The sequence below is a fragment of the Spinacia oleracea genome, chromosome 4 (genome assembly GCF_020520425.1).
Source record: "Spinacia oleracea cultivar Varoflay chromosome 4, BTI_SOV_V1, whole genome shotgun sequence".
NCBI classification, from domain to species: domain Eukaryota; kingdom Viridiplantae; phylum Streptophyta; class Magnoliopsida; order Caryophyllales; family Amaranthaceae; genus Spinacia; species Spinacia oleracea.
Window position 1 is genome coordinate 3,277,526 of NC_079490.1, and position 144,179 is coordinate 3,421,704.

A 144,179-nucleotide genomic window follows, 5' to 3' on the forward strand; every position below is an offset into this window, starting at 1 on the left:
CACTGAGTACTGGAGGAAGTATTTTCTGATATCAGATATGTGCTTGCAAATACATATCATAGTAAAAGACAAAATAGGAAAAAGGACAAAAAAAGAAATTAAATGGTACTTTTTAAAAACAAAAATGGTACTTTTTTTTTTACAGAATGGTACTATTTTTTTTACAGAATGGTACTTCTTTTTTACAGAATGATACTTCCTATTTTGTTTTTAGCTATTTGTCTTTTAACTGATATCACATATCTGATATGCGAAAAAACAACCTCCTGAGTACTGCGTACTACGTAAGGAATTAAGTAAGTCGTTAAAGTCGTTGGTCTGTTTTAAGGCATCTCCCTTTGAGGGCATCACAAGGCACCCTAGGTAGATTACCGATTAGTAAAGCTTCTCTTTTTATTCCATGTTTGCTATAGCTTTCTTTTTTGGGCTATTATTTGGGAACAATTTAAGGTTGAGGTGATGTTTTGGGTTTATATCTTAAAACATCATTGGTTATTTGGTTGATAGAATTCTCAAGCCCATTAAGAGTTAAGACCTTGTATATATAAACGGATCATTATTTTTTTGGCAAAAGCTTAAAGACCTAAATTGTTTAATACGGACTAATCACTTTACACACATTCTTATTTACAATGGGTGTACAATAAATATTGTACACCGAAGTAAAAGTTAACTCAAAATGCTTAAAAGTTAAGCTTATATATGTAAAAGTTGTCTATTTTTAAGTGATTAATTTTTTCATTTTAGTAAAACTTATTTCTTCAAAATCACTTATAATGTATAAAATTAATCATTTAATCATTTCTATCAACTTTTTTTTACTAATATAAAAGTTAATCAAAACTAGGTTAAAGTTACGAGAAAAGGGGTAAAAGTTATCTTGGTGTACAATAAATTTATTGTGCACCTTGTGCGCGCAAGACCTTTTGCTCACTTTATGATTTGAGCAAATAGTATTTTTAATTTTATTAGTAATGTAGTCGAATCATGTCTTAATGTTGAATAGTATCATGCATAATAAATAATTTAGTTATAAACTCTAGATTTTCCAATTGGATATCCGGGTACCCGATATCTGAGCTAAAAGTTTGGATACACTAAATTCGGGTATCTAAATCGGTCTATAGGTACCAATGTTTAGAGCTATTGATTTACAGTGTTTTTTAATTACACATAGTTTTTTTTGTTTGTTTGTTTCTTTTGACAAAACGAGATGAACACGTAGTTGATTAGACAATAAACAACTTTTAGATATAAACATACATGAATTAACTATTTTACAATCTACTTGCATAGTTGCATGCATTTTGAAAAATAAAAGTAGTTCACCAAGCATTGAGAAAAATGTGTACTGAATAGGTGAAGTACAAACTCCGTTCTTTGAAGAGATACATAGTTACATATCCATTCAGGGTCTTCTATAGGGAGGTCTGATAGGACCTCCAGTATAAGGGTTCTAAAAACTTTTGGGGCCCAAAAAAAAATTAGTGGTAATTTATATAGCCTAAATATTGGTTATATAGTAAATCGTGCAAATAGAAAATACTTAATTGATTTGTGAATCAATGGTACAGTCTTCTCTTAATATTTCATAGGTTGTGAGATTGACTCTCAATATGTATAGTTTTTTGTTTTTAGTGTTAATAATCATTTTATTAAGTAAAGGACTTCCACATTTAAAAAAAAAAAGAAAAAAAATAGGGCCTCCAAATTCCCAGAGACGGCCTGTAACCATTTGTAATTTACGTGTCTAAAATGCATATCTTTTGATGAGTACATTTTCAAGAAACTAATAGAGAGTACAAGTTTTTGGTAGAAATGAGGTGGTGATCATTTTGATGATAACTATCCTATTTGTCAATCCATCAATTTTGACCAGAATTTTCATACTTTTGGGCCTTTTGGCCTCCCTATCAAAGACATGAAAAAGTCCTCTTATTCCCATCTCTATAAATACAACAAATAGTGACACCAAAGGCATTCAATCTTGATCCAGTGTAATTCTGATTCATATCCTTCTTTTATTTCCATTATTGTATTTGAGGTACACATTCTATCCTAGTCTTTGTTTATTGGTGTTTATTTAGTGATAAGGTGGGATCGATAAACAAGGTCAAATATTTTTGTATTGGTTCTTCCCCTCAAAGCACTATTGCTTTAGCGGAGATTGATTTGAATTAACAAATTTGATTAACTACTATCAGTACATTAACATTTAAAACAAAATACTTTCCGGAAATATTCTGAAAGTATTTATTCATTAGTTACTATTTGGGGTTGTACTTTGACAGTTTGATGATCGATTAGCTGGTTGAATTAACTATTTGTGTAAATTATTTGGTAAATTAGCTATTGGTTACTAGCTGTTTTATGACTAAGATGACCATTATGAACTTTGAAATAAAGTGATATAGTTCAGTAATGATCGCAATTTTAGACATCACGATTGCATGTCGTTCTTTTCATTTGAATTAACAAATTAGATTAACTACTGTTTTTTTCCCTACTATTTTAAAACAAAATACTTTCTGGAAATATTTTTAAAAGTATTTTATTCATTAGTTATTATTTGGGGTTAGAAGTTTCTAAAATTTGACTCTTGAAAAAATATATTTTTTGACCGAGGGAGTACAAATTACAACTCTGTTTGGCAGTTAGTTGATTTGAGTATTTGACTAGCTGGTTAAATTAACTTTTTGTTTAAATTATTTGGTAAATTAGCGAGTAAGATGACCACTATGAACTTTGACATAAAGTGATATAGGTTGGTAATGATCGTAATTTTAGACATCACGATTGCATGTCGTTCTTTTGCTTTAATTTATTTACTTTAATATAGTTTGGGTTTTGTAACGCTGACAGAGATACCGAGCTAGCCAGGTGAAAATGACTTCGGTGCAACAAGTGGACCCGGATTTGACCCAACTCACCGCCGAGGAGAAAGCAACAATCAACGAGGCGATGAAGGAGGCGCAAACGTTGCTGGAAAACAACGGCAACGATGATGCTAGTGTGCAGCCTGCTACGGTTGCAGGTGGAATTAAAAATTCCCAGGAAGAGCCTATATATTATGCTTAATAAAACGTTTAATGGGTCCGGACTCACCGGAGTTTTCGTGGTGGCGCCACCTGCCAATGTTGGCGGGAATGGCGGCGGTGCGTTTGTTCATAGGGCTCCTATTTCCCGTCCTTTTCCTATTCTCGGCGGCGGCGGCCATGGTCCGGTGATCATAGGGTGTAAGGATGCAGTGATATATGGTACCTTTGACAAGGATTTGCCTCAAATTGGGTATCTCTTGGCTTGGTTTAAGGCTTAGAGTTCTGATGAACACAAGGTATGTTGTCACTTTCGCGTACGCCAATGCACAATTAAGATATCTTAAATTCTCTCCAAGCAAAAATTATAAAAATTTGATATTTTGAAAATACGTATTGACACGAATCTAACAAGACCCCACATGACTATGTTTTATTTCACGTATGCCAATGCACAATTTAGATCGTTAATATCTTAAATTCTCTCCAAACAAAAATTATAAAAAGTTGATATTTTGAAAATACGTATTGATACGAATCTAACAAGATCCACAAGAGTACATGACTATGTTTTATTTGACATATAAATCACCAACAATAGTGAAAGTGGAGTATGTGAATAGTGTAAAAACTAGGTTAGGTCCCGTGTAACGCACGGATAAGGCTATTTTTTTAATTTATTTTTTCTGTTCTGAGTAATTTATCTAAACGAAGTTTTAAATAAATAAAATCAATTTTTTAAACGGTTGGGAGAATCAGAAAAAATTATTATTTATTTGGAGTGTAATTAAAGTGATTAGTGCGATCTTATGAATTTAGCGTTTCGACAAAAATACTTAAGTTTATAAGAAAAAAACTTATCAGACAATAATTAGATACTCCCTCCGTCCCGAAATACTCGACCCGATTTGACCGGCACAGAGTTTAAGGAACTTGAATTGACTTATTTAATTTAATAGGTAGTAGTTGATAGTGGGGTATTATTTTAATGTAGTTAGTGGGATGTGGGTTAAGAGGTGGGGTTGGGGGAGAGTAGGGGTTGAATTTTTAATTATTTTTTGTATGGAGTAGGGGGTAGGTGGGTTAATAGGGGTGGAGTGAGAAATAATATAATATTGTTAGAATATTTCCATTTTTAGAAACAGGTCAAGTATTAAGGGACGACCCGATAAGGAAAACAGGTCAAGTATTCCGGGACGGAGGGAGTATCATTTTCTTTGGAATTGAATAATATCCGTAATCATAACCATACCCGTACCCTCGATCTGTCCAAATTTTTGGATATGGTATTGATTTGACAACCATGTCAGTTATAATACCCTATTTTCTAGATTTGGTATATAACAGGCTTTCAAGGTTTATAAGTAATTTTACTGAACCCACTTTTTAACACTTGTTTTACATAAAATAAAAAATAAATCATTGTTTTTTGTTTGAGTATGGTCGTATAATAACACATATGTATTATTTATTAACTAACATTAATGTTCTTCAAATGAGTAATAATATATTTTTTTTAATCCTTGTCGTAATACAAGAAATTATAATTTATTTTTTCATATATACTTCTATTATATTAAATAGAAGGAAAAAGTAAGAAAAAAAAAAATCAAAAATCTGATATTTTAAAAGATTCTTAAATTAAAAAAAATTAAAAAAAATACTAAGGACTCACTAGGACGTGACACGTGTAATTCCTGACGTGTCTTTTAGTATATAGTAATAGATATCAAACGTTGCGAGTATATATAAACATAAAAAGTATTATTTTTAACACGAAACGGAGACAATATTATTATATTTAGGACCTAACTCCATAATCGAGTTTGTTAAAAAAGGGCCAATATATATGCCCAACTAATTACAAAAAGGGCTTATCTTGTGTTTCGGGGTTGAAACGATAGTAGGAGCGTCCTTGGTATCTTGAGTTCCGGTCTCGTGCGGTGCCTGCAAGATGAACTCCGGGCCAAGGGGGGGGTCCCCGAGGCGGAGCCTCCGACGCTCAAGTCAGTACAATTGATGTATAAAATGAGGTGTTTAGGGGAGAGAGAGTAGGGTGGCTTCTCTAGGGTTAGAGAATGACCCCTTTACCTTGCCCTTTGAGAGGTATATATAGTGCCTTTGTTGGGCCTTTGAGGCCTTGTAAGGGATATTGGGCTTGAGTGGATTTTATTGGCTTTTAGGTTAAAATGGTGGGCCCATTTTAACACCCCAACAAATGCCCCCCAGACCCAATTCTATTTGAAAAATGGGTTGGGTTTTGATTTTGATCACTTCCAAGTGAAAGTCGATTTCAGCTCAGAATTTTAACCTCGGCTCGGATTGTAACATCGGTTCGAGTTGTAATCTCGGCTCGGATTTTACCTTCGGATTTTTGTCCTTCGGTTTTTTACCTTCGGCTCGGTTTTGTCCTTCGGATTTTTACCTTCGGCTCGGTTTTATCCTTCGGATTTTTACCTTCGGCTCGGTTTTGTCCTTCGGATTTTTACCTTCGGCTCGGTTTTATCCTTCGGATTTTTACCTTCGGCTCGGTTTTATCCTTCGGATTTTTACCTTCGGCTCGGTTTTGTTCTTCGGATTTTTACCTTCGGCTCGGTTTTGTCCTTCGGATTTTTACCTTCGGCTCGGTTTTATCCTTCGGATTTTTACCTTCGGATTTTTACCTTCGTCTCGGATTTATCCTTCGGATTTTTACCTTCGGCTCGGTTTTATCCTTCGGATTTTTACCTTCGGCTCGGTTTTATTCTTCGGATTTTTACCTTCGGATCGGTTTTATCCTTCGGATTTTTACCTTCAGCTCGGTTTTATCCTTCGGATTTTTACCTTCGGCTCGGTTTTATCCTTCGGATTTTTACCTTCGGATCGGATTGTAACATCGATTCGAGTTGTAATCTTTGAGCGATTTTTAACCTCGTTCTTCAAATCCGGAGATCTGTTTAAGAACGTGCTTCTAAAATCGGCTCGGATTGTAACATCGGTTCGAGTTGTAATCTCGGAGCGGCTTTTTACCTTCGGCTCGGATTGTAACATCGATTCGAGTTGTAATCTTTGAGCGATTTTTAACCTCGTTCTTCAAATCCGGAGATTTGTTTAAGAACGTGCTTCTAAAATCGGCTCGGATTGTAACATCGGTTCGAGTTGTAATCTCGGAGCGGCTTTTTACCTTCGGCTCGGATTGTAACATCGATTCGAGTTGTAATCTTTGAGCGATTTTTAACCTCGTTCTTCAAATCCGGAGATCTGTTTAAGAACGTGCTTCTAAAATCGGCTCGGATTGTAACATCGGTTCGAGTTGTAATCTCGGAGCGGCTTTTTACCTTCGGCTCGGATTGTAACATCGATTCGAGTTGTAATCTTTGAGCGATTTTTAACCTCGTTCTTCAAATCCGGAGATCTGTTTAAGAACGTGCTTCTAAAATCGGCTCGGATTGTAACATCGGTTCGAGTTGTAATCTCGGAGCGGCTTTTTACCTTCGGCTCGGATTGTAACATCGATTCGAGTTGTAATCTTTGAGCGATTTTTAACCTCGTTCTTCAAATCCGGAGATCTGTTTAAGAACGTGCTTCTAAAATCGGCTCGGATTGTAACATCGGTTCGAGTTGTAATCTCGGAGCGGCTTTTTACCTTCGGCTCGGATTGTAACATCGATTCGAGTTGTAATCTTTGAGTGATTTTTACCTCGCTCTTCAAATCCGGAGATCTGTTTAAGAACGTGCTTCTAAAATCGGCTCGGATTGTAACATCGGTTCGAGTTGTAATCTCGGAGCGACTTTTTACCTTTGGCTCGGATTGTAACATCGATTCGAGTTGTAATCTTTGAGTGATTTTTAACCTCGCTCTTCAAATCCGGAGATCTGTTTAAGAACGTGCTTCTAAAATCGGCTCGGATTGTAACATCGGTTCGAGTTGTAATCTCGGAGCGGCTTTTTACCTTCGGCTCGGATTGTAACATCGATTCGAGTTGTAATCTTTGAGCGATTTTTAACCTCGTTCTTCAAATCCGGAGATCTGTTTAAGAACGTGCTTCTAAAATCGGCTCGGATTGTAACATCGGTTCGAGTTGTAATCTCGGAGCGGCTTTTTACCTTCGGCTCGAATTGTAACATCGATTCGAGTTGTAATCTTTGAGAGATTTTTAACCTCGTTCTTCAAATCCGGAGATCTGTTTAAGAACGTGCTTCTAAAATCGGCTCGGATTGTAACATCGGTTCGAGTTGTAATCTCGGAGCGGCTTTTTACCTTCGGCTCGGATTGTAACATCGATTCGAGTTGTAATCTTTGAGCGATTTTTAACCTCGTTCTTCAAATCCGGAGATCTGTTTAAGAACGTGCTTCTAAAATCGGCTCGGATTGTAACATCGGTTCGAGTTGTAATCTCGGCTCGGATTTTACCTTCGGCTCGGTTTTATCCTTCGGATTTTTACCTTCGGATTTTTACCTTCGGCTCGGTTTTATCCTTCGGATTTTTACCTTCGGCTCGGTTTTATCCTTCGGATTTTTACCTTCGGCTCGGTTTTATCCTTCGGATTTTTACCTTCGGCTCGGTTTTATCCTTCGGATTTTTACCTTCGGATTTTTACCTTCGGCTCGGTTTTATCCTTCAGATTTTTACCTTCGGCTCGGTTTTATCCTTCGGATTTTTACCTTCGGCTCGGTTTTATCCTTCGGATTTTTACCTTCGGATTTTTACCTTCGGCTCGGTTTTATCCTTCAGATTTTTACCTTCGGCTCGGTTTTATCCTTCGGCTTGAGGTTCACTGGACTTCAATGGAGATCCACATGCCCTTTCATTCGTTTTTAATCTGCTGATGCCATTACCTCTTTGGTTCTTGTGGGCTTTAACATGTAATTTGATTTCCAATAATATTGGAGAAAACAACATGCTACTAAATTGCCACATTATTTTGTGACTGAATTGTCGTCAATGAGCTTGCCAACTCAATTATTACCCACTTCGTAAAGTTGGATATTTGTTGGCAAAATGGTAGTTTTTGACCGGCTGTTTTGAACTTCCCGGTCACTTCTTTGTGCTTGAAGACGATAGCCATGAACGAGTGGATATTCATGGGTTATTGTACTCGATCCCCACAGACGGCGCCAAATTGTTTCGGGGTTGAAACGATAGTAGGAGCGTCCTTGGTATCTTGAGTTCCGGTCTCGTGCGGTGCCTGCAAGATGAACTCCGGGCCAAGGGGGGGGTCCCCGAGGCGGAGCCTCCGACGCTCAAGTCAGTACAATTGATGTACAAAATGAGGTGTTTAGGGGAGAGAGAGTAGGGTGGCTTCTCTAGGGTTAGAGAATGACCCCTTTACCTTGCCCTTTGAGGGGTATATATAGTGCCTTTGTTGGGCCTTTGAGGCCTTGTAAGGGATATTGGGCTTGAGTGGATTTTATTGGCTTTTAGGTTAAAATGGTGGGCCCATTTTAACACCCCAACATCTTGTATTACAATCTATCCTTAATGTACTATTCACTTTCTATTTTGGTGTGTTTCATAATATTTTACTCGTATTTTAAAATATAACTAGCTTCTGAGCCAGTTCAAAGAACGGAAAATTACATAGTGGTTATGATGGTCATATTTTAAAGTGTTAATTTTGTTGAAAGTTTGTGATTTTAGAGGTGAAATTTGAGAAAAAAATTAGATGATTAATTAATATTGAGTGTTAAAAAAGGCGATGGAGTGGAAGAGGTTGAATGAACATATGCATGGTGAATTGATATTGAATGAGGAAGATGAAGTGGGAGAGGCGTTGAAGTCGTATATTGCATATTTCGTATAACAAACCATGGGTAAAAGATGAGGATCGATGACACGTGTCATCTAGTCATCCAAGGTTCTCCTTTTTAAATATTAGTTATAGATAGATTCTTGGAAATATCTTACTCCCCTCCCAGTAGACTTGATCATTTTGAATCCGGCCCAGAAAGTGAAGGGTTTGGACAGATTTTTAGGCCCGTTTTGAACACGGTCCGACTTGGCATTTTATTTTTTTGGAGCAACTTAAAATCCGGTATTTTAGGCCCAACCTGAAAATGGCTTGAAAACCCACTATAGTTGGCCCGAAATAGCAGATGTGGACACAAAAAACCGGCCCAGCTAAACTCTTTGGTCGTGGCCTAAACCCGACCCTCCTTTTGTTTAGGTCTATTCCCCAATCCCCACAATATTTGAAATGAAACTTGTGCTTTTTTTGTAAAATGATTTAAAAATCTTTTAATGTCTGAAGGTGTATGTTGAAGCTGGGAATCTAAGCAGGCTAATGAAAATGGAGTGGACTGAAGTTCAACAAAAACTGGATGCATCGAACATGAAAGTCGGTTCGTGGATTCCGAGACAGGTGCTATAGCAGCTGCTCAAATCAAGGATTTTGGTGACAAATCTGATGATAATGTGGCTTTACTTGGCGCAACCTTTAATCGAGTTTTCTTTGATACTGGAAATTCTTCCCAATCTTGAAGTTCGAATTTAAACTGTCTCTGTTCGGATTTAATAGTCACGTTGATAGTTTGATTTGAACTAGCTAGTAATGTGACAATGAAGTTCGAGGGCGCTTATGTTTTACTACATATGATCCCTTGTTTTATTCTGTATTCCGAAAGTTATTTACATGTTTGATAGGAAAAAGCAATAAGTTCAATAAATTATGCCGCCTTTGTTTTCTATTACGCTGTTTGTATTTGGTTTTTGTTGATTGCGGTGTAGCTATATTTGATATGGGTTGGGGTGGCCCGAGGCACGACATTACCCTAACATGAAAAAAGCATTGCTCAACATGGACACGGAAAAAAGGACCGCCTGCCATGAGTATGAAGTTGTGGGAAACGGACTGGACTCTGACCGTGTTTAATTGGGAAAAGCATGACAAGACATGTTAAATTTAGTAAATTTAAGCATAGACGCGAAGGTTCGGCCCGGTCCGAGGGCATGTGAGATTGGGCTGTGTTTGGACTGTCTTTTTGAAATTTTCCGCATGGCCTTGCCCGATAAGAAACAAGTGGGTTTGTCATAGATCCGAGCCGCTCAAGCCAAAGGTATGTATGCCCGACCCGAAGCTTGGCCCGGCCATTTTTATAATGTGTTGTTACATACCTTCTCCATGCTCATCTACTTCGACTCGAATGTGAGTTAAAATTTGGCATTTGCATTTTGGACCCTTTTATTAAAGGACCTGTAAATTGAGCCAAAAGCCACTTAATAGACAAATCCTAAGCCCAGCCCAATTCCATATATGTACTCTCTAGTCTCTACTACCGTATTTGATTCATGGATCGACTTTCGTTTTAAAAATAATTGCATCTTTTTGACTTTTTACAGTGCTTATCTATTAACTTTGACCAAGTGTTTTACACTTGTACTATACAAACATGACGACCGCCCACCCTTGACACTCCCGTCTCCGCCACTGCTCTTGTCCGGTTGGTGCTTGCGGCTTCCCGCAGAGTCGGCTTGCACCGCGAAGTTGTTGCACTGATGTCATTGTTTGATTGTCAGCCTGCTTCGCCAGGTGCTACCCAAAACGCTACAAAAAATGCAACTTTCAGCTATGTTAAAGAGTCAGTTGTGAAGCTACATTTAGTTAAGGGTTTCTAAGTTTCAGTTAAGATTTCATGAGTTTTGGTTATGTGTTTCTAAGTTTCAATTAATATTTTATGAGTTTTAGTTATAAAATATCTATCTATTACATTATACTAAAACAGACACCAAGAGTGACACATGTCACTTTAAAATTTTCCGGCCAAAAAAACAATTCCCTAAAAATCTTTTTTTTTATTAATTGTTTATGTATTGAGAAATATTTGTTTATAGATTATAGAAATAATATATGCCACATAATACTTTCTAAAAACTATTTTTTGGTAATATTTTAGTCAAACCTTCATCTTAATAATATAAAATATTTAAATATTTTGGTCAAGTTGGCATATTAGTATATCGAATATTTTGAGCAAAGTAGTGTATCAAACATTTAAAATATGTAATACATAGTAGGATGGAAATTGCATACTCCGTATTAGATTATTAAATGAGTATGTTTAAATTTTTTTAATTATTTAGGGTGAGAAATGTTTCGGGTCAAATAATTTAAGAATATCCGTGCATACACGGGACTTAATCTAGTTAGATATGTTAGACAGCTAGTGGCGAAGCACATTGCGTAAATTAATATGCATTTTGGACGAATATGAAATTAAATTGTTTAAAGAATCAAATCATAAAGAAAGAACAAGAATAACTTTGAAAAGGGTATAAAGAAATACTCCGCTTTAATAATGTTACAAGAATAATTCTAAAAAGGATATTACAAGTAGACCTGGTTATTGGACAGGGTAGTCCAATGGATATAGGGTTAGGGTCAAGTTAATAGGGCTTTTATTGGGCAGGGCTCTTATTGGACAGGGCCTTTATTGGACATGGTCATTATAGGGTCAAACTTATACTACAATTATTTTGAAAATAAAAATAGTAATTATACAAAAAATTACATGCATAGCTTCGTATTTACTTGTACTTGCACATGGCTCTTTTGTTTTTCATTTTTCATTGCTCGTTTATTGACCCGCCCAATAATGACCCGCTATTGACCCGCGACCCGCTTTTGACCCGCCCATTATCGACCCTCTAAAAATGACCCTTTCAATACCCGACCCTCTTTTGACCCGCACCGACCCTGACCCGCCCCGCCCGATAACCAGGCCTAATTACAAGAAGTCCAGGGGCGGAATTAGGGGGGCTGGCGGGGGCCATGTTATGTTTAAATATTAAATATGTACAATAATAGCACATGTTTCCTATAGCTCAAGTGGTTATTTTACCTTATAAGTAGAGGTTGTTGGAGGTTCAAGGTTCAAATCTTGGCTCCCTCACTTTATAAATTTGTTTTTTATTTTTTTATTTTTGTTTTTCGTAGTTATAAAAATTATAAGTTAAATTTTGACACCCTTATATATAACTAGATTTTAGCCCGTGCGATGCACGGTTTTTATTAAATTGTTACGTTAAAATAAAACTCCTACATATATCAACTGCTATATTTTATATATTGGAAAATTTGGTAATATTAATCCAACCTTTGGCCGATTTTCTTTTATTAATCCCACCTACGACATATTTTTTAATAATCCCACCTTTACTACCCGACGACTTTTATTGGGCTTAAGTGGCCGGTAATCGGTGAAAAAGTCAACGAGATGGTGATGAATTGATGATGATGACTGAATATATCGAGAGAGAGTACTGCCATGTAGAGAAATAATGCCGCTTACAACAGTTTTATGACCTGTTGGGCCCAATAAAAGTTGTTGGGTAATAAAGGTGGGATTATTAAAAAATATGTCGTAGGTGGGCTTAATAAAAGAAAATCGGTCAAAGGTTGGATTAATATTACCAAATTTTCCTTATATATTAGATTAAATTGTTTTTTTATTTTGGATTAAATTTCATTTTAGATTTATTTTTTAATTATTATAGTGTTTGATTTTGGATGAAATTGTATATAAGAATTATTAATAATTATTAGCACCTAATTATTTATCTACGTGGCATTCGACTTTTTAATTCAACAATAATTTTGAAGTCTTATTTTTCATTGGCCGAAACCATTAGATTTCCTACGTGGCGCTCTAATATTGGATTAATGTTTGATTTTGGATTGAATTTAATTTAGATTAGTATTTGATTTAGGATGAATTTTATTTTAGATTTATTTTTTAATTAATAGAGCGTTTGATTTTGGATGGAATTGTATATATTAGTAATTAATTAATTAATTTAAATATCCACGTGGCACCTAATTAATTATATACGTGACACTCGATTTTTTTAATTCAAAAATAAATTAAATCTTATTTTTCATTGGCCAAAACTATTAGTAATCCTAGGTGGCGCTCTAATAGTTTAGCAAATATGCCTCCTTTATATATGTATATTAGATTAGATTTCTGGTTCCGCCCCTGAAGAAGTCAAGAATTAACCACGAGTTTGTATCAAAATATAAGATTCGATGTTCTCCTTGAATGTGTTATAGTCATGAGATTCACATAATGGTTTGACATTAAAGTCCTTTTTCGACTAATAAGGTCATAACCACTTATAGAATCCGTTATATATAAGGCGGTACTAATTAAACCACTTATAGAACCCGTTCCTCTACGCTTCGCTATTAAACAAAGAGATGGTAACGGGTCAATGTTTTTATTCGGGTTAAAAGTTAAAATATTAAATATTGTGGGTATAATATTTCAAAACTAATGGACATATTTAAATTTGATGTTATTCTTATTCCATGAATGAATATTTTTTGTGAATGGCATGCGTTATGTGTGTGTGTTTTATTATGAAAATGCATGAGTACGCAACCTTTTTCATCGATCATTTTTTTCTCTATAAATACAGCATTTGGGACACTCGCCTTATTTGTGCAAAGCATAAACTTGTATCAATAACTACACTTATAGTATAAGGTATGCTAATTTATTTCCTCGATCTTCCTATTATTTTTAATTTCTATCCTCTCAATTAATATCTCTACCTCCTCCGTTTCAAAATGATCTTTACATTTTTCGTATTAGTTTGTTTCATAATGTTCTTTACATCGTGATTTATTCTATTTTTAGACATGAAACTGTATTATATTACACAATTATTTAGGCACATTTGTCAACGTACAATTTCAAACGTTAATATCTTCCATTGTGGTTAAGAAAAAAGTATAAACAGTTGATATTTAAAAAAATGTTATTTAGACAAATCTAATAAGACCTCATACGACTATGTTTTTTCTTATTCATAAATTACAGAAGGAAGTCAAAAAAGCTTGTGTGAATAGGGTCAAAAATCTAATTGTGTCATGGAAATGAGAACAGAGAAAGTATGACCCACCGTTTAATATGCTACAACATTTTTCAATTTTCTTGTTAATTATATAAAGAAAAAGTGTTTAATTTGTGAGGTTGGTTTTCATATTACCTATTGTAGCAAGTCATTTATGAGAGAAGCCCTTTAAAAGAAGACATGTCTAAAAGATTGTGTTATTCTTAGTTAAACGAAAAGTCAGCCCTTTTTTAAGCAGATAGCTTAAAGTTTGTAGTTTTAGAATCAATTTTTCCTAAATAAAATAGGTGGATATTTGGAATTTTAATATTGACACTAATCTAACAAGTACTATGGGTTTACTTTGTAAAGAAAACAATGGCGTCGGTGCAGCAGCAAGCTCATGGCGAGAACCAATTATCTGACAAGGAGAAAGCATCAATCGGAGAGGCAATGAAGGAGGCAAAGTCGTTGGCAAAAAACATGAATACAAAGGCGGCGTCAAATCAAGATGTTCTGACTACGGTGATTGGCGTTATGAAGAATCTCTGCTCTATCGAAATTGAGCGTTTGGGAGAAGAATGGAACTGGCTGGGATCATTCCAGGATCCACCTCCACAGAAAATTGAGAAAAATGGTATTGGTTCGTTTGCGCACACAAGTCCGCCTGGCCAGTACCGGTGCAGCGGTGCATTTAAGTATTGTTCTGTTTCTGGCTCAAATCCTCAACTTGGATGGATCTTGGCTTGGGAGAAGTATAGGACCTCAACAATTTATGGAAAGGTAGGAAGCCAAAATGCAATCACGTTAATTAACACGTACTACCTTCGTTCTATTGGACTTATTTTGACTGAACTTATATTATGTGAACTTATTTAAACTTAACTGAATTTATCATATCCTAACTTATCTGAACTTATTTTATCTGAAAAAAACTTATTTTGTCAGAAATAAACTTATTTTTGTATGAAAATGTCCGAAAAAAACTTATTTTTGCTGAACTTATATTATCTGAACTTATCTAAACTTAACTGAACTTATCTGAATTTTTTTTTTTTGCTAGGAAAGTAAGGATTATTAAAGCTCAAACCAAATTACAACCTAAGATTAACTCAAAGAGACATCAACCAACTAGGTTGGACCACATCACCAAAGAGCAAGCAAAACACAACTAAAACAAGCTCAAAGAGCCATAAATCAATTACAATCCTTTCTGCGAACCTTCTTAGGCATGACTACCCTGATTCTATCTCTTACAATCTGATTAATGCTATTAATAGTACTCTGAACTATAGGAATAGACCTATCCCAAAATCTACCATTCCTGCATTTCCAAACAAAATACACTGCTGCTGTCAGACCTGCATACCAGACCTGTTTCTTGAACTTGGACTGTCTGCTATGGCCAATTCCCCTAGTAAGCTGTTGCAGATCAAGAGAAGAGGCAGAAAAGCCCAACCAAGCTTTAATACCTTCAATATATTGATATCTATAAGGACATGAAAAGAAAAGATGCTTATGATCCTCATCATGTTGCCCACACAGTAAGCATAAAGCAGACACACTTACGTCAATCCTGGCAAGTTTTATTGTTGTCTGAAGCCTAGCTTGAACATCCATCCAACATATAAACCTATGTCTAGGAATATTCAGCCTGTTCCAAACTAATCTATCCCAGTTGACTTGAGGTCTAGAATCAACAATCTTCTCATAAACTGCTTTTACTGAATACTAAGGCATGGAACTGAACTCAACCTGTGAGTAAACCCGCTTCAGACTTTCTTTAGTTGCACAAACTTTTCTCCAATACCAGCTGGCAGAAGAATTTGGCTAGTTATCCCACCATACCCCATCCTTTACATAGACATAATTCACCTATTTAATCCAAACTTTTCTCCAACTTATCTGAAATTATTTTGTCTTAAATAAGTCAAAATAAGTCGAACAGAACGGAGCATTACTACCTCCATTTTATAAAGATCTTTACGATTATTATTTGCACAAATATTAAGATAAAATTAGAAAAGTTGGTTGAATATAATAAAATATGGATAAAGTAAATTAAATGTGTAAAAATATGGGTGGGTAAAAGAAAAAATTAATAAAATATGAGAAAGTGAGTGAAAAATGGTTATGGGTTAAAGAAAGGTAAGATAGTAAATTTTCATGTAAAAAAAAAAGAATAAAGCAAATTGTAAAGAAAATTCTAAAACGGATTAAAACGAACAGTGTAAAGACTATTTTAAAACGGAGTTTGTAAATAATATGTTTGAGTTAATATGTAGGTGTACGTGGAAGCTGGGAGTCTAGACAGGATCAATAAGCTAGTGAAGAGTGACATTCAAAAGAAACTAGCTGCATCCGGCACTACTAGTCGATACTGGGATAGCGACACAGGTGCTTCCGTCGTTGCTGAAATCAGTGACTGGGAAATTCCCGGAGGTTTGATTGCTGTCAGCTTTGATCAAAAGTGAATTCGGACAAAAACTAAGACATGTGATTAAATAATCCGTTTTCTATATCAAGCACCTATTATATACTCGTACTACTACGTATAATATGTACACCATGTTGCTAGATTGCTAGCTTATATAGTGGAATAAATAAACAACGCCATGGTTTTGTACTGTCGCAAAATATGATGAAATATATAGGATTTTTTGTGATTTACCACCTAAAAAAATTCCAAATTTTTAATTTACCACCTATAAATCTCAAAGTTTTAATTTACAACCTAAAAAAAAACCAATTTTTTTTCCCACCACCTGTTAACTATTATGTTAACAGAGGCGTGAAGTATGGCCCACAGATTTCTTCACTCTTCCACGACCTTTCTTCTTTGTGTTGGGGGTCTGATCCTCTGATGGTGTGCCATATTGCTTCAAAATTTGCCTTTTTGTTTGGAAAAATACAGTAATTGAGGAATGATGTTCTTTGCAGTCTCCATGTTAAGATGATGAGTTGAAGACCATGATATGGCCTTCTATTCTTGAGAAAGTGGTTCGTGTTCAGAATTCACAAAAGCTATGTGGTGAAGGATCTGCCAGCTCATGAAATTGTAATGCGATTGATGCGGACGGAAAACTACTTGATTGCCATGATCAACAAAGGGATTTTGCCCAATTTGAATTTCATATGAACCCTAACCTTTTTTTTTGAAAATTTTGGGGGTAATTTCATTGATTGAGTTGATAATTCAGTAAACCAAAATAAAAAATTCACATATTCAAATCATTCGCACACAAATGTTGGCTCGATTTCTGTCAAAATTATCATAAATTTCAACCCTAAAATACCTACGAAATTTCAACAAACGATCTAAATTCATACCTTATTGTACCTTGATTCTTCTTCTTTCGCCCAAAAAATTGCTCGAAAATACAAAGTTAATGAAATCCCTTAACCAATTTCTATTTTTTTTGATGCAAATTTGTAATCTACATGAAGATGTGAAGAAGCAGGAATAAGAAACTCATGAGGTAGCAGTTGGAAGTGGCCACACTTCACGTCTGTTAAGTTATTCTGTTAATAGGTGGTGAAAACAAAAATTGTTTTTTTTTTTAGGTGGTAATTTAAAACTTTGAGAGATTTAGGTGGTAAATTAAAAATTTGGAAATTTTTTAGGTGGTAAATCACAAAAAATCCAAATATATATAATACATCTAATTTTATCTATCTTTATATTGTTGTTTATTTCACTCCTCCAATATATGTAGTATGATTTATGTTTGTTGAACTTAATTAGCAAGTATGTTGTCCAAGTATGTTTTATGCATTAACGGTTTTACGCATGCAAGGAGCTTATATATGTTTTGTATGTAAGGTCAAGCATGTCTGGAAGTTTATTTATTGCTAAGTACGTAATGTCTAGCATTCAAGAGCCTAAATTATTCGTGTCACGTAGTACAAACCACATGTACTTCGGTCATGTAGGGTACAGTTTCAAAGTTTTATGAGAATGTCAAATTAATAAATTATGAGTTATTTGTGCCTAAAACCCTCATGTTAACAGACATATATGTTGTACGTGGACTCACATATAGAATCATGTTTAGAAGCAAAAAGTAGTTCACAAGTCTTAAAGGATTCTAAAAGAAGCTTTGTTAGGTTATTTATTTAATTGATGAATGTTTTATTTGATTGTGTCTTGAGTCGGTTTTGAATAAAATGTTAATAAACGTAAAGTGAAACCGAATAAACAATGGGGGGAGTATGAGACCGGAGGGTCATTGCTAGCTTCTAACGGTGATACAAGACGTTGTGTTACAATTTTATGCGCAGAAAATTCCGTCACATAGGTGACACAAGGTTACTATTATATCTTTTAGGATTTGGTTGGCTCCCAACACTTGTTTCATTTGTAGAATATCGTTCGATGCTTATTCTAATTCATCTAACAAACATGAAATATGAAATAAAGATGAAATTCATAATGAACAATAATAAGAACAATACTTCAAAGCAAGAAGAATTATGAAAATACCTCTATATTGATCAATAGAATGAAACGTATCAGGGCTCAATAATATGAAGAGAGAAAACCAAAATAGCGTAGAAAAGGAGTTCTAGGAATTCAAAGCACGAGGGAAATAAATTAATTCCTTGAAATATTTATAGTTTCTATTTTCTAAAATAAAAAAATAAAAATAGAAGTCTTCAATGGTTGGTAGATGGACGATGATGTGGCAATGAAACCCGAGCACCGACCAAGTCACCCAAGCGACTCACAAGGGAGCAAGTCTGAGAAGCATGGCAACGAGGGATCTTGCGTGCCATCCCTCGCTAGCCCGGTGAGACGCATAACAATGCAACAATGAAGCATCGAGGGATCTAGCGAGAGAGCGGGGGATGTACATCCTCTTATGCAATGCTTGATGGATAGAGATATGGTGCAACGAGGGATGTGGCGAGCCAACGAGGGATGCAGCGACCCTATGCACAAGCGATACATCGAGAAAATCATCCGGATTTACATAATCGTTCCCGAAAAGCTCAATTCTCTAATCAAAAACTTCGTCTTCGGCTCAAACCATCTGGTGATCATTCGATCCACCTCCAAATAAACACTCCAAAAGCACTCAAATGATTGTAAAATCACCTGAAATATCAAGGAGAACACAAACGGAGCGTAATAGAGTACAATAACGATGACAACTTATGCAAATATGCCTTTAAATGCAACTAAAATGAGATGAACGCCTAGAAATACAACCTAAATGCGTGTGAAATACCCTAATACAAATAATTCCTCTGTTCCGCAAAGGATGCATCATTTCTATTTTCACGTATCCCAACATGCTTCTTTGATCATTAATATCTCCAATTGCGTCACTACTACAAAATTCGGAATAAGAAACGTTGAATATAGAGCGGTCAAGTGTGTTAAGCGTTTCACATGAGTATATAGAACGGTTATCTACGACCACAGTTTCACGGTGGAAGGAATAGAGAGCGGTTAAGAGACTTAACCATTTCGTATGTTTTTACTCTAATTAAAAAAAAAACAATTAAAGCTACCATATATGTTGAACGAATTAGTAATAGTAACATATAGAGCTTTGTCTTGTCTGCCATATCTCTCCTCCTCTTCAATAATTCTTCCACGGTATCTCTCTTCAAAAATCCTCTTCTAGGTCTTTGTTCGTTGGTTTCCCTCTCCCTCTCATCAAAATCCCCAATTCGTCTAACATTTTTCGGCGATTGTTAGGGTTTTGCGCAAAAAATGAATCACATCGCGTCGATTGGCCGGAGCTAGGTGTTCGTTTGCTCCCCTCTTCTTCTCTCTCCTTTGTATGTTCACCTCTTCCGTTTTTTCTTGCTATATTCGATTTTTAATGGTTATTTTTTGTTCAATTACCTTCCATCTTTGGATTTGGAATTGGATTTGAATATGTGATGATTATAGAATTAAAAATTTTGAACGCTTTGAATTTTTGAGCTGCTTGAATTTGAACAATGGTGCAGTGTGATATTTTCGTTCCCTCAAAAAAAATTAATTAGGTTTTCGTTGACAGATTGCTAGTTTATTTAATTATGTTGTTTTTTGTTGGAAATTATCTAGGTTTGATATAAGTTCTGCAAGTTTTTGTTTTTTCTCTTGGGTTTGGTTTTTGGTTTATTTTCTGACCTGGGTTGTTATTAGATTCTTGAAATTATGGAGGTTTTATGAGTAAATTTTGATTCTTTTCCCCTTCTCAATTAGTCAATTATACCCTATTTTGGACCTTGGAAATGAAAGGTTTACGAGCTACAGGGCCCTGGTAAATATATTTTCTATTCACTTGGATTTTTATCTGCTAACTTATATTTAAACAATAAGAAGCATGGGAACTACGGGTAACTGGAGGTGCAAGGTTGGGGAATGAATTATGAGGCGTTGAAGTATGAATTATCTCTTAAGTTCTTCCACTCCTTGATTAGTACTTGTATTCGGATTGCTCGATTGGATGCATTGGGTGCCTTGGTAAGGAACTCATTATAACATCTTTGTACAACCTTGGTGATGTTTCTCTCTATGATATTCTTGAGGAGGGATTGTAAAGAAAATATGTGTCGAGGTAGTTTAGGGAGTCCAAGTTGTTGCACTAGAAAGTATCCTTATGAATAGTCCCTCCTAACATAAAGTTCACAATGTGCATAATTTATATAACTAGAGGATTTATCAGGCTGAAAATTTCAGGATTCATTCTGTGCAGGGGGCATTCTCACTTCTCCACCAACACATTTCCAAGATGGGATTGTTCTCGGCCTATGCGTGTATTGGGTCATAATGGGGAGATCAACACTCTTTGTAGAAATGTTGTTTGGGCCAATTATTTATTGTTTGGGCCAATTATTTATTTACTTAATTTTCCGGCCTAAATACCTACCAGACAGCTAGATTAAAACTTTTACCAGTATTACAAAGAAGATATTTGCAAATATTGCAGTTCGTCATGCATATCGGTGAGAAGAGACTGAAACTTTTTACCAGTATTACTAGAAGATATTAAGTTCCGTAGTTATGATGAGAATTTCCTTATCAGACAACCTAATTCAGGTTATTCAACAGTAATTTTTTATTTAATTAGGTGTATACTACGTATCTGTTAACAATGAGGAGGTTGTTTTTCTTTTGACTATTTTATTTGATAGTTTGATGCGTAGTATAAAGTTCTTATGTGGGCTAGCTCAACTATCACCTCTTAGTTTTTTCTGATAAATCTGGCAGGTTCGAGACATTAAATCTCTGTACCTGTTCCATAATCAGCCAGCTTGGTACAAGTTTGTGACAGCTATATTTTGTCATGCAAATTGGTAAGGTTCCAAAGCTTTAATCTTTGTGAAACCTAAGGCATTAATTAGAAAATTGCAGTGTATAATTGTATATGACCTATGTCATAATTGAATAAATTGAAAAGGCCTCTGGAAGTTTTATGCTACATCCAACAGTCTTAACCCTCCTACAATAAAACAATTTTAAGTGCTCAGCAATACCCGCATCCTAGTCTTCTTGTCTTTCAGTATATTAAGCCACTCCTTATGTTTTTTGCAGGAACCATCTTCCTAGCAACCTTTCTGTACATTTTCGGTAAGGCAATTGGATTCTGATGAATTTGTTTTGAAATCTGAACATCTCATTCTTGCACGTGGTGACATTTATCTTTCCACTATATGAATAGGGGAGCTTGTGAAATATGAAAGAGGGTTGCTCCAGAGAGTTTATATATTGTGTTGTTGTTGCTCTGGATTTGGAGATAGTGAGTAGCAAAGTAACAGATTCGCCTCTCAGTTTTATTACACTCAAGCAAACGCTATCTCTCTCATGACGGTTGCTAACCTAAGGTGAATGTATTGATCTCCATCGTCTTCACTGTCTAATGGTAATGCTAGCTTCTGCACTAGCAAATCTTCTTCACTGTCTAATAGTATACTTTTAATATAACTCTTTTTGTTTCCCTTTAATCTTGATTGCAATCTTGGATGCCTATAATGTCAATAGCGGCGAATCTGATGCTGCAGTTGACTTGTTGACCACTTGGAGGTAATTCTCTTGTGTTTGCTTGAATATTTATAGGTCCCCGTTAATTATTTGACAAACGTTGGAATTTATGTTGTACTCTATAATATGCTATGGGATTGCATTGTAACAGATCAATCCAAGCTTTTGTAGGCTTATCTATATGTAGTCTGTTGATAATTTTCCTAATGCTTTCAATATTGAACAGTTGGAGGAGCCTGTTTCTTCGAGTGATTGCTCATTGGTGATGGCCGTAGATGTGACAGGTGAATCTAGCAGTTCTGCTGGTCCATTTGATTTAGCAGTTTCTACCTCATCTATCTACGTGGAAATCAAATGTGAACAACTCAAACTTAGTTTTACATTGGTATATTTGAATAGAAGAGTGGTTAAATTGTTGTTTTTTTTTTTAATTACACTTCGAAGTTGATGATCTATGAATGATATTGGTTCCCGATTTATTTTTGTATTTTCTTTTTTTTACATAAGAAAGGTCTTTCATTTTCTTTTATTTGTACCTTATATGGATCATTTTGTCAATAAATAATAGGATTTTGTTATTGAATGAAAGGATTTGGGGATGAATTTTTTTTATATGAATATATGTTAGCCTTTTGGTAGATTAATTGAGTGATATGATCGATTGTATCTATTTATCTTTGGTGTATGAGGATAATATCCCCAAAAAGGTGGTGACGGGGTAATTATCGTATTGTTTTAATATATTTTTTTTTATAAAAAATCAGGGAATATAGAACGGTTGCCTATAACAGGCGCTTTGTATGCTGATTGGAAAAGGGTACTATACAAAGCACCTATCTACAACAACTTTTACATATTTCAATGTTTATTTAACAGTTACATATGATAAGCGCTCTATATTCCTTCTCCATTTATTTATTTTAGGAAGGGTATATAGAGCGCGTTTCTCAAACAACTGTCATATATGATTAGACATATAAGCGCCTCTTCCAACCGCTTTATAAACTTTATAAAACGTTGAGATGGAGAGCGCCTTAGAGGCGCTTTATAAAGTATATTTTAACAGCTCTATATTCCTATTTTTTGTAGTAGTGCGTGTAAGAAAAAGTTATAAAAAATTGATAGTTGGAATCCTCACATGATACGAATTTAACAAGATCTCACTTGACTATGTTTGTTTTTACATAATGTGAAAGAATAATTGTCAAAGTTAGTTAATGAATAGTGTCCAAAAGAGAAACGGTGCATCTATTGCGGAATGGAGGAAATATGATCATATAATTCATCTAGACCTGATCAAAATGCGGGCCGGGCAGAGGGTATAAAAATCAGCCCATTATGTCGGGTCGGGCCAAACTTCGGGCCGATTTTTTATGCCCAAAACCCGCTAATTCGGGCCAAAAGAAGCGGGTTTTCGGACCATGGGCCGGGCCAAATTTAGAACTAAAATTTTTGTTTTACGTTGTCCAAAGCCCGTATTTTTTAAAAAAAGTTCGGGTCGGGCCGAACCCGAAATTCAGGCCGGAAAAGTCTGCCCAAAACCCGGGAATTTTCGGGTTGGGTCGGGTCGGGCCAGCAGGTCGGGTCAACGTTGATCAGCTCTAATTTCATCATAGTGTGCGGCAGTACAAAACCAAAGGGCATGGCCTTGTTTATTTATTCACTATATATATAAGTAGCATATACATAGTGCATGTACATACATATTATACGTAGTACATAGTATATAAAAGGCTAATTAATAATAATAATAATAATAATAATAATAATAGGTGCCTTAATTAATTTATAGAGAGAACAGATCATTTAATCGATCACATCTTAGTTGTTGATATAGATCGATAAGATCGAACAGATCACTCGAACTGATCAAAGCTGACGGCAATCATAGCCATGGAATCATCATAGTTATTAATTTGAGCAGAGGCTGAAGCACCTGTCTTGGTATCCCAGTATCGACACATATCATCGGATGCATCTAGTTTTTGTAAAATTACATAATCCGGTATTTCTTTGATCCTCGTTAGAGTCCCAGCTTCCACGTACACCTACGAAATTATAAAGTTTTTATATATATAAGACGATCTTACACAAAAGAACGAGTTGGTGTTATATAAGTTAAGTAATGGAACCAATTATTACACACTGGAACCAATTAGTTAAGCAATAAAATTAATTAATTAAGCAATGGAACCAATTAGTTGAACAATCAAAACGATCTTTTCGGTATGACGGTATTACATAAAAGTTACAGCTACAAAATTATGCATACACATGATGGAGTATGTACTAATTAAGGATATGCCAATATACTCCCTTTGTACTTTTTTGGGGGGTTATATTTTTACCCGCACAAGTATTAGGAATTTTAATTGAATGAAGTAAGTGGGATAATTGAAAAAAAAAAAAAGAAAAAAAAATAGGCGAGGGTGTAAAAGTCACTCATTCTGTCTCTTTTTGTTCTTTAATTACGTTTGTATTATACATGCGATTTAATGACTAATTATAGTGCATTGAGATTTCTCTATTTTTTTTAATTTTTAAATAAGTCAAATTACGTTTATTTATAATGTTTTCACTTTTATTAATAATCTGACATTGGGAAAATGAGAATTTTTTTAATTCCCCGGCCAATGGAAAAATATGAGAGATTAAATGTCCCAATAAAAATAAAATTAATTGATTAAAATAATCTTTTGGCACATATTTTGATAGAATAGTATAGAATATTGACATTTATGTTTTAATATAAAAGGAAACGTAAAGACAAAATGGGACACCTAAAATGGAATACGTAGAGAACAAAAAGAGACATAACCAATTATTTAATTTATGATTGCATGTAGTGGGAAATAATAAAGAATTAGGGAGTGGGTACCAAAAATAAACACATGTAACTCCTAATAAATTACGGCCGTAAGTAATAATTGTAACTCCTAAAAAATAAAGAGCTAGAGACTAGAGAGTACTCCCTCCATTCTATAATGCTGTTCCAATTTCTATTTTTCACGTTTGCCAATACACATTTTGTATTATTTATATCTCCATTGTACATTAGCAAAAATTATAAAAATTTGATATTATTAAAATACTCATTGATACTAATCAAACAAGACCCCATATAAATATGTTTTATGATATTGGAAATAATTTAGAAGATTCTATTCAAGACCCCCACATGAAAATTTAATCACAAATTCTTATTTACAATGGGTGTACAATAAATATTGTACACCGGAGTAAAAGTTAACTCAAAATGCTTAAAAGTTAAGCTTATATATGTAAAAGTTATGTATTTTATAGTGATAAATTTTTTAATTTTAGTAAAACTTATTTCTTTAAAATGACAAATAATGTATAAAATTAATCATTTAACCCTTTAAAATGTTTATCTATCAACTTTTTTATTCCTAATATAAAAGTTAATCAAAACTAGGTTAAAGTTACAAAAAATTGGGTAAAAGTTATCTTGGTGTACAATAAATTTATTGTACACCTAGTGCACGCAAGACCTTTTGAAATTTTATACGGAGTAAACATATTATACCTTGTTAAATTTATTGGATTTGTCCCAAGCCAAGAGCCATCCAAGACCAGGATATGCACTAGCGGAATATATAATTGCACCTTTTGAGTTTGACACATGAAGATCACTACTACTAGTACCCTTGTGCACAAACGTACCAATACCATTTTTCCTAGCTATCTTAGAAGGAGGTAGATCCATGAATTTTCCAGTCCATGAAGTTATTTTCTCAAACTCTAGATCTCTAGAATAGTTGACATTTTGCACAACTCCGGTGACCAAAACCTCTTGATCTTGGCTCGAGTACACCGCCTTTTCTTTGATGTTTTTAGCCAACGACTCCGCCTCCTTCATTGCCTCTCCGATTGCTGCTTTCTCCTTGTCGGATAATTGGTTCACGCCATGATCAGCTTGTTGTATCGAAGCCATTATTAATTATATTGCTTCACGTATGTAATTAATGGAAAGAACAAAAAGAAAATTAGTAATTATTTTTATCATTATAAGCTAATGCATGTGAAAATCACCAATATATATATATATATTTCTATATATATATATATATATATATATATATATATATTAAAGATGGTTGTGGGATGGGCCCGACACGACATGTAAAAAGCTCGACTCGATACTGGCACGAAAAAAGCAAGAGCAAGAAGTCATGGAAAGGGCCTGAGCCTCGTTTTTTGGAAAAAATAAGGCAAGGCGCAACACGGTTACTAAAATTAATTAGGCTTAGACACGACAACCTGTGGACCTGGGCTCTATTTTGAAAATTTTCAGCCCGGCCGACCTGATACGATGCAGAGCGAGCTTGGCGTGGCCTGGTCGTTTAGACCCATGGGCTTGGCCCAAACCCGTCCTGGCCTGACCCACAACCTTCTTTATAAACTATGTATATATATATAGAAGAGGAAAGAAAGCATACCTTAGTTCTAGTAAATGAATATGTTTTTGCAATGCACAAATACCCTAGGGTGTCCCCAATGGTGTATTTATAGATCGAGTAAATATTCATCGATATAACTGGTAACCCAAACTTTTCAAAAAGATCGATCTACGATAATATATCGTGTGGCGGTCCAAAAGAGGAAAGTTATCCTCACCTATTCTGTTCTTTTAGTTACCATTATTGATGTTATTAGTTTTCTTTATTGTAGTTATAAGTTACCTTATTTTCAATGCTATTAACTCAAATGGTAGAACAATGTACAATATTGCATATAGTGTGGGTTCAAGCCCCACATAGCCTACTATTTATATTACACTTGTGTATTGGTATATTCTCGTTATTGGTGTTGTATTGGTCATATTTCTAACGTGTAACAAGCATATAACTCTTGATAAAGGTCACTTCATTGATTATTGTTAGGGTCACATTTTTCATTGGTTAGAGTCACATTTATCCTTGAGTAAGGTAATTTTAGTCCTCGAGTAAAGTCACTTATATGGTACACTTTTATCTTTGATATGAGTCACTTTTTACCTTGAGTGAGTTTTATTTTTCACTTTTTATGCGCTAGGTTGGATGTACAGTAAAATACCGTAGATCGAGGACAATCAGGCTACCACAAATTTTTTTGAACTTGTAAATCCGTACCTAGATACGACGTAATGTAACCGCACAACTAACACTATTGACAAATAACAAACGAATAAGAATAACAGGTGCTGTAAATTTACAAATGTCCATTTATGGAATAATATATACTTCACATATTCTTCAATTGGGCTAAAAGCCTAAAATGCTTAACTTTTTAAATAAAAACAACTTTATCTTATTCTCTACTAGGACTTGGGATCCCTCAAAGTTTACAAGGGTCACATACTCCCTTAGCTCCGTCCCAATTTAATCGTCAACTAAATTTTTTACGGAGTTTTATGCGATAAGGTGTTTAGTCTTATACTTATATTACTTACTTCGTTAGAAATACTTGTAACGTTTGGTTCTTTTACATTATTCACATATTTTACTTTGATCATTGTTGGTGATTTATATGTCAGATAAAATATAATTTATGTGATGTTGTTAGCTTCGTCTCAATGCGTAATAAAAGCCAGTAGCGAAGCCACATTGCGTAAATATGCATTTTTAGACGAATCTGAATAGTGTGTAGAAAGAACAAGAATAGCTTTGAAAAGGGTATAAATAAATACTACGCAATAATATTACAAGAATAATTCTAAAAACAACATGACAAGAATTAACCACGACTTTGTATTAAAATATAAAGGGGACCGAGGATAAGATTCGAAGTCCTTGCTTATCCCTTGAATGTGTTATAGTCATGAGATTCACATAATGGTTTGAGATTTCAATCCTTTCAACTAATAAAGAAAAACGCAATACAAATATAGTGTCATAAAATATGTATTTTTAAATTTGTTGTTGACTTTTTTCTGTCAAATTGTAAATATAGATTAGATTCCGTGCACGCACGGATTTTGACCATTCTTTTTTCACAAAATATTTAACTGAATATCTCCCAAACTATTACATATTTTTAACATTTTTAACATACTCGTTTAAATTTATTCATCTGATATGCATATTTAAAATTCCAATATGTTAATTTGACCAAAATATTAAGTGATATATTTTCCATTATTAATATAGCAATTTGACTAAAATATTACCAATTTAGATTAATTATTATTACGTCGTATCTATTATTGTCATAATTTATAAACTAAATTTTGTTTCCATACATAAATAGTTTATAAAAAAGGTAGAGAATAAAAATAAAATAAAAACAGATACACTTTTTTAGGAAAGTAGTTTTTGGCGGAAAAAAATTACACCAGGAATTGACACGTGTCATTCCTGGTGTCTCTTTTAGTATATAGTAATAGATGTACTAAAATATGTAAGATTGTATTCCCTTATTTGTGATACGATATTAAATAATTATTTTTTACAATGATTACAATTCATTTTTTTTTAATTATTTGAAAACTTACTAAGGATATTATGGTATATTCTATAAGGAACGCCAAAAGTCCATTACTAAAATGACCTCATTATTTCCCTTATAGAATAGAGATAAGTTGGGTGTTGTCTCGTTTTATTACCTCTATTCGCATACAAACAGACTCCACTATCCTAGTACACCAGGCTTGGACAATGTCCAAAATTAATTATACGTATGGGTAAATTTTCTGAGACATGTGGTATCCATAAAAATGGAGCGTTCGCAGGTTCATCAAGTTCATTTACGTGCTAATTCGGCGGTAGAGAACTGTATCAACTCTGCGATGTATCATTTGGAGCCAGATTAATTTTTTGTTTCTTAGTTTTTTGGATTTTTTGTCATTTAACACCTTAAAAAAATTAGTTTTTGTAATTAAACACCTTACTTATTTTTTTATTATATTTAAACACCTTAAAAATCTAAAATTTTATAAATCAACACCGCTTAACGATTTCCATAAGAAAAAAACGTTGATTTTTAACCATGCTATAACTTCAAAATCATAATTTGATGGTAGAAGAAGTAGTTTACCACCATATCATGCCTTGGGAACTTTAGGATAGTTGAAAACTAATGTTTTTTCTAAAAAAAATCGTCAAGTGGTGTTGATTTCTAAATTTTTTCGTTTTTTAAGGTGTTTAAAAACAATAAAAAAATAAGTAAGGTGTTAAAATACAAAAACTAGTTTTTTAAAGGTGTTAAATGACAAAAAATCCTAGTTTTTTTAGCCTATTAATCCTATGTCAAAAAAAAAAAAAAATGCTAAGTATTGCAGTATTGCTCTACTGCTTTGCTACTGCAATCAAGAAAAACATAGTACAAAAGCAGTTGATATTATAAATCTATACAATGAGATGATTATAACAAGACCCCACATGACTATATTTTTTCTTAAGCATACATCAAAATCGATAGTCCAAATAGATTATATATATTAATAGTGTAAAAAATCAAATTGTGTCATCTAAAAAAATAGATGAAGTATAATTTATTGCTTATTTAGCCTAAGAAACATGAGAAATACTTAGCTTGTATATTAATGATAGTAAGGTTGCAAATCGGATCATTGTTAAACAGTCCGTATCACGTCGAAAGAGGACAATGTCGAGTCAATGTTTTTATTCAGATTAAAATTTAGTATACGTTACACATATTATTCCAAAACTAATGGACATACGTAAAAATTTGGTGTTATTCTTATTCCATGTATATGTTTTGTGAATGGCCAACATGAGTTATGTGTGTGTTTTTATTATGAAAATGCATGAGTACGTAACCTTTTTCATCGATCATTTTTTTCTCTATAAATACAATATTTGGGACACCCACCTTATTTGTGCAAAGCATAAACTTGTATCAATAACTACACTTATAGTATAAGGTATGCTAATTTCTTTCCTCGATCTTCTTATTATTTTTAATATTTCTATCCTTTCAATTAATTAATATCTCTAATTATATATTACATCCGTTTCAAAATAATCTTTATACTTTTCGTTTTAATCTGTTTTCTAATGTTCTTTACATTGTGATTTTATTCTAATTTTTTTTTTTTGACATGAAACTTTATTATATTACCTCTCTTACCCCCTATATTTCTCACTTTCCACCCACTATCTTTTATTTTTATTTTTTATTTTTTTATTTTACAGTCCATCATTTACTTTACACTTCCTCCGTTTACAAATGTTTGCAACGTTTGAACTTTTTACAATGTTCACATATTCTACTTTGAATATTATTGGTGATTTATATGTCAGATAAAATATACTCATGTGAGATCTAGTTAGATTCGTTTCAATACGTATGTTCAAAATATCAACTTTTTATAATTTTTGCTTGAAGATAATTTAAGATATTAACTATCAAAATCGTACATTGGCATGCGTGAAAGTGACAAACGTTGAGATATTTCAAAACAGACGAAATATATTTTATAACATTACCCACTGTTTTACACGCTCTTTGTTTATTTTTTTTCCAAAAATATTACAAAAGGTCTTGCATGCACAAGTTGTACAATAAATTTATTGTACACCAACGTAACTTTTACCCAGTTTTCTCTAACTTTTATATTGTTAAAAAAAGAATTGATATATAAACATTTAAAGGGTTAAATGATTAATTTTATACATTATACTTCCTCCATTTTTTTTAATTGCACCATCTGGGATTTCACGCTTGTCAATGCACTAATTTAACCACTAATATTTCTCATTATATATTTTGAAAAATTATAAAAATTTGATAATTTGAAAGTATATTTCGAGACGAATCTAACACGATCCCACATTAATATATTTTTCCTTGCATAAATCACAAAAAATAACTATATAAGAATACGTGAATAGTGCTAATTAAAACCAAGATGGTGCAATTATTAAAAATTGGAGGAAGTATTTATTAGTAATTTTGAAAAAATATTTTTTATTAAATTGAAAAATTTTATTCTTAAAAAATAGATAACTTTTACATATATATGGGTACTTTTAACCATTTTACGTTAACTTTAACTTTGGTGTAAAATATTTATTGTACACCTCCATGTAAATAAGAATTTGTGAAAACATTAACGGCCCGTTTGGTAGCCGGTAATAAATGGTGGGAGTGGGAATGAATCTTAGTGTTATTTGACAAGAAAATAACACCATGATATCCATGGTAATGAAATTTTGTCTTAAAATTTGGTGTTTTCCTTCATAAATTTGCATTCCCAACTAATACCACTCCCCAAAGAGATGATTTTGAGTGAACTTGCATTACCATGGGAATGAATATTGATTTTCCTTACAAATTTACATACAAATTCATTCTCATTGACACCATTTATAGCCGGCTACCAAACGGGCCGTAACAGTAATCTAACCAGTATTATGGGTTTCCTTAATAGGTAAAGGAAACAATATAATGGCATCGGTGCAACAATTTTCCGACAAGGAGAAAGCAGCAATCGGAGAGGCAATGAGGGAGGCAAAAAAACATGAATGCAAATGCGGCGTCGAGCCAAAATGTCCCGGTTACGGTTATTGGCGTTATAAAGAATCTCAACTCTACCGAAATTGAGCGTTTGGGAGAAGAATGGAGCTGGATGGGATTATTCGAGGATCTCCCTCCAAAAAAAATTGAGAAAAATGGTATTGGTTCGTTTAAGCACACGGGTGGGCCTGGCCTGTACCAGTGCAGTGGCGCATTCAAGTATTGTTCTGTTTTGGGCCCAAATCCTCAACTTGGATGGATCTTGGCTTGGGAGAAGCATAGGAGCACAGCAATTCCTGGAAAGGTGCGCAGCCAAAATGCAACCACGTTAATTAACACTTACTACCTCGATCCGTTTTATAAAGAACTTTACGATTGTGATAAAAGTAGAAAAGTTAGTTGAATATAATAAAACATGGATAAAGTAAATAAAATGTGTAAAAATGATTTGGGGTCGGCTAACATGAATCGTCTTAAGAGATCGTCATAGTCACCAATCAGACCAGAAAGGAGCAGGAAATAAAAAGAAAAAAATAAGGAAGAGAAAGTGGAATTAATGAAAGTAAGATAAAGAGAAAAATGTATATACATTATAGAAGAAATATTGTAAGAGATAATTAAAATAAGTAAAGTTTAAAATAAATGAATAAGTAAAATAAGTACATTTCAAAATAGGATGTGAAATTAAAAAAATTTAAAGAATTTTAAAAATAAAATAAAAAATAAAAATAAGAATAGAAAATAAAATAAACTAAAAATAGACAGAAACAGAAACATGAAAGCTGGATAAGTTAAATGAAGTCATCAATGTATATTCTCTCCCTCCACTATGTCATATCCAACGCCATGTGTTCCTCGATCCCAAGAAAGCTCATATCGTGCTCAATCACCTTTCTCTAAGTTTTATTAGGTCTTCCCCTACCCATTGCAATTCTATCACTTTGCCACCCTTTCATCCTCCTAACCGGAGCATCACTTGTAAAAATGTGGGTTGGTATGAGAAAAAAAATATGAATAAACACTACTAGAAATTTGATTATTAATGACAAACCAATAATGACGGGTAAAAAACTCCATCGCAAATCTCTTTTATGTTTCTTGTAGTGAAAATTAAATATGAGAAAGTGAGTGATAAAAAATTGTAAATATTTTGGGTTAAAGAAGGGTAAGGTAGTAAATTTTCATGTCAAAATAAAGCAAAGTGTAAAGAAAATTATAAAACGGACGAAAACTAAAAGTGTAAAGATTATTTTGAAACAGAGTCTATAAATACGATGTTTGTGTTGTATGTAGGTGTACGTGGAAGCTGGGACTCTAGACAGGATCAATAAGCTAACGGTGATATACATTAGAAAAAAACTATATGCATCCGGCACTATTAGTCGATACTGGGATAGCGACACAGGTGCCTCAGTCGTTGCTGAAATCAGTGCATGCACAAATCCCGCCGGGGGTTTGGTAGCTATCAGCTTTGATCAGTCATCATTTAATAATCTGTTTTCTCTATAAGCACCTACTCCCTCCGTCCCGGAATACTCGACCCGGTTTGACCGGTACAGAGTTTAAGGGACTTGAATTGACTTATTTAATTTAATAGGTAGTAGTTGATAGTGGGGTATTATTTTAATGTAGTTAGTGGGAAATGAGAGTAGGTGTTGAATTTTTAATTATTTTTTGTATGGAGTAGGGGGTAGGTGGGTTAATAGGGATGGAGTGAGAAATAATATTATATTGTTAGTGTATTTCCATTTTTAGAAACAGGTCAAGTATTAAGGGACGGCCCGATAAGGAAAACAGGTCAAGTATTCCGGGACGGAGGGAGTATTATTTACTACGTATCAACCTATTATATACTCGTACTACTACGTATAATATGTACACTATATATATGCGGCTAGAGTGCTAGCTTTATATATATTGGAATAAATAAACAACGCTATCCCCTTGGTTTTGTACTGCCGCAAAATATGATGAAATATATAATTATATACTTATCTAATTTTATCTATCGTTATATTGTTGTTTATTTCATTCCCCCTATGTATGGTCAAAGACTATTATGCTTGGTGTTTGATATATATGGTTGGTGTTTGGGTTCCCAATTGGATACCAATAGGGTCACTAAGTCCAAATTCCAATGGCTCAACACTACAATATTAATCCTATTTCTGTCCTACATGGCTGGTCAGCCACCAACAAAGGCTTAAGGCCCAATCACAATAAATGACCTATGCGCATTTATTACACAAACAATACAAATAGGCCGCCAAGGCTCACACATCAAGGTACGTCCAATTTATTGCCTTAATACTACTCTCTAGAGAACTCTCTCTAGAATCCGAGCATCGTTCTTACTTAGGCATCGGAGGGGCTTTCCTCGGAAACACCCCCGAGGCTAGTGACTTTGTCACTGTGCAGGTAAATTTGGATACAACTCATTCAAGCAAGCAAGATCTTCAACACAAGCAGAAAGGGCCTTCATACGAAGCCCATTATTTCAACACCGGAACAATTTGGCGTCGTCTGTGAGGAAGAACACTTCAAAGCCTTGAAAAAAATCAACCATCTTCACTCTGAAAATGGATAACAACAATATCAACAACGGTGATAATGATATGATCGTCCGCACGGATTCAGAATCCGAAGCGGAAGTGCAACCGCGGTCGGTGGCGAGGTCACAGCCGAGTAGGCACTAGTAGAAAAACGCTTATTTGCATCCCCGCATTTGCCACGCCATTCTGAACATGTGACGCAAATGACAAATTTTAGCGTAAAATTTAGTCATTTACGTCGCAGCTTTGTTAAACTGCGAGGCAAATGACTCTAGGATGCCCCCAGAGTCATTTGCGTCGCAGACTAGTAGAGCTGCAACGCAATTTAGTCACTCATTTGCGTCGCATTATTACTAATCTGCGACGCAAATGACTTTAAGAACATCTTAAAGTCATTTGCGTCGCAATTTAATAAAACTGCGACGCACATTAGTTTGAAAATTTCTGAAATTTTCGTTGGCGCTCATTCACTTACTCTCTGCAGGTCTCTCGCTCGACTCATTGTGCTGCGAGCTAATTAAAGCAAAAACAAAGCAAAACCCTCCCCTTTTTCAACCGTCGTTCCTTCCTACCGTCTGCTGCCTCTGCTTCACAGCGTTCTCCGGCCAGCTTCCACGACGAGCTTCACTGCCCTTCTCTTCCGTTCACCGTTCTTCTTCACCGCCGGCTGCAGCTTCTTCAACTGCCGTGAAGCCCCCCTTCTTCAACGGTGGAAATTCTTCAACCGCCCTAGCTTCTTCAACTGCCGTTAGCCGAAGATTCTCCGGCCATCTTCTCACTGTATTGCCGCACCTTCTCCGGCCATCACATCAGCTTCTCCGGCCAACTTCTCACCCTATTAACTGCTTCTTAAGTCGGCCACGCCTAGGGGAACGCCGCCTCCCCTGCTCACCGCCGCCCCTTGCCCCCTACTCACTGCCGGATCTCACATCCTTCAATTGCTTCGTGAATGAATTAATTAGGTACATTTAAATTAAGTTTGAATTTTTGTGGATATTAAGTTTGAATTTTTGTGAATATTATTTCAATTGAATTTTAATTTGTGCATTTTAATTATAATTGTAGATATTATGATTGAATTTTAATTTTACATTTAAGTTGAAGTTTAAGATTGAATTTTATTTGTGGATATTATTTAATTGAATTTTAATTGTGTATATTTAAGATTTAGGTTTTTGATGAATTGTAATATGTTATTATAATAGTTGGTTTTGTTGGATTTATTTGTTTATTACATTTAGGTTTTGTTGAATTGAGGTTATGAAATGAATTTTTGGGTTTGTGTAGGTTTATGAGATGGTTTGTGTAGGTTATGAAATGAATTTAGATGATGAAATGATGTTTTGGGTTTGCTACAAAATTCGGATTTGTGAATTTGTGATGTGAAATGAATTGTACTATGGGAACTTGTTATTAGTTATGGTAGGTTTTGTTGGAAGCTATGGATTTAAAATGATATGAATATCCTAGTTTATATTCTAACCTTCGACAAAATTTGGTCATATTGTTTTATCTTTAGTGGTTGAAAATGGATCGAAGTTGGATGTATGGTAGTAAACGATTTTCTACAAGGTTCTTACAAGGGATTCAAGAGTTTAGTAAGGTTGCCTTGAAACATCAATCAGAACATGAATCAAGTTTAATTAAGTGTCCTTGTTGTGATTGCAATAATTCAACGGGGTATCGGGATATTGATGATATTGTTGATCACATAATTCGTCGCGGTTTTAAGAGTAACTACACGACGTGGACATGGCATGGTGAGAGCATAGATCATGGGGCAAGCTCTAGTATGCCGAGCTCGAGTCAGCATAATCATTGTGATAATGATGATGAAAATGAGGGAGTTAAGTGCAATTGTATGAAAACTATGGTTTCTAAATTAAAAGAAGGGGAGGATGTTAAGTTGCAAGCTAGTAAAAGGGCATTCAATTTTGACAACGACCGTGAACTTATTATCGCCGTTGAAGACATCAATCAACTTCTCTCGGGAGCATGGCTCAATATATCGATATTGCAAGTTCTTATATTGTGAGTTTCCTAAATTAAATTTTCTCTCCTAATTATTATATTTTCAATTGTCTTAACGTTATTGAGCTATGTAGGGCTTTATATGAGTCGTGGGATGAATTTGATCATTCTACCAATGCTTTGGGATTCATGTGCCCGGAGATGATCTCGGAAACCATGTTGTATAGTGATATAAATCGTGTTCTATTATACATGTCGCAATCCATGGCAACACTCAGTTCTAAGTCATTCATCTTATGTCCATACTACGAAAAGTAAGAACATTTTAAATTTATTTTTCATATTATATTGTTGATTGTTGTTAATATTTTTTTTCTAACGACATAATTTTATTGTTTGTACGTAGGAGGCACTGGATTCTTTTAGTTATTTGCTTGGCTAAATCTCAGGTCTACATATTTGATTCTATGCAGAAGAAGAGAAATTTGATGATTAAGAACCAATTGAACCTGTAAGTAAAGTATTTTATGAATTCTTTGCATTTACATGATACAAAAATATAATAAAGTATATAGCTATAAGTCCCCTTTTGTCAAACGTGTAGGGATTTTCGGACTTACAAGGCACAAAATGGAAAATCTAAAGGAACTAAATTGAATTGGATTGCGGCACAGGTATAATTAGTTTAATACTTACCTAAAGATCAAGTTTTTCAAAATTATTACGTATAATTTCATATAAAATTTACTTGTGTTGTTTTTTTAATGCATGTAGTGTCCTCAACAACCGGGATCACTAGAGTGTGGCTACTACGTCATGCGTTTTATGTACGATATATTTACAAAGCATCGTGATAGTCAAGATCTTACTACGGTATGTGATATACTTTAATAAATTGAAGTAGGCATAACTATTGATTGTTGACCTAATTATTTATATACTTGCATGTGTATTTTTAGGATTATTCAAGAACAGAGCCTTTTTCATTCGAGGAGATTAATGAGGTTAAAGAATTTTGGGCTGATTACTTTTTGACCAATTCCGATGTAAATCTAGCTAGCTAGTTTGTTGTAATATTGGTTTGTTAGGTTCGTTATCAACATGTAGGTTGAACGATATGATATGATGGATTGCCTTTTATTGGGTTTTTAAACTATATTTGACAGGTGCATGTATTATAATTCCCGATTATTGGGAAGGGTTATATTACAAAGGAGATTCTGTCGAAATTTTCAACTATATTCCACTATTTTTTTTATGCATGTATATATAATACTGTGATCCAGATACATGAAATATGAAGTTGCTCAATAAAAAAAAAGAAAAAAAAAGAAGAAATAAGGTCATTTGCGTCGCAGTTTAGTAAAACTGCGACGCAAATGACCTTATTTTTGATATTCAATTTGAGTCATTTGTGTCGCAGTTTTACTAAACAGCGACGTAAATGACTTTTTTTTTGACATCCTGGATAGTCATTTGCGTCGCAGTTTAGTAAAACAACGACGCAAATGACTTTTCAGGATGTCAAAAAAAAAGACATTTGTGTCGCTGTTTAGTAAAACTGCTTCATTTGCGTCGCAGACAGTTGCGTCGCACCAATGTGCGACGCAAATGGGCTTAAATGACCGACGCAAATGACTGTTTTTCCACTAGTGAGGGCTACGTACGACTTCCACGATTGCAAGACCACCAATTACATCCCGGAAAGAACTCAATGCGGCCATGACCATCATGCAAAACTTCCTCTTCAACGAGAAGGAGAAGGGATTGGCAAACGACCGCCGAGAGGAAAGGAGAACCAGGCAACGACTGAACATGCCGCCCAATGAAGAGGTTTCCAGACCCTATTGTTGGTGATTTATATGTCAGATAAAACATAGTCATGCATGCATGTGAGATTTTGTTACATTCGTCTTAATGCGTAATTTCAAAATATCAACATTTTATAATTTCTGCTTGAACAGAATTTGAGATATTAACGATCAAGATTGTGCATTGACATACGTGAAAGTGACCAACGTTACGAGTATTTTCAAACGGAGACAATATAATTTAATAGAAAAGTAAGTGTGGTGAGAGATAGTACGGGATTTTTTTTTTTAATTGAATGTGAGAGGATGTGAGATTATAATTTTGACAGTGGAAAGAGAGAGGTAATAAAATATTAGTGAGTCCATGTTGTATGACAATTAAATTGGTGGGACGACTTACAGAAATAGAAAGTGTGACAACTAAATTGGGATGGAGAGAGTATAATTTATAAAGCATTAGATTGTTCGTCAAAGCTAAGCTAACACTAGGGGTGTGCACAGGTCCAAACCCGGACCGGACCGGAACCGGTTGGACCGATAGACCGGAATTTTTAATTTTCTTGGACCGAGGATCGGACCGGAATCATTCGGTCCTGTCAGGTCCAAAACCGGATTTTTCCGGTCCGGTCCAGGTCTGGACCGGTTTGGACCTGTTTTATAATTTCTTTTGGCATTTGCGAGTATAACTTGCAACTTTTACCCTTTTTATAACGATTTTTAATTGGTATGATGTACAAACTGGAATATAAATTAATCTTTTAGTCACTAAATAATTTCAAATAAAAGTATATTCGAAAGTTAGTTAAATAAATTTAAAAGTTGAATTTATTAGTTAGTGAAAATTAAGTAGCGCATGCAAAAGAAAATAATGAAATTAAACAAGAAAAGTGAAAAGAAATAACGTCAACATCTGCATATCAATAATGAACCATCAATATCATTGCATAAATACGAAACGGAAAAGAAACGAGTAATACTCGATGAATAACACATATTGATTTTAATAAGAAGTAGTACGTACTTTGTACATGAATAAGAACGTAAAAGAGAGATGAAAGGACAACTTTTTTTATTTTTGTAATGCCAAGAAAGTTTCGCATACATTAGAATATTAACATATGTTAAATTTTAGACTATAATATATTATTGTTATAAATGAACCGGGTCACCGGTCCGGACCGTAATTTTCCGGGTTTTACCCGGACCGGACCGGAAAACCGGAATTGATATTTTCCAAGGACCGATGTCCTGACCGAAATCCTTCGGTCCGATCCAGTCCAAATTCCGGTCCGAACCGGACCATGCACACCCCTAGCTAGCACTACCGAGTAGCTTTTTCAACTAACAACGGATAAAAGTCAGATGTCAAAGTGTACTAAGTGTTGGGCGAAAATAGTACTCAATGTAAATAAGTGTGGTAATAAAAAGATCGTCAATGTAAAACTAGAAAATGTATTATCTAGGAGAAAATAGTATGCAAACAAATTAATTTATTGAGGCGTTAAGAATGGATTAGATATTCCATGATTCAATGTCTGAGTTTCACCTATATTTTATGAGTTTTAGTTATAAAGTTGGCGGAGAGGGGGTGCCAGCGAGGGGGTCGCACAGGACCCCAAATAAAAACAAAAGGTCTTGCGCGCATAAGGTGTACAATAAATTTATTGTACACCAAGATAACTTTTACCCATTTTTTCGTAACTTTAACCTAGTTTTGATTAACTTTTATATTAGTAAAAAAAAGTTCATATAAATGATTAAATGATTATTTTATACATTATTAGTGGTTTTGAAGAAATATATTTTTACTGAAATGAAAAAATTTATCACTAAAAAATAGATAACTTTTACACATATAAGCTTAACTTTTAAACATTTTGAGTTAACTTTTACTTCGGTGTACAATATTTATTGTACACCCTTTGTAAATAAGAATTTGTGAAATAAAAATGGTCCCCAAAATCATTGTCTTTTGGTAATAATACGGAGTATAAATTTAATCTTTTAAAAATGAATTAAAATTTATTTTTGTGTAATTGACTTTATTTTTTTTCAATAATTGAATGATTTAAAAAATAATATGGGCGATGTAGGAAAATTGGGTATTCAAGTGCTACTAAAAGGTTTAGTTATAAAACATTAGATATAAAGAATCGAGTCGTAATGAAAACCAGTGGCGAAGCCACATTGCGTAAATATGAATTTTTTAGATGAATCTGAAAATTGTGTAATGAATCCGAGTCATAAAGAAAGAACAAGAATAACTTTGAAAAGGGTATAAATAAATACTTCGCGTTAATAATATTACAAGAATAATTCATAAAAGGACATTACAATAAGTCAAAAATTAACCAAGAGTTTGTATCAAAATATAAGGGGGACCGCGGATAAGATTTGATGTTCTCATGTTCTTGCTTATCCCTAAATGTGCGCAATTTGGATTATACACCCGGGTGCACAATGCTCATTGTGCACCCTATTGAACATTTATTGAAAATCTAATGAACATTGAGAACGATTTCAATGTACATGTACTAGTGAAATATTTAAACTATATGTTCTACAAATTTGAACTATATGTTCATTGGCTATATGTTCTTTGGGTATGAACAATATGTTCTTTGTATTTGAACTATATGTTCTTTGTAAAACAGGGTGCACAGTGAGCACTGTGCACCCGAGTGTATAAATCATATTTTGCTAAATGTGTTATAGTCATGAGATTCACATAATGGTTTGAGAGTTAAATCCTTTCGACTAATAAAGATCATAAGTAATGAAATAGTAAGTATTGCCTTACGTCTTCGCTACTGCAATCAAGAAAAACGCAATACAAATATAGTGTCATAAAATATGTAAATTTTTTAAATTTGTTGTTGACTTTTTGCTGTCAAATGGTAAATATTTACTAAAATATGTAAGATTTTATTCTCTTATTTGCGATATGATATTAAATAATTACTTCCTCCATTTTTTTTATTATTGCACCATTTTCTTTTTTCGGAAGTTGCATATTAATTGCACCATTTCCTTTTTTAGTAAGTTTAGCTACATGAAATGACATTTTTATCCTTGTATAGGTGGTGGGGACCAAACCCCACTTGTTCTTTACCTACAACTTGTAATTAATCACATGGGTATTTTTGTCAATCTCTCACCTTTTACCACCTTTCTTAATTCTTGTGCTCAATGTAGATGGTGCAATAATTAAAAAATGGAGGAAGTAGTTTTTAGAATGATTACAATTCATTTTTTTTAATTGTTTAGTTATTTGTAAACTTACAAAGGATATTATGGTCTATTATAGTAAAAATATTACATTGGTGGAAAAATATTCTGATAACGCATAGCTTACGTGGCGCCTATATGTGTCAATTAAACTGCGACACGTAAGATTGCAACAACTAAAAGTTGTCGCAACTTGTGACCTTTATCATCACCCATACAAAAATACTGTAGTAGAACACAGAATAAGCAGATGTTGGTCTTTCAAGATTACATTTATGCAGAATATAGAAACCACATATATTCTGGTTAGGCCTTTAGGTTTCTAATTAATATAGAAACTGGAAGATGAACTAGTACACACAAGAGAAGTAGTTGTTTGACTTACCTGATAAATCCTAACTAGTGTGAAGTTCTACCGCAGACAAAAGTGCAGCTAAGAACTCAGAAGTTGGACTGGCTCGTGATCAACAGGGATGGCAGTGGGTCGGATTCGGATCGGGTGGAGCTTCACCCGCATCCACCCGCTTATCAATCTGCTCTACCCGCATATCTATCCGTTACCCGCTTAACCCATCACCCGCATATATCCACCCATTCGTCATTTGCGTATGAAACGGGTATATCGGGTGATAGAACAACGCACTACAAAATAATCATTTTATAGAGACGAGGAATTTCGTCTCTATATAGTCTAAATCCGTCTCAAACTGATGCTTAGAGACGGATTTGAGACAGAAATCGGGCATCTCTATAGAGGGCGTCTCAAAAAAAATTGAGACGAAAATTTTGCAAATCCATTACAAATTTGAGACTGAATTTTTGAAATTCCATATACAATTTCATCTCAATTTTAACTTAGAGACGAAATTTTAGTAATCCGTCTCAAATTTGAGACGTTTATTGTACCCGTCTCAAAATCCATCTCTAATTGATGCATAATTTTATAGTGACAGATGAATGTTTTATTTTGAAAAAACTACATTAACTTTAACTTATAGTCATTCATCAATAAAAAATATTTTGTATATAAAACTAACAACAAATGCTTTAAAAAAAAAAAATTTACAACAAGAATTTTTAAATATGTGCTCACATGATACTACCATATCTAATTCATGGATAATGGATTGACTTCCTTCTCAAAGTAATGGCATCTTTTTTACTTTCTACCCTATTTATTTACTGACTTTGACCACGTATTTTACACATGCCCTATACAAACGTGGTTGTCCAAATGTTGTAGGATCAGTCTCAAATGTATAAATCTCAAAACACGTTACACCTTCACGCACTTTTCACTCAGTTAATTCGACCAACTGATTATCAGATTAGGATGATGATAAAGTTCGCAAGTTGCGACAATATTTAGTTGTCGCAATCTTACGTGTTGGAGTTTAATTGGTACGTATAGGCGCCACGTAGGTTATTAGTCATCATAATATTTTTACTATCAATGCAAATTTTTACTATGAAAATATGTAAATAAGGTAATCGATATAAAAAAAGAAACAAATTAGAATATTAAGATTTTCCTACCTTTATTTTAAACTAATAGAATGTATAAGTTAAATATTTTAGATTGCAATTTAAATCATGACACATAAGCATGTCATGTCATCATTGTGACACGGCTTAAAGGTCGCATGTTGCGACCTTTATCATTTTCGATCAGATTATTGCTTGCAACTATTGCAACAAAGTTCTCAAAACAAAGAACTACACACCCTGTCTCTAAATATTTTTCCGTTTATCATCTTACTGGTTTATTAAGGAGAAGAGAACACTACAACATTAACAATTGTTGTTTTTTTATTCTCTTTTTACAAGAAAACAAAATAATTGTAAGGGTTGTAGACTTGTAGCCAATAGAATTAAGTAATAGAGTGTCAACTCATTGATCGATCCAAACGTAAACCAACCAATGAGATTATAAGGGCTAGTTTGTTGACATTACAATGTATGAGAAGTCGTATTTCCTAGGAAGTGAAGAGCAAAGTAGTTGTTTGATTGACATAAGCATTGGAAGTGAAACTTCCTAGGAAGTTCTACTTCCCCCAAAATGGGGGAAGTTGTTTACATTGTCCTCCCTAGGTAAGTAGAATTTCCCATGAGAATTCTAACTTCATATACTTAACCAAACAAAAACTCTCAATTCCTAGGAAGTTAAAACACAGGGGAATTACAAATATAAGGGAAATATAACTTTCCAAGTGCAACCAAACATCACCTAAGATCTTTTATTGATAAACAAAATAAAAAATTACTCCCTCCATCCCAAAATAGTCGTTATACTTATCTTTGCACAAAGTTTTAGGTGATAAGTGGTTGTTTGGTTATCAATTGTTATTTTATTCAAAAATCATATGTGATAGGAGTTAGTGGGTATTTTTTTAATTTAATGAGAGAGGGTGTGGGGACAAAAAAAAAATTAGTGGGAAGAGAGAGACAATATAATAGTTGTGGGGTTATTCTTAATTTAGAAGTGTAACAACTAATCTAGGACAAAGGGAGTACAAGGTTAAGCACACAAATTACAAAGAAAAAGAAAGCAAAGAAATGGAAATATCATTTTGGGACACCTTAAAAGGAAACGAGAAAAACATTTAGGGACGGAATGAGTAATCAGCAAAACATAATAATTCGGATTGAGACAGAGTTCTGGGTGGATAAGTTCTGAGCCCCTCCCAAATTGTTGTTGCGAGAGATCGAACACGGGTCTTCTCTACCAAGTTAAGCCTCAATCACTACTGAATCAACAGGTAACTGGTGACGTTGATTGATACTATGTAATCTTTGTAAACTTTGAGGGATCCCAAGTCCTAGTAGAGAATAAGATAAAGTTGTTTTTATTTTAAAAGTTAAGCATTTTAGCACCAATTGAAGATAATGTATACTTCCTCCGTTCTTTTTTAAATGACACAATTATTTAGGCACGTTTGCCATGCACGATTTCAAACATTAATATATCTAATTGTGGATCGGAAAAAATTATAAAAAGTTGATATTTAAACAATATTTACTGATACGAATCTAATAATACCCAACACGACTATATTTTTTCTTATGTATAAACTATAAAAGGAAGTCAAACGTGTTTGTGTGAATAGTGTCTAAAACTCCACTGTGTCATATAAATAAGAACATATGAAGTATATATTAACGCGGAGTATTTATTCATACCCTTTACAAAGTTATTCTTGTTCTTTCTTTATGACTCAGATTCTTTACGCAATTTCCAGATTCATCTAAAAATTCATAATTACGCAATGCGGCTTCGCCACTGGCTTTCATTACGACTCGAATCTTAATTTATATCTAATGTTTTATAATTAAACATGGGTGTGGCAAAAATATTCGGGGTCTTGTGCGGTTTTATAAATTGGGGCTATTTTTCATGATTCAATGTAACTTGAAAACATTTAGTTCAAATTACTACGGGATATATAAATTTCGATTTAATTGGCTATTTCTTTTGCGGTTTTATTAGCACTTGAATAAGTAATTTTCCTACATCAACTACAATAAATTTTCTTTAATGATAACCTAATAACGACGGGCTATAAATCCCGTCGTAAAAGGCTTTTGCGACGGGACTAACAACCAAACAAAGACGGTAACATCCATCTTAAATGTCTTTAACGGCGGGTTAACGACGGAATTTTCCATTAATGGCGGCCCCCTTTTATGACGGGTTCGCGATAGGATATCCGGTCGTTAATCAACAATTATTGGCCTTTAACGACGGGATCTCCTGTCGTTAATGGTACAATTTCTTGTAGTGATCGCCCATATTTTTCTTAAATCATCATTTATTGGAGAAAAAAAGTCAATTACACGAAAATAAATTTTAAGATAGAATTTAAAAAGATAAATTTATACTGTGTATTATTACCCAAAAGACAATGATTTCGAGGGCCCTTTTCATTTGGGGTCTTGTGCGGTCGCCTCGCTCGCACCCCTCTCCGCCTTTCCCTATAATTAAAACTCATAAAATATTAATAGAAACTCAGACATGGAATATCTAATCCATTCATAACAACTCAATAAATTTTGTTTGCATTTGCATTTTCTCCTAAATAATAAAATATCTAGTTTTACATTGAGAATCCTTTTATTACTATTTACATTAAGGTGTACTACTTTAGCCCATCGATCACTCGGTACACTTTGACATCTGACTTTTATCCGTTGTTAGTTGACAGCTAAAAGCTACCCAGTACTGCTAGCTTAGCTTTGACGAATAATTTAATGCTTTATAGATTATAGTACCTCCGTTTCAATTTAGTTGTCATACCTTCTATTCCTGTACGTTTCAATTTAATTTCATATGGCATGAACACATGCATTAATATTTTATTACCTCTCTCTTTCCATTGTCTAAAATTATAATCTCACATCCTCTCACATTCAATTAAAAAATATATATTTCTCGTACTATCTCTCACCACACGTACTTTTCTATTAAATTATACTGTATTCGTTTGAAAATACTCGCAACGTTGGTCACTCTCATGCATGTCAATGCAAAATTTTGATCGTTAATATCTCAAATTTTATTCAAGCAAAAATTATAAAAGGTTGATATTTTAAAATTACGAATTGAGATGAATCTAACAAGATCTCACATGCATGCATGACTATGTTTTATCTGAAATATAAATCACCAATAATAGTCAAAGTAGAATAAGTAAAAATCAAATATTGCGAGTATTTCTTAACGAAGGAAGTAATTGTAGATAAGACTACAGCAACTTATCGCATAAAATTAAGTGAAAAGCTAGCTTATTTAGTTGACGGTTAAATTGAGACGGATGGAGCATGTGACCCTTGTAAACTTTAAGGGATCTCAACTTACTCAAGTCCAAGTAGAGAATAAGATAAAGTTGTTTTTATTTAAAAAGTTAAGTATTTTAGCACCAATTGAAGAATATGTATATATATATATATTATTCCATAAATGGACATTTGTAAATTTATAACACATGTTATTCTTATTCTTTTATTATTTGTCAATAGTGTCAGTTGTGTGGTTAATTAGGTGACTTCGTATCTAGCTACGGATTTACAAGTAGGGCAAAAGTTATATCGATGAATATTTAGTCGAGCTATAAATACACCATTTGGGACACCCTAGGGTATTTGTGCATTGCATAAACATTTTTATTTACTAGAATTAAGCTAATTAAAGGTATGCTTTCTTTCCTCTTCTATATATTATATACTTTTTTAACGGCTTTTAGTTGCAGTATATATACATGTGCAATTTGCGTATATATTTGTTATTTTCACATGGCATTAATTAATAATGATAAAAATAATTACTAAATTAATCACGTTGTACCTTGTCTTGTTTTTTCCAAAAAATGAGACCCAGACCCAGCTCATGACTTCTTGCTCGTATTGGGCTTCGTGTTGGCCCAACCCACAATCATCTTTAATGATTTTATGTTCCAATATTAATGTGCAAATATGCGTATATATTTGTGATTTTCACATGACATTAATTAATAATGATAAAAAATAATTACTAATTAGTTTCTTTTTGTTCTTTCCATTAATTACGTACGTGAAGCAATATAATTAACAATGGCTTCGATGCAACAAGCTGATCATGGCGTGAACCAATTATCCGACGAGGAGAAAGCAGCGATCGGAGAGGCAATGAAGGAGGCAGAGTCGTTGGCAAAAAACATCAAAGAAAAGGCGGTGTACTCGAGCCAAGATAAGGAGGTTTTGGTCACAGGAGTTATGAAGAATTTCCACCGTTTCGATATGGAGCTCTATAAAATAACTTCATGGACGGGAAAAGTCATGGATCCTCCTCCAGTGTTAATTAGGAAAAATAGTATTGGTACGTTTGTGCACAAGGGTACTAGTAATCTTCCTGTGTCAAACTCCAAGGGTGCAATTATATATAGTTGCAATAAGAAATATCCTCATCTTGGATGGCTCTTGGCTTGGGACAAATCCGATTTACATAACAAGGTACGTACGTAAAATTTGTCTATATATACTCTCAATATAATTTTTTTAGGGGTTACAATTACTACCTATGGCCGTATTTTAGTAGGAGTTATATGTTCATTTTTTATAACTTTTATACCCACTCACCATCTATTACGTTATACTAAAACAAACATCAGAGAGACACGTGTCATTTTCCGGTGTAAAAATCTTTTGGCAAAAAAAAAAAAAAAAATTCCTAAAAAAAACATATCTATTTTATTTATTTTTTATATTCCCTATGTGTAAAATATTTATGTATTGAAAGAAAAAATAGGATTATATAATATGACGGTATTAGACGATTTTGGTAATATTTTATTTAAAAATCGTCATATAAATAATAGAAAATATATTAACTCAATATTTTGGTCAAATTAACATATTAAGCATATCGAATTTTTTGGTCACATTATCAGGAAGTATTAAACATATAAAATATATATAATACACAAAAGTTGCATATAAAGATGATTAAATGATTATGTTCAAGATTCATTAATTATATGCATTAGCTTTAAGAAATAAATATTTCAGTTAAATATTTTATAAAAAGATGGTCAAATAATAATTATAGAATATCCGTGTGTACACGGGATCTAATCTAGTTCTTTATTATTTCTTACTTCTACTACAATCATAAACAATTGTTAGTAACTTTTACACCCCGGTTACTTTTTTTTCTATTTTTTATTTATTATCAACTATCCCACTTATTTCATTATTATACAACATTCAACTAATTAAACTGTCTTAATACTTGTGCGGGTACCCATATAAAAATACGGAGGGAGTAAATTGTCCTATCCTTAATTAGTACGTAATGCGTAATGTGTATGCATGATTTTGTAGGTGTACGTGGAAGCTGGGAAACTAGACAGGATCAAAGAAATACCGGATTGCGTAATTTTACAAAAACTAGATGCATCGGGCAATATAAGTCGATACTGGGATAACGATACAGGTGCTTCAGCAAATGCTGAAATTAGGAACTGGGATGAATCCATTGCTACGCTTGGCGTCAGCCTTGATCAGGAACTTTGAATTCCCCCACAGTCGAAAAGACCGGTGCATCATCATCACCGGTCGTATCTATATCAACATTATAAACGAAGACGTGATTAAATAATCCGTTTTCTCTATAATATACTATGTATTACATATAATATGTACACTATATATATATGTTGCTAGCTTTATATATAGTGGAATAAATAAACAACGCCATTCCCTTGGTTTTGTACTGCCGGAAGATATGATGAAATATATATACTACATCTAATTTTATCTATCTTTATATTGTTGTTTATTTCATACAAATATATAAATATATATATATATATATATATATATATATATATATATATATATATATATATATATATATATATATATATATATATATATAGGTTCGTGTGAGAACTATCTTATGGTGATCGAGAACCCCATCACCACCGTTCATTGTGTGAAATCTCACCCGTTCATAGTGAAGACCTGTGAAGGCCTTTGTCGTTCTTCTTCCTTCCCCATCTCCTCCCACAGACAACACTAGTTCTCCCCCGTCAAAAGAAATTCATTGGTGAAAATCCTCCAAAATCTTCGAACAACGTGCTCTTGTTTAATCAACATAATCTTGAAAATCTCATGGTGAAAATCCAATTTCATCAATCACATACTCTTGTTTAATCAACATAATCTCATGGAAAAAAAATTAGTAACTGACTTTGTAGAATTATGGAATTCTCCCTTAGGAGGCTATGCATTCAATATTAACATATATATAGTGTACATGGTTAATTAGGGTTTACACATTACTATATTTACAATGCTAATTATGGACCAATAATATTTACATATTATTGTTACTAACACACCCCCTCAGTCGGGGCGGGAGGAGGACGAACGCTGAGACTGGAGCGAAAGTCGATGAACAAGGGCGAAGGAAGACCCTTAGTGAAGATGTCTGCATACTGAAATGAGGATGGCACATGGAGAACCCGAATATGTCCGAGAGCCACTTTTTCTCGAACAAAGTGAATATCCATCTCCACGTGCTTAGTGCGTTGATGATGTACCGGATTATGAGACATGTAAACCGCACTAATATTGTCACAGTAGACAACCGTCGCCCTTCGCAAAGGACAATAAAGTTCCAGAAGTAAATTCCGGATCCATGTCGTTTCAGCCACGACATTAGCCACACCCCTATATTCAGCTTCAACACTTGACCGGGATAAAGTGGCTTGGCGTTTAGAAGACCAAGAGATAAGATTGTCACCCAGGAATATACAATACCCAGAAGTAGAGCGACGAGTATCCGGACATCCACCCCAATCTGCATCTGTGTATGAAACTAGCCCATTGGCCGGAGTCGAAGAGAAGTGCATGCCATAATCTAGAGTACCCTTGATGTAGCGCAGGACACGCTTTAGAGCATGAAAGTGCGTTTCACGAGGATCGTGCATGAATAAACACACCTGTTGGACTGCATAAGATATATCCGGTCTAGTAAAAGTAAGATACTGAAGAGCCCCGGCAAGCTGTCGATAGAAGGACGGATCAACAATCGACTTGCCACTAGTAGCACTAAGTTTGGATTTAGTGTCAACTGGTGTAGCAGCGGGCTTACAAGAGGACATGTCTGCACGAGCCAAGATCTCCTGGGCATATTTCCTCTGGCAGAGAAACATATTATCCTTGGTACGAGAGACAGAAATACCAAGAAAATAAGATAGGGGACCAAGGTCCTTCATGGCAAACTCAGAGCTGAGGAGAGTGATGATCCGGGTCCTGAGAGTGTCAGGAGAACAAGCAAGAATGATATCATCAACATATAACAGTAGATAAGCAGTCTCCATACCTCGCCGGAAAATGAACAATGAAGTATCACTTTTACTGTTAACGAATCCCAGAGACAGAATATAAGTGAAAAACCGCTGATACCAAGCCCGAGGAGCCTGTTTCAGGCCATAGATAGACTTACGGAGAAGACAGACATGTTTAGGTTTGTCTGGATGGACAAACCCGGGTGGCTGATGCATATAAACGGTTTCCTGTATGTTACCATGGAGAAACGCATTTTTCACATCAAGCTGATGAATAGACCATTTCCGAGAAAATGCCAAGTTGAGAACTGTACGAATAGTCGTAGGTTTCACAACCGGGTAAAAAGTCTCACCACAATCAACCCCGACCTCTTGACCCTTACCATTGGCCACCAAGCGAGCTTTATGTCGTTCAAAGTCCCTATTAGACCTTTCTTTGTGAGTAAACACCCACAAACAACGAATAACATTGGCATCCGACGGTCGTGGAACCAAGTCCCACGTATGAGTGTCAATCATGGCATTATATTCATCACTCATGGAATTATACCAGTTAGGGTCCTTTAAAGCAACCAACGGAGATTTGGGAATGGGTGAAATGGTAGGCGTAGACGAAGTGATCAAGGCAAGACTTGCATACTTTGAATTAGGCTTAAAAATCCCATCCTTGGCACGGGTTTGCATGGAGTGAGTAGATTGGGTGGGAGGAGTTGGGTCAGAAATGGTAACATTGGGCTCATCAGGGGGGCGAGTCGAAGATTGGGCCACGGAAGGAGACTCCACACGTGGTGATAGGGTAGGCCACTGGTGATCCGTGGCTGATTGAACAGGCCCACGGTCCACCAATGGCCTATTCTGCCCAGTGCACCTGTTTGGAGGGGTAGAAGAGCTAAATGGGCTAGGCCCACTAGGAGGACCGTTGGAAGAGAAAGGAGTATTGGGAAAGGGAGGTCCACAATTAGAATGTGGACTTGGGGTGGCTGCACGTGCAATAAAAGGAGAAGTAGCACTAGGTGGGTCATGTGCATCCAAAGGAGCATCACATCCATTTTGGGCTGGAGTGAGATGAGACACGTTGTTGGGCTGGGCCGGATTAGTGAGTGGCGTGGACTGAACAAGAGGAGGAGAGGAAACTGCATGTTCAGAGTCTAGAAAATCAAAATCATGTTTCTTGGGAGTGTAATTAGAGGAATTAGGGAAAGTAAATTCATCAAAAATTACATGACGAGAGATTAGAATTTTCTTAGTGTTTAGATCGAGGCAACGGTAACCCCGGTGAGAGGGAGGATAACCAAGGAAAATGCATGGAGTAGACCTAGGACTCATTTTATTAGGGGCGGTAGCCGAGAGGTAGGGATAACAAAGGCATCCAAAAGTACGTAGGTGATCATACGATGGTGCTTTGTTATAGAGAATATGCATTAGAGTAAGGTTATCGAGGAGACGAGTGGGCCGAATATTTAATAAATAAGCGGCCATGTGAAGAGATTCAACCCAGAAGGAAGGAGGGAGAGAGGCATGGAAAAGAAGAGAGCGAGTGATATTATTAATAGTCCGGATCATACGCTCGGCTTTGCCATTTTGGGGTGAAGTATTAGGACACGAATGTCTCCATATCATGCCATGGGTATGGGAAAATAATGTGAAACTCTCATTATCGTATTCACGACCGTTATCACATTGCAATGCCTTAATGGAAGTCCCGAATTGGGTTTTGACATAAGTATGGAACCGGCCGAAAGTGGAGAACACATCCGATTTTGATTTTAGAGGAAAAACCCATAAATAATGAGAAAAATCATCCAAAAAAAGTAAATAATACCTAAAACCTGTAGGACTATTAATAGGGTATGTAAACAAATCGGTGTGAATAATATCAAAAGCAGCACAAGTCTTAGTAATAGAAATTGAAAAAGGAAGACGACAATGTTTGCCCAACTGGCAGCCGTGACAAACAGTAGGAATTTTTCCTTTATTACATCGAATTAATTTTTGATTTCTAAGAAAACTAAGTATCTGACCAGGATGACCAAGGCGATTGTGCCAGACGTCAGAAGAGATAGCAGCAAAAGAAGATGGAGAAGATGATGATCTGTCTGAGGAAAGTGGATAAAGAGTCCCAACACTATTGCATCTCGTCAATATTTTCCCCGTCTGAAGGTCCTTTACAGAAAAACCAAAAGGGTCAAATTCAACAGAAACAAAATTATCGGAAGTGAATTGACGAACGGAAACAAGATTCTTAATGATATTAGGGGCATAAAGAATATTTTTGAGAGTAAGAGAAGGAAATGGTTTTGGTAGGATTGTGGTGCCGGAACCCCTAAATGGTATTTTATTGCCATCACCAACCATAATATGAGAATTCAAATTACGACAATTGAAAATAGAAGAAGAAATACCTGAACCATTCATGAGATGGGAAGTAGCACCCGTGTCCATGTACCAATTTGAGTCCGGTGGTTGCATGGACATTGCATTAAAAAATGCTGGAAGATCAGTGGGTTGGTAATTGCTCCCTGGAATAAGAAATGCCCCATTGGGCTGGTGAGCAGGTCTGGGTGCCGGGCCCAATATCCCCTGTTGTTGACCAGCAGAATGCTTCCAAGGCTGGGAGGGAATTGGGCAGGGGGGGTACATCCATTGCTGGGCCCATAAGCTAGCCCATGGATTGACACCCATTTGTTGACTCTGTTGATGTTGCTGGCCACGACCACCTTGGCCATTCGCATTCGAACTCGAGCCAGACCCAGAACCACGATGATGCTTCTTCCCTTTGTTATTGTTCTTGCCTCCACCAGACTTTCCGCCCCCACCACGGCCACCACCCCCGCCGCCACTGTTAGCCGAGGGTTGAGAATGAGCAGCAACAGTAGCATTGGTGGCGGTAGTAAGCATCACCGTCGACCCCTGTTCATCGTCTTTTTCAGAAAGTCGACCCATCCGATCAAGATCAAGGGTAGAACATGCTTCATCGAACGTGGGCAGCGGAGTAGTTTGCCGAATGATTGTTGCGATTGTACGGTACTCGGGATCCAATTTACCAACCAATTGAAGAACTAAACGTTCCTCCGAAACCGGGTGGTCAAGAGCCGCGAGTTGGTCGGAAATAGTTTTGAGAGCCTGACAATATTCATCAAGAGAAGCAAAGTTAGACATACGAACATTACCAAATTGATTCTCAAGCAGAACCACCCGTGTGCCTTTGTTATCTTGGAAAATTTTCCGAAGCCGGTTCCAAATATCCAAAGCAGTAGCATTGTCGTCCAAGACCTTGAGAAGAAGGTCTTTCGAGATCGTCCCGTACATCCATTGAAGGACAATAGCATATAGGCGTTCCCACAAGTCATCATCCATATCCTTCGGTCTCTTGACTTTCCGATCAATATGATCTAACACAACATACACCTTGGCCGTGGTACGGAACAGCGTAGCCCATGGACTATATTGGACATTGTCGGCGTCAAGCACGAGAGGGATCAGTGCTTTGACGTTGGTGGCAGTCAAGGCGGGATGATAGGCGTGAACAACTGGTGGTTGAGGAGGAGGAGTAACGCCATCATCACTATCGACCATGGTGTGAGAACAAAGGGAGATGAAGAAGAAGAAGAAGAAAACAGAGGAGAAAGAGAGAAAGCAGTCGGAAGGTTAATTAGCCTAGGGTTAGGCCTGATACCATGTAGAATTATGGAATTCTCCCTTAGGAGGCTATGCTTTCAATATTAACATATATATAGTGTACATGGTTAATTAGGGTTTACACATTACTATATTTACAATGCTAATTATGGACCAATAATATTTACATACTATTGTTACTAACAGACTTTGGTCCTTTATTGCCATGGAAATAAGAAGAAGAAAGCAGAGATAGTGAAAGAAAGAGGTCATAGATTTTTAATTTTATTTGGGTTGTTTTTATGCTACTTTTTTTCATTCTTTTACTCCTTTTTTGGTGCAGTGTTGGAATAAGTACGTTTGTCTGCTTTGTTTGTGTGGGAAGTGACAAACGACATTTGGAGGAGAGAGAAAGCCAAGAGTGGGTTGACCGGCTGAATGTAGTGGGTTACTGGGTTTTGTTTTTATTTTGAATAATGGCCACTCGTAAGCACGAGATTGTAGTTGTTAGATCAAATTCTATTGCACGGTTAAGATCGCTTCCCATTCTTCTCATTATAAGGATTTTCTCATTGGAGGGTGAGAGACCGTGAGAACGTCAGAAGGGTAAGTTGATATATTTTCATGTAACATTATGAACCGGACTAAACGGAAAGTGTAATGATAATTTTGAAACGAAGGTAGACGGTAGTATAGAAAAAAGTATCACGAGATGTCTTATTAAATTTATTTTGTTTTATATTTTTAAAATATCAAATTTTAAATTTATTTTGTTATATATTTTTTAAATATCATATTGAAAGATATGAGCGGTCAAAGTAGTGCGTTGAAGATCGCGCAAAATATAAGTGGCCGGATGGAGCTTAGGAAAACAGAGGAAGTAACACTTTCATTTGTTATAGGAAACAATTAAATAAAGAAAGACTTTTAAATGGCTACAATAAATGGTAGCCACTATAAAATCCTAAATCTTAACCCTTTATTGTTGTTGATTGATCTGGACCATTAATTTTAAGTTAAAAAAATTAAAAAATAATAATAATTAAAACTCCTTCTATCTTCGTGCTTTCTTCCTCGATTTACGATACCTCTATCGTTGATTTGTTGTCGATGAGAAGTGAGAAATATATCCTGGAAGTTTAATGAAAAACATGATTCTATATATCTTCTCCTATTTGTTGTCGATTTTCTCTTTCTTTATATCTTCTCCTATTTTCTAACTGTTACACCGATCAACCATTGAAATTTAACTGGAAAACATGTATTAATGAAGAACATGATTCTATTTCCATGATATTCTTCTTCATCTAACATAGAAAATCATAAACTTAGCCTTATTATCATCATCTCAAATCATTACGGAGTAATATTAGGCCATGTATAGTATTTGGGCTTTAGGGATATCTTTGTATCTATTGTATTAGCTTGCAAGCCCGCACTGTTGTACTATATAACCATACACTATTCTGAAATACAAATCAAGAAAACTGATTACCCTAATTAATTTATCATGGTACCAGAGCGAACGGACGAAACATATAGAGATCGATTGTCATTATGTTCGTGATGCTATTCAAGCGAACGTCATTTCCCCTAGTCACGTTTCTACTGCATTACAGCTTGCCGACATTTTCACAAAGGCTCTAGGCAAGCGTCGTTTCCTCTATCTACTTCGCAAGTTGGACATTTGTGATCTCCATGCTCCAACTTGAGGGGGTATTAGGCCATGTATAGTATTTGGGCTTTAGGGATATCTTTGTATCTATTGTATTAGCTTGCAAGCCCGCACTGTTGTACTATATAACCATACACTATTCTGAAATACAAATCAAGAAAACTGATTACCCTAATTAATTTATCAAGTAATTAGATTGAAATTTGAACAAATTTCCTTTTTCCTTGAAAAATCAAAAAAACTACGGATCGAGTAAGATTTATACTGTTTGATTTTTTTATTTATTTATGGATCAGAGTATTTCATTTAATAGTCAATTTATTTCGCATTATTCGGAAAGGTCTGCCTATGATTCAGAGAAGGTCTTGTAGAAATTTTGTTTTTGTTTTTGTTCTTAAAGAGAGATACCAAATTACAGGTTCTTGGATGAGAATGGGTATTTTTATTTTTAAGGACGATGATATAGGTTGCAAGTTGCGACTACATTTTGTTGTCGCAATCTTACGTGTCGATATTTATTGGTGCCATATAGGATACACGTCATCAAATTTTTTATACTATCAATTCAATATTTTTACTATGAAAATATATAAATAAAGAAGGAAACAAATATTCATTATATTTATAGTAAATATATATTTCCTTTTGTCTTATAAATTACAAATTAAAAACATAAAATTTATAATCTAATAATATACTTTTGTGCAATTAAAAAAATACATCACTTTAATTAAAAAATACACAATTTATAATCTAATAATATATTTTATGTAATATAAATTCATAATTATACATTACTTTAAAATATTATTTTAATTATAATGATTAAATGTGACTCGTTTTTTATCCTTGATTTGTTTTTACATTGCATATAACAACTCAGCAATTGAAAGTACATAGTATGATTTTTAGGCAGATACAATTATATATATATATATATGGGGAATGAAATAAACAACAATATAAAGATAGATAAAATTAGATGTAGTATATATATTTCATTATATCTTCCGGCAGTACAAAACCAAGGGAATGGCGTTGTTTATTTATTCCACTATATATATAAAGCTAGCAGCATATATATAGTGTACATATTATAATGTAGTACGTACTTGTATATAATAGAGAAAACGGATTATTTAATCACGTCTTAGTTTTTGTCTTTTCGACGGTGGACTCGTGGAGGAATTCACTTAGAACTGATCAAAGCTGACAGCAATCAAAGCACCGTCAACTTCCCAGTCCTTGATTTCAGCAATGGCTGAAGCACCTGTGTCGCTATCCCAGTATCGACTAGTAGGGCCGGATACTTTTAGTTTGTATTTAATGTCACTCTCCTTTAGCTGATTGATCCTGTGTTGAGTCCCAGCTTCCACGTACACCTACATACAACTCAAACATATTATTTCTAACATCCTAGTCACAAAAAGGATGTATAAATATAAAATATGTACTAATGATTGAGTCTCATGTATTTCTATCTTTAATCTTTTGATCTAATTTCTTTGCATTTTGCGTACCCTGTTATTTCCTTTGTACTTCATCCAAGCCAAGATCCATCCACGTTTAAGTTTTGAGCTAGAATCGGAACAATACTTAAATGCACCGCTGCACTCTTCCTCCTCAGGCTTACTATTGTGCGCAAACGAACCAATACCATTTTTCTCGATTTTCTGTGGAGGGGAATCCTCGAATGATCCCATCCAGTTCCATTCTTCTCCCAAACGCTCAATCGCGGTAGAGTAGAGATTCTTCATAACGCCAATCACCAAAAATCCATGATCTTGGCTCGAAGCCGCCGCCGCCGCCGCCGCTTTCTTGTTTTTTGCCAACATTAACGACTCTGCCTCCTTCATTGCCTCTCCGATTGCTGCTTTCTCCTTGTCAGAAAATTGTTGCACCGACGCCATTATATTGTTTCCTTTACAAATTAAGTCAACCCATAATACGTACTTGTTAGATTACTGTTATAAAATATTATACTTCAATTCGTCCGTTTTGAAATACTTACAACGTTGATCAGTTTCATGCATGTCAATGTCAATTTTGATAGTTAATATCTTAAATTCCCTCTAAGCAAAAATTATAAAAAGTTGATATTTGAACGTATGTATATATTGACTTAGACGAATCTAACAAGATCTCACATGACTATGTTATATCTGACATATAAATCACCAACAATAGTAAATGCAGAATATGTGAATAGGTAATATAATAAAGTTTCATGCCAACAAAGAAAATATAATAAAATCACAATGTAAAGAACACTAGAAAACAAACTAAAACGATAAGTATAAAAATCATTGAAATGATGTAATATGTAATTAGAGATATTAATTTAAATGATAGAAATATTATCAAATAATAGGAAGATCGAGGAAATAAATTAGCATACCTTATACTATAAGTGTAGTTATTAATACAAGTTTATGCTTTGCACAAATAAGGTGGGTGTCCCAAATGCTGTATTTATAGAGAAAAAAATGATCGATGAAAAAGGTTGCGTACTCTTGCATTTTCATAATAGAAACACACACACATTACTCATGCCATTCACAAAAAAATATCCATTCAGGGAATAAGAATAACACCGAATTTTTACATATGTCCATTAGTTTTGGAATAATATGTGTAACGTATTCTAAATTTTAATCCGAATAAAAACATTGACTCGACATTGTCCTTTTTCTACGTGATCTGGATCGTTTACTAGTGATCTGATTTGACAACCATACCATCATTAATGTACAAGCTAAGCATTTTTCATGTTTCTTAGCCTAATTGATTAATTAAGCAATAAATTATACTTCATCCGTTTTCTTACATAACACAATTGACTTTTGGCACTATTTATATAATCTACTTGGACTATCAATTGTGATGTATACTTAAGAAAAAAAATAATCATTTGGTGTCTTGTTATAATCGTCTCATTGTATAAATTTATAATATCAACTGTTTTTGTACTGTGTTTTTCTTGATTGCAGTAGCAAAGCCATAGAGCAATACTTAATTACTATTTTTTTTTCTTTTTTTTTTTCTACAAAGGATTAAGATACTAAAAACACACCCAAAAAAAACTAAGAAACAAAAAATTAATCTGGCTCCAAATGATACATCGCAGAGTTGACACCGTTCTCTACCGCCGAATTAGCACGTAAATGAGCTTGATGAACCTGCTAATGCTCTAATTTATGGATGAAAAATGTCTCAAAATATTTACCTATACGTAGAATTTTGGACATTGTCCAAGCCTGGTGTACTAGGACAGTGGATTCTGTTTTTCCGTATTAACCATCTTCTCCGTGATAGTAGCCCTCTACTTACAAAGTCACAACCTCTTAGGTTGTCTCATAGTCGTTTCTTATCGTGGTTTCTGGCCACCGCCATAGCCACCTCCTTTATAAACTTAATAGATCGTTAAGCAGGAGAATGGCCATAAGACATCTATAAAGCCTCATGTTATTTCAGGTTAAGATATACTAAGAGTAAGATTAGCGCTAGTACGAGCAATAGTATAGGAAATAGTCTTATTGAGTATTAACCTCATACTTTCCATTTAAGTGGGAGAGTATGACAAAAGTCTGAGCAAGAGTCTTGGAATATCAAGACTCTACTTAAGACGTTTAAACAGTAAATTCCTTGTTAATTATTATTTTTTTATTTTTTTTATTTTCACAAGTTTGAGAAGTCTTGAATGAGTACAAGGGGTGAAGGGAAAAAATTAAGTAAGTCTGAAAGGCAAGAATCTGAAAATTTGAAAATAAATTAAAAGATGGTGTGGTAGTCTTAGCTCAGACTAGCGCTAATCTTACTCTAATGCAAATATATATAAAACTAGTTCCAAATAAACAAGTAGATCCTCAACATGATCGCAAGAATGAGCCATACCGGCCAACAGCTAACGCCTCCAACATCGCTCGTTTAATACACTTCAATTCCTTAGTTATTGTACGGGGTGTCCTACCGGCATTACTTGATACCGGTAGGACTTCCCGTAAGCAAGTATTGTCCTACAGGTAATCCGGTCGTCAAAGGCAAACAACTACTACCGGCTTATTTATAATATCCAATCGGCAATATCACGAAGACGGCCAACCTTGATCGGCCATGGGTCACTGTCACACAGGTCATTATCTCACCACAAGGGACCCACGTGACCGTACCTTTGGATTGGTCTATATAAGAAGCACCTCATTTATTTCTATGAGGTACACAAACACTTAAACACACTTCTCTCTCACTCTTTGATTATCTCTTAATCACTTCCTAATCCCTCAGTAATCTTACTTAGGCATCGGAGGGGGGATCCTCGAACCACCCCCGAGTCTAGTTAATCCAATCTGTTGTGCAGATATCAACCGGCACTCTCACCAGGAATCTAGTATCCCACAGTCAGCTGTTCTCATTCCACACCCGGAACAATTGGCGCTAGAAGGAGGGGACCTCATCCCTTGTAACAGTAGAACAATCAGCATGGATCTCTCACTGAAAGACGGTAAAAAATCAAAGAAAAGCCAGGAAAAAACAGCAACTCCACAATCAGCAAGAGTCTCCAAATTCCAACCCTCACTTATAAACCCAGCCCATCCATTACAAGCGCAGCCAATCCTAAGCCCAGCAACATAAAACATCCCGATAGCGGCACAAAAAGATTTCACAGTAGAAGATGATGATGAGTTAGAAATGGAAAGCCCTGTAAGAGAGCAACCAAAAACACCCTTAGAACAGACGCTGCAGGAGCGCCTGTCTCCTCTATCGAAAGTATTCACTGGAGAGCAGTTGAAAACACTGTCGGCGGTTATGACCGCTTTATCAGAATTACCAGCCTCACAGCAGCCAGGTTCAGTCGGCAGTCTAAGAAAGACCAGGTCGGCAAATCCCCACTTGCCTGTTAGGGATCTCTTAACCGCCCTCAATGAAGGAAACACCACGGAAAAAAGAAAACGCTCGGATCCGCAAGAAACGGAATGGCGTGAAACAGAGCAACACCCCATCGCAGAATATGAGCGAAGGGCGCCGGTGCTACAAGTAGCTAGGCGGCAGACAATCCAGCCAAAAGATTCTCCCCTATGACGAGAAATTCTAGAAGAAAGGATGGAGAAGATAAAAATCCCGACTGGAAAATACGATGGTACGACGGATCCAGAGGATTACTGCACCACGTTCGAACAACACATGATGTTGTACACAGATTCCGACGCCATGTGGTGCAAGGTGTTCCCATCCACACTCTTAGGAGTCGCAGCGAGCTGGTATAAGGGCATAGAGGCTCAGTCCATTTACAGCTTCAGACAACTGCAGGCGGCATTTTTGTCACGCTTTGTGAGCAAGCAGAAAAGAAAGAAATCGTCGGGAGAGCTAATGTCGTTCGCTCAAAGAGATAGAGACCCGTTGAGAGACTATCTCACCCGCTTCAATAACGAGTCAATCACTATCCCCAACCTGCAGCAGGAGGTGGCGGTTCTGGTTTTGATGAGAGGAATGCAAGAGTGTGAATTCAAGAAATACCTCAGCCGTAAATCATACACTAATCTGGGCGATGTCCTACACAAGGCAAATGAATACATAAGGGGGGATTAAATGATGAAGATCTCCAATGTAACAATGGCAACCGGCGGAAATGCCGGGCACAATCCAAACTTTAACAACCCCCAGGCGGGAAGAGGAGGAAACAATTTTCACCAGAATAACAACCAGCAAGGAGCAAGCCAGAAAAACCAGAACAACAGGAATGCCAATCCCCAGGGGCAGAGACCTCGACAAGATAGAAGGGAGTCAAGAGGACTTTTTGATAATTATACGCCGCTGAACACACCGCGGACGGCGATTTACAACATAAACAACAAGATGGACGGTTGGAGAAGGCCGCCACCAATGCAGAGTAGGGAAAGAAATGTCAAGAAATTTTGCGATTTCCATAATGAACACGGCCACCTCACAGAGGACTGCAGAGACCTCAAAGACAACATTGAGGACATGGTGTTAAAACCTATGAAGTGTTGTTTTCCCCTCAGAGCAACTTCAATGGTTGTATTTAGAGGCTTGCTTGCAATTTTAAAAATCACAAGTTATTAGCTCGGCCAATGGAGTTGAAATGCGAAATTAGGTTGGCTCAGTGGCGGAGCCACGGTCCTCTTAGGGGGGTCCTTGCCCCCACTTGATTTTTTTTCTTTTTTTATAGTTAAATTTTCATTTTTTTTAAAAAAAATACATAATTTTAGTGAAAATCTTATCAGTTTTTAAATAGTGACCCCACTATCTTGAATTTCTGGATCCGCTACTGGGTTGGCTCCAATAAACTATTTTATTTGTAATATGAAATTAACAATTTCAAAAACCATTCGTTGGGAGTGCAAGACAAACAAATTATCAGTCCCTAATTCATCGAAGACAGTATGAGAAAGGACATAGAACAAATATAAAGGTTTCCTCGATGCAGATCGTTGGCGTTTTACTAAGGAATTTTTTATTTTATTTTTCCTAATTATACGTAAAATATTTACGTATCAATAAAATAAAGAACAAAAAGTAAAAATCTCATACAACTTATTGCTAACAATTGGAGCGTATTGTAGCTAGAAGATGATATTGCTTGAAAAACTTAAATGACATACCAAGATATAATGGTATTAGCTAACGATTAAAGATCTAAATCATAATGGAAATTTCAGAAAACCAAACAATATAGGTAATCACTACTATCACAATAAAACCAAAATCCAGGAGTTGTAGTATTTAAAATTGATAATGTATAAATATACTAAAGTACAAGCACCTAGGATTATACCTATGATCATAATTAATGTTCGATATGGTGTTAACATATAAACTTAACTCGGCTTGTCGACTAGCTTGATCCTTATTCGTGAAAAAATATTAGAATATGAGAAATATGGAGGACGTGATTTTATTCAAACTCATTCACAAATTACAAAGAGAAGATTATAACCCATTACCTGATAAAATAAAATACGAAAATGATAAAGGTCGCAACATGCAACATTTAAGCCGTGCCGCAATGATGACATGTCATGTTTATGTGTCATGAATACATGCAACCGCCTCTGATTAAATATTATCACAACTTACGACATTTATCATCAACCAATAAAATAATTTATTACACTATATTTGTATTGCGTTTTTCTTGATTGTAGTAGCGAAGCCGTAAAGCAATACTTACCATTTCATTAGTTATGATCTTTATTAATTAGTTGAAAAGATTTAAATCTCAAACCATTATGTGAATCTCATGACTATAACACATTCATTCAAGGGATAAGCAAGGACATCGTATCTTATCCTCGGTCCCCCTTATATTTTGATACAAGTCGTGGTTAATTCTTGTAATGTCCTTTTTAGAATTATTCTTGTAATATTATTAACGCGGAGTATTTATTTATACCCTTTTCAAAGTTATTCTTGTTCTTTTTTTACAACTCAGATTCTTTACACAATTTTCGGATTTGTCTAAAAATACATATTTATACGTAATGTGCATTACAAGAATTTGTATTTTTAATGACAACCTAATAACGACGGGTCAAAAATTTCGCCGTAATAGTCTTTTGCGACGGAGCTAACAATCAAACAAAGACGAGAACAACCGTCGCTAATGTCTTTTACGCCAGGTTAACGACGAGACGAGAACAACCGTCGCTAATGTCTTTTACGCCGGGTTAACAACGAGTTTTTCCATTAATGAAGGCCCCCTTTTATGACGGGTTCACGACAGGAAATCTCAACGTTAATCAACGATTATTGGCCTTTAGCGACGGGATTTCCCGTCATTAATGGTACAAATTCTTGTAGTGGTGACTTCGCCACTGGCTTTCATTACACAGTGAGACGAATCTAACAACATCACTTATGATTATATTTTATCTGACATATAAATCACCAACAATAGTCAAAGAAAAATATGTGAATAATGTAAAAAGACCAAACGTTGCGAGTATTTCTAAACGGAGGAAGTAATAGATCGATAAGACTACATCAACTTATCGCATAAAACTCTGTACAAAGCTTAGTTGACGTTGGAGGGGGTATGTGACCTTCGTAACTTTGAGGGATCCCAAGTCCTAGTAGAGAATAAGATAAAGTTGTTTTTATTTAAAAAGTTAAGCATTTTAGCACCAATTGAAGAATATGTATATATATTATTCCATAAATGGACATTTGTAAATTTATAGCACATGTTATTCTTATTCGTTTATTATTGGTCAATAGTGTCAGTTGTGTGGTCACGTTACTTCGTATCAAGTACGGCAACAGTTATATCGATGAATATTTAGTCGAGCTATAAATACACCACTGGGGACACCCTAGGGTATTTGTGCATTGCATAAACATTTTCATTTTCATTTACTAGAATTAAGCTAATTAAAGGTATGCTTTCTTTCCTCTTTTATATATTATACGAAGTATACTTTCACTACAAGAAATTGTACTACTAACGACGGGAAATCCCGTCGTTAAAGGTCAATAATTGTTGATTAACGACGGGATTTTCCGTCGCAAAAACGTCATAAAAGGGGGCCGTCGTTAATGGAAAATTCTGTCGTTAACCCGTCGTAAAAGACATTTGTAACGGTTGTTCCCGTCTTTGTTGGGTTGTTATCCCTGTCGTAAAAGCCCTTTTGCGACGAAATTTTTACCCGTCGTTATTAGATTGTCATAAAAGATACACATTCTTGAAGTGTTTTTTAATGGCTTTTAGTTGCAGTATATATACATAATACATGTGCAATTTGGGTATATATTTGTGATTTTCACATGGCATTAATTAATAATGATAAAAATTATTACTAAATTAATCATGTTGTGCCTTGTCTTATTTTGTCCAAAAAAATGAGGCCCAGGTCCGACTCATGACTTCTTGCTCGTATTGGGCCTCGTGCTGGCCCAGCCCACAACCATCTTTAATGATTTTATGTTCCAATATTCATGTGCAATTTGCATATATATATTTGTGATTTTCACATGACATTAATTAATAATGATAAAAATAATTACTAATATTTTTTTTTGTTCTTTCCATTAATTACGTACGTGAAGCAATATAATTAATAATGGCTTCGATGCAACAAGCTGATCATGGCGTGAACCAATTATCCGACGAGGAGAAAGCAGCGATCGGAGAGGCAATGATGAAGGCAAAAAAACATCAAAGAAAAGGCGGTGTACTCAGAGCCAAGATCATGAGGTTTTGATCATAGGAGTGGTGGAGAATGTCTCTCATTTGGATATAAAGCTTGAGAAAATAACTTCATGGACTGGAAAATTCATGGATCTACCTCCTTCTAAGATAGCTAAGAAATATGGTATTGGTACGTTTGTGCACAAGGGTACTAGTAGTCTTCCTGTGTCAAACTCCAAGGGTGCAATTATATATATTAGCTATCCTGGTTTAGCATGGCTCATGGCTTGGGACAAATCCAATAAAATTAACAAGGTACGTAAACAAAATTTGTCTATAAAATAATTGGTTTTGAGTACTTCCTCTGTCTTTTTTGTTCTTTACGTATTTTATTCCGGGTGTCCCGTCATGTTTTCTACTTTTCTTTTTATATTATGCACTACAAAGTGAATTGTACTATTAACGACGGGAAATCCCATCGCTAAAGGTCAATAATTGTTGATTAACGACGGGATTTTCCATCGCGAACCCGTCATAAAAGGGGGTCGTCGTTAATGGAAAATCCCGTCGTTAACCCGTCGTAAAAGACATTTGCGACGGTTGTTCCCGTCTTTGTTGGGTTGTTATCCCCGTCGCAAAAGCACTTTTACGACGGGATTTTTACCCGTCGTTATTAAGTTGTCATAAAATATACAAATTTTTGTAATGATGTCAATATTTGATCTATTAATATACGCCCAAAGATTATTTTAACCAATTAATGTTATTGAGGCATTTATCTCTCATACTTTTTCATTGGGGAAATAAAAAATTTCTCATCTTCCCCAGAAAAAAGTACTGAGGGAGTATATTGTCACAGGCTTAATTAGTACCACGTCACTACAAGAAATTGTACCATTATCGACGGGAAATTCCGTCGCTAAAGGCCAATAATCGTTGATTAATGACGGGATTTCCTGTCGTCCCCGTCATAAAAGAGGGTCGTCGTTAATGGAAAATCCCGCCGTTAAACCGTCGTAAAAGAAATTTGCGACGGTTGTTCCCTTCTTTGTTTGGTTGTTAGCCCCGTCGCAAAAGGCTTTTGCGACGGGATTTTTAACCAGTCGTAATTAGATTGTCGTTAAAGATATAAATTCTTGTAGTGTACGTACTCCGTAATGTGTATGCATAATTTTGTAGGTGTACGTGGTGATAGGCTGTCGTACACCCGTCAAAAATAAAATCCTAACGAAACCTCCTAACAATGTAGTAGGGTAAGCAGGGTCGAATCCACAGAGAGATGGCTATTTAAATCTAGCTTCCAAGGTATGGCGAAACTAACAATGTCACGAAATTTAGGATTCAATGTTTAAACTAAAATAAATAGAAAAATAAACTAAAAGATCTAGGGCAACGGTTCACCATGTTCATAGTTCAGAATCAATCAAAACATCATCAACAACTCAAATATTCAAATTATCTAGAGCACAAGTTAATCCTACGGTCGGGTCTTAACACTCTCAATTCAACATATGCAGTACGATCGCTAACATAATCAGAATTGCTAGTTGTAGGTAAGCCTCTAAAATTCGATCTTTCGATTCTAAATCCTATTAGCATGATTTAATCAAACAATTGATCAGATTGCAAAGATTAACAATATAAACCTAATCAACTAGAAATATCAATGAATAATCAAACCATCAACAATAATAATAAGGATTCATAATATAAACATGGATTCCCAAACCCTAGAAAAGAAACTACTCAATCATGAAACGAATAATGAAAATCAAATCTAAGAATGAAAACATAATTAAAAGCAATAAATAAAATAAAAACGAAAATCAATAATACCTCAAAGAATTACATTAATGGAGTTTGTAGAAAAACTATGGTTCATGAAAAAGAAAAGAGAGAAAAAAAACGTGAGAGAGGAGTTCCAAGAGAATTAAAACCTAAAGGAAATAAAAGCATGAGGGATAAAAGCATTCCCTTGAAGTATTTATATGCTTCTCAAATTCTAAACAAAATAGGAAAAAATAACAATTACATAAGCTAAGATTTAATTGGACGATCACGAAGACCAAAACACGCGCGGAAATCACTTGGGCGCAGAAACCAGCGGGCCCGCTGGTTGGTCGCTGGTTTTCGCGCCCAAGGAGGAGAGTTGGGCCTGCGTTTTGGGCCGTAGGCGAATCGGATAGTCGAGCCATCTTGTTTATGTCATAACTCTTGTTCTACAATGCCTATAAGGACGTGTGACCTGTCGTTGGAAAGCTCTTGAAGTCTACTTTCTAGCCCAATCAAATTCGTCTCATTCCGACATGTAGAACTTGAGATATCATCAAAAGAGTGAACGCTTGTCCGTTTTGATGCTTAGAAAAATAGCGTTTAGCTTCGTTGTTGACTCAAAATTATCCCTAGAGACATGCAATGATCCTCGAGTCAACATTCCATCCGTTCATCATCCAAATCAACTCATAACACTCCGAAAGCATCCAAATGACCGTAAAATCACCTGAAACATTAAGAAAACACAAACGGGGCATAATAGAGTACGACAACGATAACTTATGCAAATGTGATCCTAAATGCAACTAAAATGATATAAATGCCTATTAATGCAACCTAAATGCGCCTAAAATACCCTATACAAATATGACTCATCAAATTCCCCCAAGCTAGACTGTTGCTTGTCCCCAAGCAACACTAAACCAAAGATAGAGAAACGAGACGCACATGACTTTCATAAAACCATGGTAAGACCAACCTAACTCTCGAGCAAACAATCAAACAGAGTTATTGAGACGGAAATCTAGCTCAGATACAAATAGAACCACAAAGCATCGTGATCCACAATCGAAACAACCAAGCTTAGCCACAAACTATTCTCAATCAAGCTAGTCGTCGCCGCATACCTTGTAGAATATAAATATATGATGCAACATGGGGTAAGATGACAATAGCAAGAAACGATTTTCATTCAATCACAAAACAAACATGCCGATCAAGAGGTCTTTATAATAAGCTTGTAATGGGGCTAGGTGAAAAGGAAGGGTAGGGTATAATTTGGGAAAAAGTGAGAGTAAGGTCCAACTTGGGGAGCAAATGTGAACTATATGCGTCGGCGTGATAATGCCGCAAATCCAACTCCATCGAACCATGAAACCCGAACAATCAACCAAGTTATAACCAAGGGAAAAACATAATATAATGTCAATGATCTTTCTTCATTCCCCTTTCCCAGCTTTCAGACTACATACAAAAACGAAACATATTTTTTTGATTTTTCTCTCTTTTTTTTTTCTTTTTTTTTCTATTTTTTTTCTTCTTTTTTTCTTCTTTTTTTTCTTTTTTTTATTTATTTATTTTGGTATGAAAATGAAACTAGATAATGAAATCGAAAGTACATAATAAATCTAATGCTAACTGTTACAAGCTTGGGTGCCAACAATAATATACACCATTTCCGAACCACAAATCCAAACATAGCCTCGAACCACGAACTATTGGCTTAGTGTGCCAATCAATCAACATCAATGAAACCATTACGAACACCGAAGCTCCCCCAAGCTAGATTCGGGACAAGTAACCAACGGGGCTAATAGGGCTCAATTTTGTGGAGTTAAAACAATAAACAGACAAGGCTACAACATGGGTATGAAAGGCAGGAACTGATGTTTCTAAATTCGTCTGAAGGCTTCCTAAGAGAATGGCCTCTGTCATACGCGGCATGCGTGAGTTGCAACTAAACTACTAATGAATCTCAAGCCAAAATCATACGATAACAAGTCACATCAATCACACAAACACATAGTAAGGTGACCTGCAAGATAATTGGCTAGCTATTCTTGACACGAGACCAACATCTTACCGCATACCATTCAATTGGTTCACACAATGCCAAGCAGTTATCAATGTATAGCATGACCGACTGAATTTCAGAATCATAACTAAGTTCAAAAGAAGTTCAAGAGAGTCAAATAAAGCCCGAACATAGTTTGAAAGTCAATTGCACAATGCAGGGTATAAAGACATATGAATGCAAGTAAGAATGCAACTAAATTGAACAATAACACTAGGAAAGCAGTACATTTTTTTTCGTTGCACGTAAACTCCCACCCCTAATGGATGGTACAAAGCGTACAACACCTAAACAAAACAATAAAACTATACTAGAAAGCAACAAAGATAGATATCCCTCCCCCAAGCTAAGCAAAACACAGTGCCCTCACTGTGAAAATAGCAACAATATAACTCAAACAAGGGAGAGGGATGGAAAGTGCTCACTCGTGATGAGGCTCGTCTGCCGAGGATGACTCGGTAGAACTGTCGACAATAGAAGCAGTGTGGCCAGAAGCTTCAAACTGACGACGCAAAGAACCATTATCCATAGATGTGGTGGATTTGGGTGATAGCTAGTGGGTTTAGTTGTTTTCATGATACAACAACCACGATTTAAAATACTCCAATCAACCAAGATGGTGCATAATTCAAGATTCCACGATCAATCCCAACAAGCAATCCAAGCAATGACAATATTCGCCCAATGCTAATAATTCAAACTCAACAACCAACAAACGTTAACCAATCTCAACAAATAATTCATATAATATTCACAACAACGACAACCATTTGAATTCAACAACCAATATTGTAATCAAAATTTCAATTTTCTTTTCAAAAAATGATTCAAGTGAATAAACTTTAGAAAAATTAAAATTTTAATATCTTGTATGCATCGCAAAGACCATAATTTAGTTGCGAACTCACGTGAATTCCGCAAACGAGCCACAATACTACACAATTTGTCAATGCCCACAAAGAATCAAAAACCCCCAAATTGATTTCAAAAGTTAGGGTTTAAAATTCAAAAACAAAATAATGGTGAATATGGGAGATTGGAGAGGATTAGAGGAGGAGGGAAGGTGGCAGATGCGGGCTGGTGGTGCGGCGCGCCGACCACCGAATTGCAGGCGGCCGGCGGCGGTGGTCTGGTGTGGCTGGAAAGAAGGTGGTTCGCGAAGGGAAGGTGGGTGAGGAAGGAGAATGCGCGAGTGGAGGTGAATGGCTGGGCGTGCGCGAGTGAGGGAGAAGTGGTGGCGCTGTCCGCCGGTGGTGAAGGTGGAGAGCCGGCGTAACTGCTGGTTGGTGAAGACGGGGATGGTGGCAGGAGGGAGTTTGGCGGTGGGGTGCTGTCGGTGCGGCGGATGGGCGAGGAGAGAAGGCGAGGGCGTCGTGGGTGATGGAAGGTGGTTGGCTGGTGCTTCTCCGACCACCGGTGCAGCGCCGCCGGCAGTTAGCTGATGGTGGGGAGAAGTTGACGGCGAGTAATGGTGGTGCGGTTCACTGATGTTGGAGAAGGCTGAGGGAGGTAGTAGGTGATGAAAGACTGAGTTTTTTTTTTTTTTTTTTTTGAATTTGGTTGGGAGGGAAATCCAGCTAGGGCGCTGGTCCGCCAGCGGGTGTGGCAGTAAGTGCAAGTTTTGGGTGCTAACAAGCCAGCGGGCCCGCTGCCTACGCGCTGGAAAACGCGCACACGAGCAGCGACTGAGCCAACGAGGGGGCTGGTTAGCGCGTGTGTTGGGGCGAGTTTCTAAGGCTTGTCGATGCATCAAAATTCTAGGAATTAACTTGATCGTGCACCTACACATCCTAAAAAAAATCAAGCACCACTAAACTCAAAAATTAGAATTGTTAATAAAAATTAAACACACAAAAATAAATAAATTAATACGATTAAAGAAAAATTAATCTAAAAATGAAATAAAAATATGAATTCAAGCGAACTCAAAGGAAAAAAATCGTTAGTAAAATTAAACGCAAAATAAATAAATAAATACGATTAACGAAAACTAATCTAAAAAGGAAATTATGAATTCAAGTGAACTCAAAGGAAAATATTTTTGTGCTTTTGTTGTTTTTTTTTTTTTCCCCAATAAATTAACCAAATAAAAATAAAATGGAAATAGATAAAGAAAATTGAAATGAGGGAAAGATAGGAATCGGGTTGCCTCCCGATAAGCGCTCGTTTTAAGTCATTAGCTTGACTCCACTCAAATTGTTAATCAGAAGAATCCAACGCCTTGAGTAATTTATCAAATGCCCCTGCAAACATGTCATTGAGCACTGCGTATGGCTTGAGTAAAACCAAATTCATCCTCGCATATAGGGTATTAGATAAATAAACAGAAAAAATAAAACCAAAAGAAAAAGAATCAGAAGTAGAGGAAAAATCAAAAGAAAAAGAAAAAGGAGAATATTTACAACTTCCCTCTAATTGCTCCTCGGGCAATGTAAACGTTTTAGAATGAGCATCAAGGTCGGCAAGGTCAAATGTATCATGGAATGGAGACCTATTGATAAAGTGCGAAAGACTTAACATGGGGGATGTAGGAAAAAGATCAAGCCTCCGCGAGAACGGGACATAGGCGGAAGGAGATATAGGCTCAACATTGATGCTTTTACCTATAATTCCACCCTCGTGAACAAACTCGTCACTAAAATCGTCAACCAAAAGTTTCGCAACCAACGGTTTCTCAACCATCGATTCTACAACCATTAGTGATTCTTCATCCTCCAAAGTCTCCGTTATATCCAACTTTTCCTCATCAGTACCAAAAGCCAAATGATAACCTTCCTCTAATGAACTAAGATTCTCAAAAAATCCACCATCATCATCATCATCATCATTATAAAGGATTTTCATGTCATAATAAGATGGTTCGAGTTGGAAATTTTGCGTATTAAATCGAAGGAAAGGGTTGACAGTTCTAACATATGACTCGCTATAGGGACAAAGAGAAGTATCATGGTCATGACAATGACACCAAGAACAATAATACGGGGGAGGGGTGTGAGTTTGAGGAATAGGAAAAGAGAAATTTTGCAGAGTAGGTTCAACAAGCATTGTCATCTCCCACTCATATGTATCCCTAGCTAATTGCTCAATCAAATCCCAACACTCTTCTGGAGTCTTCTCCACAAATATATAACTACTCATGGAATCCAACAACAATCTTGTATCTTCATTCAATCCCTCATAAATCACCATACATAGTTCCCATTGTTCAAAAAGATGATTTGGACCAAGAAAATCTCCGAGTCTATAATAATACCTCCAAAACACTTCATTCTCGAATTGAGGAAAACAAATAGAAGCCATGTGTATTTTTTTTAAAAAAAGGAATTCTATACACAAACCAAAAAACTATATACAACGTAGCCTCACCAAAAATAAAAGCTAAAAAGAAAAATAAAACCGTCTCCCCGGCAACGGCGCCAAAATTTGATAGGCTGTCGTACACCCGTCAAAAATAAAATCCTAACGAAACCTCCTAACAATGTAGTAGGGTAAGCAGGGTCGAATCCACAGAGAGATGGCTATTTAAATCTAGCTTCCAAGGTATGGCGAAACTAACAATGTCACGAAATTTAGGATTCAATGTTTAAACTAAAATAAATAGAAAAATAAACTAAAAGATCTAGGGCAACGGTTCACCATGTTCATAGTTCAGAATCAATCAAAACATCATCAACAACTCAAATATTCAAATTATCTAGAGCACAAGTTAATCCTACGGTCGGGTCTTAACACTCTCAATTCAACATATGCAGTACGATCGCTAACATAATCAGAATTGCTAGTTGTAGGTAAGCCTCTAAAATTCGATCTTTCGATTCTAAATCCTATTAGCATGATTTAATCAAACAATTGATCAGATTGCAAAGATTAACAATATAAACCTAATCAACTAGAAATATCAATGAATAATCAAACCATCAACAATAATAATAAGGATTCATAATATAAACATGGATTCCCAAACCCTAGAAAAGAAACTACTCAATCATGAAACGAATAATGAAAATCAAATCTAAGAATGAAAACATAATTAAAAGCAATAAATAAAATAAAAACGAAAATCAATAATACCTCAAAGAATTACATTAATGGAGTTTGTAGAAAAACTATGGTTCATGAAAAAGAAAAGAGAGAAAAAAAACGTGAGAGAGGAGTTCCAAGAGAATTAAAACCTAAAGGAAATAAAAGCATGAGGGATAAAAGCATTCCCTTGAAGTATTTATATGCTTCTCAAATTCTAAACAAAATAGGAAAAAATAACAATTACATAAGCTAAGATTTAATTGGACGATCACGAAGACCAAAACACGCGCGGAAATCACTTGGGCGCAGAAACCAGCGGGCCCGCTGGTTGGTCGCTGGTTTTCGCGCCCAAGGAGGAGAGTTGGGCCTGCGTTTTGGGCCGTAGGCGAATCGGATAGTCGAGCCATCTTGTTTATGTCATAACTCTTGTTCTACAATGCCTATAAGGACGTGTGACCTGTCGTTGGAAAGCTCTTGAAGTCTACTTTCTAGCCCAATCAAATTCGTCTCATTCCGACTTGTAGAACTTGAGATATCATCAAAAGAGTGAACGCTTGTCCGTTTTGATGCTTAGAAAAATAGCGTTTAGCTTCGTTGTTGACTCAAAATTATCCCTAGAGACATGCAATGATCCTCGAGTCAACATTCCATCCGTTCATCATCCAAATCAACTCATAACACTCCGAAAGCATCCAAATGACCGTAAAATCACCTGAAACATTAAGAAAACACAAACGGGGCGTAATAGAGTACGACAACGATAACTTATGCAAATGTGATCCTAAATGCAACTAAAATGATATAAATGCCTATTAATGCAACCTAAATGCGCCTAAAATACCCTATACAAATATGACTCATCACGTGGAAGCTGGGGATCTAGACAGGATCAAAGAAATGCCAGATCGTGAAATTTTACAAAAGCTAGATGCATCAAAGGATACAAGTCGATACTGGGATAGCGACATAGGTGCTTCAGCCTTTGCTCAAATTAATAACTGTGATGGTTCCATGGCTGCGATTTCCGTCCGCTTTGGTTATGATTTCAATAAGTGAATTCCTTCATGAGTTCACGTTCGATCAACAACAAAAACTAAGACGTGATCGATTAAATGATTAAGCACCTACTATTATTATTAAATAGCCTTTTATATACTATGTACTACGTATACTATGTACGTACACTATATATATATATGCTGCTTACATATATATAGTGAATAAATAAACAACGCCATCCCCTTGGTTTTGTACCGTCGAGAAAATATGATAGAAATATATATTACTACATCTAATTTTATCTATCTTTATATGGTTGTTTATTTCATTCCCTCGTAGCATAAACCCATCCTTCACAATGATCAGCAACAATTTAGAAAACTTCTTGACACTAATCAAGAAAAGAATTCCTTTATATTATGGTAATACCTCGATTACAATAACTCTCCAACTCGAGTTCCTCACAGTAACCTACTTAGATTACAACTCGATTTTCTTCGCTTTCTCTCAGACTTAAACTCTAAGCCTTTACAAGATAACTCTATCCTCTCTAATCTGAATAAAATTTTAGTTTTGAGAACTCTAGATATTAATAAGCTTAAGTATATTTATAAAGAACTTTAGGAACTTGGATTAAACTAGGACACAAATTTGTTTTTAGAAAAACTCTTTAAAACGTTTTAGGAATGCAAAACTCTTGGAATGTTTGTGTATGTTACCAGAAAACGTTTTGGCCTTATATAGAGTTTTATCCCTAGGGTTTGTTCCCTTCAAGAACTCAACTTCCAACTAATTGTCACTTTGGTTTCCACGTCCCTTGACTTGAGGAACAAGGGAAGACCACTTCCCACTCAACTTCCTCAACTGCTGGACGTGCTTTAGGTCAAGTCAATTACTCATGTTTTTCTTAAAAACTGTTTATTTAATTCATCAAAATATTTAGGAGAAGTTTTAGGGAAGTTAAAACTGTTTTTATTTAAGTAAAACTTGCCATTGAACATAGGTGGCCTTTGCGTGGAGTAGCCTTCTTCCAGTTTCTCTTGTGAGTTCATACTATCAGGAACTTGTCTCAAACAGGTTTTCCTGTGATTTTAGTGAGTACAGGCTCTGATACCAATTGATATTCCTGTAGGAACACACACAAGAGGGGGGGTGAATTGTAATTGAAACTTTGTGAAAGTTTCTTGCGGAACTTAGCAATAATAAAGGAACTGAGAATTAGAAAGGCAAAAGTAACAATTTAGAAAACTTCTTGACACTAATCAAGAAGAGAATTCCTTTATATTATGGTAATACCTCGATTACAATAACTCTCCAACTCGAGTTCCTCTCAAACTCGAGTTCCTCACAGTAACCTACTTAGATTACAACTCGCTTTTCTTCTCTTTCTCTCAGACTTAAACTCTAAGCCTTTACAAGATAACTCTATCCTTTCTAATCTGAAATACAATTTTAGTTTTGAGAACTCTAGATATTAATAAGGTTAAGTATATTTATAAAGAACTTTAGGAACTTGGATTAAACTAGGATACAAACTTGTTTTTAGAAAAACTCTTTAAAACGTTTTAGGAATGCAAAACTCTTGGAATGTTTGTGTATGTTACCAGAAAACGTTTTGCCTTATATAGAGTTTTATCCCTAGGGTTTGTTCCCTTCAAGAACTCAACTTCTAACTAACTGACACTTTGGTTTCCACGTCCCTTGACTTGAGGAACAAGGGAAGACCACTTCCCACTCAACTTCCTCAACTGCTGGACGTGCTTTAGGCCAAGTCAATTACTCATGTTTTGCTTAAAAACTGTTTATTTAATTTATCAAAATATTTAGGAGAAGTTTTAGGGAAGTTAAAACTGTTTTTATTTAAGATATAGTAAGAGTCTAATTTTTTATTAAACGCAAAGAGACATGTTTTATTTAAAAATTAATTTCCTTAAAAATTTATTGCCAGATATTTGGATAAAAACAACCAAGTATTCCAAGTTCCTCCATTTCCTTATATATCACCTAGCATACTGATATGTTTACATAAGATCTAAGTAAAGTAGACTACCTAGACATATATGTCTTCCCTTTGGTGATGCATTCAACTCTAAAGCTTCACTTGTTCCTGCCCTGGAACATTGATGAGTTCCTCTTATGCTCTCAGAGGAACTCAGAACTATGAATCTGTAGCTTTTCCTGTGTGTGTGTGAAAAACACTCGTTTTGTAATAAGTGTTGCTCTTGACTTTGGTGACTTTGAAACTCGAGCTCTTACTGCTTCCAACTCAGGAACTCCAGTAGCTGTTCCAAGTGCATATCAGGAACTCCAGTAGTTGTTCCAGGTTCCTATCCTAATAGGAACTCAGGCATTTACCTGTCTATATTCATTAGCAACAACAATCAGGAAGTTTGCAATGTGTGTGTCATCAACCAAAACCTAGGAACAACAAACTTACTTGGAGCGTCACATGCCGTATCCATCTCACTCGCTGGAAATACAATGTGACATAATGCTAGCTTCTTAATTTACTAAATAATCTCGAGTAACAGTAAATACTCTTGACTTTGATTAAACCTTAAAATTATAATCTAACTCAATTATTGACGTTAAACTAAAGTTTAATTAATATATCTGTTATTACTAGTGAGAGATACTTATTCTTACTATATGTCAAACATTGACTTGACTGTCACATCTCACACTAAGGTCGGGCATCGCGCATTCTTCAATGTACTTAAAACATGTTAGGTTATGAGAAATCCAAAGTCATGGGGAAATACCATAAATTGCCAGAATCCATGTTAAATGCACATAGTCAATTAGCATAATTCAGATTACATACTTTGTGATGCGTTTCTTCCCTAGCTGCTCCTGAACATAACAAGAACAAGTTAAACGTCGTCCCTCCTTAGAAAGTCCACACCACGTTCAGATCCGCCTTAAGTTCAACCAACTATGATATTTTCTAAGGTGTTATGAATTCGGGATCTCACTTTATGTGATAGGCAAAGTCTATTGAATTGATGTATTAAATTCATGACCATAGGCCATGTATTTATAGGAAAACCCTAGGTGGTCAAATCCAATTAGGATTAGGAAATTTTGGGAGAATCCTAAACCCCCTAGGATAAGGAAGCCTTCCGGCCATCTTTACTTGTGGCCTAAGTTTCTTGCCAAAGCAGATGTCGGGCTGCAGTGTGCGCGGCCATCGCTGGCGTTGGCGCTGGGCTAGCTAGTGCGCTCGCTAGACCATGCGCGTTGGCCTTGTGTTGTTGCTTGGTCCATTGGCACTCCTATGGGATTTCCCTTACGGGAGCGCGTGGGCTTGCCTCGTCCATGGGCTGCGATGCACGCGGCTATTAGCCTGTGCTTCCGGCTCATGGATCGCGCTTCGTGTTTTCGTTTTGTTTTTCGAGTCCGGAATTATTTCCAACTCGAACAATATTTCTGTTTCTGATAATATTTTCGATTTCGACAATATTTTTGATTGCGACAATATTTTTGATTCCGATAATATTTCTATTTCCGCCAATATTTCTATTTCCGATAATATTTTCCGCTACAAACAATATTTCCGTTTCCGGCAATATCTTCGACTTCGATAATATTTATATTTCTGTTATGAACCATATTTTCGTTTTCGGCAAATCCTTCATTTTCGGCAAGTATTCTTTCTTTGCCTTTTGATGGTTTGTTTAGCTCCCATTGAAACCAACACCCATCATTTTCGAATCTCCATAATTAGAGTATTTACTTAATATAATATTTACCTAGATACTTGGTCCGCCAATAAGTTGTGGCATTAATAATATTAATTTAACTTGAACTGAAGCGGCATCTAGCTAGGCATTCAGATCACTTGATCTCAAAGAATAATTAACTTTCTTAAATTAATACTAAACCGCATTTATTAGATTTTGCATTAAATGCATTAAATGCAAACTTGGACCAAGAGAATTATTTCCTTCAAAACAAAAAGAACATTGTGAGCCAGACCCATTAACATACTGTAACACCCCGACAATTCTCCTTTTTCTAAAACAACCCTTTTTATAAATATAACTATAGAGAATTATCAAGGTATTATCGCCCGTGTGAAAACGTTTCGGCTTATTCAGAATTTTGCAGCGGAAAACATAATAAATAACTTTAATAATTTAAATAAGTCAACTACCCAAAACCAACAAACCGAAGTCGACATAATTAGTTCAAATCAAGTTCAAGTCCATTAAAACAAGTTCAACAAAACCAAATTCAAATGAAATAAAATAACGACTACACAAATCTCTCCAGATCCCGAACCCCAGTGATGCATCATCTTCAAACCTGCAATGGACAATGCTTATGGATCCCTAGAGACTGCTCAACAAAGATTGGGTCATCATAGGATCAATAAGGCATAGTCATGATCAACATGCACAAGCAAACGCACGTAATCTGTAAAGTTGAGTACTACATACTAAATCAATAATAATCCTAACATGATTCTATTAAACGAACAATCCTAACATGATACTAATAAAAACATAAGCAAGGATAACCAAAACATATTGACTTGAAGACTATATTTGACTGAACTAGACCTTTGTATCAATAACATTATTTTAATTGAAATAGTCAGTGAACCGAGTTGTCTACTAGAAAATTCTTCACTAAGGAAGACGAGGTACGGGCGCGACTCCGTAAACCCCAATAACCTGCGATATCGAGGGACTTTTGAATAAAATAGAACCGGTGATCAATCCGGCCCAGAGAAAGCCATAGGCGACCCATGACCCCAACTCCTGATTGTCCGTCACTTTAGACGTGCACAGTCTAAAGCTATTGGTACTCAGTTTCACTTTACATGATTTACAAATTAAACTCCGTTATGACTCAAAAATCACATATGTTATACAATCAACAATTATTCTCCACTGTTTTTATCTTGGAATTAAGTAAGTGATCACAGAGATGCCAATCCAGACTTATTCCAATCAATCCAACATTTCCTTTAATACTGACCAACCCCTCTATATGGGTATTGTTATCCCACTTTATTGAACTAACGACATAACTGCTTTGACGTCTGATATTGTCGTGCCATCCAGGTATTATCGTGTCGCAGGTAACGTCGTGTCAAGTGGACCTGTCAAGTAAGGCGACAGACGACAAGGCTTAGGCGACATAAGACCAGCGACAAGGTACTAACGACAAGGAAAGAACAACGCTCGAGCAAGTAAGTGGGGATAGGTCAAGACCCAAACCCAGAAGCCCAATACAGGCCGCGCCGTCATAAGAGAGGAAAGAGTCCAAGCTTTGACCGAAGACTGCGGAGGTTGTTGAAGATTGGAAGGAGACGTGAGCAACGGCCAAGAGGAGATCCCTATCTTCCAGGGATCTTCCCAACCAATAGGGCCGTTGGCATTTGGCATATAAAAGCATAGGAACAACATAATCGGAGGAGGAAGTTAACTCAAGCATTCAAACTCTCAAGCTATCAAGTGTTTTAGCATTCATTATTGTACTTTAAATTCTTAGTATTGATTCTCAGAAAAAAGCATAAACAATCATACAGAATACTTAGTGGATTGATAGCCTCATAGCTATCCGCGGTTTTTTACCTTATTCCTGGGTTTTCCGCGTCAACACCTCTCTGTGTCGTGTCTCTTTTATTTGTGTTGTTAATTCTTCGCTTAGTTAGTGTCGATCCTAGCCGAAAGTCGCCTCTATACGAATTTTGGCATAAACAGTTTGGCGCCGTCTGTGGGGACATTAACTAGGTTTTACACAAAATCACCCCTTTCACCATGAGTACCGGGGAGATGACGATCGCAGAGATGAAAGCGGCTTACGAGAAAGCCCAAGCAGAGCTAGCCCAAGAGAGGGCATCCAATGAAACCCTCCAGAAAGAGCTCGAGTCCGTGAAGAGTAACAAGCACCAGTCCCGCTACAAAGGTGGGAAGCCAAAAAAGCTGACATTCGAGATGCCCGATGACTTCGAAGATATGACCGATGAGGAGGAAACCCATGAGGAGGAAGACGGAGAAACTCCCGATCCGGTGACCCAGCGCCTGAACAAGATGGACGCACGCATGACAAAGCACTATTCTCGCCTGATGAAGCTGATGACCAAGTTTCCCGGAGCACCTACGCCAGTGGAGACCGAGCCAACCGACGGGTACGCAACATCACCATTCTGTGAAGCGATCGCTAGAGTGACAGTTCCGCACACGCTCCGACTCCCTACCTGGACCACCCTGTACGACGGGACATCCGACCCCTACAGGCACGTCAACTTCTACAAGCAGCGCATGTGGCAGATCGGGATCCCATACGACCTAGTGGAACCTGTCATGTGCAAATCTTTCGGCGGTACCCTTGATGGAGCAGCTTTGGAATGGCTCACGAACGTCCCTCCCGGATCCATCTCCTGTTTATCCGACCTCATCAACGCCTTCTACCAACAGTTCGCCAGCAGTCGCCAGTTGGAGAAACAAACCAGTGATCTTTATCGGTTGGTTCAAGGGCCAACCGAATCGGTACGCGATTATTTTAACCGTTTTAATTGTGAAAAAATTGGTATAAAAAACTGTGATGTCAGGACTGCTATTGAGGCATTCAAAAGAGGCCTCATCCCCAATTCGGAGTTATACCGGGAAATAACCAAATACCCCTGTGCAACTTTCGAAGAGGTGCGATCGAGAGCCACCGCCCAGATGCGAATCGAAGACGACGAGGTCATCCGAACAACATCTGAACGGTCGACAGGGGGCAGCAGCGACAGAAGATCATACACCCCGAGGAACAACAACTGGCGACACCTACCATACATTCGGCAAAACCAGGTACAAAGTGTCAATCAGTATTATGATACTAACAACGTTTACAGGAATGAACGGGTTGAACACCCTAACATCTCCGACTACGGCTTCAACGTCGACATCGGAGGTGTAGTGAACGCCCTTCAAAATGTAGGTGGAACAGTCAGATGGCCCCGGAAGAGCGACAGACCGGATTCCATGAAGGACATGAGCAAATGGTGCGACTTCCACCGCGACAACGGCCATACAACCGAGGAGTGCATCTCCCTTAAAAAGGAGGTCGCATATCTCCTGAAACGGGGGCATCTAAAAGAGCTGCTGAGCGACAAGGGAAAAGAAACATTCACCAAAGAGAAGACCACCCTGCCCGGCCCAACAATAAGAAGCGAGCGACCAGACCCACCACCGTTCAATAAAGTGGTAAACGTTATTTCCGGTGGTTCAGATATTTGTGGACTAACCTCTTCTGCAGCTAAAAAAAATTAACAGGGGAGAATCTGAAGCCGTAGCAGAAGGGCAAACCGAAGACGAGGTCGCACTGCACAAGTCCCTGACCGCAATGGCTATCACTTTCGACGACTCAGATTCTGTAGATACACAGCGGGAACACCACGACGGGTTGGTAATATCGCTCCCAATAGGCAACGCTTTGATCAAAAGGATACTGATCGACAACGGAAGCTCAGCCAACGTACTGTTCTTGGAAGCACTACAGGAAATGGGATTAGAAGAGAAAAATATTGTAAGGAGATCAACAGTTCTGGTAGGATTCAGTGGAGAGGCACTACGGACAGTAGGAGAGATATTGCTGCCTACATACGCAGAAGGTGTCAACATGATGACCAAGTTCAACGTCGTCGATTGTCCATCAGCATACAACGTCATCCTAGGACGACCATGGATCCAGCAGTGCCATCAACATACCACCAATCAATCAAGTTTCCAACCAAATGGGGGGTCATGGAAATCAAAGGACAACAAAGAGATGCGAAGAAATGTTATGAGACGGCACTGAAACCATCCAAGTCATCCATTTAGCAATTACAGCCAGGGTCGACATCAGACGACCCCGACGACCAACAAATCGACGAGATAGTACTAGACCAGACAAAGCCAGACCAAGTCGTAAGGATCGGAGCCTCACTGCCTGACAACATCAAAAGTCAGATAGTGTCGTTCCTAAGAGAAAACTCGGACTGCTTCGCTTGGTCGCACGAGGACATGACAGGAATCAGCCCAGACGTCATCACCCACAAGCTCAACGTCGACCCCAACTTTAGACCGGTAAAACAGAAACGACGTAAGTTCGCACCCGAAAGGAATAAAATCATAGACGAAGAAGTTCAAAAATTGATAGATTCAGGGAAAATCAGGGAAGTCAAATATCCAGATTGGTTAGCGAACGTCGTCGTCGTCAGCAAAAAGAACGGAAAATGGAGAGTCTGCATCGACTTCATAGATATCAACAAAGCTTGCCCCAAGGATCCATTCCCTCGCCGCACATCGACGCCCTGGTCGACGCCACAGCTGGACACGAGCTGCTCACATTCATGGACGCCTATTCAGGATACAACCAAATCCTTATGCACCCAGACGACCAGGAAAAAACATCTTTTGTAACGGATAGAGGAATTTATTGTTATAAAGTCATGCCTTTTGGTCTTAAAAATGCAGGTGCGACATACCAAAGATTAGTCAACAAGATGTTTAAAGACCAACTTGGAGACACAATGGAGGTATACATTGACGACATGCTAGTAAAATCGAGGAAAGCTGACGATCACGTGGAACACCTACGACAATCCTTCGACATATTGAAAAAGTACGGTATGAAGCTTAACCCAACTAAATGTTCTTTCGGAGTGTCCGCAGGAAAATTCTTAGGTTACATCGTTACCCAACGAGGAATCGAGGCCAGCCCCGACCAAGTGCGCGCAATCATCAACATTCAATCCCCCAGGAACATAAAAGAGGTACAGCGCTTGACAGGAAGAGTGGCAGCACTAAACCGTTTTATATCGCGATCGTCGGACAAGTGTCGATTATTCTACGACGTCTTGCGCAAAAACAAGGGGTTTAACTGGTCCGACGACCACGAAACATCCCTGCAAAACCTCAAAAAATACATGATGTCGCCACCCCTCCTGTCCAAGCCCAAAGAAGGAGAAGTCCTACAACTCTACTTAGCCGTCAGCTCGGCAGCAGTCAGTGCGGTCCTAGCTCGAGAAGACGAAGCACAACAACTACCCATTTATTACATCAGTAAGTCACTACTGGAAGCAGAAACCAGGTATTCCTCCCTCGAAAAACTCGTTTTAGCACTCGTTACCGCAGCCAAAAAACTAAGGCATTATTTTGAAACTCACCAAATAGTGGTGATGACTAACTATCCAATCAAGTCTGTGATGCGTAGGCCAGAACTGACAGGTCGAATGGAGAAGTGGACAATGGCACTAGGAAGCTTCGACATCAAGTATCAACCAAGAACGGCTGTAAAATCGCAGGCCCTAGCAGATTTTGTGGCAGACTTCAGCCCCGACTTAGAGAGGATAGCAGACGACGAAGTCAAACTCATCAACAACATAGAAGGAATATGGACACTCTTCGTCGACGGCTCATCTAACTTTCGTGGTGCAGGTTTAGGCGTCGTACTAAAGTCACCACAAGGGGACATGATAGTACAGGCAATCTGCTGCGATTTCAAGGCAACTAACAACGAAGCAGAATACGAGGCGCTAATCGCTGGAATGACATTAGCTATGGAATTGGGGGCAAGCGGACTCAACATCTTCAGCGACTCACAACTAATCGTCAACCAGATTAACGGCGACTATGAAGCTAAAGACCTAAAAATGACCTTATATCTCGAGAAAGCGAAAAAGCTAACCTCCAAATTTAAACCCTTCTCCATCAAACAAGTACCACGAGACCTAAACACGCAAGCCGACGCCCTTGCCAACCTAGGATCCGCACTCAGAAAATCACCATTCTCGACCATACCTCTAGTACACCTACTGTCACCCGCCATCGAAAAAGACATACCACAAGACGCCAGCCTCGTTCTATCAACCGTAAACACAGACAGTTGGACCAAACCCATCTTCGATTACCTAAAGCACGAAACTCTACCCGACGACAAGCTAGAAGCCAGAAAGATACTTTTCAAAGCTTCACGATATGTTATTTTGCAGGACGTGCTATTTAAGCGATCAGCAAACGGAATGTTGATGCGATGTGCCGAAAAAATCGAATGGGAAATATTACTGAAACAATACCACGAAGGAGAATGCGGAGGACACGAAGGAGGACGAAGCTTATCAACCAGAATCAAAAGAAATGGATACTATTGGCCAGCAATGCTTAAAGACGCCATGAGGTACGTAACCAAGTGCGACAAGTGTCAACGACACGCAGGTATGACACACAAATCGTCTGAATTCTTGCATCCAACTTTAACTCCGTGGCCTTTCATGAAATGGGGGATGGACATTGTTGGCAAATTGCCCGTCTCCCCAGGACAAAAGGTCTTCATGTTAGCCCTAACAGACTATTTTTCCAAGTGGATAGAAGCAGGCGCATTCCAACAAGTAAGGGACAAAGAGGTATGCTCGTTCATATGGACTAACATAATATGCAGGTTCGGAATACCGTCAGAAATCATCTGCGACAACGGATCACAGTTCATCAGCGACAAGACAAGGGCTTTCTGCAAAACATGCAACATCGAGCTAAAGACGTCAACGCCTAGATACCCCCAAGCAAACGGACAGGCGGAATCCAGCAACAAAACGATCATCGCGTCGCTGAAAAAGCGACTGGACGACAAGAAGGGGCGATGGGCAGAAGAACTGCCATCCATCCTATGGGCCAACAGGACGACGCCTAGGACGACGACGGGACAGACTCCCTTCTCACTCGTTTACGGGTGCGAGGCAGTACTACCCCCTGAAGTGACGTTACCCAGTGCACGATATGGACTTATGACGCCGGAGCAAAACGACGTAGAACTCAATGAAAACCTCGACAACACAGAAGATCTCAGGGAAGCAGCATTGATAAGAATGGCGTCGCAACAACAGATCATGGCAAAATGCTTCAACAAAAATGTCAAAGTGAAAATGTTCAAAGAAGGAGACTGGGTGCTGCGAAAAGTATTTCAAAACACGAAAGAATTAAACGCAGGTAAATTTGCGCCAGCTTGGGAAGGACCGTACTTGATCGATAAAATCGTCGGATAGGGGGCATACAGACTCGTTACCAAAGATGGCAAGTCGGTCCCCCGAAGCTGGAACGCTACACATCTTAAACTCTACCATTTTTGAAATCTCGTCGTAACCAATTTTATCAGTCATCGTATCGTCGTCTTTACCTCCCTCTTTATTTATCTTTATCGCTTTATTTTCGTTTAAAAACCATTACTGACTTAAGCATCGGAGGGCCGTTGGCATCCCCAACGGCCAATCCTCCTAGCGACCCATGTTTTCTTTTGCAGAAGGCACGACGCACGACGAATGATAGCCATAAGCAACAACGTACGACGCAAAACGAGATCGCGAGAGACAACGAACAAACAGCGCAGGTACGATTTTACACATCAGTCGATTCGATACTTATTACTTGCAAAGCATCTGCTACACGAAACTAAGACATCGAAACACGACGGGATAACCATAAGGAACAAACGACTAAGAAAAAGAAAAACAAACTTGTCATACACAACACACAACGCGCGACCCCCAAGGCCATGACTTTCACACTACCAAGTAAAACACAAACACACAAAATATCCAAACACCTCGCCGCCGCCATCGACGATGAGTAAAAACATCCAAAATACGAAAATAGGAAATAAAATATCCATACCACTAACTATTACATAAAAACCAACCAGCCATCACACCTGTTCGTCTGGAAAGGGGGTCGAGGTATCTTGATCCAGAATTGGGGGCATGTCAACATTGACCGTCGCGTCTGCCAAAGCCACCTCTTGAGGGGCGACGATGGAAACATTTCCCTCGCCTTGCTCCATGGGCACCTCCCCCTCTCGATCCACGGAAGAAACGTCCTCGACCAGAGGAGCGACGTCGGCATCAGCTCCGTTGGTACCAGCAGTGTCGGCTTCCATCGCCAACTCATCCGCGTCCACCACCGGCACCGACAACTCCTCGAGGGTACCACCATTAGCCAGATAGTCATCCACCTCTTTTTGGCATGGCCAGAGGCTGGTTTCCCCCTTCAAACACGAGAACATCATCTGTGCCCTCGTCCTCCACCCAGCCAAAGCCTCGCAATCCTTGAACTCCTCCAGCAAAGCGTCGTATAAAATCCTTAACCCTTGCATTTCTTCCACGGTCGATGCCAATTCCCCCTTTACTCTTTCCAACTCCTTCGACGCGTCAGCAATCTGATCGTCCTTGCCCTTTAGTTGTTCATCTTTTGACTTAACCACCGCAGCAAGATCAGCCAACTTCTTTTCGGAAGCCACCCACTTACCTTCCCAAGAAGCCGCCGCTTTCTTCACCATAGCCACTTGGTTCTTCGAGAAAGTAAGCTCGTCGCACAACAAGGAGCACTGCCTACGCACGGCCAAGGCAGCCTGAGACGCCTGGAAAGAAAAACATGTCACAAGAGCGACACACGACGCGCTTACAAATATCATAAACTGAATAAAATAACAGAAGTACACTTACCCGCAGGCTTAGTTCAGCAGCGTCCGACGCGACAGAAAGAGGCACGACCTCATGATAACGCTGATACGTCGAAGGCAATATCAACCGGTCTGCATACGGCCAGACGACGGCACCTTCGCCGTCACCCAAGAAGTTCGGGGGCAGAGTGACGACTGTATCCTCAACAAAACTTTTGTCAGCAGGACGCTTCTTGGCCGACGCAGCAGGGGGCCTAGTCGCAGCAACAGCAGTCGACGACACCTGAAACGGCCTCGGTGGCGACGACGACGACGACAGAGGATGAAAACCTTCACCCCCTATAACAACGGGCGTCTCAGGCGACGCACCTATCTTAGAATAACGAGGCACAAGAGGCATCGCCTGGCTACCTGTCATGGCCGACGAACCCTGCCCACCAGCGGCACTGTTCGACCTCAACCGTTTCCTCGCCCGTTCCATCATCTCGCTCTGCGACATCCTAGACACGGGCTTAGACGACAGCGTATGTTCTTCAACAAACAAAAAGGGAAACCATCAAAAACATTCTCCACAGATAAACCAGGCAAATAAGAAATTAAACCAAAAATACCTGAAGTGTCAGCCATATCAACCTCTTCCTCCGATGCAGACGACGAATTCGCAACAACTTCCTCGAGTAAGTCCAACTTCCGTCGACGACGAACTAAACAAATCGTCTCGTCTTCAGCCTCCTCCTCGTCAACGTCACCAGCTTGACTCCCCTCTTGACTTTCCAAGCGACCTCCGTCACGACTGAACGATCTCTCCCCGACGGAACAGCCCAGAAACCTCAAACACTTGTCGTGAGAATCAGAGTTCAAACCAGCTAACGACGTATCAACAACTGCAAGACAAAGCCAAGTAAGACAGCGTTCAGTAAAACATCAGAAATCAAAAGTACAGGAACATAAAATACCTTCCGTCGTCCACCCTTCCACTAAGAAATTTCCTACTTCTCCCAAAGACGCCTTATTCACATAAACAAAACGACTTTGCCAACCTCTATCATTCACAGCTAACCCGATACACAAATTCTTCCTCTTTTTCTTCGTCACCAAAGTATACCGACTACACTCCTTCAAAGATAAATCATAAGCATGCATCAGATCAGCCAAGTTAAACGGTGTTCGCCAACCCGAAGTAACCCTATGCACTACAGTAAAAATACGCCAGATCTGGGGCATCAATTGGCCAGGGCTTAAATGAAACACCTCGACAAAAGATCTAGCCAAAGGCGTAAAAGGGAACAAGAACCCCAAAGTAAAAGGGTACTCATACATAACCACATAACCCTCCGGGCAATCCTTGGCCTCATCCTCCTGGCCGGGAATTCTTACTTCAGCCGAGGGCGGCAGACCGGCGAGATTTATGAAAGCCACTGGATCCTCAACAGTAGAATAGATCGGGTTGAGTGACTTGGCCCGACTAGCCCCAGCATCTTCCTTATCTTTAACCGCAGTCGATTTAGATTTAGCCATCGCTCTACTAAATTCTATAAGAAAATCGAAGGAAATGATCAAAATTTTACCTGGGTGTGGCTAACTCGAAGCAACGAAAGCAATTCCTCCCTTCTTTTCTCTCTCTTGTTTTCAGATCTGGAAACTTTTTTCGAAAATCTCTAAAAAACTTTATTGCATGTCGCAAAAGTTGGCATTTATTACTTCGAGAATCGGAACGGTTCCGTCCCACGAACTGAACGGTTGTAGACGGTTTATTTTTTGAAAATTGAATTGTTTCTTTTGCTTTGTATACACTCCGCAAACTCACAATTGGGGGCAAACTGTTATCCCACTTTATTGAACTAACGACATAACTGCTTTGACGTCTGATATTGTCGTGCCATCCAGGTATTATCGTGTCGCAGGTAACGTCGTGTCAAGTGGACCTGTCAAGTAAGGCGACAGACGACAAGGCTTAGGCGACATAAGACCAGCGACAAGGTACTAACGACAAGGAAAGAACAACGCTCGAGCAAGTAAGTGGGGATAGGTCAAGACCCAAACCCAGAAGCCCAATACAGGCCGCGCCGTCATAAGAGAGGAAAGAGTCCAAGCTTTGACCGAAGACTGCGGAGGTTGTTGAAGATTGGAAGGAGACGTGAGAAACGGCCAAGAGGAGATCCCTATCTTCCAGGGATCTTCCCAACCAATAGGGACGTTGGCATTTGGCATATAAAAGCATAGGAACAACATAATCGGAGGAGGAAGTTAACTCAAGCATTCAAACTCTCAAGCTATCAAGTGTTTTAGCATTCATTATTGTACTTTAAATTCTTAGTATTGATTCTCAGAAAAAAGCATAAACAATCATACAGAATACTTAGTGGATTGATAGCCTCATAGCTATCCGCGGTTTTTTACCTTATTCCTGGGTTTTCCGCGTCAACACCCCTCTGTGTCGTGTCTCTTTTATTTGTGTTGTTAATTCTTCGCTTAGTTAGTGTCGATCCTAGCCGAAAGTCGCCTCTATACGAATTTTGGCATAAACAGGTATAAGGTTTCAACTTACTAAACAAGGTCCTCGACCCTTATAAAGTAGTGAAAAGCTAAAAGGGAACAATGAACAATTGATCTGAATCAATATATATAATAATCTAATGTTCCCAACCAACATGTTCGCATCAATCATCTACTAACATGTTATAATTCTCATAACGAAATATATATGTTCAACACTTCCATCCAACAATATTAAACATGTAATTCCAACATAACCAAGTTCATCAACAACTTTCAACATGGATTCAACAGATAACACATATTCCAAGCACACAGGTATGTACGTACCTTGTATAAACAACTAATATGCCACTTTAACACTTTCAAATATCGCCTAAACAGAATTCTCCGCCAAAAGTGAGGAGAGAGGAAGTCTGCCTGTGGACGAGGGCACGGCTGGAGGCGTTGTTGGGAGGAAGGGTTGCACACGGAGGTGCGCTGGTGGCAGCGTGGTGGTGGTGGCTTTGCGAAAACATAAACAACCGTTGTTAAAAAAACGAATAAGAGGAAGAATGAAGCAAGAGAGGGAGGAGGAATAAGAGAGTACCGGGCGACGTCTCAGCGGCATGGCAAGGGGGTGGCTCAGCAGAGGCGATCAGGTGGTGGTGGTGGTTGTCGCAGCAAACGGAACCGAGTGAGGAGGAGGAAAGCGAAGTAATCGTGAGAAGGAGAACGAAACAGCAAGAAACGAACGAAATAGAAAAGAAGAAGAAGGAAAAGGAGGAGGAGTTACCGGCGGTTGGGCAGCGGTGGCGCACGGACGGCGGTTCGGTAGGTGTGTGGTGGCTGGCGGCTGCAAAGTTTGAGGGTAGCAGTTCACATGAAGGAGAAACGGGTTACGTGAAACAAAAGAAAAAAAGGGGGGTTTGAGATTTGGTTTCACGTGAAGGGGGGTTTTGGGTTTATTTTGGTTTACTTATTTTGGGCTTTAACGAGTTGGGATAGAATTAGGATTGAGCTTTAATATTTAAATCCAAAACCGATTAGGATTGTTTTCTAAATTCAATTGAACGTGTTTTCGTAATTCGAATTATTTGCAACGTAAAATTCTAAAATTATTTTAATTTCATAAATCGTTGAAATATTTAAAAAGTATAAAAATAAATATCCGTTAATTACATTTTTATTTCTAAAATTCGTAAATTCTATTTCAACATAATTAATTATACATTAAAATATATAAATAACGTTTATAAATTTACGGGGATTACACATACTACCCTAACAACGTAAATTCATTTCTATTCATTTTACTTAATTTGCAAACAGATATAATAGAATATAGTAAAACACTTACAAAAAAAATTTGCAATAAATTATAACTTATAACTTTAATTGTTCCCATTATCTTCATAAAACATTCATTTTAATAATTTAACTGACTAGTATAGCCTTTCGGGACGTCAACCATCTTGTGATAGTCCTCAATGAGCACTCTCCCTTGTTAGATATTGTAGACACCTAATTTGTGTCTCCCCTAATGGGATGATAACGAGACCGTTATCCTTTCTAGGTGGTTGGTGCAACTCCGTGCAAAAGTCCCAATTGCTAAGATATATTCCAAAATTCAATATCCAAAGTACAATCCCCGAGCCTGTTCCCATTCCGGAACTCGGTACAAAATTCAATTTCCATAAATCAAATTCAAAATCCAAACACAATCTCACCCAATGGACCTCTCCATTGGTTTCACAAGGTCATTTCCAGTCGAAATGCCGTTAAGCAATCCGAAATCGGGCGCCAACCCATAAAACCGAGCATGTTGGGCCCCGTCCCGTTCACATACGAAACCCGAATACAAAAAAGAGTGTTTTTAGACGCAAACCCAAGCCTTAACCTCCAAGAAAAACTACGTGGCAAAATCGTAGAAGCTCGTACAAGCTACAAGACTACAAGACAAACCAAAAGGACGGTGTCAACGTCCTTTTTTTGGCGGAACCTGGGACACGTCATCAGCGCCAGGCGCTGGCCTTGCGCTGGGCGCTGATGTAGTGATGTGTCTTGGAGTTTAGCCGATTAATCTCCTATATAAACCCTCATTTTTACACAGAGTGGGGAGGCAAAATTCAATACAACATCGTAATTTCAATTTTCCCTCTCAAATTCCAATACAAAATTCAAGCTTCAATTTTTCGATCCTCACTACAATTTCCAAAAAATATCAAGCAATTGGGAGCACAAATCGAAAAAATAACCTAATCCTAAATAGGTAAATCCGAATCCCTAATCAAATCATCATGATATTATCTACTCTTCTACCTTTCTAAGTGATCAAATTCAATCTTTGGGAGGTTTTCACTCTTGAAACTCCTCCCAAATGATTTTCTAAGCACATTTTCAATATCAATATGCAAGATTCAAGCTTTATTTTCGAAAATGATTAGTAAAGTGAAGAACTTTCATACTTGAAAGATTTCTCCTTTACAACAATCATCATACAATTTTACAAAATACTAATCTTTTTCAAAGTTCAAGGATGTTTGGAAAAATGCAAACCCTTCTCCAAACTAGAACACATGAACATTCAACTTTCTATGTTCAAATACAAGTTCTATTTTCAATATTCAATGATGTTTAAGTGAGGTTAATCCCTCCTTAAAACTAGGATCAATTTCAAGTTATGGAGCATATTAAAGGTGAGGCCTTTTTAACATTAAAAGGACTAATATTTAAGAACCAAGTCTCCTATTTTCAATATTCAAGTTCAATATTCAAGTTCAATATTCAAGTTCCAATATTAAAGTTCTATTTCAAATAATCAAAATGAAGGATGATTTATGATGAGCAACTCATTTAAAGTTGAGGTTTTTAGAGAATTGAATCTGTGTCGGGCACACTTATTATTAAGTAGTTGTTTGGCTTTCGGATCTCGAGTACAATAATGCGATTTCAATATCGTCATTTCAATATCGTCATTTCAATATCGCACTTTCATTATACTTTCAATATCTCAATTTCAATATCGCACTTTTAATATCGCAATTTCAATAACGCACTTTCAATATCGCACCCTTATTTCATATGCTTGCTATTTCAATTCCGCGCTCTTTACTCACCCTTTTTAAGGTGATGTGGTTTTGTACGCATTTCAATAATTCCTACTATTTTGTGATGATGCTTTACGTGTTTATTGATTTCATCACCCAACATGCTAAATACAACAATATACAAAGGTTACATCACACTTAACAAAGATAATTTTTGGACAAACCGGCCTTAAGTTCCCTTAGTTAACTTTTAAGCAAAGTGTCCACGTACAAGTAGCAAATACAATGTTCTAAATACATGATTCAACCCGCCTAGTGTCATGATTAGGATTTCATGAAAACGATCCTTGTCTTGTGTTTGAACGTACTTTTTAAGTTTGTAAAAAATAAGCGGTTTGTTCCAGTACCCGAATCTCACCCGTTCGGTTTTAATATTCAATGCCTTATCCAAAAAGAGTCTTACTAAGGTCTTTCCAAACTAGACCCTTAAACACGTTTGGTGGCGACCCCTTCGAAATTCAAAATCTCAAAACCCGTAGGGGAAACAAACCACGAACGGGAGGCAAGATTTACCCCCTACAGACATACGCTCGTATCTTAAATAGTTTCTCTTTTAGCTTGCGGTAACCCTCAAAGAGCACTCCCCCTTGTTGGGTGTCCCGTGGCAAGATGATACGTGCATAACCTAGAAATAATAACCCACTAACTGCATGCTATAACTTGTTTCACTTGTAATTATCATATTTTGTACCTTATTTATAACTCATAAAACATGATGCTTATAAAATCATTTGAATATCATATATCATTTATAAAATGTAACACACTTAAAAAAAATCATGTCCCCAAAATCCAATTAAAAGCATATCATTATCAACACAATTCACAATATTATTAAACACATTTCATCAGGGGATTGCGGGTGTTAGCAATATATGTTACCTCAACCGTACTTTGTACTTCTCGTTCGATTATGAATGCATCAGTACACAACCTTTTTCATCGATCGATCATTTTTTCAAAATAAAAATAAAAATCATTTTCTCTCCAATTAAAAATAATAAATATTTTTAATTAATAAAATACATTTAAATAAATATTTAAATACAACTTTAATTTATAAAATCTATAAAATACTTTATAAATATAATTAAATATATTTATAATTACTTAAAAATACGGGGTATTATCAAAATTGACCCTATTTCTATTCCAATCGGGGAGAACAAGTCATTCGACAGGGAGATTCTGAAACTGTGGAGGCTTGGTTCAATTCGATCAAGCCGCTGAGTATTGGAAACATGATATAACGCTTACCCCTGGGAATTATATAATTGAAGCGCATAATTGGTTGAAGATCACAGGGAGTTTCGAATAGAAGAAAAAAATGTTTTTTTATAATTCTTTTTGGTCTATTAGTCAGATAAAATAGAATCATTTTTCGCGAAAGAACCAATCAAAAAACTTCTTTCTATTCGTTTTCAAATCATTCTGGTTTGTCTGGTATTTCTTAGAGATAAAGAATACAGAGCTAGAATACATAGGATTTGTTTCTTTTCGTATATTAGTTATTATTACAAATAAATAAATTACTCTTTTAAATAACAAAAAATATTTTAGAATAATGAAAGATATTTCTATATTTAGATAGAAATATTATTCATTATTCTAAAATACTAAATCTTACTTGAACAAAAAAAAATCATTTTTATCTTTAAAAAACCTAATGTATCTGCTTTACAATTCTGAAATATGTGTTAATGGTGAGTTATTGAAGGATGGCTGAGAGAAAGGGGGAGATAAGAAGATGTTGATTGAGCATCAGGAGGTACTGTGAGAGGTGCCAAAAAAAAAAGTTAGCTTTAAATTTGTACTTTAATCTTGCCCGTACGTTTCTTAATCCAACGGCCCATTATCACTATAAGAATTTATAACGATAACATAATTACGCCGGATCAAAAATCCCGTCGCAAAACCCTTTTACGACGGGCTAACAACCAAACAAAGACGGGAACAACCGTCGCATATGTCTTTTACGATGGGTTAACGATGAAATTTTCCATTAACGACGACCCCCTTTTATGACGAGTTCGCGACAGGAAATTCTGTCATTAATCAACGACAATTGGCCTTTAGCGACGACATTTCTCGTCGTTAATGGTACAATTTTTATAGTGTATGCTTCTCACATTTCTCATTATAAGAGTATTTCTCACCAGATCCCAACCCTATATATCAAACACCAATAAGCATAATAGTCTTTGACTATATATTGGGGGAAATAAAATAAACAACAATATAAAGATAGATAAAATTAGATAAATAAATATATGATATATCATCATATCTTGCGGCAGTACAAAACCAAGGGGATGGTGTTGTTTATTTATTCCACTATATATTAAGCTAGCACTCTAGCAAAATATATATATATATATATATATATATATATATATATAGTGTACTGCATGTGTACATATTATACGTAGTAGTACGAGTATATAATAGGTTGATATATAATAGGTGTTTGATAGAGAAAACGGATTATTTAATCACGTCTTAGTTTTTGTCTGAATTCACTTAGAAGTTAGAACTGATCAAAGCTGACAGCAACCAAAGCCCCGTAGGGACTTGTCCGTTCAGTGATTTTAGCAACGACTGAGGCACCTGTGTCGTTATCCCAGTATCGACTTGTAGTGCCGGATTCATAAAGTTTCTTTTTAATGTCACTCTCTGTTAGCTTATTGATCCTGTCTAGAGTCCCAGCTTCCACGTACACCTACATACAACTCAAATATATTATTTACAAACTATGTTTTAAAATAATCTTTATACTTTTCGTTTTAGTCCATTTTAGAATTTTGGCTGCGTACCTTTCCAATATCGAATGTGGTCCATCCCTTCTCCCAAGCCAAGATCCATCCAAGTTGAGGCTTTGTGCCAGAAACAGAACCATACTTGAATGCACCACTGCACTGGTACTGACCAAGCTTACTTGTGTACGCAAACGAACCAATACCATTTCCCTCAATTTTCTTTGGAGGTGGATCTTGGAATATTCCATCCCAACTCCATTCTTTTCCTAAACGCTCAATTTCGGTAGAGCAGAGATTCTTCATAACGCCAATCACCGTAACCTTAACATCTTGATTCGACGCCGCCTTTGCATTCATGTTTTTTGCCAACATTAACGACTCTGCCTCCTTCATTGCCTCTCCGATTGCTGCTTTCTCCTTGTCGGATAATTGTTGCACCGACGCCATTATATTGTTTCCTTTACAAATTATATCAAGGTTATCAAAATCGTGATTCTACTTTGAATCGTAGAATCGTAAGATTCTACAAACAAATATAATCAAGATTTTATTCTCAAATTTCATTTAAAATGCTTATATTATAGGAAAAAACTTAAAAATTAAAATATATAGTTGTTTAATAGTTATATAAGCAATAATCAAATTTTTTTTCTTCTATTAATTACTTTCTCTACATGATTCAAATTTACGAGGTTTTCGCTAGTCGAGAAAAAAGTGTAGAATCGTAAATCGAATCGTAAGACATATTTGAATCGTAGAATCGTAAGATTCTAAGATTTGAATCGCGATTTTAATAACCATGCCCATAATGCGTACTTGTTAGATTACAATCCGTGGACTAGGGACTATGGTGCACATTGAGTATGATGCACCAAAAGAAATATGTGCATAAGCAAAAGAACATGCGATATAATATATATTTTCCTTTTTTGTTATGAAAAAATAATATATTATTTTATATTTATTAAAAATATAAAGAAAAAAAATGCATTCATGTTTTTTTCACGTAACCAGATGTTCTTTTAATTATTTACTAGTGTTCTTAAGGTGCACCATGATCACTGTTAACTTTTTATAATGCTTTTTACCGTTACTATTTGCACAAATATTAAGAATAAAAGCAAAAAATGTGTAAGACGGTGAATAAATGTTACGGAGTACAAAATACGGATAAAGTAAATGAGGGAGTGCAAAATGGTGAGTGAATGTAATAAAATATGAGATAGTGGGTGTAAAGTGATAAATGTGGTGGGGAAAGAGAGATAATATAATAAAGTTTTATTGCCAAAAATAGATTAAATCACAATGTAAAAAACATTATGAAACAGACTAAAACGAAAAGTGTAAAAATCGTTTTGAAACCCTTAACCATTTCAGCTCACAACAAACCCACGATATTCTATCATCTAGGATAACTAAGTTATCCTCAATAATAATTATAGATATTAAAGAATATAAATTAAAAATAATTGGAAGATCGAGGAAAGAAATTAGCATACCTTATACTATAAGTGTAGTTATTGATACAAGTTTATGCTTTGCACAAATAAGGTGGGTGTCCCAAATGATGTATTTATAGCTAGAGGAAAAAAGTGATAGATGAAAAAAGGTTGCGTACTCATGCGTTCATAATAGAAACACACACATAACTCATGCCATTCACAAAAAAATATTCATTCATGGAATAAGAATAACACCAAAATTTTACATATGTCCATTATATTAGTTTTGGAATAATACACGTACACTATTTTAACTTTAAACCTGAATAAAAACATTGACCCATTACCATCTCTTTGTTAATAGCGAAGCGTAGAGGAACGGATTCTATAAGTTTTTTTTTTAGTGTACTACCCGGTTCACCCTTAGGGCTAATTCGGATTCGAGGCGAGTTTTGAGTGGATAGCACTACAAGAAGTTATACTATTAACGACAGGAAATCCCGTCGCTAAAGGCCAATAATTGTTGATTAACGACGAGGTTTTCCGTCGCGAACCCGTCATAAAAGGGGGTCGCCGTTAATGGAAAATCCCGTCGTTAACCTGTCGTAAAAGACATTTGCGACGGTTGTTCCTGTCTTTGTTGTGTTGTTATCCCCGTCGCAAAAGCCCTTTTGCGACGGGATTTTTACCCGTCGCTATTAGATTGTCGTAAAAGATACAAATTTTTGTAGTGTATAGGTTTCAGTCCGCTCCCAATTGTTATTGCGGGGGATCGAACACGGGTCCTCCCTACCAAGTTCAGCCTCAATTATCACTGAACCAACATGCAATTGATAACAGATTTTATAAATGGTTTAATTAGTACCGCCTTATATAAAACGGATTCTATAAGTGGTTTAATTAGTACCGCCTTATATATAACGGATTCTATATATGGTTATGACCTTATTAGTCGAAAGGATTTTAATGTCAAACCATTATGTGAGTCTCACGCAAATTTTTGGCTATACCCGGGTACAGCCAAAACTGGCTGTACCCCCATCCAAAACGACGTCGTTTTGTGTTGTTTAAAATGAACATTAATATACTGGTACAAAAATGAACATTTACTATTTCGGAAATGAACATTTATTTATTTATTTGGAATGAACATTTACTATTTTGGAAATGAACATTTATTTATTTATTTGGAAATAAACTACAAAAATGAACATTTACTACTTCGGAAATGAACATTTACTATTTCGAAAATGAACATTTATTTATTTGGAATGAACATTTACTATTTTGGAAATGAACATTTATTTATTTATTTGGAAATAAACAATATAGGCGCTTGTAAAAACATAAAAGACAAATGTAGTGAACAATTTCATTATGAACATTAACCATATATTTATTGTGAACAAACAAATAAACAAGAAAGAACAAATAATTCAACAAAAAAGAACAAACAATATAAAAAAGAACATAAAATTCCAGAAAAAAGAACAAACAATACAACAATTATGAACAATTTTATGAATTTTAAAGCCAACATGAAAGAACAAACAATACAACAAGAAAGAAGAAACAATAAAGCAGATAATTATTATGAACAAACAAATAAACAAGAAAGAACAAATAATTCAACAAAAAATAACAAACAATATAAAAAAGAACATAAAATTCCAGAAAAAAGAACAAACAATACAACAATTATGAACAATTTTATGATGAATTTTAAAGCCAATGAAAGAACAAACAATACAACAATAAGTTTGATGAATGAATTTAAAAAACAACAAGAAATAACAAACAGTACAACAAGAAAGAACAAACAATACAAAAAGAAAGAATAAAAGATTAATGACGAGTTTAATTATGAACATTAACCATATGATTATTATAAACAAACAAATAAACAAGAAAGAACAAACAATATAAAAAAGAACAAAAAATTCCAGAAGAAAGAACAAAAAAATACAACAATTATGAAAATTTGATGATGAATTTAAGAAACAACATGAAAGAACAAACAGCACAACAAGAATGAACAAACAGTACAATAAGAATGAACAAACAGTACAATAAGAATGAACAAACAATACAATAAAAAAGAACAAACAGTCGACAAGAATGGACAAATAATATGAGCGTGTCGTTTTTGGGTACAGCGAGAGCTGGCTGTACCCGGGTACAGCAGTTAACGATTAGTGAATCTCATGACTATAAACTATTCAAGGGAGAACATCGAATCATCCGCGGCCCGCCTTATATTTTGATACAAACTCGTGGTTAATTCTTGTAATGTCCTTTTTAGATTATTCTTGTAATATTATTAACGCGAAGTATTTATTTATACCTTTTCAAAGTTATTCTTGTTCTTTCTTTATGACTCGATTCTTTGCACAATTTTCAGATTCGTCCAAAATGCAAATATTTACGCAATGTGGCCAGGGGCGGACCCAGGAATTTATAAATGGGGGTCCAAATTTGTTTTTGATTTGCTTTCTAATTTCTCATATTTGCTCTTATAGGGGGTTAATGTTGAGAGGTAAGTAGACGAAATATTAAAAACGTTATAATAAAATACGTGGATGATTTATGATCTTTAATTTTGGTTTTTCATAACAATAAAACTCAACACTTAGTTCAAATTACAACAATAATTTGGCGCAATTTCAATTTAAAATGAAAGAACGAGTTTATCATAATTTGAAAGAGATTTGCTTTATTACAATAATGGTTACTGAACAAATAGTATACAAAAATACTAATAAGAAAAAGGAACATCATTCTTAACGCTTATGGGGCATTATGCTATTATATACGAAGGAATTAATTAAGCCTCTAAGTCTAAGAAACATGCAACTGTAAGTCTATGAAAGTGGAGTATAAAAATACATTATTAGAAGTACATGTTATGGAAATTGCAAAACCTTTTTGAAGAAAAAATAACAATCCTTTATTTATTTTTTTTTGTAAAAGCAAAATCATGAACCATTATAGGAAAATAAAATAAAAGGGATGACGGAAAAACGACTTGTAAAAGGATAAGGAGAAAAAGTAAAAAAGGGATAAAAAATCATATTTAGCCTCCCATTACGAGGATTTGAACCCAGGTCCCATGTGTGATATAATATTCAAGCAACCATTATACTACAAGTGTATTTCCTTGACACTAATGTAAGTTAATTATACATAACTTAAATATTTCAAGTGTAATTAATTACCCAATATCAATTTTACAGTTTTTTTCCAAAAATAATGGGGGTTCCTTTGGACCCCTCGGGGTCTATATAGGTCCGCCCCTAAATGTGGCTTTGCCACTAGCTCTCTAGCTACCATGTCTAATATTTTATAACTAAAACTCGAAAAATATTAATTGAAACTCAGAAACACATAACTAAAACTCATGAAATCTTAACTGAAACTTAGAAACCCTCAACTAAATGTGACTTCACAACTAAATTGCATTTTTTTTTGTAGTGTTTGGGTAGCAGCTTGCGAATCAGGCCGGGAATCAAACAATGACATCAGTGCAACAACTTCGCAGTGCAAGATGGCTCCCCGGGAAGGCGCAAGCATCATCTGGACAAGAGTAGTGGCGAAGACGGGGGTGTCAAGATTGGGTGGCCGAGAGCTCCGCCCAATCAATCTCCGTGATTGGCTAGCAAAACATATCAAGGGGTATTTTCGTAAATAAATTGTCAAAATATACAATCTACATATTTAAATATATAATCTCTTTTTATATTATAATTATTTCTATCATTTTTATTTTTTAAAAGTATCAAATAGACTGTAGATTGCAATTTTTAGATTGTATATTTGTTCATTATAATTACCAGAATGCCACTTGATATGCCAATCAAGATGATTGTTTTGAAATTTCTCGGCGGCCGACCACCTACTTTTGTAAAAAAAAAAAAAAACGTTAGAAAAAGTAAATTAATACGGAATAACTGTTTTACTAACATGTCGACACTTTAGTTCAAAAATGTACCACCCCGATACTCCGATTCAAGAATCATGGCTCCGCCACTGGACAAGAAGCGAAGAAGGCACAACAAGCTCATGATCTCCTAGCAAACATCAAGGAGAAAGCAAAGGTGAGCCAAGATGAACTAGTTTTAGTAACAGGAGTAATGAAGAATCTCCAACCATGTGGAGTAATGGTTAACAAGTCCCAAGATTAGACAGGCCAATTCATAGCCAAGCCATCTGAGAAGACGGTCTGCGAACATGCTAGTGGTGCATATGTTCACCAAGGTGCGCCGTGGATGGCTCGTGCCTGACAATCCTAATGAACTTAACAAGACATGTATTAAACATTTTACACCAAATCAAACAGAGTCTTAATATTGCCATTGCAATTGGGAACAGTTCCACGACAGTAAGGAGATCTTCTCATTCTTCAGCTTTTGTGCCCTTCACATGGAAAAATCGTTTTTCATGCATGGCTTCGTTTTACGCCCTACTAAACGGAGCCTAGCTAAGAGACGAGACAATAGACCCAAAGACCATTTGTGAAGAAGGAGAACCCAGAAAATGAATTTTATGATTCTCCACCATGTTTAGAGCATAAAAGGCAAGTTGATGAGCTACAATATTCTTGGATCTGAGAATGTGATTAATAACAACGGTCCAATCCATTCTTAACAAACTGGAAACATGAACAACGAATTTTTGACAGTAGAAGTACTACAAAAATTTGTATCTATGACAACCTAACAACGACGGGTAAAAATTCCGTCATAAAAGGGTTTTGCGACGGGTATAACAACCCAACAAAGACGGGAACAACTGTCGCAAATGTCTTTTACGACGGGTTAACGACGAGATTTTTCATTAACGAGACCCCCTTTATGACGGGTTCGCGACGGAAATTCCCGTCGTTAATCAACAATTATTGGCCTTTAACGACGGGATTTCCTGTCATTAATAGTACAATTTCTTGTAGTGAAGACGTTTTTGTCAAAAGATTTTGATGTTAGGATATGAAAGAAAAGAAGGAAATTAACTTTAAGGAAAAGTTTGGATAAGAAATGAATAAATGCTTATTTAGCTATTTTCTTTTATGATTTTACCTCCATGTCCAACAAAGAGAATATCTTAGCGTTTCAAAGGTGGCGGCCGGTAGTGTTTTAAAGTTGTTCCCTCAGTATTTTATTAAATGGTGCACTTCTATTGTTATTTTATATAATAATTATTACTTTTGTCGATACTGACATTAACAGTTACTTTAACAGCTACACCGTAACATTAATTACTCCGTTAATAGTTGACCGCTAAAAAGTACTCTCTCCTTTCTAAAAGTTAAAAGTGGAACTATTATAAAAGTTAAAGTTTAAGGCATTTTAGCACCAATAGAAGAGGTATAAAGCTAGAAAAAAGTGGTTAAATTTCAAAATAAATGTATATTACTCCCTTCGTCTCGGAATACTTGACCTGTTTTTCTTATCGGGCCGTTTCTTAATACTTGACCTGTTTCTAAAAATGGAAATATTCTAACAATATTATATTATTTCTCACTCCACCTCTATTAACCCACCTACCCCCTACTCCATACAAAAAATAATTAAAAATTCAACCCTACTCTCATTTCCCACTAACTACATTAAAATAATACCCCACTATAAACTACTACCTATTAAATTAAATAAGTCAATTCAAGTCCCTTAAACTCTGTGCCGGTCAAACCGGGTCGAGTATTCCGGGACGGAGGGAGTATTTCTGCAATAATGGACATAGGTAAAATTTGGTATTATTCTTATTCCATTAATGTTTGTGAATGGCATGATCTATTTGTGTTTCTATATTCGATTAAGAATGCATGAATAGTACGCAACCTTTTTCATCATATGCTCGACCTATAAATAAAGCATTGGGGAAACCCACCTTATTTGTGCATTACAAAGCATAAACTTGTATCAATTATTCCGTACTAACACTTAAGGTATGCTTTCTTTCCTCTTCCCTGTTATATGGAGTATTTTAATTTCTATGCTTTCCATTAATTTCGATACAGAGTACTCCGTATAAGTATGTGCAACATAATTTATTATGGAGTATAATTAGTCCGAATGAACGTTTAAAAAGAAATATTGTGACGTTTGTTAATGTCTAACTTTGACCATTAATATTTCTAATCACATACTTCCTCCGTCTTTTAATACTCGCAACGTTTGTTAGTTTCACGCATGCCAATGCACAACTTTGATCATTTATATCTTAAATTCTCTTTATGTAAAAATTATAAAAAGTTGATACTTTGAAAATACACATCGAGACGAATCTAACAAAATTCTACATGACTATGTTTTATCTTATATAAAAAGCACTAAGAATAGTCAAAGTAGATTATATGAATAGTGGCAAAAGTCCAAACGTTGCGAGTATTAAAAGACGGAGGAATTACTATTATTAGTAAAAATCATAAAAAGTGGATATTTGAATTTGAATTTTAACACTAATCTAACAAGTATTATGTCATTTTGTACCGTTTGTATAATTGTACCTTTTCTATAGACGCCTTTTAATACTACCTTCGTTACTGAAAATTCCTTACACTCTACTTTATTCCATTTTTAATCTCATTTGGTCCACCATAACTTACCTACTTACAATACTTTAATATTAATTTTCATTCACTTACACTGTTGAAAAATTTATAGCCACTCGTTTTCCATTTGTTACCCCACCATCACATGTTCACCAAAATTCTTTAATTACCGTGCAAATAGTACGTGTAAAGATCATTTAGGAACGGAGGTAGTATACAGTAGAGATTTGTAATGCCCGTTACGTTTTTTTCTGAAGGTAACAATGGCGTCAGTGCAACAAGCTCATGACACGAACCAATTATCCGACAAGGAGAAAGCAGCAATCGAAGAGGCAATGAAGGAGGCAGAATCATCTTTCCTAGCAAGAAAAAACAACAACAAGAATTCAAAGGGTTTGAGTGAAGATAAGAGTGTTTATGTCACTGGCATTTTGAAGAATCTCTACCCTGAATATATCTACCTTGATTCTTGTGGGGATTATGCTCCGTGGAGGGGTTGGTTTTGGGATGAGCCTCCAAATAAAATTGATGTGAATGGTATTGGTGCGTTTGCATTCAGGGCCGTGAAGGATTTCCCCAGGTCCGTGTGCAAGAGTAAAATAGTCTTTAGTTCAAAGTCAAATCCTTCACTTGGATGGCTCTTGGCTTGGGACAAGAGAGATAAAATTAACCAGGTACGTTAAATTAATTAAGATAGATCGATAATCTGATTTAGGGTGTGTTTCATTCATCTGATTTTCAATTTTCAATTTATGATCGAGACATTAAAATATCATGTTTGATTTGTAGGTGTACGTGGAAGCTGGGACTCTAGACAGGCTCAAAGAAATGTCGGACTTTGCAATTGAAAATAAACTATATCAATCGGGTAATATAAGTCGTTACTGGGATAGCGACACAGGTGCTTCAGCAGCGGCTGAAATAAGGGAGCATGATGACTACACGGCTTTCATTGTTGCCACCTTTGACCAGTTCCACGGAATTCCCCAACAATCTTAATTAATTAATTAAGGGTTTTTCTACCCCTGTATTTCTTTGATTTCTACGTTGTACCCATGCATTTAAAATTTTCCACATTATACCCATGTACTTGTAATATGTAGTCAATCTTATCCATGTTGTTCATTTAACGTTTAAAAACTTCGTTACTTTTAAACAAACTAAGGTGTTTCTATATTATAATCAACCTTATGCTTGTTGTTAACCCAACATTACTATTGACAATTCTTGTTTTTTTAAAAATATATCGGAAATAGTTAACATTGGGTTGGCAACAAGGATAAAAACGGTTAAGTTTTGCAATTACGAGGGTACAATATGTAAATCATAAAATATTTGGATACAACGTAGAAAAACCCATTAATTAATTAATTACAAAATTACACGGTGTGGCAGCCCAGCTTAATCTAATCAACATTCAACAAGACGTGATTAAATAATATTCCTCCCTTTTTTAATACTCGCAATCTGTCCAAATTAAAACCCAATCTGTCCAAATTAAAACCGGTAAGATCAGATCATATCCAAATCAGAACCGATATGTGCATATCATAACCGATATGCATACCATGTTCAGATCAGAACCGATCATGTTCAGTACCGGTATGATCAGATCATGTCCATATCAGAACCGATCTGTATAGATCATGTTCTGATATGTGAAAATCATGTTCAAAGAAGAACCGATATGTGCAGAAAATGTCAAGATCAGAACCGATTTGGACAGCTCATGTCTAAAACAGAACCGATTTGTACAACTCATGTCTAAAAACAGAACCGATTTGTACAGATCATGTCCAGATTAGAACTGATATGTACAAATCGTGTCAGATCAAAATCGGTATGTCCAAATAATATGTCCAGGTTAGAACCATTATGTCCATATCAGAACCGGTATGTTCAGATCATGTCCAACTCAGAATTGATTATGTCAAAATCAGAATCGATGTATCCAAACCATGTCCAAGTGTATCAAGTATATAGAATAATTAAATAATGATTAAAGTCAAATAAATAATTTAATATAACTACTCCCTCCGCTTTGGAATACTTGAAACGCTTTCCTTATAAGGTTGTCACGGATTACTTGCAACGTTTCTAAAGGTGGAAGCTTTTATTAATATTATATAACTTTCTCACTTACCCAATGACCCACCTACATCACTACTCCCTAAAAAAAACATGAAAAGTAGTCTCATGCATCCCTCACCTCCGTACCCCTTTAAAAGTTTGACACACATCCTACTGTTTATATTTAAAAATACCCAACTACCAATTACCATCTAATTAAATAATAAGTCAATTACAATGCACTAAACTCCGTGTCAGTCAAACCCTTCTAGTATTCCAGACAGATGGAGTATATTATAAATTTGAATAAGTTTTATTTTACATGTAAATTATTAATATTAATAATATAGTTTTTTAATTTAAAACTTAATTATGAAAGATCAAATCAAATCAAATCAAATCAAATCAGACCAGATCAGAAAAAATAAGTTTCGATCATATCAGATCAGAAAAAATAAATTCAGATCAGATCAGATAAGAAGAAATAAGGTGAACTAAATGGGACCTAAAACTCTATTATGTTCGACTTATTTTCTATAACATAAATTCAGATAAATTTAGTTAAGTTTTACTAATAGATTGGAATACAAGGTTGCCTTAGACTGCACATATTAGACCTATAAATAGAGTGTTCTTAGCAACGCTTGGATGACAAATCTTTATAGAGAAAAAAGAACCTATGGATCTCCTTAGTCAACCAAAAATATCTAAATAACAATGAAACCCCATTTTCATGTGCATAGCAAAGCCTCAAATTTGACACGACATCATTTTCATGTGCATAGCAAAGCCACAAATTTGACACGACATCATCAGGAAAAAGGAAATTCCAAGAAAACATATTGTTATATACTATGCTTTGGTATATAAAAAACGAAAATTCAGAAACTAGATTAGTACGAGATAATTTCTGTCTTAGAATAATATTAGCCCCCACTATATTGCTGATGGGATTCAAAGCTAATCTATCCTCAAAATTCCCTTATCAAATGAACATATTACAACAAGATCATCCATTCTCATGAACATGTTAGTCTACTATTAATAATATAATACATATGATCTCGATGGAATTTTTCTTCCTTACACTTTTAATCCGCATAGAGTTTTACTCAAAGTAACCTCAACTTTAAGTGAATGGAACTAACGTTACAAGTTGATTCTCATCAATTTAAAGGTACGCCTTTCAAGTAGCACACTTCACCCCCACTCCCACCCCACTCAATTAATTACCATCTACCCCCATCCTAGTTCATTGGTTCCCTCCCCCACTGGGAACTTTCAAACTCAATTAATTTCAAAGGTACGTTCTTGCAAATCTTCTTAAGTAGCAATATGCATCATCATCGGAGATAATAATAGTACAAGGGTCAAAGCCTATACCTATACAATTTTGGCATAACTCAAGTTTTCATAGAGGAAGCTTTTGCACTTCACAAGGGTATCCGACCAAGAAGCCAATAGACTCAACAGTAAGAATCTCTACATTGAAGGAGACAACCTTCTAGTTATCAACTCTATCAAAGGAATGTGGGTTATACCATGGAAACTGCACACATTGTTAGTGACATCAAAGCTCTCCTTCCACAATTTAATTTCTAGGAAATCAATCATGTATACGGAGAAGCAAATCGAGCAACTGATTAGATTGTGAATGTTGTATGTTTAGTTAGTAGTAGTATGTCTATTGATTCCTGTACTAGTTCTCATTTATTCTCGATTGTAAAATTTGACTGAATTACATACTCATGCATATATTCTTAAGTTATTTTTCTTACCTTATTAAAAAAGTTACATGCGTAATTTAAAGACAAGAAGCCTGTTCAATCCATCATCTCAAAATCATGAATATGTGTAATATGTATTATATTGTTTACTGCTATATTACATTCATTCACCGCAATTTAGAAGGTGGACCATGGTGCACATAGATCTACGTGCACCAAAAGAACACTAGTATATAATTGAAAGAACATTTGGTTACGAGAAAAGAACATGAGTATTTTTTTATTGAGGTTTTAATAAATAGTAAAATAATATATTATTTTTATAATAAAAAAGTGAAATATTATATTGCATGTTCTTTTGCCGTAGTGTCGTGTTCTTTTACTTATGCACATATATTCTTTTGGTGCACGTAGCTCTATGTGCACCACGGTCCATAGTCCATGAATTGTTCATTCACACATTGAATATATATGTGTAATTAATACGAATTATGCATGTATTACACGTTCTTACTTTGAGCAGAAGTTTATGCGGCTCCAAAACCATGTGTAAGTGGAAACATGAACATCAAATTTTTAACAGTACGTAGAAGACATTTTTGTCAAAAGATTTTGATGTTGGGACTTGAAAGAAAAGAAGGAAATAAATTGAAGGAAAAGTTTGGATACAAATGAATCAATGCTTATTATATATGTCCATTATTTGTGAATAAGAATAAACCGAATATTCTTTTCACGAATGATTTTACCTCCATGTCAAAAGAGAATATCTTGGCGTTTTAAAGGTATGTAGGGGCTAAGTGTCTTTTGTAAAAATGTTTTTCCTCCGTTTCATGATGTTGTTTCAATTCAGAATTTTGACATTATTTACAATTGAATAGAATCTTATATATTATTTTCAATATATCAAAAATTATTATTTTTACTAATGTATAATTAGAGAAAAAATAATATAAAATGTGCAATGGGAAACGTTAAAAGTAAATCTGAAAATATCATTAAGAAATGAAGGAAGTACTACACTACAGTGGCGGAGCCAGAATTTTTTTTTTGGGGTGTGGACAGTAACGTTTCCAGAATTTTTAAAATATTGTGTCGGGTGATCCTCCACAACACACAATATATTACTAAAAAAAAATGTATCGTCCTTAAATAAATCGATATTCATATTACAATCGTACAAAATTATTACAATTATTCTCTACGTTTTCATATGTGAGGTGAAAACTAAAAAGAATAACTTAATTTAAGAGAGCGGGTGTTTAAATTCAAAACTCTAAGAGACCAGTTATTTCTAAAGACTGCTCTCTTAAGATAATCCCCTATAGTTATTCAAAATACTAATAGAACGGTTCTTTCTAAAGAATGTTCTCTTAGGATTATCTCTATGGTATACCGATCTCTTACGTGTGGAGCGGGTGTTTTAAGTATAACCTAAGATATCGGTTCTTTATAAGACCAGGTCTCTTATCTATCTGCTATAAGTTTTTTTCCCAGTTTTTTTTGGGGGGTCCATGCACCTACCTAGCTCCGCCACTGCTACACTATGGCTGACGCTATACGCGAACAAGTTATATCTTATTATGTAGGGCGAATAAAGGTATCTAGGGGTACTACTCTTAAAAGACGTTTGACTTTATTATACAGAGGTCTCGCTCGTGAACGAGTAATTTGTAAGAAATCACCAATCGCGAGAACTTTTATGACAGAGTTAATGCGGAATGAAAAGCTTATATAAGTGAAATAGCACACAAAGTTTAAGCAAATATCAGTGATATATACAATAAACTGGACAAACATTAAATCATGAAAAAATGTACCTCCATGTTAGAATGCTTGAAAAATTCACAACTTAAACTGCCATGGACGCTTCAACACATTAGGGAAATTGCTAAGAACTATTTCTACTCTACTTACTAGGCTACGAAGCCTAGGACTACGCTAAGCGCTAGGGCTAAAAGCTACACAAAGCTAAGAAAATTAAGAAGTGCTTGTTTGTATGTTGATTGATGTCCTTGATTGTTGTTTCTGAATGTATATATATCATTGATGGGGACGGTTAGCATCGGTTCGCAAGAGAGAGAAAGATTAAACTTGTAACTGCTTGAGTGGAGAGAGGAGGGGAGGTTATGCAGTCGTGGCCACGTCAGCCTTGAATATTCCTATAACTAGCGCTTGCCCTTGCTACCTTCTATCCATTGGGATTCTCCTTGTTGAGCCGTTTTCCTCTTAGTCATGGACTTGTACCTTGACTGGGCTGAACTGGAACGTTGACCTTTCGTTATTTTAGGGCATTTGACCTACTATATGCCTTGTTAAGGGTTGGTTATAAAATGTGTACACCAACTATGTAGAATTATTGTCCCGGTAGAGAATAAGATAAAGTTGATTTATTTTCAAAATTAAGCATTTTAGCACCAAAAGAAGATGTATAGAGCTAGAAAATTTGGTTAAATTAAAACTATTGTATATTATTCCAAACAAATGGACATATGTAAAATTTTGGTGTTATTCTTATTCCATAATGGGGTTAATCTTATTCCATAATAATGGACAAATGTAAAATTTGGTGTTATTCTTATTCCATTAATATTTGTGAATGTCATGAGTTATGTTTGTTTCTATATTCTATTAAGAATCCATTACTAGTACGCAACCTTTTTCATCATATAGTCGATCTATAAATACAGCATTGGGGACACCCACTTTATTTGTGCATTGCATAAACTTGTTGTATCAATAACTAAGCTTAAGGTATGCTTTCTTTCCTCATCCCTATTATTTTGATTTCTATCCTAGATCTAATTTTATATATATTATAACTAGTGTTTGTCCGTGTGAGGGAGGAGAGGCTTATATCAGATATGTGCCTCCAAACACATATATGAGGGCACGGTGGTAATTGCACCATTATTTTGAAAGTGTCATTTGAACTTTTGAGTTCCATATTTGAGAAATGACACCATTTTTGAGAATTTGAGTACAATTTTTGAGCTTATGAGTCCTATTTTTGAATTTTTTAGTACCATATTTGAACTTGTGAGTGTTATATTTGAACTTATTTTGGTCTAATATGTTTTTGTCAAAACATATATGAGATTAGAATATAGTTCCGTTGTCCTTGCATTAGCACGGGATATTAAAAATATTAATTAGGCAAGTAACTATTTTGAGAAATACAAAGGAATAAGAATTTTAACAACTATCTTAAGAGATCATGTAATCCTTTCATTTCAAAAAATACTCCAATCTAGATCATTACATACCAATAAAAAATAGTCACTTCCTAGTATTAGGAATATTTGAGTTTGTGTTGTGTCGGACCTGTTGGTCTTGGCTGTAGTTTGTATGTTGTTTGGACGTTTTCTCGCCTTTTGGTAATAAATTCTACTATTTACCAAAAAAAAAAAAAAATTAGCTAGGATGCATTGGGTTTCGACTATGGTATTTGATTTGAAATGGATGTGTATGATAATAGAAATATGAGGATACATGCGGAAGTTTAAATAGACCTAAATAATATAACAAGATTGCATTTTATCATTGATTATATTGATAAGAATTGTACAACTTAGCCCACCTCTCAACTTATGCACATACAATCTATTTATAGTTATTGTATTCTAGTTTCTATATTTCTCTACACTTGTCTAATATTAGATATTTCTACATCACATGTTATGAGTTATTTTGGCGGGAGTCCATAGACACTACAAGAAATTGATTAATTTCCGACCGCCAAAAGTAGTTAGTAAAACACGAAAAACGGTTGGTAAATTTTTTAGCGACCGCCGACGGTCACAAAAGGGTTGTCAGTGTTCACCTGGACGATAATTAAGGAAACTCCGACTGAAAAGTGGTCGCTAATATTTACCGTGTGATACAACGACTACAAAAGCAGTCACTAATTTAGTGACCATTTAGACAGTCACTTATTTAGTGACCGTTTAGGCGGTCGCTAAATTACCGTCCGCCTAAGCAGTCGCTAAATTGCTTGATTGGGGTTTTAGAGACCTCAAATTAATAGGTTAATGGCATTTGCTATTATTATATAGGATTTGTTCTTTTAAATTTTGAAAGTTGTATGTATGGGTTTACTTTTGTAAAGGAAACAATGGCATCGATGGAACAAGCTCATGGCTCGAACCAATTATCTGACAAGGAGAAAACCGCAATCGGAGAGGCAATGAAGGAGGCAGAGTCGTTAATCTTGGCCAAAAACAAGAATGCAAAGGCGACGTCGAATCAAGATGAACAAGTTGTTTTTGTCACAGGATTTATGAAGAATATCTGTTCCAAAGACATGTACATAACAAAAACATCTATCTTTGATGGAGAAAGGGAATTCATGGATCCCCCAGCAAAGAGAATTTTAGGTTATCGAGCTGGTATGTTTGTGCACATGAGTCTCCCTCTGTCGCACAGCAAGGGAGCCATTATATATGATCATGCCCCTAACGGGTCAGATCCTGATCTTGGATGGCTCTTGGCTTGGGACAAGTCCAATGATTTTAACAAGGTACGCAAAATGCACCCTTAGTAAGGCACATGGGAAGTATTTTAAGGTTAAGAACATGTTAACTAAGATATGACCTATGAAATATCACGTGTAAGAGTCTCTCATTAATAAAAGAGAACAGAATTAAGACCAAGGTCGGGGCTATTCCTCTTATTGCTATATGGTTTTCAGAATGTCATTATCATGATTCATGAGCGAGACTATTATGAATTTGGAAATGAACAGAATGTTTAAAAGTTATTTATATGTAATATATAATTATTATTATTAGCGCGCTCTTGTGTGACTAGCCACTCGCGCGCGCGCAGCTACTGTTGAAAAAGTTATTGACTGATGTTACTTGATTTTTTATGCTGGTGTTACTTATACATTGCATTCGCTATTACTTTTTTTAGTGCAATTTCATGAATTTCTTGTTAGAGCTTCATTGTATAACTGGTGTTACTTGACTTTTTATGTTGGTGTTACTTATACATTGTATTCGCTGTTACTTTATTTTTTATTTTTTATTGTAGTTTCTTCATTTTCATGTTTGATATTCCTTTTATATACTGGTGTTAACTGACTTTCTATGCTGGTGTTACTTATACATTGTATTTGTTGTTACTTTTCTTATTATATTGCAGGTATTTCAATTTCATGTTAGAGTTTCCTGGTATAGACTGATGTTACTTGATTTTCTATGCTGGTGTTACTTTTTGTTATTGCAGTTTCTTCAATTTCATGTTAGAGGTTCCTTGTATAAACTGATGTTACTTGACTTTCTATGATGGTGTTACTTATACATTGTATTCGCTATTACTTCTCTTGTTTTATTGCAGTTTCTTCAATTTAATGTTTGAGGTTCCTTGTATAGATTGGTGTTACTTTATTTTCTATGCTGGTGTTACTTTTAGGTCCCGTTCACAAATGCGTTAGGCATTAAACGTGTTGGATTTATTTATAAGTGAGAACACGCCACACCATCAAGTTGATTGCATGACTGGTCACATATAAGACTTGAGGTATAACTATATATGTATGATGTGTAGGTGTATGTAGAAGCTGGGACTCTAGACAGGATCAATAAAATACCGGACAGCGTAATTACACAAAAACTAGCGGTATCGGGTAACATAAGTCGTTTCTGGGATAGCGAGACGGGTGCTTCAGTCGCTGCTGAAATTAAGAAGTGGGATAGTTCCATGTCTTTGCTTGTTGTCACCTTTGATCAGGTCATGTGAATTCCTCCACGAACTCACGGTCGCAGTTAAAAAAGGCCAGTGCCATCATTACCGTCGTATCTGTATCAACAAGGGAAAACTAAGACGTGATTAATTAAATAATCTGCTTTCTACATTAAGCAGCTATATATATACTTGTTCTGTTCTTATTTATATGACACAATTGAGTTTTTGACACTATTTACACATGCTCCTTTGATTTCCTTTTGTGATTTATGCTTAAGAAAAAACATAGTCGTGTGGGGTCTTATTAGATTCGTCTCAATAAATACTTTTTAAATATCAATCTTTTATACTTTTTTCTTATCCATGATAGAAGATATTAATGTTTGAAATCGTGTATTAGCAAACGTGCATAAATAATTGTGTCATTTAAAAAAAACGGAGGAAATTTACTGTATTCATTTTCATGTGTTATCACAAACATTCCTAAAACTACTTGCAAACACAAGTGTTGCGAGTATTCAGAAACAGATGGATTATCCACAGATATTCCTAAAACTACTTGCAAACACAAATGTTACGAGTATTCAGAAACAAATGGAGTAATTAACTAAACATAACTTAACATTTGAATATGAAAAGTGGTAAGGAACATTCCTATCACTCAAATAATAAATTAAGACAAAGGTTAGGGTCCAACTATTTGATTTTTACACCTAGGACCCGAATATTTTTTTTCACCTTTTGGGACCTCATATTCATTTTTTGTATATATATATAAGGGTAGTTTTTTGGAGAGCATTGGGAGCGTCCACGTAGGATTTTCACGTCATCGCATATAATTAAGTTATTAACTTATTAAATAAATAATATTAGAGTCTTGCTATCATTGACTACTTAATATGATGATAAAGATAGATAATAAATAATATTAGAGTCTTGTCAGGATAGACAAATTAATATGATAAAGATAGATTTTATAAACTTTTTCTAACTTTTTGTATATATATACATATAAACTTTTGTTTGGGATCCACAAAAACTCAAAATAGTTGAACCATTTTCTGGGTCGTAAGACGCCATTAATGAGCTCGAAGAAGAATGAGCGCCTTTGAGAAGACGACGAAGGAGAAAGAGGGTTTTGTTGAGTTAGTAGTATAACTACTCCTATCATTGTTGATGTTTTGATGGTCTTGGGAATATAAGAGAGCTGGTTTCTTCTTCATCCGATTGTTTGGGGATGGCCACCTTTTTCGGAAATGATAAAGGTCGCAACATGCAACCTTTAAGCCGTGTCACAGTGGTGACATGGCACGCCTATGTGTCATAAATATATTTGGAAACAAAAATATTTAGATTTTATAACCTGTTATACATGTTACCAAAAAGGTAGGAAAATCTTAATATTCTAATTTACAAATTGAATAATATAATTTCCATTTTAGAAAAAATTATTCTACTTTGTATAGGAAATTAGATAAATATACTTTTTATTATTTATATAATATAGGAAATTAAATAAGAAATACATTTACTAAGTTGCACTTATAAAATAAAAATACAGTGCATTAGAAAATACTCCATACAAGATTAGAAAAAATATTCCGTCTTTATTGGTTTTGTTCATTGACCGACCTTCGTGACTTCATCTTTCCCAGTTACCCTCCGCAAACATTAAAATACATGATTAGTCCCTTCATCTTTCCCAGTCATTACTAACCTAATCATTAAGTTTGCATTAATATTTCAAAGCAATGTATAATTATGAATATTTATTTACATAAATTATATTATTAGATTATAAATTAGTGTATTTTTAATTAAATTGATGTATATTTTAAATTAATTCGATGTATTTTTTTCATTATACAAAAATATATTATTAGATTATAATTTTAATTTTTTTTAATTTGTAATTTATAAGATAAAAGGAAATATATATTTACTATACATATAATAAATATTTGTTTCCTTGTTTGTATCGACTACCTTATTTATACATTTTCGTAGTAAAAATATTGAATTGATAGTAAAAAAAAATTGATGACGCGTATCCTACGTGGTGCCTACATGTACCAATAAAACGTCGTCACGTAAGATTGCGACAAAATTTTGTTGTCGCAACTTGCGACCTATATCATCGTCCCACCTTTTTATACCCCATTTTCCAATTCCAAAGGATCTCTCTTTTTATCTCTTAATTACTATTAATTTTTTGTAACGGTGATTGTAATTTTAATTACCTTAATAATAAGGATTCTATTCACTTTTTATTCTCCTCTTTTTTTTGTACATTGGAACTTAATCCCTCTTCTTGTGTAGCAAAAAAAACTTTACACTTGATTTCGATGTCTTATTGGTTTCAGTTATGTGAATATAAAGTTGTTATATTAGTTAATGTAATTTCAATAACCTTAATAATAAGAGTTCCATCCACTTTTTATTCTCCTCTATTATTTTTTACATATATTGACGTAAAACTAAAATGAAATTAATCTCAAGCATACATTATATTGACCTTTAATTCAATGGTTTACACTTTAATTTTAAGAAGATAGCTTTACACCATGATGCATGCCTGGTCCATCTTATTATGTTTTCGTTTTAGGGTTTACTTACGTTGGAAAATCTATGGATTTAGCAACCACCGTTCATATCTTGGAAGCACTTCGTAATTTTGTATTCGTTTTAGCAACTGTACTTTTATCTTTAAAATGCGGGCAATTTTAGCGGAATAAGACGTCGAATAAAAACCCTTAAAAGTAGATAAATAAAAATCCGGTATAAAGATAAATAAAACTCATTCAAAGATAGTAACAAAAAAATAAAAATAGATAAATAAAGAACAGTAAAAAATAAAAAAAGATATGTTTTAAATTTTTTTAAAAGATAAATAAAACTCAGTAAAAGATAAAAAGAGAAAAATAAAAATATATAAATCAAGACCCGGTAGAAGATAATAAGAGATAAAATTTGAAATTTTTAATAGATAAATAAAGACCCATTAAAATTGGCATGCTCATTGATTATAAAAACCTGTTCTAACTATTGCTTAGAGTTCAAAAAAAAATCTCATAACAAAAAGAATTTAACCCGTGCATCGCACGGACTTTGAGTGCGAATAATGACCATAGAAATTATAAACAGGGGAAGAGGAATTTGAACTTGAGACCTACAATAATATATTTCAGATTTTTAAAATAAAAATAGATTTAATAAGGGATAAATTTTAACAAGAATATAAAAGATAAATAAGTACTAAGTAAAATATAATAAGAAAAAAAAAATACAACTAAACCCTTTTAAAAAAAATAAGATAGAATTACAAATAGTGAGTTTTTTTCAAATGCAAAATACCTTAGGAAATGGATAAAATACTCAAAGAAGAAAAATATATAGAACTACATACGCATAGTAGTGATTATTTTATACAATTCTTCATTCTATAAAATTACATAGATATGCATATTCGTAGTAGAGTTTATGTTATCATTCTATACAATCTTCATCCTATACAATTACATAACATCTTTTAAAATTACATACATTACTTTTGTAATTACAATTTTAAACCATTTTTTGTTTCTTTCTTTTTTTAACCACTTGACTATATCATTCGTGATTGAATGTTGTAACTTTTAGCATATCCAATAATACCATCATTCGTAATTTAATGTTGTACGAAGTAAATATTCTCTTTTTGCATCTTTAATCTAATTTATCTTAGTTCAAACTATTTTAACTTTCTATTATTGCTATAATTATAAAACACCTATCTGTATACTATGATATAATAAGATAATATGTACTTTTCATTATAAACCCGTGCATCGCACGGGCTTCAATACTAGTATTATTAATTTATTATATTATATATCTAATTTTATCTATACTGTGACTTGTGGGAGTGCATGTACACGGTGCGTCGGTACATCCGAGTGCATTTTAAATGTGATGGACAACTTTTACATTTAAACGTATACATAGTACATTAGTACTACATATTAATAATCCACTTGCATATAATCATAGTCGTCTTAAATATGTTGGGGGTTTGTGCTATATATAGAATTGAATATATACTTAATTTATTCCCTATTTTTTTGAAGTAAACAAAAAAAACCACTACGTATTAAATATATATTTTGTAATATATCTAAGAAAATATGTATGTATCACAAGTAAATTGTCTATGTATATTTTTTTTTTAATGTAAAATCAATTCTATTAATAAAAAGTCACACGACATGTATAATAGAAATTAAAATTAACAAATACATAACAAATTGAATTATAAAGAGGTATTACCATAACAATGGATTATTCAAAAAAAAAAATGTGCATGTTTTACGAGTATTTTTTTTTTGGGGAGGGGCGGGGTGGGGGGGGGAATAGGAAAGAAATTCAATCTAATTTCTCATACATAGTACTCCCTTTGTCCCTTAATACTCGAACCGTTTTAACTTTTTGCACTATTCGCATAATTTACTTTGACCCTATTTTATTTATAGTATATGAAAATAAATTTTAGTATATAATATATTATTTGTTTCATCTTAATATATATTTTCAAAATATTAATATTTTTATCAGTTTTTATAATATGTAGTTAAAGATATTGGTGGTCAAACTTGTGCATTGACAAGCGTGTCAAGTCAAAACGGCGCGAGTATTAGGAGACGGAGGGAGTACTACGTACGAATACGGTGTATATAAATTATATTAACAAATTATGGAACAAAGTATAATAAAATAATGGTACAAAGGTCTAAAAAGTAATTATAATTGAACAAAGTTTAAAAACAATAGAATCCATGAGCCTTGGTGACAAATAAACTACATATTTCCCTTCCTCACACAGAAACCAACTGAGCTATGTTGATGTTACAATATCTTTTTATACATAAAAGTATTTATGCCATATTATAATTCATATTTTGGCCATAAAGTCCGAGGCCCTTTGCTATTGGGCTAGTTGCACAGCTTAATAGTCCTTGCATGTGACACCCTAATAATTTCTTAATGAATGCATTACCGCCACCATAAAAACAACTAAAGCTATTATCAGAATTTTGCACGGAACTTAACTACTACGTACTAAAAACTTACTTTGTAAAGTCTAACTTGAAATTAAGTCCATACAATTTGGAACCATCAAAGGCCCACAAAACCATTAATTCAAAACTCCTTTAAATTTATTAAACACTTCAAAATAAATAAATGAATTAAAATGCATTCGAAGCATTAATATTCACTCACACTCAACCCGAATGAAATGACAACCTGGATATGTTTCTTCACTTAAAACACATGTGAACCACTCACCATTATTACAAGTGTAAGATATGAATCATCACAAGGTCATTAAGGCACAAGCCATGACCAAGACAATCAAGAAAGCCCGAATCAGCAAAGTTGAGTACATATATGAAATAGAAATGCAACTGAATATGCTTGACTTGACAATTAAAGGTGTCTCAGATATGAGGGGGAGTGTTACGGTTATAATCTACATTTAAGTATTGGATTAGTTATCTTACATTGGAGAAATAGAGAGATATTGACTAACATATAAAATTGGTACGTGGGCTACTCCACATATTACCAATTGATTTTAGGATGAAATCCCGCCAGATTAATATGCGGTCAATTTCTTCTCTTGTCTGGGCTCGATTGGCCCAGTGAATTTATCACAGTGAAAGTCGTTAATTCGTTCGAATTTAATACACGTTAATAGTACTCGTAACATGACAATGAAGTTTGAGGGAACTTAAGGATCCTTCTGCTTCATTGTGTACGAAAATGATAAAGGTCGCAACATACGACCTTCAAGCCGTATCACAATGATGACATGACATGCTTATGTGTCATGATCCTATTAGTCGATCAGAAGGATTCTTCATGTGAATCTCATGACTATAACATTCAAGGGATAAGCAAGAACATCGAATCTTATCACCCTTAGTCTTCTCTGGACCGTCTGGTTATTGTAACTTAACTAATAAAAATACGGACAATATATAAAATCGGTGTTTTTCTATACTTCCTCCGTTCATTTTTATTCGCAACGTTTATCACTTTCACGCATGTCAATGCACAACTGTGAACATTATTATCTTTAATTCTCTTTAAGTAAAAATTATTAAAAAAAGTTAATATTTTGAAAATACCCATTAAGACGAATCTAACAATATCTCACATTATTATGTTTTATCTTATGCACGCGTGTTACTCACCAATAATGGTCAAAGTAGAATATGTGAATTGCGTAAAAATCACAAACGTTGCGAGTATTAAAAATCCGAGGAAATATATTTTTACTCCCTTATTACACTAAGTTCTTCCCATGTAAAATCTAGACATATTTTTTTATACTGATGGAAGAGAATATTTAAAATTCATTTCAATATAAAGATAGTAAATTGACAAATGTGCCAAAAAGAAATTCTTTCGGAACTTCCAGCAATAGTATTAGATTCCTCTAAAAATGCATATTTACGCAACCTTTTCCTCCTTTTTGTTTAGATAGACCCTTGATGACACCAAGAGGTGCAATTTTGTGCAATGGAAACTAAAAGGAATAAACTTCACAACTTCACTTAGTTGCTGTACTTTAAGGTATACTTTCTTAATTTCCATTTCCTGCCCTTTCTATTTATGTTTTCCCGCTCTTTACAGTGACGAAGTCAGGATTTTAAAGTTAGGGTGATATTAACTAGCAAAATTACAATGTAAAGTGAAGAAAAACGGGGAAGAACAACAACTTAGCTTCTAGTATAGTTCTTAATTTTTCTTAAAATCGGATCAGATAAGACTAGAAAAATTCAGAACTAATCAGATAAAGAAAAAATCACTCACAGAATACATTTACTACAAGAATTTGTATCTTTAACCGCAACCTAATTACGACGGGTCAGAAATCCTGTCGCAAAAGTTTTTTACGACGGGGCTAACAACCTAACAAAGACGGAAATAACCGTCGTAAATTTTTTTTTGTGACGGGTTAATGGCAAGATTTTCTATTAACGACGACCCCCTTTTATGACGGGTCCGCGACAGAAAATCCCGTCGTTAATCAACAATTATTAGCCTTTTGCGACTGAATTTTCCGTCGTTAATAGTACAATTTCTTGTAGTGTCAAATCAGACAAGAAAAATTTAGACTAGAACAAACCAGTCCAAAACAAAGCCTTATTCTAGTTTTTTTTTTGTTCTTTTTTTTAACTTTTTAGAGTTATTCTTGTTTTTTCTTTTCGACTAGGTTCTTTATACAATTGCTAGCAATAGTATTAGATTCATCTAAGAATGCATATTTACGCAACCTTTTCCCTCCTTTTCTTCTTAAATAGATCCTTGATGACCCCAAGGGGTGTAATTTTTGTGCAGTGGAAACCGAAAAACATAGACTTCACTCGATCATCATTGTACTATAAGGTATACTTTTTTTCAATTCTTGCTCTTTCTCTGTTCATTCTCCTCTCTTTACGGTGGTGAAGTTAGGATCTTAAAGTTAAGATGTCACCAATTAGTAAAATTACAGTGTAAATCGAAGGAAAACTGGCAAGAAATAACAAGTTTCTATATTTATTTATTTATTTGGAGTGTCAGTGGACCACCCGTGATCCAATGTAACTGACTCTTTAACATAGCTAATAATTGTATTTTTTTTTATTTTTTGCGTTTTTGGTAGCAGGTAGCGAAACAATGAATCAAACAATGGCATCAGTGCAGCTTCGCAACTAACTCTTTAACATAGCTAAGAATTGCATTTATTTTTTGTAGCTTTTTTGGTAGCAGGTAGCGAAACACTGAGTCAAACAATGGCATCAGTGCAACAACACCGCAGTGCCACCCACTTCTCAGCCGGGAAGGCGCAAGCATCAACCGGACAAGAATCGAAGAAAGAGGCACAACAAGCTCATGATCTTCTCCTAGCAAATAGCAAGGAGAAAGCAAAGGTGAGCCAAGATGAACTAGTTTTAGTAACAGGAGTAATGAAGAATCTCCAACCATGTGGAATAATGCTTAACAAGTCCCATGATTGGAAAGGCCAATTCATAGCCAAGCCACCCGATAAGACGATTGGTGAACACGCGAGTGGTGCGTTCGTGCACCAAGGCGCACCGTGGCAAGGGAACCTCCCGGTGGTGGTTGGGTCTAAGGGTTCGATGATTTACGGTCATTTCGATAACCATGTGCCTCCTAAGCTTGGGTGGCTCTTGGCTTGGGACAAGCCTGACAATCCCAATGAACTTAACAAGGTATGTACTAATCTATACTATAAGTTTAAACAAAAAAAAAAAACTTTTATCCCTAGGATATGAAATATTTCAGATTATATTTGCAAAAAAAAAAAAGTTAACTTAATGTGAATGTTATTAATATAGTAAACTGGAGCGTCGCTCGGACCCAAAAGCTAGTAGTTATCCATAATAAGACGCATTTTTAATTGAAATTTTTGATATTTTCCACTTCTGAAAATTACCACCCTATAGAAGTATTTTTTGAAAGTTATTGACTTAGACTTTCAAAAACTTTGAAAATTACCACCACTCAACGGTTTTCCTTTAACTAGTCTATATATTAAAATCTTTTTGTGTTTCCTCATTTTTCTTCTTTATTTTCACTATTTTTCTTCCCAGTTTAATATTTATACCATTCATATGCATTTCTTCTTTATTTCCCTCTGTGTTGACGAGCAATTATTTTGCTTTATAATTGAAAGTTTAGTTACCCCTTAATTCATTTGAATTTTATTTTGAAAATTTGAGATTTATGTTAATAATTGAAGAGTATAATTAAAAAAATGAGCGAAATCATAGTTTTTTTTAAGGAAAAGGGAAATTAATAATAAAAAATATGAGCATACTCGACGGAAAACTTAACGTCAACTGTTAACAGTTGGTAATTTCATAGTTTTTGAAAGTTTAACGTGGTAATTTTTTTTTAAAAAAGATAAGGTGATAAGTTTCAAAAGTGTGTACGTATGAGTTAGTAAATACCAAAATATTCTTATATTGATCGTATACTGGTCAATTTGTTATGTTTACGATCGTTTGGTGCAGGTGTACGTAGAAGCCGGACATCTAACAAAGCTAATGAAGATGGAATGGAGTGAAATCGAACGAAAACTCGAAGCATCTCGTAGTGAAAGTCACTGCTGGGACGGCGAAACAGGTGCATTAGCAGCTGCTGATATTAAGAACTATGGTGATAAACTTACGTTGCTTCGTGCTACCTTTGATCATTCACCAAGCATCAAGTAAATTTATATACTAAAATTACTTGTATTTTAATAATGCTGGTTGAAGGAAATTACATGTAATAGCATCTATTATAATGAACTTGTTATGTTTTTGATGATTAGATCTTTATTTTGAGCACTTAATTTGTTGCAAGTAAAGCTGTCAAATGGGTCGATCGGGTATAGGTCTCACTACAAAAAATTGTACCATTAACGACGGGAAATCCTGTCGCCAAAAGCTAGTAATCGTTTATTAATGATGGGATTTCCTGTCGTGAACCCGTCATAAAAGAGGGTCGTCGTTAATGGAAAATCCCGTCGTTAATCCTTCCTTAAAGACATTTGCGACGGTTTTTCCCATCTTTGTTTGGTTGTTAGCCCCGTCACAAAAGGCTTTTGCGACGGAATTTTTGACCCATCGTAATTACGTTGTCATTAAAGATACAAACTCTTGTAGTGTCTCAAACGGTGAAAATCTGAAAGATTAGACCCCAATATTTAGGTTAACTCCTTTATATTTCTTTCTACCCCCCCCCCCCCGGCATGTTCAAAAGAGAGAATTTTCATACAGAGTGAGTAAAGTGTGCAACATTCACTACAAGAATTTGTATCTTTTATGACAACCTAATAACGACGGATCAAAAATCCCGTCGCAAAAGCCTTTTGCGACGGTTCTAACAATCCAACAAAGACGGGAACAATCGTCGCAAATGTCTTTTATGACGAGTTAACGACGAAATTTTCCATTAACGACGGCCTCCTTTTATGACGGGTTCGGGACAGAAAATCCCATCGTTAATCAACAATTTTCAGAATTTCCGTCGTTAATGGTGAACGTGAAAGTGGGTCCAAAATGCCTATGCCATATGACCTTTAAAATTAAATAAATGAACATCAAGCTGAAAAAAGACAAAACAAAAAAGGAGTGGCCTATATTTTGTTTTGTAGGTATCGTAATAGACTAATAGTTGAATGAAGATGGGAGGGAATGATTTTATTAAGAATAATCAAGTTTCTCCAAAGTTTAAGTCTTCCTTGTTCGACTATGAGGGTTCTTCCCCTGTCGTTGTGTGGTGTGCAAACAGGGCCGATCCTGACTTTTTTGTGGCCTATGGACGAAACAAAAAAAATTGAGGGCCTTACTTTTAAAGGTATACGGACAAAAAAATTGCTAGTAGATATGATGTACTTTTTTTATTGAAGAAATGTATGTAAAAAATTGGCATTTCACTTCGTAAGTCTTAATACTACTGCCAAGAAAAAATTAACTCTATTACAAAATATGAAGGCTTGAATACTTTTGACCCTATGCCATTAAACATGAGTTATAGCCTAATAATCAAGCTAATGTAAGACAAAGTCTACACTACTTAACCTCTTCAAATCTCAAAATTGGATGAAGAATTTTTTTGAGTAATTGAAGGATAATGAAATTTAAAATTGAAAACGACAATGATGTACGTAGTAGCAGACCATTTAGCAAGTCGGTAATAATTTTGGAACTACAATAAACTAAAATTAAATTAATTCTAAATTTCATAATAAAATAAAGAGTGTGATTAGATTAACAAAGAAAAGAAACATTATGATATAAGGATTGTACATAGCTCTACTTTTAGTTTTCATTTGGATTCAAATTTGGTGACAGAATATCATTACATACTTAGAAAATGAGAAATAAAAAAAATGGAAAAAATCAAAGAAAAGTAACACTGGCAGGATTCGAACCCGTGTGGGTAGTCTGCCATCTAACGCATAGAACCAGTGGGCTGCACTGCCTAACGCATAGAAATTTGCATGGAATAGTATTTAATCTGAATTTTTTCCTGGGGCCTAGGGCGACGGCCCCTTATGCCCTGCCCTAGGGCCGGCCCTGTGTGCAAATCGAGATCATCCTGTTCGATATGGTGTTACGAGATGTATGGCAAATTCGATTACGAATATAAATAAATGAGCTTGTTTATGAACATAAATTAACGTGTTGTTCGTAAACTTAAATAAACGTGCATACATATGTTCATGTTTAATCTCGTTTTCAAAATTTGTTCAAGATCGATCGGCTTATTTATTAAATAAACGAGCTTTAAGAGCAACTCCAATGATGAGCTACAAGATGTTGTGGCTAAGTTTGCCACGTCAATTTTCTAGCAACAATTGATTATAACTACAAGTTATCACATTGGTGGGCTACAATACTTTGTAGCTCCCTATAATATTTAATTTAAATAATTCATTTATTTAAGGTATATTTTTTTAGCTACGTAGCCCAAAATTGCTACTCCCTCCGTCTCGGAATACTTGACATGTTTTCCTTATCGGGTCGTCCCTTAATACTTGACATGTTTCTAAAAATGGAAATATTCTAACAATATTATATTATTTCTCACTCCACCCCTATTAACCCACCTACTCCCTACTCCATACAAAAAATAATTAAAAATTCAACCCCTACTCTCCCCCTACCCCACCTCTTAACCCACCTCCCACTTACTACATTAAAATAATACCTCACTATCAACTACTACCTATTAAATTAAATAAGTCAATTCAAGTCCCTTAAACTCTGTGTTGGTCAAACCGGGTCGAGTATTCTGGGACGGAGGGAGTACAATGTTTTAACAGCTGCTTATGTCATTGTTGTACCAATGGTGGGCTACCTGCTCACATGTTCTTTTTTTTTGTGAGCATGTCCATTTTGTAACCATTGGAGTTGCTCTAAATGAGTCCAAACCAGAGTAGCTTATTGAGAATGTCGGCTCATTTGCACTCCTACTTTTTCACAAGTCACAATATAAGAATACATAGATAAAATGATGTATATATTTCATCTTACGGGCATTACAAAACCAAGGGGCGTTACATTGTTTATTTTATTCACTATAACCAGCATATATATGTTATAGTGCATGTACATATATAATAGGCTAATATATATGTAGTTGCTTGATATAGAAAGCAGATTATTTAATTTAGTCACGTCTTAGTTTTCCCTTGTTGATATAGAATATGACCGGTGCACCGGTCTTTTTTAATTGCGACCGTGAACTCGTGGAGGAACTTACTTATCCTGATCAAAGGTGACAACAAGCAAAGACATGGAATTATCCCACTTCTTAATTTCAGCAGCCGCTGAAGCACCTGTGTCGCTATCCCAGTATCGACTTGTATTCTTGGATGCAACTAGTTTTTCAAGAATTTCACGTTCTTGTATTCTTTTAATCCTTGACATAGCCCCAGCTTCCACGTACACCTACAAATCCATACATATGAGGTTAATTTTCTGAATCTATACTGGGTATACCATTAAAATGGTATATTAAGGGCAAAATAGTAACTTCGGTTGGTATATTAAGGGTTAAATGGTAAGTTCATGTAATAAATTGAGTCTGACCCACGATAAAATAACATTTATATTTGACTTGTTAGTACCAAACTATGTTGTTTAGAACCAAATAAAAATGGAACCACGTTACAAACTTGTTGTTTTGTATCATATGAGAAAATACAACTACTTTTCTTGTACCAAACTATGTGGTTTGATACTAAATAAAAATGCAGTTTGTATACCATTTCAATGGTATACCTATTAAGACTTCCTCCCATACATATATGTATACTTCATATTAAATTAATGGCTATAAAACATTCTATTCATTTTCAAATTCATAATAGACTAGCTCATGACGTTACTTTGTAAAGGAAACCTCAATGAATAATTGAATACGGTATAATTAATTGAGACTTTCTATTTTATTGATCTACCTTGTATAACCTCAAATTGGAGCTCAAGTAACAGATCAGTAGGATAGAGATTAGAGAGTGTTGCTAAACATGAGCTTCTTACTACAAGAAATTGTACCATTAACGATGGGAAATCCCGTCGCTAAATGTCAATAATCTTTAATTAACCACGGGATTTTCGGTCGCGACCCCGTCAAAAAAGCGGCCCGTCATTAATGGAAAATTTCGTCGTTAACCCGTCGTAAAAGACATTTGCGACGGTTATTCCCGTTCTTGTTTGGTTGTTAGCCCCGTCATTAAAGATACAAATTCTTGTAGTGTTCCATTGGACGAGTTATTAGAAATATTAATTGTTCTTTTTTTACTTTATACTCCGTACTAAGTAATCGGTAGAAAATGTCTACCCTATTTCAAAATCCGGTATACTCCATGATTCACTACAAGATCGAAATTGTATCTTTAACGATAACCAAATAACGACGGGTTAAAAATTCCGTCACAAAAGCCTTTTGCAACGGGGATAAAAACCAAACAAAGACAGGAACAACCTAATAACGACGGGTCAAAAATTCCGATAACAACCAAACAAAGACGGGATTTTTAACCTGTCGTTAATGGTACAAATTCTTGTAGTATACTGCTTAATTGTGTGCCTTAATAAGGGTGCATTATATATTTTTACGTACCTTGTTAACTTCATTGGACTTATCCCAAGCAAAAAGCCATCCAAGAGCAGGATCTGTCCCTTTAGGGGCATCATATATAATGGCACCCTTGCTGTGCGACTGAGGGAGACTCATGTGCACAAACATATAAATACCAGAAGGATTCATTTGATATGGTGGGCGATCCATGAATTCCGATTCTCCGTCCCAGATATATGTTTTCCATTGATACATAGCTTTAGAAAAGAGATTCTTCAAAACGCCTGTGACAAAAACCACTTTATCACCTTGGCTCACCGTCGCCGCCGCCGCTGCCGCCGCCGCCTTTGCATGGTTGTTTTTTGCCAAGATAAACGACTCTGCCTCCTTTGTTGCTTCTCCGATTGCGGTTTTCTCCTTGTCAGATAATTGGTTCGAGTCATGAGCTTGTTGCACCGATGCCATTATATTGTTTCCTATAAAAAGTTAACCCAATGTAACTTTCAAAATTATAAAGCTAGTACAAATTAAATCCTATACAAATAATTTTGTGCACTCCCGTCAAAATCACTCATAGATCATACCCATCCATTTCGAATCAACTACCCTAATTGAATGTAGTCCCAATGTACCTATAAAGCGGTCTTTTTTTTTTTACTAGTTGTTGGACTGTGCGCCAGTCCTCCAAGGTATAAAAAATTATCTTGTAAAAATGTTACGTAAAATACGAGCAGTTACAAATTTATGAGAAATATGGTAAATGATACTCCCTCAGTCCCTTAATACTCGCACTGTTTTGGCTGGACACGTTTGTCAATGCATAACTTTGACTACCAGTACCGTTGACTACATATTATAAAAACTTATAAAAATATTAATATTGGAAAATATATATTAAGATGAAGACAATAATATATTTTATACTAACATTTGTTTTTATATACTAGAAATAAAATAGGGTCAAAATAAATTATGTGAATAGTGCAAAAAGTCAAAACGATGCGAGTATTAAGGGACAGAGGGAGCATGGAGTAAAAATGTTACATTAAATTTGGATTAACATAGAATAGATAGTATGAAATCATAAATAGATACATAAAGTATGATTGAAATTCACTATACTTACTTGAGTTTGGTTACGTTGCATTTTGTGCACATGTTCAACTTTACAATAAAAAAACACAGCTAAATCACCAAATCAAGGTGTATTGGTACCACAATAAATCACCGTAATCAACTACGAAGTACGTACATTATTTGGAACAAATTATCCAGAAAGTGGATCAAATAACAAAGTACTTCGTAGTAGAGAAAAACATCATATCCTTCTCTTCAATTTTAGATTCTCGAGAACGGTAACGTTAGAAAAAAAAAAACTCTAAACATAATCACAACTTTTTATGTACAGGTGGAGTACAATAAACATTGTACACATGATTAAAAGTTAAATCAAAATGCTTAAAAGTTACTCTTATATGTGTAAAAGTTACGCTTAAAAGATGGAAAAAATGAAAAGTAATAAAGGGGAAAAATACTTCACTGTAGATAAGAAAAATGCCAAAAATAATGAAGAAGAAAAATAAGGGCAAAACAGAAAATGCATTATTGTGGGAATAGTAATTGAAACTCCTTTCTTTTTATAAGTGTTAGGATTAAGTTTGGAAAAATAGGACATGCCTAATTCTCCCTAGCTAAATTCCTAATACTAGAGGTGACTATGTTTTTATTGGTATGTTATGATCTAGATGGAAGTATTTTTGAAACGAAAGGATTACATGATCTCTTACGATAGTTGCTTGAATTCTTATTCCTTGATATTTCTTAAAATAGTTACTTGCCCAATTAATATTTTTAACATCACGCGCATTAGCAGGGAAAAGCACTAGTTATACAAACAAAAACAAAAAAAGATATATACTTATTAGTTTAGTGTCAAAATTAAAATTCAAAATATTTACCTACTTTAATATATATATATATATATATATATATATATATATATATATATATATATATATATATATATATATATATATATATATATATATATATATATATATATATATATATATATATATATATATATATATATATATATATATATATTTGCTAAATATATAATTAGAGATATTAAATAAATGGTTAAAATTAGATATTGTCAAATGTTACATTATTTCTTTTTGAACGTCTCTCCTGAGTAATTATAATAAATTATTATGCAACATTATACTCCGTATCAGAATTAATTGAAAGGATAGAAATAAAAATAATAGGGATGCGGAAAGAAAGCATACCTTAAGCTTAATTATTGATACAACAAGTTTTGCACAAATAAAGTGGGTGTCCCCAATGTTGTATTTATAGATCGAGCATATGATGAAAAAAGGTTGCGTACTAGTTATGCAATCTTAATAAAAATATAAAAACACACATAAGTCATACCATTCACAAATATTAATAGAATAAGAATAACACCAAATTTTACATATGTCCATAATTTTGGAATAAGAACAACACCAAATTTTACATATGTCCATTTGTTTGGAATAATATACAATATTTTAAATTTAAACAATTTTTTCTAGCTTTACATCTTCTATTGGGGCTAAAATGCTTTCGAAAATAAATCAACTTTATATTATTCTCTACTAGGACAATTTATTGATAAAAAACATAACTACATGTCGACAACTCTACATAGTGTAGTACGTCCTCTATTTTCATAATGATGTTTCATGTTTAGTTTTCACGTTTTCCATTGCATATTTTATATTATTTTTCTCTAATTATAGTAAAAATAATAAATTTTGATATATTGCAAATAATATACAAGATTCTATTCACTTGTAAATAATATTAAAATTCTGAGTTGAAACAACGTTATAGAACAGAGGGAGAACCATTTTACAAAAGACACTCAGTCGCTACGTACCTTTAAAACGCTAAGATATTCTCTTTGGACATAGAGGCAAAATCATTCGTAAAAAGAATACTTGGTGTTATTCTTATTCCAAAATAATGGACATAATAAGCATTGATTCATTTGTATCCAAACTTCTTCATAAATTTAATTTGAATACTTGTTGTTGTTCTTATTCTAAAACTAGATTAGATCTCGTGTGGCCGTGTACGCACGGATTATATATGGACAGTTTTTTACATAATATTTAACCGAATATCCTCAAACTTACTGCATAATTATAAATTTTTGAATATACTCATTTAATGTATTCATCAAATATGCATTTTATATGTGTAATATGCTAATGTGACCAACATATCGATAGAATATGTTTTCCATATTAACATTACCAATTTGACTAAAATATTACCAAAACATATTTAGCAAAATTATTATTATGTAGTATCTATTATTGTCATAGTTATAAAACTAGATTAAATCCCGTGCACGCACGGATTTTGATCATCTTCTTCACAAAATATTTAACTGAATATCTCTCAAACTAATGTATAGTTATAACAACTAGTATAATACCCGTGCGATGCACGATATAATCATCTAAATATAAATTTATATGAAATCTGGTAAACAATATCGTCAAAATAGTACTTATGGATATTTTCCAAACTAAAACTAAGGATGGATAAATTTGTTATTACTCATTCAGTTTCTTATTTATTAAAAAAATAAGGATAGATATATATAAAAAAAATTATTCCCACTTGTGTCAAACATAAAGTTATCTCGTCCACCCTTTACTAATTTGATAGTAATACCTACTTAATACTCGCACGGTCACCCCATCAACCTCATTACCTGATCACTTAGCACCTACATACACCACTTACTTAGATATGACTTTGAGGCGGGGCGGGCTCTACAGACGCGTATCCGCCTACAATTCTCTTCCCCATCTTCTCCATCAACGATAGGCAACTCCTAATCCGCGTCTCGTGAGGTATAAAATAAATTTCATCCTCTATCATCACCCCCCGGTATACCCACACCCGCCTCGAACCCATCCTTAGGTTCAACTATTTTTTTATGTAAGAGTTTTGAATTTTAAAAACTCTATTTTAGAGTCTTTGACAATTCGTTTGTCTGAATAGAGTAATTGAATAAATAAAAAAACATTGTAATATGTAAGTTAGTAGCAATTTTATAAATAATATATATAATCAATTAGATGAAGATCAACGTCGCAGACAGGTCCAATCTAAAATTCACCATAGTCCCGTCACCGACGACGAATTCATTCTTTAACCCCATCACCAACCAAACTTCTTCAACCCTGCCAACTTGGGACTGATGCACTGGGGGATCTCCCAAAAATCCGCCCCACTGACAATCTAACATCCCTATATTCGATAAATAATCCGCTTTTCCTTTCAAATAACTTTTAAATATATTGACATAGGTTTATTACGAAGTATTAAAATTGATTTTTTTAGCTATTATATTGATGAAAATATTAAAAAGTGACATACGTAATTAGGAGGTGAGTGTTCTCAAATCCAATCGATTCAAACTCGCCCCATTCGATGCACGATTTATGATATGAATATTAAATTTGCATATCTAAACTATAACTATAGACAATTATCATCAAAAGAGAGCTTATAGATAATTTTCTTATCAAACTAATTATTGCTCGGTATGTTACTGCCCCATTCCATGTCTTATTTATTTAAAAAATTCAAAATAGAAAAATAAGGGCACGTTGATAAATTTACGTTCTTCCCCTTTCATAACAAACCCATGTCAAACATAAATTTATTCTAATATGTTCTTTACTTCGATAGGCATACCCATTTAACTCATATATCATCTAAATCATTACCCGATCATTTAACACCTACCCCACCATATACTTTATTCAGCTAGAGATATCTTCGAAGCGGGGTGGTGCTGGTCCCTCAACACAGCCTAAAATTCTCATTCACATGTCCGTCACCACGATAGCTGTCATACTCATCCTCGTCCTAATTCCCGCCTCGTAGGCAAAAAATAAAATTAACCCCGCTTCATCCCCGTCCGTGTATCGACACCCGCCTCAAACCAAGCCCTAGACGGCTTGTCCCAACATTATTTTTTGATAAGAGAGTTTTGAATTTTAAAACTCTAAGAGTATTAGAGAATTTGGTTGTCTGGTTACATTATACTTTGGACACATATAACTTATAGATATTTTCCTAATTAATTAAAATCAATGATGGATAAATTTGTTATTCCCTATTCAGTTTCTTATTTATTAAAAAAATGAAACAAATAAGGGTAAATAGAAAAAATTATTTTCCTCCCTATTCATCACACATGTCAAACCTAGCCCTAGACGGTTGAACCCGATATTATTTTTCGGTAGGAGAGTTTATTTCAAAACTCTATTCAAGAGTATTTGACAAAATGATTGTCTGATTACATTTTAATTTGGACATATATAGCTTATGGACATTCTCCTAATTAAAACTAATGATGGGTAAATTTTTTATTTCCCATTCGGTGTCTTACTTATTAAAAAATACAAATAAAGGTACATAAAACAAATTATTTTCATCCCCACTCATCACATGTGTCAAACCTAGCCCTAGACGGCGGGACCCAACATTACTTTTTGGTAAGAGAGTTTTGAATTTTAAAACTCAAATCTCAATTGGGTTGTCTGATTACATTATACTTTGGACACATATACCTTATAGATGTTCTCCTAATTAAAATTAATGATGATTTTTTTTGCTATTTCCCCATTCGGTATTTTGTTTATTATAAAAATAGAGACAAAAAAGGTACATAAACAAAGTTATTTTCATCTCTATTCATCACATGTGTCAATCATAGTGTTATTCTCATCCACCCTTAACTTTGATGGTCACATGAATCAATCATAGTGTTATTCTCATCCACCCTTACTTTGATAGTCATATTTATATCATTATCCGAGCACTTAACAACTACTCCATTTATTTATTCATCTAGTCATGACTTTGAAGCTGGTCGGAGTCTCCACAGTCGTACTCGTCTAAAATCCTTATCCCTATTCCCGTCACCCACGATGAGAAAAGTACTCACCCCTCCCAATCTCCTTCTAATGGGTTAAAAATAAAACTTATCCCCAATCTATCACCCACCTGTGTATCCACACTCGCCTCAAACCCATCCCATGACTCAATTTTTTTTGGTAAGAGAGTTTTGAATTTTAAAATTCTAATACAGAGTCTTCTAGAATTCAAGTATCTTATTAGAATAATTGAGTAAATAAAAAAACATTATAATACGTACTCTCTCCGTCCGGATTTAATTGTTGAAATAGTCTATTCACGAAGTTTTATGCGATAAGTTGTTGTAAGCTTATATTATATAATCTAATAGAAAAATAGGTTTGATGGGATATAATGAGAATTTTTTATATAGAAAAAGTATAGGAAAGAGAATTAGAGAGAGACATAGCTCCACATCGATTTTCATTATCCAAAATTACATGCAAAGATTTTTCATTAGATTACAATGTAAAATAAAGGCAAATATATTACCCATCAAATGATCAAAGACAAATAAACTAATAATATAAAATGAAACTGCAAATCTTGAAATTATTTTTCATTTAAAAGATTAAGGAACTATTAAATAAAAGGATAAGTAGAAATTATAAATTCGAGAAAGAAAAGATAGTAAGTTATTAAACAATTTATTCTTTCAATAAGCATGTTTTACAAAACCTTAATAAATACTACTTTGAATATTAAAGCAAAGATATACAAATCCTCAGTCAACATAAGACACATATTTTAAATAAAAATTGAAATATATACATACAATTAGTCATTAGTAAATTTAAGTTAAATATTTTAATACATGCTAAGAGATGTTAAATGTTTTAAATAAAAAGATATTTTAGAAAACCTCGTTAAAATATTCTTATTCTTATTTTAAACAGATTATTGTCACATTGTAAATAATGAGATATTGAAGTAGATTCTTAGTATAACTTTTAGTCAATGATCTTGAAGTATGTACAACATATTTCAACATGTTGTTTTTGTAGTATTAAAAAATAATTAAAAAATTTATTTCCATAAGTAAATAAGTATTTCATAGTGTAATTGATTTATTACCAAAGTAATTAGAATGTTTAAGTAAAAAACATACGAAGTTTATTATCACATTTATTGCCATATTAAATGTTTGGAAGTAGATTATTGTTTATTAAAGAGATTATACTTGCAGTAAATTATATGGGTATTAAATTAGTATTATGTAATTATTTAGACAAATCCAACAAAATGATACGGAGTACATGACTATGTTCATCATCTATATTAATAGTCACCAAATAACATTAAAATTACAGAGATGTGTGAATATAATAGTTAGTGTAAAATAAAAGAATTGCATCTAAATAATTGAGGAGTTACATAGTAGAGTAGTAGATAGATTAGGTTACGCAAGTTTTTCTCGTGTTTAAGTAAGTTACATAGTCCGTACTTTCTTTTTTAAAGTAATAAAATATTACTCATTAATTATCGAATTTAGTTGTAAAAATAATATACAATATTATAATAACTTTTTTATACAATATTCATACTTGGTTGATTTTCTAATTTATTTGTATTCTAATTATGTAAGTACAAATCGGTAGATTACATTAATTATTTTTTGTAAATATCCTACTACGTAATCTGTATAATGGATTAATTTTTTTAATAAAAATATAAAAATATATTGTTATATTTGTTACCAAAATATAAAAACAGATTTTATAAAGTATTCCTCATCTATAGAATGACATCTATTTTTAGGAAAATAGAATCAAATACTTTATTGGGTAAAAAGGTAACTAAATAATTTACAATCAAGTATTTTATTTTTTAATTTTTTTATATCTAAAAGAGAGGCCAATCAATGAGTGACATTTGTCATCACCACATTGATTTCCTCTCTTTTAGTATAATATATAGATTTTAACATACTCGTTTAAATTTATTAATCTACACTACACAAAATCGTACTATTAACGACGGGGAATCCCGTCGCAAAAGGCCAATAATTGTTGATTAACGACGGGATTTCCTATCGCGAACCAGTTATAAAAGGGTGCTGTCGTTAATAGAAAATCCCGTCGTTAACACGTCGTAAAAGACATTTACGACGGTTATTCCCGTCTTTGTTAGGTTATTAGCCCCGTCGCAAAAGGCTTTTGCGACGGCATTTTTGACCCGTCGTAATTAGGTTGTCGTTAAATATACAAATTCTTGTAGTGCTAATATTCATATTTAAAATGCTAATATGGCAATTTGACCAAAATATTGAGTGATATATTTTCCATTATTAATATAGCGATTTGACTAAAAAAATCACCAATTTAAAATAATTATTGTTATGCCTTATCTATTATTGCCATAATTTATAAAATAAATTTTGTTTCCATACATGAATAGTTTATAAAAAAGGTAGAGACTAAATATAAAAATCAAACAGATACAACTTTATTTTAGGAAAATGGTTTTTGGCGGGAAAAAATCGCACCAGGAATTGACACTTGTCATTCCTGGTGTCTCTTTTAGTATATAGTAATAGATAATTTTTTTTTCCATACATAAATAGTTTATAAAAAATGATAGAGAATAAAAATACAATAAAACATATATTTTTAGGAAAATGATTTTTGACGGGAAAATTTTACACCAGGAAGTGACATATGTCATTCCCGATGTCTGTTTTAGTTTAAAGTAATAGACGACGGACATAATAAGCATTGACTCATTTGTATCCAAACTTTTCCTTAAATTAATTTTCCTTCTTTTCTTTCACGTCCCAACATCAAAATCTTTTGACAAAAATGTCTTCTATTGTTAAAAATTTAATGTTCATGTTTCCACTTACACATGGTGTTGGAGCCACGCAAACTTATGCTCAAAGTAAAAACGTGTGACGCAGGGGGGAAGTCAGAATTTTTGTAGAAGGGAGGCTGAATTTTGTATAGGAATACTTGTCTAATTCCCTAAAATAAAATACTAGCTAGAATTTCAATATATCAAACTGGCTATTTTTTTTATTTTTTTTTTAGTACTATAGAATGTAAATTGACCTAAAATTCTTAATCTTTTAAAATACTAACACTAAAATCTTTGGACAATATTAAAAGAAAGTTTCAAGTGACACCTGCTTAGTACCGTTAAATATAAAATATCTAGGTAATAACAGTTAAGTAACATTAAATATTAAATATTTACTTTGGATATATTTTGTTGGACAACATAACTTATTCTCTACTTCCATAATATAACAATAAAAGTAATGAAAATTACTCAAAGACAATAAAACAAGTTTGAAAAATGAATATAAGTCCATAATGGGTTTCTTAAACAAGGAACAATAAATGTATCAAATTAAAAATAAAAATGCTAAATAGAAGAGCCTAGCTAGGAATTCAACATGCAACTAGCAACATGACAGCTTGTTATTACTACCAACTCAGCTAAATAAAATAAACAGTGTAAAGATGCACCTTTAATTATATATCTACAATCTCGGGGGGCCTTGACCTACCAAGGACCCCATATAGCTTTGCCACTGGTGTAACGGAATATAATGACGGTAAACAAGATACGTAGTACTGTAATACATATTACACATATTCAACGTGTAAAGGTATGTAATAGTTATAATAGTAAACAATATACTTCCTCTATTCTTTTTTAAATGTCACGGTTATTTTGACACGTTTTTCAATGTACGATTTCAAATATTAATATCTCCAACTGTGGATAAGAAAAATTTATAAAAAATTGATATTAAAAAAATATTTATTGAGACGAATCTAATAAAATCCCACATGACTATGTTTTTTCTTAAGTATAAGTCACAAAAGGAAGCCAAGGAATTGAAGCTTGTGTGAATAGTGTCAAAATTCCAATTGTGTCATTTAAATAAGAACAGAGGAAGTAATCATATTACACATATTCATGATTTTGTGATGATGGATTGAACAGATTTCTCGTCTTTAAATTACACATATAATTTTTTTATAAGGTAAGAAAAATAACTTAGGAATGCTTGAGTATGTAATCCAATTAAATTTTACAATTCGAGAATAAATGAGGAATATTACAAGAATCAATAGAAATACTACTACTAACTAAACGAACAACATTCACAATCTAATCAGTTTATCTAATCAGTTGCCCGATTTGTTTCCCGATAGACATGATTGATTTCTTAGAAATCAAATTGTGAAAGGGGAGCTTTGATTTCACTAACAACGTGTTCAGTTTCCATGGTATAAACCACATTCCTTTGATAGAGTCGATAACTAGAAGGTTGTCTCCTTCAATGTAGAGATTCTTAATGTTGAGTCTATTGCATGGCTTCTTGTCCGAATACCCTTGTGAAGAGAAAAAGCTTCCGCAAAAGATTGAGTTATGCCAAAATGGTAGGTGCATGTAGGCACTGACCTTTGCACTATTATTGTCTCTGATAATGATGCATGATACTGCTGAAAGAAGATAGACTGTTGAAATTGAGTTTGAAAGTAACGAACTATGATTGGGGTAGATGGTTGAGTGGGAGGTTGAAGTGTGCGACTTGAAAGGCGTATCTTTAAGTTGAGAAGAATAAACTGGTAAAGTCAGTTTCATTCACTGAAAGTTGAGGTGACTTTGAGTAAAATTCTATTCCGATTAAAAGTGTACATAATTGTTTAAAAAAAAAGTCATTCCTTTCTTTTCAGAGTGACTATATTATAAGAAGAAAAAAATCCATCGAGATCATATATTTCCAAGAAAGTTAATAACATCAATGTAGGAGGTGGAAATATCTATCCATTGTTGCAACAAGTCTAGACTCCATATACTCCTAGATTTCGTGCATTGCAGATTATCTTGAATAATTCAATTTTTTTTTTTTTTTTTTGGAAAAAAGCATGTTGAATAATTCAATTGCCAAACCAATAATTAACAGATTTGACATTTCCCATCTAATTGCCAAATCTGAGAATCCCTTTACTTTTGCTTTGATTTTCACATGAAAATGGGTGTTATTCTTATATTTTTGGTTTACCAGAGAGATTCATATATAGGTTCATTTTTTCTATAAAGATTTTCCATCGAAGCGTTCCTAAGAACGTTCTATTTATAGGTCTAGTACGTTTGCGCAACCTAAGGTCATCTTATATGCCAATCTGTTCACCAATTTTTAAATGGACTTGGTTCACGCTAAATTTATTGTGGCCCATGCCTTAAAATAAAATCAACAACTTGTTCCTAATTTATTTTGGCATTTTATTAGGATTATTATGAAAAAAATATCAAATTAGTGTCGCTGATACATGTTATCCTTGAATAATATGATTTTAAGTCACGATTCGCTTTTAAAAACATAGGGTTACTATGTCTTAAGAATTTTGGTGTTTAATTTATTATAGTTACTATATAAACAATAAAGGTCACTATGAGTGTGTAGAAATGGTGCTAGAGAAAACTTTTAATTTTGTTTCCATACTAATATTATTGTGGACCTGATCCACGCAAAAATTATCTCAATCTATTAGTGAAATTAAACTTAACTAAATTGATTCTAAACGTATGAAGCAAAATAAGTTGAACATAACATAGCCTTAAAGCCGATAAAAGTAGATGTATATTTAGATCATCTTACAAAACCAATTAAGAGGCGCGACATTTATTCAATATATTACCAGCAAGCATATGTATATATAGATTTAGCTGGGCTGCCGCGCGGTGTAATTTGCTAATTAATTAATTAATTTTAATTAATTAATTAATTAATTAATTTTAATTAATTAATTAAGAATGTTGGGAAATTCCTTCGTACTGGTCAAAGGTGACACCAACGAAAGCCATGTAGTCATCAAAGTTCCTTATTTCAGCGGCTGCTGAAGCACCAGTGTCGCTATCCCAATAACGACTTATATTACCCGATGCAGCTACTTTTTCTGAAATTACCTCAAACGGTATTTTTTCGATCCTGTCTAGAGTCCCAGCTTCCACGTACACCTACAAATCAAACATGATATTTTATGTACCAATGTCTCATAAAGAGTCGTAACTAAAGATATGATTATTATTATTTTCTACCCCATCCGTCTCTTTTTGTTCTTTACGTTTTTCTTTTTGGGTATTTTAAAATATTCTTTACATTTTCTTTTATATTATCACATAAATGACTTAGTATTCTATCAAAATTTGTGTCCAATTATTATTTTAACCAATTAAATTTATTAAGTCATTTAATATTTCACACTTTTTCATTGTGACGTTAAATTTTTCTCATTTCCCAATATCAGAATTTTGATAAAAGTGAAAACATTATAAATAAACGTAATTTTTCTTGTCTAAATAAAAAAAAATTGAGGAATCTCGATGCAAATTAATTAATCGTTAAAACGCGTGAAAAATACCAAACGTAAAAAACAAAAAGAGATGGAGGGAATATTACTTATTGATATGATCATTATTATTTCCTACTTATTGATCTGATTAATTTAGAAGCTAGATAAAGTGTGGAAAAATAAGTTCTTGAAGAATAAAGTTTGACCAAGTAAAATTTATCTAGATATGTAATGAAAAATAAGTGATGGTGTATCAAGAAATATGTTAAGTTTTTCGGTAAGTTTAGTTACGTTCAAATAAGATAAATTCAGAAAACATAAGTAAAAATCAGCAGGTGAATAGAACACATCCTAAATCATATTGTTTGTCTGCCTTGGTCTTGTTCTGTTCACCTTATTTCCACTTATTTCAAGAAAAATAAGATCAGATAGGTTCAGTTAAGTTTAGATAAGTTTAGATAAGATAAGTTCAGGAAAAATAAGGGTTGGCCAAGTTCAATTTATAACTAAAATAAGTTTTGATAAGTTCTATTAAGTTCAGATAAGATAAATTCAGGAAAAATAAGTGGAGATCAGGTGAATAGAACGCAACCTTAATGTAGGGTGCATTTTAAGTACCTTGTTAATTTTATCGACCTTGTTGAAAGCCAAGAGCCATCCAAGTTGTTGAGTATTTGACTCTTTAAGGGAACAATAGATTAAGTCACCGTTGCACTTGTTCACATTGGCCTTATATGCAAACGCACCAATACCATTTGCATTAATATTTTGTGGAGGTAAATCTACGAAAGATCCTTGCCAAATACTGTAACCATAAAATTTGATTTGTTTAGGGAAGAGATTCTTCACAACACCAGTTACTAAAACCCTCTCATCTGCTTTTGAATTGTTGTTGTTGTTGTTGTTGTTGTCTTTTCTTGTTAGGAAAGACAACTCTGCCTCCTTCATTGCCTCTTCGATAGCTGCTTTCTCCTTGTCGGATAATTGGTTCATAACATGATCAGCTTGTTGCACGGACGCCATTGTTACCTTTAAAAGAAAACGTAACGGGCATTACAAATTAAACACATACTATCCCCGTTTCATAATGATCTTTACAGTTACTATTTGCATAAATATTAAGAAAAAGTAGAAAATTTGGTTGAATATATAATAATATATGGATAAAGTAAGAGAAATGTGTAAAAAAGTGGGTGGGTATAAGAAAAAAAATAAAAAGAACATGAGCTTGTTGCACGGCGACATTGTTACCTTCAAACAGTGGCGTATCCAGGATTTTGAAATAGGGTAGACACTTTTAAAAGAAATAGAAACTACAATTCTTTTTAAAAAAAGATACAATGAAAATGACAATTTGCGGAGTACTAATTACAATATTTACATAAAGTTTATCAATTTCGCCGTTTACCGTTATTTTATAAATTCTAAGATTTTAAATATTATACAAGAAAAATGTATACGGAGTACTCCGTGTTATATAAGCAAATAACAACAAAAATTTAAAAATTTACCAAGTAGAAATTAAAAAATCAGAGAAAGAAAAGAAAAAAAAATGGAATTTTAAATACTTGGTGACCTAAATACAAGGTTTATATATTTAATCTGCAACAAAGAAACATAAAGATAAGATGTTAGAGTGGTTATGGAGGAAATCTAGTTACGTTATTGTCCCCTTTGGACATGCGTGGGTTCGACTCCTATATTTAACAAATTTATATATTTTTTCTTTTTTAAAATACTCAGCATATTAAAATGGTTTTTCAATTAAAAAACTGGATAGACATTTGTCTACCCAACTTACATAGTAGATCCTCCCATGCCTTCAAACGGTACAAAATGACATAATACTTGTTAGATTAGTGTTCAAGTTCAAATTCAATTATCTACTTTTTTTATGATTTTTAGTAAAAATAATAAAAGTACATACTATATCCGAATCTAAATGTTTTTTATGAAATTATTTGCTATTTTACACGGTAATTAAGGAGAAATAAAACAAAGCAACATTGAGAGTTGATATGAATTTATTGTTGTATTTTATGGGGAGTTGTTGTCCTTGCTGATTTTTACTTGTGAGAGCCACTAGAATTTAAGGAATCAAAATGTCAACTCATCAATATTTAAAATTAACCAATGAAATTGCATGGTTTTATATCAATAAACCAATAAGATTACAAGGTTAAAAAAGGAAAGAAAACAAATGAGAATATCTTTTCAGGACACTCAAAAAGAAAATGTGAAAAAGTGAAAAACATTTAGATTCGGAGGGAGTAGTAGATAATTAATGTAATTAATGGTCAAACTTAGACCATTAACAAACGTCACAGTTTTCTTTTCAGACCTTCATTCGGACTAATTATACTCCATAATAATTATGTATAATTATGTAGCACATACTTATACGGAGTATCAACATTAATGGAAAGAATATTGAAATACTAAAATACTAAAAAAAATCAATTATTTACCAAAAAAAATATATTAAAATACTCCATATAATAGGGAAGAGGAAAGAAATCATACCTTAAGTGTAGTAAATTAGTAATTGATACAAGTTTATGATTTGCAATGCACAAATAAGGTGGGTGTCCCAAATGTTGTATTTATAAATAGAGTACGTGATGAAAAAGGTTGCGTACTATTCATGCATTCTTAATAGAATATAGAAACACACATAACTCCTGCCATTCACAAATATTAATGGAATAAGAATAACACATGCCAAATTTTACATATATCTATTTTATGGAATAATATATAGTATTTTCAAATTTAACCACTTTTTTCTAGCTTTATACATCTTTTATTGGTGCTAAATTGCCTTAACTATTACTCCCTCCATTTCTTTTTTATGTATCCATTTGAAATCTGGGGTAGTTTTTAAGAAAATTGGAATTTTGGTTTGTATGGGTATAAGTGTAATGATTGGGTGTAAGAGAAATGATTGGGTGTAAGAGATTATAATAAATAAAGGAGTGAGAAAATAATAAAGAAATAAGGTAAGAGAGAGGAGTGATAAAGGAGGTGAGAGAGTGGGTATATGGGGAAGGGAAAAGAATTAAATATTATGGGTGGGGAAAATTAGGTGGGAATATGAGTAGAATCTTTAGGTATTTTGGTAATTAGATAGAAATGTAAGGGTATTTTAGGATAAAATGTATGTCCAAAAATAGAATAGATTCTAAATGGATACAACAATATGAAACACTTAAAATGGAAACGGATACAACAAAAAGAAACGGAGGGAGTATAATAGTTCCACTTTTTACTTTTTAGGAAGTGGCAAGTACTTTTTAGCTGTCAACTACTCCTCCGTATTTTAAAAACAGATACACTTTGATCGGTAAACAGTTTAAGGAGAGTGCGTTCAATTGATTAAAATAAGATGAAAGTGGGATAGTAGATAAATTAATTACTATAGTAAAAAGATGACCTGAGTAAGTGTGAGAACCACAAGAAAGAGATAAATATTAATATAACGGGAAGTAGGAACTGAGACATGTCAAAAAAAGAAAGCATATTTTTAAAAATACAACCGTTTTAAGAAAAGTGTATTTTTTTTTAAAATACACATGAAGTATTAGCGGGTAATTAATGTTACGACGTAGCTGTCAAAGTAACTGTTCATATCGTTATCAGCAAAAGTAATAATTATGATATAAATAACAACAGAAATGCACCATTTAATAAAATACGAAGGAAGTACAACTTTACAAACAATACCGCCATACCGGCCGCCACCTTTGAAACGCTAACATATTCTCTTTGTTGGACATAGAGGTAAAATCATAAAAGAAAAAAAATCTAAATAAGCATTTATTCATTTGTATCAAAACTTTTCCTTAAATTTAATTTCCTTCTTTTATTTATTTCCCCGTGTTGATGCGTAGTGATTTATTTTGCTTTGTAATTGAAAGTTAATTTACCCCTTTATTTTTTATTTTTTTTATTTTGAGGGGAAGTTTACACCTTAATTCATTTGATTTCCATCGTGGAAATTTGAGATATCTTATATAATAATAAAAAAGTCACTCGAGTATGTGAGGCCTCCAAAACTCAAATCCAGCAATTTCATTGACTCCCTCCAAAAACCAGTTCTTCCCTTTTTTAAAATTTTAAATTAATAAAAATCATACAACATTTTCGTTCAAAATTAGGGAGTTAACTAGGAAAAAAAACTACCTCAATTCATTAACTGCCACCCGTTTTCATACTACATACTACCTCCGTTCCTAAATGATCTTTACGGTTACTATTTGCACGGTAATTAAGGAATTTTGGTGAACATGTGATGGTGGGGTAACAAATGGAAAATGAGTGGCTATAAATTGTCCAACAATGTGAGTGGGTGGAAACTAATATTAAAGTATTGTGAGTGGGTAAGTTATGGTGGGCCAAATAAGAGTAAAAATGGAATAAAGTAGGAGTGTAAAGAACTTTCAGGAACGGACTAAAACGGAAAGCGTAAAGAACTTTTAGGAACGGAGGTAGTATTAGATTAAAAAAAAAAACTTACTCCCTCCTGTTAATCACACACGGAGTATGCGGAGTATGTTTTACTCAAATTAAATGTCTTTTTCTCCTATTAATACTTTTCTTTGAGGAAATCTCTCTTCTTAATACTTATCACGTATAAAATTAATACTTATCCTATATAAAATTAAAATGTAGATACTCATCGTTCTCCGTCACATACACTTCACAGTTACCGACAATGGGAGGCTTCATCGACAAGGTTCCATGGCGGAGGGGATCGATTGGTTTGTTATTCAAGGTTTGTATCATTATTTTCAGTCTATTATATATACGAAGTAGTTTAATTTTTTTAATTTATGGTTTTTTGCTGCGTATTTATGTTAAATTACTATTATATATTTGTATACATGTATGGAGTTATTTAGTTTATTGGAAGAACTAGGCAAGTAGGCAACGCAACCACCAACATTGGCATCACAGTGACATCAATCTCTTCCAGTAAGCATAAATATTAGCTTGGTACACTAAATTGTATTTCTCCCTACTCTCCTTCTATTATGCAGTAGTTTTAATTTAATTTTATCACTTATTTATGAGGGAAAATGATTTATTGCATGTTTGGATTTTATGTAATTGAGTTTGGTTTTTTCTATAGAGAAAATGATCACGGAGAGAAATGAAAGAAAATTTACCTATTAATAAAACCATAATTATGTTAAGTATTGAGTTTTGAAGTGCATGTTGTTAAATGTTTTGTATTAGACCATCTATTGTTGATTCTAGCAAAATTTAAACACTGGTTTATGCATGTGATTTGAGTTCTAGAATGTGAGGTAAATTGTAGAAGTGGGTAATTGATAATCTTTTTGGTAATTAAATTTTTTGATTAATCTGTTTCAAGTAGCTTATATTTTTTTAGTGATTTGGTGAATGAATATGAATTATTATGTATTAGCAGGAAAGGTGAAAGGGATTATAGAAGTCATGGATATAGACATGCAACTCAAACAAATAATCATACGTTCGAAAATGTACGTTTTCTTTTCCTTTATAATGGCTTTGTTAATTTACTCATGTAGTTGTAGTCTTATCATCTTATGTACTGCATTGCGGCTAGGTGCTTATTTAAATCGTAAGATCGGTTGTTACTCTTTCTTTTGTACGATGTCATTTTGTTGTTTAGTGTGGCTTGCATTACTTATCTACTTTCCGATTTATTAGGATCTTTATCTACAATTTTCAAATTTGATGATTTGCTTTTATTTAGATTTTGATAGGATTGGCTGCAAATTCCATTTCAGTCATGATGATGCATGTGAAGACTATAGTAAATTTTCATTTTCTATATTTAGTTTAGTGTTGTTAATTATGTGGTAGAGTTTGACGACAGGGATGGACGTTGCGATGGGTGGTAAGGGTAGTGAATGGGTGGGTGATACTAGACAAGAACCACTAAAGCGGAACTCTTCACTTTTGGTTGAATTGGAATTGACTTTCTATGGGTTTCGAGTAGCAACAAAATGGTAGAAAATTATTTGTATAAAACTGCCAACAGAGTAGGCGGTTCATTAAGTAGGATACTGCCCCAATTAATATGTTTTATCTTAAAATAATCGCTAATTTATTTGACGGTTTCATATTGACGGAAAATAAACAAACCGCTTTTCTTTCTAACATACTTCATAGACGATAGATTTGGAATAAAAGTAAGATGATGTTTATTTCAAGAATTTTGATATCTAACCTTTTACCCGAAAATCATTTAGAAAAGGGCGGTCACCTACATTGTTTTTTTTATCGCAATCGTAATTTAATTTCTTAAATTTTAATGATATTAGATTTTGAATTTTTTATTAAAATGAATTGTAAGGGCCAAAACTTTATATTTGATATTTTTTTTGGTAAAATATTAAGTATTATTTAGTTTCTCTAAATTTTCTGTAGATTTCTATTTAATTTTTGTTTTATCATTACCCGTGCTAATGCACGGGCACACACTAGTATGGTAATAATTGAAGAGTAGAATTAAAAAATGAGAGAAATCATGGGGTTTTTTTTAAGGGAAAGAGGGAGGGAAATTAATAATAAAAAAATATGAGCATACTCAACGAAAAATTTAGGATCTTACTACATGTACACCTAGTGTATAAGGCATCTTGTATACCATGTTTTTCTATTGGTTGAAATGACATATTTATTGTCTTTTGTTCTCATTTTTTAGTGGGTTTGATGATGTGTCAACAAATTAATGGTGGTGTACAAGAGAATCTTATACAAGTGTACATGTAGTCTTTTTCGAAAATTTAACAGTAATTGTTAAGATGTGGTAATTTTCAAAGTTTTCGGATTTGAAGAACTTGAAAAAAGACAAATTTCTGAACAAATCTTCGGATTTGAAGAGCTTGGACAAACTGACCTTTGGATTTGAAAATATTTGGTAAAACCGAAGACACTGAATCTCAAAGATAAACAAAGGAAATGTTCATTGTGCACCCTGATTAACATTCATTGAACATTT

General features: G+C 34.7%; 12 protein-coding genes, 1 long non-coding RNA gene and 1 pseudogene across 21 annotated transcripts; 9 read left to right on the top strand and 5 right to left on the bottom strand.

The window, feature by feature from the left end:
- Positions 1-1,794: 1,794 nt before the first annotated feature.
- Positions 1,795-9,684, top strand: LOC110783246 (uncharacterized; annotated as a pseudogene).
- Positions 9,685-13,367: 3,683 nt separating this feature from the next.
- Positions 13,368-16,486, top strand: LOC110783247 (uncharacterized). The gene is made up of 3 exons (XM_021987556.2): positions 13,368-13,500; positions 14,222-14,632; positions 16,135-16,486. The coding sequence occupies exons 2-3, from the start codon at positions 14,228-14,230 to the stop codon at positions 16,321-16,323; spliced, it is 594 nt and encodes a 197-aa protein (XP_021843248.1). The 5' UTR covers positions 13,368-13,500; positions 14,222-14,227; the 3' UTR covers positions 16,324-16,486.
- A 2,901-nt stretch (positions 16,487-19,387) lies between these two features.
- Positions 19,388-22,418, top strand: LOC110783359 (uncharacterized). Of its 5 annotated transcripts, none has more exons than XR_008933051.1 (6): positions 19,388-19,454; positions 19,557-19,639; positions 20,545-21,145; positions 21,384-21,419; positions 21,511-21,872; positions 22,057-22,418. It is a non-coding gene; the product is annotated as an uncharacterized lncRNA (long non-coding RNA). The 5 variants fall into 5 exon arrangements; XR_008933050.1 differs by having other exon boundaries at positions 19,397-19,639; positions 21,511-21,711; positions 21,831-21,872; XR_008933052.1 differs by having other exon boundaries at positions 19,397-19,639; positions 20,545-20,888; positions 21,060-21,145.
- A 1,030-nt stretch (positions 22,419-23,448) lies between these two features.
- On the bottom strand, positions 23,449-26,441 carry LOC110783248 (uncharacterized). Its single transcript, XM_056827184.1, has 3 exons — positions 26,291-26,441; positions 25,378-25,799; positions 23,449-23,878 (listed from the first exon to the last, which is right to left on the bottom strand). Exons 2-3 carry the CDS (start codon positions 25,783-25,785, stop codon positions 23,687-23,689), a joined length of 600 nt encoding a protein of 199 aa, XP_056683162.1. The 5' UTR covers positions 25,786-25,799; positions 26,291-26,441; the 3' UTR covers positions 23,449-23,686.
- Positions 26,442-29,679: 3,238 nt separating this feature from the next.
- LOC130459609 (uncharacterized) lies at positions 29,680-33,265 on the top strand. The gene is made up of 3 exons (XM_056827077.1): positions 29,680-29,715; positions 31,225-31,614; positions 32,604-33,265. The coding sequence occupies exons 2-3, from the start codon at positions 31,315-31,317 to the stop codon at positions 32,817-32,819; spliced, it is 516 nt and encodes a 171-aa protein (XP_056683055.1). The 5' UTR covers positions 29,680-29,715; positions 31,225-31,314; the 3' UTR covers positions 32,820-33,265.
- A 12,637-nt stretch (positions 33,266-45,902) lies between these two features.
- Positions 45,903-48,166, top strand: LOC110783250 (uncharacterized). The gene is made up of 3 exons (XM_021987558.2): positions 45,903-46,060; positions 46,445-46,857; positions 47,728-48,166. Exons 2-3 carry the CDS (start codon positions 46,459-46,461, stop codon positions 47,917-47,919), a joined length of 591 nt encoding a protein of 196 aa, XP_021843250.1. The 5' UTR covers positions 45,903-46,060; positions 46,445-46,458; the 3' UTR covers positions 47,920-48,166.
- Positions 48,167-55,962: 7,796 nt separating this feature from the next.
- On the bottom strand, positions 55,963-57,517 carry LOC110783251 (uncharacterized). Its single transcript, XM_021987559.2, has 3 exons — positions 57,392-57,517; positions 56,514-56,914; positions 55,963-56,375 (listed from the first exon to the last, which is right to left on the bottom strand). The coding sequence occupies exons 2-3, from the start codon at positions 56,901-56,903 to the stop codon at positions 56,187-56,189; spliced, it is 579 nt and encodes a 192-aa protein (XP_021843251.1). The 5' UTR covers positions 56,904-56,914; positions 57,392-57,517; the 3' UTR covers positions 55,963-56,186.
- A 2,576-nt stretch (positions 57,518-60,093) lies between these two features.
- Positions 60,094-60,579, top strand: LOC110783267 (uncharacterized). Its single transcript, XM_021987576.1, has one exon. The coding sequence runs from the start codon at positions 60,094-60,096 to the stop codon at positions 60,577-60,579; it is 486 nt and encodes a 161-aa protein (XP_021843268.1).
- A 2,659-nt stretch (positions 60,580-63,238) lies between these two features.
- Positions 63,239-102,899, top strand: LOC110783360 (uncharacterized). Of its 2 annotated transcripts, none has more exons than XM_056843756.1 (3): positions 63,239-63,387; positions 64,057-64,453; positions 102,559-102,899. In XM_056843756.1, exons 2-3 carry the CDS (start codon positions 64,286-64,288, stop codon positions 102,766-102,768), a joined length of 378 nt encoding a protein of 125 aa, XP_056699734.1. In that variant the 5' UTR covers positions 63,239-63,387; positions 64,057-64,285; the 3' UTR covers positions 102,769-102,899. The 2 variants fall into 2 exon arrangements, with proteins under 2 accessions (XP_056699734.1, XP_021843383.1); XM_021987691.2 differs by lacking the exons at positions 63,239-63,387; positions 64,057-64,453 and adding exons at positions 101,007-101,163; positions 102,027-102,443.
- Positions 93,264-95,425, bottom strand: LOC110783361 (uncharacterized). Its single transcript, XM_021987692.2, has 3 exons — positions 95,280-95,425; positions 93,838-94,238; positions 93,264-93,743 (listed from the first exon to the last, which is right to left on the bottom strand). Exons 2-3 carry the CDS (start codon positions 94,225-94,227, stop codon positions 93,552-93,554), a joined length of 582 nt encoding a protein of 193 aa, XP_021843384.1. The 5' UTR covers positions 94,228-94,238; positions 95,280-95,425; the 3' UTR covers positions 93,264-93,551.
- Positions 102,900-108,166: 5,267 nt separating the features above from the next.
- Positions 108,167-111,488, top strand: LOC110783362 (uncharacterized). The gene is made up of 3 exons (XM_021987693.2): positions 108,167-108,320; positions 109,675-110,085; positions 111,117-111,488. Exons 2-3 carry the CDS (start codon positions 109,681-109,683, stop codon positions 111,306-111,308), a joined length of 597 nt encoding a protein of 198 aa, XP_021843385.2. The 5' UTR covers positions 108,167-108,320; positions 109,675-109,680; the 3' UTR covers positions 111,309-111,488.
- A 7,043-nt stretch (positions 111,489-118,531) lies between these two features.
- Positions 118,532-120,617, top strand: LOC110783364 (jasmonate-induced protein homolog). 4 transcript variants are annotated; one of them, XM_021987694.2, is made up of 3 exons: positions 118,532-118,685; positions 118,945-119,512; positions 120,317-120,617. In XM_021987694.2, exons 2-3 carry the CDS (start codon positions 119,072-119,074, stop codon positions 120,515-120,517), a joined length of 642 nt encoding a protein of 213 aa, XP_021843386.1. In that variant the 5' UTR covers positions 118,532-118,685; positions 118,945-119,071; the 3' UTR covers positions 120,518-120,617. The 4 variants fall into 4 exon arrangements, with proteins under 4 accessions (XP_021843386.1, XP_021843387.1, XP_021843388.1 ...); XM_021987695.2 differs by having other exon boundaries at positions 118,533-118,685; positions 119,034-119,512; XM_021987696.2 differs by having other exon boundaries at positions 118,535-118,685; positions 119,049-119,512.
- Positions 120,618-123,297: 2,680 nt separating this feature from the next.
- Positions 123,298-127,326, bottom strand: LOC110783252 (uncharacterized). The gene is made up of 3 exons (XM_021987561.2): positions 127,175-127,326; positions 124,923-125,356; positions 123,298-123,745 (listed from the first exon to the last, which is right to left on the bottom strand). Exons 2-3 carry the CDS (start codon positions 125,343-125,345, stop codon positions 123,554-123,556), a joined length of 615 nt encoding a protein of 204 aa, XP_021843253.2. The 5' UTR covers positions 125,346-125,356; positions 127,175-127,326; the 3' UTR covers positions 123,298-123,553.
- Positions 127,327-136,419: 9,093 nt separating this feature from the next.
- On the bottom strand, positions 136,420-139,866 carry LOC110779400 (uncharacterized). Its single transcript, XM_021983913.2, has 3 exons — positions 139,709-139,866; positions 137,804-138,214; positions 136,420-136,850 (listed from the first exon to the last, which is right to left on the bottom strand). Exons 2-3 carry the CDS (start codon positions 138,206-138,208, stop codon positions 136,641-136,643), a joined length of 615 nt encoding a protein of 204 aa, XP_021839605.2. The 5' UTR covers positions 138,209-138,214; positions 139,709-139,866; the 3' UTR covers positions 136,420-136,640.
- Positions 139,867-144,179: the final 4,313 nt, after the last annotated feature.

What these genes read in the sequence shown, in the direction of transcription:
- LOC110783267 (XM_021987576.1), top strand. Translation starts at nt 60,094, where the DNA reads ATGGAGAAGATAAAAATCCCGACTGGAAAATACGATGGTACGACGGAT.
- LOC110783364 (XM_021987694.2), top strand. Translation starts at nt 119,072, where the DNA reads ATGGCATCAGTGCAACAACACCGCAGTGCCACCCACTTCTCAGCCGGG. An exon ending in ATCCCAATGAACTTAACAAG is followed by an intron (nt 119,513 to 120,316) that starts GTATGTACTAAT and finishes CGTTTGGTGCAG; the next exon opens with GTGTACGTAGAAGCCGGACA.
- LOC110783247 (XM_021987556.2), top strand. Translation starts at nt 14,228, where the DNA reads ATGGCGTCGGTGCAGCAGCAAGCTCATGGCGAGAACCAATTATCTGAC. An exon ending in CCTCAACAATTTATGGAAAG is followed by an intron (nt 14,633 to 16,134) that starts GTAGGAAGCCAA and finishes GTTAATATGTAG; the next exon opens with GTGTACGTGGAAGCTGGGAG.
- LOC110783362 (XM_021987693.2), top strand. Translation starts at nt 109,681, where the DNA reads ATGGCATCGATGGAACAAGCTCATGGCTCGAACCAATTATCTGACAAG. An exon ending in AGTCCAATGATTTTAACAAG is followed by an intron (nt 110,086 to 111,116) that starts GTACGCAAAATG and finishes TATGATGTGTAG; the next exon opens with GTGTATGTAGAAGCTGGGAC.
- LOC110783250 (XM_021987558.2), top strand. Translation starts at nt 46,459, where the DNA reads ATGGCTTCGATGCAACAAGCTGATCATGGCGTGAACCAATTATCCGAC. An exon ending in AATCCGATTTACATAACAAG is followed by an intron (nt 46,858 to 47,727) that starts GTACGTACGTAA and finishes ATGATTTTGTAG; the next exon opens with GTGTACGTGGAAGCTGGGAA.
- LOC110783361 (XM_021987692.2), bottom strand. Translation starts at nt 94,227, where the DNA reads ATGGCGTCGGTGCAACAATTATCCGACAAGGAGAAAGCAGCAATCGGA. An exon ending in CCACATTCGATATTGGAAAG is followed by an intron (nt 93,744 to 93,837) that starts GTACGCAGCCAA and finishes AGTTGTATGTAG; the next exon opens with GTGTACGTGGAAGCTGGGAC.
- LOC110779400 (XM_021983913.2), bottom strand. Translation starts at nt 138,208, where the DNA reads ATGGCGTCCGTGCAACAAGCTGATCATGTTATGAACCAATTATCCGAC. An exon ending in AGGTCGATAAAATTAACAAG is followed by an intron (nt 136,851 to 137,803) that starts GTACTTAAAATG and finishes TTTGATTTGTAG; the next exon opens with GTGTACGTGGAAGCTGGGAC.
- LOC110783360 (XM_021987691.2), top strand. Translation starts at nt 102,033, where the DNA reads ATGGCGTCAGTGCAACAAGCTCATGACACGAACCAATTATCCGACAAG. An exon ending in AGAGAGATAAAATTAACCAG is followed by an intron (nt 102,444 to 102,558) that starts GTACGTTAAATT and finishes TTTGATTTGTAG; the next exon opens with GTGTACGTGGAAGCTGGGAC.
- LOC130459609 (XM_056827077.1), top strand. Translation starts at nt 31,315, where the DNA reads ATGAATGCAAATGCGGCGTCGAGCCAAAATGTCCCGGTTACGGTTATT. An exon ending in GCACAGCAATTCCTGGAAAG is followed by an intron (nt 31,615 to 32,603) that starts GTGCGCAGCCAA and finishes TGTTGTATGTAG; the next exon opens with GTGTACGTGGAAGCTGGGAC.
- LOC110783252 (XM_021987561.2), bottom strand. Translation starts at nt 125,345, where the DNA reads ATGGCATCGGTGCAACAAGCTCATGACTCGAACCAATTATCTGACAAG. An exon ending in AGTCCAATGAAGTTAACAAG is followed by an intron (nt 123,746 to 124,922) that starts GTACGTAAAAAT and finishes ATGGATTTGTAG; the next exon opens with GTGTACGTGGAAGCTGGGGC.
- LOC110783248 (XM_056827184.1), bottom strand. Translation starts at nt 25,785, where the DNA reads ATGGCTTCGATACAACAAGCTGATCATGGCGTGAACCAATTATCCGAC. An exon ending in AATCCAATAAATTTAACAAG is followed by an intron (nt 23,879 to 25,377) that starts GTATAATATGTT and finishes ATAATTTCGTAG; the next exon opens with GTGTACGTGGAAGCTGGGAC.
- LOC110783251 (XM_021987559.2), bottom strand. Translation starts at nt 56,903, where the DNA reads ATGGCGTCGGTGCAACAATTTTCTGACAAGGAGAAAGCAGCAATCGGA. An exon ending in AGTACAAAGGAAATAACAGG is followed by an intron (nt 56,376 to 56,513) that starts GTACGCAAAATG and finishes AGTTGTATGTAG; the next exon opens with GTGTACGTGGAAGCTGGGAC.